Source organism: Rhipicephalus microplus, chromosome X, assembly GCF_043290135.1.
Source record: "Rhipicephalus microplus isolate Deutch F79 chromosome X, USDA_Rmic, whole genome shotgun sequence".
Classification (NCBI taxonomy): Eukaryota; Metazoa; Arthropoda; class Arachnida; order Ixodida; family Ixodidae; genus Rhipicephalus; species Rhipicephalus microplus.
Genome location: NC_134710.1, coordinates 102,021,342 through 102,165,520, shown reverse-complemented (window position 1 = coordinate 102,165,520; position 144,179 = coordinate 102,021,342). Strand labels below are relative to the sequence as shown.

The window sequence follows — 144,179 nt, the reverse complement described above, 5'->3', positions numbered from 1 at the left end:
CGCGCATGCGCCCTGGCGACGGCAGCTGCACTCGGAGCCGCGGCTAATTTTCCGGCCCACGGGACGCGTCCGCTGCGTGGCGCTCGGAGCCGACGAACCGCGAGCCGCAGGCGGAGCCTGTACGGCGCGCGCCAGCCACGTGCGCGCCGCCAGCGGTCGCGCGTTTTTCTAACGAGCGCTGGCTTGGGGGCCGTGATCCGCGGCCCGCTGGCGAACACTCTTTACCCTGTTACATTCCACACTTCTCACCTTTGTAACGAAGCATCGGTATCCTCTCCGTTTCACGCACGCATCATTCGCGACACGCCCATTTGCATACTCGTAGGCGGAATGCACTACAGGCATGAAAATGCGCAGCGAATAATAAAAAAAAGAGTCCACTTTTTTGCGATTTTTCTGCAGCCCAGTAAAATTCACAAAAGTTGTTATATATCTTTCTTGTTTTTCTTTAATGTTATTTGAAGTACATGCTATGATTACCATTTAAAACTAAGTGCAAGTGTACAACCCTTGTCGGTGTCGGGAGTCGTGTAGGCAGTATGAAAGGCCACACGCGAATTTATTTACTTTCTTCTTGGACGTTCAGAGCAAATAAACTTATATTTATGGCGCCATTTGTCAGAAAAAAATGAAGGTCGGAGAACTTCATTTTCTTTAACTGTGTCGTTGAATCAGCAAATAGTGACAATCTGGACATAGCAGTTGGTTATAACAGGGGTTTTGAAACTACGGCCCATGAACCTGGTACGTTCCCTGGAAGCTTTCCCACCACATCGCATTTGGTGGTGGCATTTCCGGTTACGGTCGCTGCGATGGCGGGCCACATTTTAACCCGAAAATATCTTTGGGTCGGGCTATTTTATTCTTTGGAATAATTTGCCAACTGTTAAATACTTTTTCGCTTTACTTAAATGTTAGCGCTGTGTACAAAAGTCAACACTGATTTGCAGAACTACTAGAGTGGCGATGGCTACACACCAGGAAAAAAGAAAAGAAAGTCTTTTGAAAGGAAAGACAACGCTTCTCAAAGAAACTGATCGCCATGCAGATATCTGTATGTTGTCCAGGGAGTGATAGATTGATTGATTTGTGGGGTTTAACGTCCCAAAACCACCATATGATTATGAGAGACGCCGTAGTGGAGGGCTCCGAAAATTTCGACCACCTGGGGTTCTTTAACGTGCGCCCAAATCTGAGCACACGGGCCTACAACATTTCTGCCTCCATTGGAAATGCAGCCGCCGCAGCCGGGAATCGAACCCGCGACCTGCGGGTCAGCAGCCGAGTACCTTAGCCACTAGACCACCACGGTGGGGCCCAGGGAGTGAATATGAGCAAGCTCAAAAAAGGGGGAAAAAAAACTTCGTGCCTTGCGGAATATTTTAACTTTACGAAAACCACTAAGATCTCACGTTGCTTTACTATAATTTATCCAGGCATACTTGATGATAAAAACAATATTGTGCTCCTGAGAAAGTTCTTTCGCACACTTTATGAACGTTGTGACAGTAAGTAGGTCAACCAAAATAATTAAAATATGTCTATTGACCAAGTGCCACTGCTTTTGCTTAGTAACTAATTTTAATGAGTTTTCGTTTATTTTTTCTGACTTGATTAGCACACATTGCCTGGTTGGGTTCCCTGTATTTGATCTCTCTTTTTTTTCTTTCTGCCTTTTGTTCAAGCGCTATTTTCTATACTTCATGGTGATCATATTTTTATTACAACAGCAGAAACTATAACGCTTACCCGTACTATATCCAAGTCAACTTCTCTCCTCGTTTAGTTCCTCTAATCCTACCTCATCTTTCGTTTCCCGCGTTTCTATGACAATCAGAACACTATTTTAAGTTTTGTTACTATACACATAAAAAAATTTGTTTTCACTTCTGAATTTCAACAAAGTGGTTCAAACGATATAGATGTGGGGACGTTTTTAATGCTGTAATGTCATTAGATGTACTTATTGTGTCAAAAAACTCGGATATCTGATCGCGTGAGTGATTATTCTTGAGTGCGCCAATGATTCTCGTGCCTATCACTAATGTGAGTCATGTATTCATATGTACAATGATGTGCGAAAGTTTGGAGACCACGGCACAAGAAAAATACGTTTCCTAACTTTTTAACGTTAAATTTCTTTAATTAGCCGCATATTTTAATTGATTAATTGATATGTGGGGTTTAACGTCCCAAAACCACCATATGATCCTTAACATTCTTAACAAAAGAAGCGAACATGGGAAGAAATTTTATCAAACTCTCAGTGTGACGAGATATGTTTTATGTTACGGTTTGCATGCTCTAAACAATAGGATGGCCTGGATTCCCTGGCTTGTATATCTTTTGAGAGCAGGTAAAATTCTCCGGACAAGGGCTAAGCGGAACGAGGCTGCGTGCTGTCTCATAGTCGATCATTTTCTCTTTTTTTGCCAATCTTTATTCTTATCTTTTATGATCCCAAAAAATCAGTGGTAGTGTCAGCGGGAAGTTGTTTGTAAAATACAGTGTCAGATAACTGTCGTATGCGGCTTCTTTTATGTAACTTTATTAGCCCATTATCACAATCGAGCCGCCCTTGTCTGCTGGTTCTATGATACTATCATATTGCGCATTCAAACTTCTAAGAGCATCAAATGCACTGGCAGAAATATTTTTTCGGAACAGGCTACACGTTTTGTAAGCCTCGAGCATGTCACGCGAGACAGCTTTCATATAAAGGTATGGACACTTATCCCTTTGCGAGGCCGACGTCCAGTATGCGTCCAGTTTGCGAGGCCAGCGTCCAGTATGCGTCCAATTTGCGAGGCCGGCGTCAAGAAAAAGCTTCTTTAGCGAAAATATCCGAAAAAAGTTAGTGATTACGGGATTCACCGAGCAAGAGGACGCAATCGGATGGACTCTTTAAAAAGTAGAAAAAAATGCAACAAGTCGCAGTCAGCCAATTTGCTGCTACACATTCAGTGTTCATCACCAAGGTTAAATGTATACAGCGTAAACATTACAACATCCTTACCCAAAGCGACAGACTGAAAGCGGTCTTTCCTGAGCCCCCTCGAATCGTGTATAGACGGTCAAAAAAACATAGGTGGCATCCTTACGTCATCTAGAATTGCTACCACTAGCCGCACTGGTTGCAGCCGCTGTAAAGTCTGTCTTCATTAGAGCCTTCATAAACTGCCACCAGCACATCTAACCAAGTCAATTTCACAATTAAAGGAAGCTTTAATTGTGATTGATCCAGCGTAGTGTACTTGCTTGAGTGAGGTACTTGCCGCATGCAATACATCGGCCAGACTGAAACACCGTGGTCTAGTCACTAAGGTACTCGGCTGCTGACCCGCAGGTCGCGGGATTGGATCTCGGCTGCGACGGCTGCATTTCCGATGGAGGCGGAAATGTCGTAGGCCCGTGTGCGCAGATTTGGGGGCACGTTAAAGAACCCCAGGTGGTCGAAATTTCTGGAGCCCTCCACTACGGCGTCTGTCATAATCATATGGTGGTTTTAGGACATAAAACCCCACATCTATCTATCTATCTATCTATCTATCTATCTATCTATCTATCTATCTATCTATCTATCTATCTATCTATCTATCTATCTATCTATCTATCTATCTATCTATCTATCTATCTATCTATCTATCTATCTATCTATCTATCTATCTATCTATCTATCTATCTATCTATCTATCTATCTATCTATCTATCTATCTATCTATCTATCTATCTATCTATCTATCTATCTATCTATCTATCTATCTATCTATCTATCTATCTATCTATCTATCTATCTATCTATCTATCTATCTATCTATCTATCAGACTGAAACACCTCTCAGAATTCGTTTCAACAATCAGAGATCACATGCTAAAACCCAACCGAACCTTCTATCATCAACACAGGTGAACATGTCCGGTCACTCATTTAGTAACCTCAAAGTCACCGTACTACAATCAGGATTCCGCACCAGCCATGATAGTGAAATTCGCAAATCATATCTCATTCATAAATTTAACTCTGCCTCTTCTGGAATCAACGAAATCAAAGGAAAATTGGTCTGTTTTACGCTATAGATCAAGAGCGACGGCGCACTGGTTGCGCTTTACGTCCCTTCCACTATCATATCGCAGTCGCTTCATTAGCATGTTTAGTTTTCTCCGTGATTTTTTGTTTCATCGCAATCTGGAAGTTTCCGGGCAATCCGCATTTTGTAGTGCAGCAAATCGCAAAATTGCGGGAATCGGCGCTATTATAAGTGGGGTCCCGTGGTACAGGCGGGCCAGGTCCGTTGCTGCGTCGCACTTGTCACAGCAACCCCGTAGCTCAGCAGTACGCCTACACTGCGCCGCCGCGTCGCACAGGATGCGTTCGTGCGGCCAGCCGGTGCGCATCCCGCGCGGAGCGTTTGGCCGCAGGTGCACCGCACGACGTTTCGCCCTCCTCACGCCGCTTTTTAGCCGAAACGCGAGCTCTGCGAGGTCCGTCTGTCTCGCGCGCTCTTTTTTGTTTGTTTTTTTCCTTTGCTGTGTAGCCTCACGTGACCCGCTTTTGCCCAGATATCTGATGGAAGCCATCTCCGTGGCATGCATACGCGCGCTAGGTCCTCTCTGTACCTGCCGAGCGGCGAGAACCCAGCGCGCCCGCGAACACTTGTCCGCCGTTGCGAGACTCAGGCCGCCGTTGAAAACAAAAGCTGGCCGAGTGCGCGGTACCCACCTAATGTGCTTACGGGCCGCGAACGAACAATAAAAAAAAAGAAGGTTGAAAATTGGACGGCCCTGCGAGTGAGTGGCGCGCCAGATCAGCGGTTTCTTTCCACAGCAGACACAGTCGCTTATGTAATCTTCTTTTTGGCGCTGGGTTACGTATAGGCGTATAATTCAAACGGGAACCACGACGCTTGTTGCCGAAGGCACTCGTGAATAGATATTGGTTGTGTGGAGTCTTGAAGACAAAATCATCAGAACGACAGAGAGCAGGTGTGAAAAAGCCGTTACAGTAGTAGTAACAGTGAATGAGAAATAAGTGGTTCTTATTGATGCCGTTTGCAGTGATCTTCATGAAACAAAATGAACGCGCCTCTAAATTTCTACTTGTATATGTGTTATTATAGCATTGATAAGTAAATTCAAAACACAAGCTTTAAACGTGTTTGAAATCACTGTAACTTACATTCAAGAAATAGACTATACTGTCTAGTCGGAATGACAAAAAGTAATTATTGCACTCTTTCTGTTTTTACGTACGCTCTAGCCTCCTTTTGTTAGGAATATGTATCACTTGAATGGTATTTTGGCCAATCCCCCTGGGTGGGTAAGAGCCACAGTGGAGGCATCATCATCATCATCTTCTGCAGCCCACGTGGGAGCCCCTCGCAGCGTGGACCTGACTGTGGTCTGTGGTGTCAAGGAGCATTGTTTCGATTTTTCTGCGAGTTGAGCCGCCTTAACTGTTTCTCGGCTAGACACGCGTTCAAAACATTATTGTTTGGCATGCCTACTGATTTTGTAAAGGACATCAGGGGAGCCTTGCTTTTACACATCAAATAAGTCCTGCGTGAACATTTGGTTAACTATACGCATTTCACTCACAGTTCTTGCGCACTATAATAGTCTACAGCTTAGGCGTGTGCCCTACAAGTTGAGATTTGTCCTGCAGCTTCCAGAACAACCAGCTTCGTTGAACGATTGCTACACTGCAGTGTTTTATTCGAAGCATTTGCTTGTTTTTAACTATCCACCCCCCTCTCTCTCTCACTAAGTTTTTGTTGTTGCTTACCTTTCTGTCTCCCCTTCCTCAGTGCAGGGTAGAAAACTGTATATTTATCTTTTCGCTAAACTGCCTGCCTTCCGCATCTTATTTTCACTTATTTAAACGCAATGAATCAAAAATGGAATAAATTGGCTTTCAACCAGAACGGCCGCTGGGGAATTCCACCGAACTCGAGCTATTCCGCCTCCTTTAATGCTTCTGGCTGTGAGCAGCATGGCTGCCCCTTGCCCACGTCCCCTCTTTTCTCATGAGTGCAAGCTTCTTCGTCTGACCTTTCTCTCCTCTCCAAAAAGGGCTTCAAGAAGGAGCATGCATTTGAACAAATAAAACATAAATGGATCGACGTAGTACATAAAAGAGATCGGCTTCATTGGGCAGGCACATACATTGGTTGACACCTTGAGCGACGGTTTCGCCACGCGAATTTTATACGTGGGCTAAAGTGCGCAATGTGTCACCACTCTGTTTCCCCTGTTATTGGCAATATTGGGCCGGCTGAGCTCGGCGCGTGCCAAATCCACGTCACGCGTCGTGCTATACATATATGTACGCGAAGCGACACGTGCAGGCGCGCCACTTCTCTCGCAGTCCTGCTGGCGACTGCGGCGACACACATTAGACGCGCTCCGGTGCCCCAATAAGAAGGCGCGCAGATGCGACTGGTGCGCAACCGCCTCGTTTAATTGAGACGTATCGTACCGAGCTCTCGAGCGGCGATGGTGGGAAACGGCATACAGTTCGGCTAGCGGTGAAGTGCTGCCATTCAGCCGGCCTAATTGGGGACACCACCTCCGACGTTGGTTATGCTTCGCGGGGCATCGTTCGTGTCCGTTTCCGCTGCGGTGGTGTTTTATTGGAAGATTAGCGTTCCATCAAAAGGCGGCTTCGATGAACAACACAAACAGGAACCGGAAAGGACGCTTCGGGACCCACGAGGCGCCAGGTGGCGATTACTTATAGGCGAGTCACTGTGGTGGCTCAAACGAATGCCGCAGCTGGTGGCGCCCTGTGTGGCTATAGGATATTGAACCGCGTGCTACGAGCCGCAGCTTATGCAAAAGATGAGCGTTAAACCGTGCCCGGTTTGACACCGTTATATATGACATACGGGGTTGAGCATAGTTTTGCTGCTTTCAGAATAGACGTTACACCAGAAAAAGCACGGCTAGTGGGCTTATTAGCCACGGTTTAACTGGCGATGGAAAGGCGAACCAAACAACTTGTATACACGCGGATCACCGGCATTCAAAGAAAGAACCCTGTATTTATGTTGTTGTTTTTTGTTTATTTCATTTTTCTTGTTAATCCAGTCATACAGAAGTAGAGAAACACACGCACGCAAGCACGTACACACACTTATCACAGGGTGTTTTTTTTTAAAGCAATGCACATTTTTCCTTCAACGTATAATAGTTACGCATTGCCGTTTTTACAGACAATTCCTAGGCTGAGGCGGAAAGATTTTGTCACTGATCAGACCGATCAAAAATGATTAACTAAAATATTTAAATTAACTTTTTTATTATCAACTTGAGGGTGGTTGTTCATATAGCGAATTTTTTCTACGTCACAAATTATGGCCAGCCCTGTTTTTAAAAATCGAAAATATCATGTGTAGTTTCCAAGACACGTCGCCGAATTTCCAGACCGTGATGAGGGAGAAACCGAAACTGAACGCACCGGGGGCGCCAGAAATGTGGTCCCTGGGCTGAGTCATGCACGAACTTCCTTTACGTAATCACAGCGAGACACGAGACCAATCTGCCTTCCTTTCGCATGCGTTAGTATTTTCCGAGGTGGTTCGAAAAAAAATGCTGTAGTGAAAATTCTTGCCCACGAGTAAAGCCATGCCAACTGTAAAATGGCGGCTGCGGCAGCCATCTTACTAGGGGCATGATGAGCTGTTGGCATTCGGCGATCGAGAAGGAGCGTTCTCCTCTCACGCCCCACGAGTTTAACATGGCAACCTTTTCGTGCCAGATGGTGCTCAAAGTTCGTCTTTGTGTTACTAATTTTCGTTAGTAAGCCTCAAATCCAAGGCAAATTTTATTGGAGATAAAGTCACTTGTACTATAGTCTCTGAGGATTAATTCTTCGGAAAGAGCTACCTTTTAATTTATAATTAACATAACCTTTAGACTAACAGATCAAAGCCACTTGATGTGTACGCGGGCACCACCAGAAAATAGCTTGTTTCTGAGATGTTTGGAAGGCAAAACCTGGCTTCACGACTGCTGGCAAAGCATAGCAGGAGCTTCCACTCCTGCAATTTTTAGATCTCCTTGGTATTCTCACACTTTGCGCATCGTGCAAACGCCATCCGCATTCCAGCATTCATAAGGCTAGTTTATCCTCCCGCGTGAGGGGGAGGCGCCACAGATGGCACCGTGCCAGGAGACCGGACTCCGGCCATTGCGAGTATGAGTCAATAAAGGCGTTCGCCTTAATATTAGAGCCTTGCACCTTTCAGAAGTTAAAATTACAAAGAATCAGATAACCACCGCACATCACGCGCGAAGGACCACTGGCTGGCGTGCTCTGCTATAGGATGACACACCGTGTCTCGCGTGGCAAGGTTCTCGCGCGACGCGCCACCATTCGAATTACGTAGAGGGAAGTTTGCGCGCGACGCATCACAGGGACCACCTTTCCGGCACACTCGGTGGTTTCAGTTTCGGTTTTTGCCACCTCGCGGTCTGGAAATTCAACGATGTATCTCTGAAACTACGCACTTGGATTTTTAAAACTAGGCTTGCCTATACTGTGACGTAGAACAACTTGGCCATATAAACAGCCACCCTGAAATTGGTAATAAAAAGTTGATTGAAATGTTCTTGTTTAATAATTTTTGAGTGTTATAATTAGTGAAGAAACCTTTCCCCCTCGGCCTCGAAATTGTCTGCGATGATGGCAAGTGCCTAACTATTATATTTTTTTAAAGGAAGAACCTGTATTGCTCAAAAAATAACACCCTGTATATGGGTGGAAAGAACTTGGTGCGATAGTACACACACGCTCAGGCCTACCCTTGCATTAACGAATAAATATCTTGTCGTGATCTTTCCGTGTTTAACTTTTTATATGTTTAGCCATAGTTTCGCACAACAGAAACCTTCTAGGCAGTCCTTAATTTGACCCCAGTGTTGGCGACGGTGACCGGTACACGAAACATAGTTTAAAAAAAAAAAGCATTGGTAGTGGGGTCGTAAATTATGCAAGATTCAAGATAGGATGACCGCCGCTGCCGTGCTGCTGACTGGGTTCATGGTAGATAATCAGAGAAGCCACAAAGGTTGCGATCAAGATATGCTTTCCGCCCTGCCACCAGCTTACGAGTTAGTGATAAACTGTAGGATGTCACAAATGATGAAAATTGAAGGAACGATTTAGAGTAAATGGTGAATGCACTTACGCTTTCTGTCAGTCATTCTCGGGACCTCGACTTGCGTCACGGCCTGTGACTGGAGTGAACGGGAAAACTGACTGAGACTGCCTCAGTTACGGCTGATATGAGCCGTGCCGGACGTGAGGAGACCGCCGCGCTTCCGTTCGTATCGTCTTCCCGCTGTCGTTTCCCATGTTCAGCCAATGGGCTCGGTGCTGCACATTTCATCCCTTCCGTTGGATTTCTTTCTTTTCTGCCGCAGTCCCCCAATACAGCGCGAGACTCGGAGGTTTCGGAATCGAGCATTTCCGTAACATCGTCCCACCGGCTCGCTTCTCTCGCGTCATGCCGTGCCTCGTGATCACCCACAGCACAAATAAATGCATCTAAGGCAGGATGTCGCACGCTCACTCTGCGTATAGCCGTTTCAGCTTACGGCGCCGGTTCGGAGCTGAGCGTTCTCCTTGTCACACGAATCTTCAGCCCACGTTGTCTTTGTGATTTTTTCTCTTTGTCTTCCTGTCATTATCCTTTTATGTCGAGAAAGGTGTCATTCTATCTTTCTCGTGCACGCCACTGATCCTACGATAACCGTCGCGATGGCTTAGCAGCCCTGGTGGTGTTCGGCGCAATGAGAGGACGCGGGCTTGATTCTCGGCGACCACACTGAAATGAGGCCTCCGGTGTGTACGAGGCCTTTTGGGCACACTAGGGGAACTATAACCTGTTAAGGCTAACCCAGTCAGTCGTTAGCAACCACGCATATTGAGCCTTTCAAATGGCTCCAATATTAATGCCATTATTACGTAGTTCTTACACTAGAATTGTTCGTAAGACAAAATTCAGACGGATCTCATTTCTACTCTTACATAGCATTAGCGAATGCGGTTTACTAGAGGCTGATTATATCGGCACAGAATATTAGCTGCAACTTTCCTGTATTCCACCCCAGAAGTTCATTTGATGTTGATAGAACGATGCCGCCTTACGCACCACCCTTGTACTTGTGGCTTATTTGAGTTCTGCTAGTGTACGTTCAACGCGCAAGGTCTGCTGGTCGATAATGACCCGTGTTGTGGCGCACTTGATGAAATATACTTAAGAAACTCATTTACACTCAAGAGGATACACAGCTTAGGTGTCACAGAACCGTACGATTCATGGAAAGAACATGACAAAATTTCTACGTTTGCAAAAGTAATTGCGTACTTACATATTTTACTAATTCAGTTGCAAAAAGATATAATAATCGTTTGTCCGTAGATGCGCTACACTTGAGACAACTTTTCTCCACAACATAAAACAGCCCACTCATACGCAATGTGGTGCACGTAGCTTCTCGTCATAACCGTGAGAAAAAACAAACTTGCACACTCTCTTGCAGGTGGTGCGAAGGCGTACACCTGCTATGAAGGCTGCTTACGGAAGCCGTTCTTGAGATATCGTATCGCACTTGTGAGAAAGTCCGACGTATACCTCGGTGCGATAGTGCGAGAGAAGAAAGGCACGCTTTTCAAACAGTTAGTATGTGTACGGCTTTTCGCACAGATGACGCGATGGGCAGGAGCTTAGTAAGTTTGCTGGATTTTAAAACGTGCTTCTCCATAGAAATAATTTTTAACAAGATATATCACGGCCCTAATTGTTTTCCTTATATGATCGACATCTATAGCAAACGTTCTGTCCTGTATTATATTGTTCTTTAAAAAAAGGAGTGACGACATGCCGGCCTCTTTGGATAACACCCTATTCAATAAGAACCCGCCATGGTGGTCCAGTGGTTGGGATGCTTGACAGCCCACCATCGAAAGCTGCGTGATCGGATGCAGCCTTTCGATGCAGGTTAAATACTAGAAGCGCGCATACTGTGCAACGTTATCATCATCATCGTCATTATTAGCCTGGCTACGCCCTTGGTGACGCCAAGGACTGTGTCATGTTCTTCCAACCAGTCCTGTGCTTGCTGCCGCCACGTAGTGCCCGCAAACATCATAGCGTCATCGAGTCACCTACCTGCCAGGAACCATGCAATGTCAGTGCACGTCAAAGAACACCGGGTGGTCGCTATTTCTGCAGCCCTCTACTACAGCGTGCCTCCTAATCATACCGTGGTTTTGGCACACTAAGCCCTAGATATAAGTATTATTGTTCTTAACCAGTACAGTGGTAAAATGGGGAGAAAGCAGGCTGACAACTACCCTTAATCAGCCACTGTAAGTGCGTGTTCCGCAGGGAAATATGCCACAAGAAAATATGCCACATTTGCACAGTGGAACTTGGCGTAATTCACCAACGCTCGTCTACACAGCTTAGATCCCAATCTCTAGCTCCGTCTTCCTTCAGGAATATCTCGAGCTGAGGAGACGCTTCCGTGCCACCTGTGGCTTGGCGTGGCCTTCACGAATACACGCTCCTTTCGGAATGGAATGGACAACAACTCTACATGCAATAACGGCCGCGGCGAAGAAACTATCGTCCATCGTCTGTGTGACTCTGCCCGTTTTTGTCTACCAATATGAGAACCTTCCACGGCGTTAAATAGGCTCGATAACCGCCTTTTGCCAGAACAAAGCATTTTGAGACCCTGGCCGAGTCCATGCTCAGCACATAAGGGATTGGAAGCATTACTGCGTTTGTTTGTATTCTGCGGACAAGATATCATAGATAAAGCAAAATAACAGTGCGAGGACAGAAAGGCAAGAAAGAGGACGACACACTGCGCATAGTGAAGTCACCTTTCTGGACGGATCGTGATGAGAATTTTCATGAATTTTTGTGGTCGATAGTACTCACCTTTAACATATATGCTGTATAAACGCCTCCTTTTATACATTTTGTAATTTTTCCCTTCCCCCTCTTTCTTCCGTGTATGTACCCTCATGTATATAAGCACATGAGATGGCTTAAGCAATGAAACTACGTTGTAAGACAGCGCAGTCTGTCGTCCACGTTTTTGTCTTTGTGTTCTCGTTCTGGAAGATTACTGTAGTTATTTCCATCAAGCCCTTGTTTGAGAAGCAGACTTTGAGCAGTGTCGTATTCTCCTTTCCTATTTTTAGCTTTTCTTACTCTTTTTTTTCTAACATACTCATACGCCAAAAAATCAAGAGAGTCCTTGGCATTTCTATTCGCACAAGCACTGAGAAGCTTATGAAACTTGGGGTCCATAACACGCCTGAAGAAGCCATCGAGGCTCAACAAACGGCACAGATTGCAAGGTTTTCAGTCACATCAGCGGGTTGAAAGGCTATGATTGACACTGAACTCAATGCCCTGGACTCAATACGTCACTTAATGATTGACACTGGACTCAATACGCCACGTAATTATTGTATGCGCTTTTGCATCAAAGGGTGTCTCCTTCCACGAAGCATGCACCCACAGTACAACGTAAGCGGGCGTGTTCCTCGAACCTCGTCTCTTTTAGCTCACACTCACGACCACTCGTCTGTTTCATGCCTCATCGTTGCCGCCCAGTACGGCGTTTCCACTCACTCTGCTGTAGTATCCGTAGATTCTACAGCATTTTAACCTCAGTGTTGGTTCGAACCACTTCTTCTTACAAGCGCTGCAGAGCAGATGGCCATTGCACTAGCTCTTCTTGATCCACAGATAACTAATATTTATACGGACTCTAAATCAACTGTTAAAGCCTTCGCTTCAGGTTCCGTGGGCAAGGAAGTCTTTAGAACTCTCGCTCACAAGGAACTCAACCACCACACTATTACTCGGTTCCCTGCTCACCTTGGCTCGAAGGTCGGGGGCGTTCCCATTGTCAATGAGCTAGCCCACTCCAAGGCGCGAGGTTTCATTTACCACGCCGCGGCTCACATGGCCCAGACACAGGAATTAGCATCCAGCCTCCATTTTAGGAGCGTTTTTAATACATTCAATGAGGTCACAAAACACTATCAAAATTTCTCTCTTGCATAAAAAAAACATATATTAAAGGGCCCTGAAACACGTTTCTGAGTAACCATGAAGTTAATTCACACAAAAAGCGTATTTCCTTACAAATTCAACACCGCAAAAATTTTAAGAATCTGTCGACTACGAGCTCAGTTACAAATGTTTGTCACTCAATGCAATCGCATTCTCTCTTCTCTCGTCCCGACGAAAGTGCTGGAAGGTAAGCAGGGAGGGATGGGAGGGGCAAATAAAAAACCTCACGCGCGCCTCGTGACCTTGAGCCCTTTTTCTTTTTTTCTTCGTATACGCGGCTTTTTCTGTGCGAACACGCACGCACGCGTGGACAAGGGACGGCTTCTCGCAGTGATCTCTGAATCAACCAAGCGCGTCATGTTCAAATCAGCCAATGGCTGATAGATGGGCAATCTACGTGTGATTTTTGAGCGTCTTCCGTCATTTGTCGAGGAAATAGAAAGCAATTTTTAGCTGATTGGATAAGTTATTGTGAGTTCCAAGCCACGCGCTGCGCTATATTTGGCTTGCGTGTTCTCGGTAACCTCTACTAGCGATCGGCAGCGTTTTCTGGCCATGCTCAAAAAGTGTTGCAGGGCCCCTTTAAGTAACATATAGACACCCGACGTTTCAATGCTAAAAATAGCCATACTAAATTTATTTTCAATTAAAGTTATGTTTCATGCTATTACATAAACTTATGAACACGCTCATTTACATTTATTGTATATGTATGTATGTATTACAATTTATCTTCTATTTGTCCTTATACGTTATTGTTACGCTCTCGAGATACATGTGCCATGATTAGTTTTTATAGTATTGCAATGCCATTAATATTTTTTATATGTTAATGTATTGCTTTGCAGTCATGCTCTTCTCGAACGATGTCTTACACATCTTTGTTTTTTTTTATTTTCTTTTTCTGCCCGTATCATTGATCATTCGCCAAGCTCTCCAAGATACATCGCCTGCTGATCAGTTTTCCTAGTGTTATAAGTTTAGTAAATTATTTGTATTTGCACTCTATTTCTTGTGCGTACATAACTTGTCTTTTTCAAGATTAATTTTTGAATGAATTCCAACTATCCTTTGGCTAGGAATTCAGAAGCATTTTCGACACTGTTGTATTCTGTAAACTACTTTTGTGTCAATAAAAATTCAATTCAATTCAGAATGAGCCGTCGGTCCTTTTCGCTGCCTCCCAAAAAGTTGTATAGGCCACAAGCAATTTCACTTCGCATGCTTCAGACGGGAACACACTCTAGCCTCTTAACCTATGGTCATTACACCGACATTTTAGAACTTTGTCCGGACTGCCATGATCACAGTGCTTTCAGTCACATGCCCTGAAGGTGCTCCTCTTTACAAGAAAAAGATAAAAAAATTTCTGGAAATTGTTTGATTTGTGGGGTTTAACGTCCCAAAACCACCATATGATTATGAGAGACGCCGTAGTGGAGGGCTCCGGAAATTTCGACCACCTGGGGTTCTTTACAGTGCACCCAAATCTGAGTACACGGGCCTACAACATTTCCGCCTCCATCGGAAATGCAGCCGCCACAGCCGGGATTCGATCCCGCGACCTGCGGGTCAGCAGCCGAGTACCTTAACCACTTGACCACCGTGGCGGGGCAAATTTTCTGGAAATTACTTTCATGTTCAAAAGCCCGATTATCATACATCAACTCAATGTTTTCCAGAAGACCCACGACGCAGCGGTGAGGCTAGGCCTCCCCGTCCCTGCGTGGAGGCTGCTCGTAATCCTCCCCCTATAAAACGGGGGTAGAATTCTCCAGGACCTCAATAAAGTTTTCAATCCATCCATCTATATTTTTTCTATCACCTTTTAACCCCCTCCCCTTACCCATTCCAACACTACAAGGTAGCCCACTGTTTGAGAACCAACTAACCTATTTGTTTCTCGCTTCCTTCGCACTGAAGTACTAGGCATGCAAGCCGCCAACGTATGTTAGTCATGTACGAAGAAGCTATTTTGTCCTAAGGTCCACGTTCGTTTGATAGTCCTATATTTGCCCGATAACAATTTCCGTCCTTGCATACAACTCCATTGAGCCATACCGACATAACCCGTCCAGCATAATACTAGAGTCCGAATGTATCGGTTGCTTTGCTCTCTTACGTCATCGAGGTATGTCAAAGGGACGGGATTTGCTATGAAACTGGTACAATCCATCCGCGCATGTGGAATTCCAGGGTTCACACTCTTTCTCGCTTGAAATACACAGCTGGTGTAATGGTTTAGTATAGTTCTAAATCGTCTTAGCGATCCCTTTTATTTATATGCTGCTTTGAAGCTATAAAAAGCATCCGGTTATAACTGTCACGAACAAAATTTACAACTATTCGACAGTGTCTGTGGCCTTAAAAAATAAAAAAGCTACATTAAATAGCTACGCGTACACAATCAGCGCCCACATTCACAATTCTCTCCGCAAAGAATAACCTATCCCTAGAACTGCCATCAGTCAATCAAAACAGGGTATGACGTGTCAGAAATGACGTCAGTCCATGACAAAACTGTTATCACAAGCGAAAATCTTTTCAGATTGAGCCCAATTAGCGCGTTTGTATTAATCAACATCTAGTATTTGAGGCTATTGGCCAGTGTCATATTGAAGATAAAAAAAACAAGTATGGATTCGTGTCATGCGGCACGCACGACCATGCTTCTCGCGGACGCTGGAAAATAAGAGCTGTGGATCATAGCATGCATATTGATGTAATGTCTAGCCAGAAAAATATTTTTGTCCCAATACAGAGCACTTCCAAAGTCTATAAGGCATTAACAAAGATTTCTGATTAGATGACAGCAGCTGAAAATCTAGTGAGAATGAAGTGATACTTGAGCACGAAAAAAAAAGCCTTGGTGTTGTTATTCCTGTTATTTTTTTTGCAGTTGGCGGAAATAAATATTTTGTCCAGCGGTTTTTACCAATGCTAATGAGGGTTTCGGGAAGCCAAGTAAGACATGATATTATGATAATCACACTGCAGGCTCCATTAAGGAAGATGTAAAGGTAAAGAAACTATAGAGGTGTTTTTGATTAGCTTTGAAATTCGTGTCATAGTGTTTTTTGCATGTCATAGTGTTTGTGCATGAGCAACCAAATGGTTTCTTATGCATAATGATTTGACGAACTTACACAATGACTCTCAGTTTGTTTTTCACAAGCTTTACTTTTTCATTTGTCCATTTAATCTGGAAGCACCACCTCCCCAAGAGCTGCAGATCTGGCTGGCGCTGTTGTGCGGATAGCAGTGGCCCTTCCCTGAGCCGCGAACGTACGTATACGTGAAATTTTTACCGTGCGAGAACGCGGCCGTGGTGGGTAGGCAAAATGTATACCGAGTGAGTCGGGAAAGCGAAAGAGATTGGATGAGAGACCGGCGACCGTATCGGGCCACCTGTTACAGCTGCCATAACACTTGCATCACCGGCACAGGGTGCCAAGAACACAGCGCTTCATGTGGCGACTGATGACGTATCCACCCTTGCCGGTGACCGCGCACCACGCGCCAGGTCCTGTCCCCAAGCACAAACATCCCCGTCGTCCTTCTCTTGTTATTCCGCGATTTAGTAAAGCGGAATATTAACTCAATTGTTTATCTGCCTCACATATTTTTTTCCCACAGCAACTGAAAGTCGGAAATTGCTACCCTGTTTTAATAATCGTATATACTACTTTGCCGTCATAACTCACTTGAGGAATAGACCTGCCGCTGAACGCGAAGTCCCAGGTTCAAGGCCATGGTGACAACGCCAATGAGACTTCTCTCTACCACTCTCCTGTTAACGTAGGCCAACGCTTGCGAGTAATGTTATGGAAATAAATAGTAATTCATAATTTAAAATGACAAATGGCAGATTTCGTACCACGCTATATACGCGCACATTGACGAAAAACTGTGCCTGAATGATGCGCAATCGTAATTGCTCCTGCCTAATGTATGCATCATGACTCTCGGGTGTTGATGATGTGCACATAATTTTTCTCTAGAGCCTTTGGTAGATGAGGTCTAGACGGGATAAGAATTCTGATTATCAATAAAGATTTTTATTCTGCAAGATTTCTCGTACACCAGTTTTTTCCATGGTGCTGCAAGCCCGCAAAGCACATGGGTGTCAGTGCACGTCCTCGAACGCAAAGAGTGGCGCATATTTGCCGCAAAGTGGCGATTACAGCTATGCCTACTAATTAGGGCAAATCAAACGCGTTGCAAAGGACTTTATTGTTGGTCGATCGATTTCTTTCCACTTTTATTGACACTCGTGGACGCCATTGCATTTGTGAGCTATGAGTTTTTGCACGCGTGGGGTATATGAGTGAGGATTTATTTTTTAGCGCTGTATTTCGCTACTGCTGTCTGTATGGGGACAATCGTAGTCGGGACTACGTGTGCAGGTGTTTTTAAAATAAGGGTTGAACGCTCGCCTTCGCGCAGTGTGACAGGTATCGGCGCCAGAGCGAACATGACTGAGTTGGAGTTCAAATATAATCCACGTCACTGAGGAGGGTGCTAGCGGTACGGCTAACACTATTCGACCACTTTTCTAATTTATTTTAAAACGACGTGCGTGACTCAGAAAACAACATCGCGACGAGAATTGTTAAATGTAGAGACCGAGTAAAAGGTAAAGTGAACTTCTACACAACTTGTTAACAGCGACAGAGAACATCCTGCACACTCTGTTATGGGCTAGTCAGCAGTCCTTGTTTCTTTTTTTTTTTTAGCTTATAGCACATCTTGGATGCCGCTAGACGGGAGTGATAACGCTCCCGTTTTACATCTTCCAGGTATTGTCCATTGACTGTATAAAAATGGCCGACCAGGATAGTTGTTTATGTGGCCTCTGTTCAAGCAGGAGTTTGTAAACTTGCCAAATGTAGGACTGCACTATATAAGTACAAATATTATTTTTGTTTCTTAATTTTTATACCCTGACCACCAAGTGGAAAGGGGTAGCTGTCATCAAGCAAAGGTGACTACTACTTAATTTAAAAAAAAAGTGGAGCTTGCCTCCCAAGCATACTGTTTTCTGTAGATACATATTCCTTGTGGAATTAGGAACAAGGTTACTAGGAACTTAAGGACATTTCAAGGCCCAATTCAGATATCTGGTTGCCTCTAATGTTGCATTTTGAGCCAGTGAACAGTGCTTTATATAGCATCCACACTCGTGCTTCGATCCAAATTTCATGACCTCTCACCTCACCCTTAAAGAAAGGGGTGGAGGATCAGTTAAGCATGCTACTGTAGGCTTTTATTTTCATATCTTTCAGTTAGTTATGCTGTTTGTAGAGTATCAAAGACTACCTGCAGTTTTCGAATGTTGCTAATAGAACGCTTTGTCCTCTGAGAATAAAGAAATGGGTTTTTATTCTGGCTGCACTGCATTCGAGAAGTAGAGTGTTTTTTTAGCCAAGTACCAACGTGTAAACAAAAGCCCATGTTAAAGTGACTCCACAGCGCAAAACGATTTTCGGCGTATTGATAAAAAATTTCACAGCCCCAAAAACACCTTTCTTACGGCGACACGACGTTTAGTAAGCTACAAAAACGCGCGAAAAGAGAATGTGAGTGGGGACGCCACATTGAGATTCCCACACCAAACACCGGGACATAAAAAATTTTGGCGGCATCCGCAGGGCCGCGTAGCTTCTAATTGATAAAAAGGAAGTACATTGTAATCTCTGGGCGCTATAGACTTAGCACACAAATTTTCAAAAAAAAATACAATCGAGCCAATGCCACGAAAATACCGAAAATACATACTGAAAGTTCTTACATCACGGGCGGAGAAATTGGCGCAAAATTTAAAAATAAAACTTCAACCTTGATTTTCTCCGCTAATAATGAACTTGTGATAGCCAAAACACGTGGCATTAGAATTTTCAAAGAACAGTTTCTAAATATAAACCAGCTCGTTCTTCCTCTTTAGTGTCTCTTTAAAGGACGAAATTGTGGTGGTTACTCCGCACTATACCAGTGCGCGCTCGTGGATGCGCCAGACCCGCCTCGGTGATCTACTGGCTAAGACACTCCGCTGGTGACCCGCAGGTCGCGGTATCGAAACCCGGCCGCGGCGCCTGCATTTTGGACGGAGGCAAAAATGCTTGAGGCCCATGGGCTTAGATTTAGGTGCCCGTTAAAGAACCCCAGGAGGTCGAAATTTCTGGAGACTTCCACAACGGCGTATCTCACATTCATAACGTCGTTTTGGTACATTAAACCTTGTAAATCATTGTCATAAGGGATGGTTAAAGCGTTAGCATCTAGCAGGGCTGCGGCAAACGGCCTTAACCTTATTCCCGACTCTGTCTTCTTTCAAAGGTTCGTAAAAAGTATAACTCTATACTTTTGTAAATTTGTCGTACACACAAGCCCATCTCAAATAGCATGAAAACAAAGCGAAAATTCTGACTTTAATCGTCACAGCGAATATCAATGAGAACATTGTATCTAATATTTTTTTTATAGCCGAGCCTCAGAACAGTCGCAGACTCCACGTGGCAGCTATACGCACCGCCATGACGACGACGGCCCCATATTATTTTTTCCCTCTTTACGAAGCTCCCTTCCGGCGGCACAGCGTAGCTGCATGCCTATCATGCGGCTATATGACACATGCGCGGGAAACATGCAATTGCTGCGACTGAACGGAGCCAACGCTGTTGGCTGTATGACACTAGCAATAATAAAAAAAACTAAAAAATAGAAGCACAAAACGAAATGGAAAGTCACTGCGTTTCCTGCAATCAAGTCTGGCTTGGCGCGACATGTGTTCGGTGCACACTCCTATTGCGAATCACGAAATCGCTTTTGCCGGGGGCCGGGAGGGGGGGTATTTGACGGCGCGCCATTGTCAGGCAAACGGGCAAATTTGTTTTTGTTCCCTCTCTCTTCTTAGCCGTAAGTTATACGACCAGATTATCAAACATGGACGCCACGTCTGGTGGTTTCCTATAATTGCTAGCCGTTAGGGTCGGCTCGTTTTGCGATGTGACGTGGTCTGCTTTGCGAATGCTCCCAATGCAGGCTATATCAGAAAGTGAACAGACGGCTACGTACTGCTATTTTGAAGAGCGCCACAAGCACGAAATATCAATTAGCAGACAGCGGACTTTGTGTAACAACGCGATATCGGCAGGCACAACTTGCAAATCACTCTCGTTGTCCTTCCAAAGTATAAATGAGTAAATAATTCAAAGAGCAGCTGAAGTGCGGCCGCTTCGAGAAATTGAAATTGTATAGTGTGGTTCTATTCCTTGCGTAATAGGAAAGGGGCAAACAGCATATTTGTCCATAAGAATGAATACAATGTATTACATTGTTCATGTATTGATCAGTTCTGTTCTAGCCTTGAGGAAGACAAGTCCGCTAGTCGAAACGTACGCTCAACACAACCTCTGTTTACGAATTTTTCAACACAGCTGACGAGTCACAAAGACACAAATATACTTAAAAAGAAAATTCCGTCGAGAATTTATGATATCAGCAACGCAAGGAACCAGCTATACAAACTCAGAAACAATGCCCAAGGTGAACCTATCATCGTGCATGCAGTCAACATCTCAAACATTTTTAATGGTTTCAATATAGGTTGTGATGCTGTTGTAAAGACGTTGACTCTATTAGTGTGAGCTTGCTGGTTGCTAACGAAATTCGTTTATTGACCACAGAAGAAAGGCGTTGAAATATTTTATATTTGGGCATAGATAGGTAACTATTACCAATCTATATTAATAATTATGGTAATTATGGTTAGCGGGCTTGGAATTACAAGATTATTGTGAATGTGGGAGCCGTGAGATGGGGATTTTTCATGACCCAAATTAAAGCCCAGCGTGAAAACTTGACAAAATATTGAGTTAAAAAATAATATAGCTTAAAGCTATTCTGTGAGTGCGGGCGCTGGCAGTTGCGGCCGTTGCTTAAAAAATTGAAAGAAGCGTGTTTTTTTTTTTGTGATGGCACGGGGAAAGTACCCTGCTCTAAAAAGTGGAACGCTTGTATTGTGGAAGTGCGCCTGATGGCAGCAAATATATATATATATATATATATATATATATATATATATATATATATATATATATATATATATATATATATATATATATATATATATATATATATATATATATATATATATATATATATTGTTACGGGGAGAAGGCGTCTGAAAAATGCCTTTACTTTCGGTAAACAGGCAGGCATACAATATGGAGCCCGGTCTGCACGAGCTCGCCCTAAACATCGTCCTCTTTTCTACAATGTTCATTTGTGGCGCCCCGTAGCATCACCCCCGGCGGCGAAGGCACCGTCTCGGTGCCTGGTTGGTCTGAGTAATATCGTTTCAGGCGAGTGACGTGAACAACGTCAGAACACGATCGCGCGCTGGTGGCGTTAAGAGGTTCAATTTCATATGTCACGTCGGTGACTTGGCGCACCACACGGTACGGACCCGAGTACGGTGAAGTCAGTTTTTCGCACAGGCCAACTCGCCGCAACGGCGTCCAGAGAAGGACTGTGTCACCTTGACTGAAGTGGACATCACGATGGCACGCGTTGTAGACCTGTCGTTGTCGTTCCTGGGAATCGCTCAGACGCTGGCGAGCAATCTCACGTGCCTCTAGAGCTCTAGAAATCACATCGCGGGCATATTCTGACGTGTGGCCAACGGCAGGAAGGAGCGTGTCGAAAGGCTACGTAGGTTCTCGTCTGTACAGGAGGAAAAATGGCGAGAAACCTGCAGTGTCATGCCGAGACGTATTATAGGCAAATGTTACAAATGGAAGGGCGGTGTCCCAGTCACGATGGTCGGAAGAAACATACATGGCGAGCATGTCCGTGATGGTTCTATTCAGCCGCTCCGTGAGCCCGTTGGTTTGAGGATGATACGCCGTTGTGAACTTGTGCTTTGTAGCGCAAGAGTGCAATATGTCTTGGATAACTTGTGATAAAAAGTAGCGACCCCGATCGGTAAGCAGTTACCGAGGAGCGCCGTGGTGTAATATGACGTCTTCTAGAAGAAAGTCAGTGACGTCGGTCGCACAACTGGTAGGAAGGGCCCGTGTGATGGCATACCGAGTGGTGTAATCCGTGGCGACTGCTATCCACTTGTTTCCGCTGGCCGATAAAGGAAATGGTCCTAGTAAGTCAACACCTATCCTATAAAATGGTTCGGATGGGATCTGAATGGGTTGAAGGTGTCCCGCTTTAAGTGTTGCTGGTTTTTTGCGGTGTTGACAGGATTTGCATGAGGCGACGTAACGGCAGACGGATCGGTAAATACCGGGCCAAAAGAAGCGACGTCGAACGCGGTCATAAGTTCTTGAAACTCCCAGGTGACCAGCTGTCGGAATATCATGCAGCTGTGCAAGGACAGTCTGACGCATATGTTGTGGTATGACCAACAGCAGCTCAGGTCCGTCAGGATGCATGCTGTAGCGATATAAGACGCCATCTTGGAGCAGGAACATACGGAGAGACGGAGGAGTTGTGGGACCACTAAGCCGAAGGATTATATCTCTGAGGTGAGGATCACGGCGTTGCTGATCTCCGATGTTGCTAAACGCGGAAAGTGCCAAAACGCAAGTAGCGTCATCGCTCTCAGAAAGGTCTGCTGGGTCTACTGGATGACGCGACAAGCAATCAGCATCCTCAAGGTGGCGACCTGATTTGTAGACAACAGTGTAGGAATATTCCTGTAGCCGTAGAGCCCAACGGCCGAGACGTCCACAAGGATCTTTTAAGGACGACAACCAGCATAAGGCGTGGTGATCAGTGACAACCGTGAACGGGCGTCCATACAAATACGGCCGAAATTTAGCCACTGCCCAGACGAGTGCGAGGCATTCGCGTTCTGTGATGGAGTAATTTCGCTCTGCTGGCGATAAAAGACGGCTAGCGTATGAAATAACGCGCTCGCAGCTATGCTGTCGTTGTGCCAAAACGGCTCCGATTCCATGACCGCTGGCGTCGGTACGCACTTCCGTTGGAGCGCATATATCAAAGTGGCCGAGAATCGGTGGCGTCGTAAGTCTACTCGTCAGCTCAACGAATGCTCTGGTTTGTTCAGGTCCCCACACAAAAGTCACATTTTTTTTAGTAGTTCCGTGAGTGGTCGTGCGACGTCAGCAAAATTCCGCACAAATCTACGAAAATAAGAACAAAGGCCCACAAAGCTTCGAACATCGTTCGCAGAGGTCGGCACAGGGAAATCTTTGATGGCACGGATTTTCTCAGGATCGGGACGAACACCAGAAGAATCGACAAGGTGTCCAAGGACAGTGAGCTGCCGGCGGCCGAAGTGACATTTGGACGAGTTTAGTTGGAGCCCTGCTTTGCGGAAAACCGAAAGAATTGTTGAGAGACGCTCGAGGTGAGTTTCGAAAGTTGGCGAAAAAACAATGACGTCATCAAGGTAACATAAGCAGATTGACCACTTGAAACCGTGAAGAAGAGCGTCCATCATTCGTTCGAATGTAGCTGGGGCATTGCATAACCCGAACGGCATTACTTTGAACTGATAGAGCCCGTCGGGAGTTATAAATGCCGTCTTTTCACGGTCCAGATCATCAACTGATATCTGCCAGTACCCGGAACGGAGGTCGATGGAAGAGAAATAATTTGCTCCACTAAGGCAGTCAAGAGCGTCGTCTATCCGTGGCAGAGGATAAACGTCTTTTTTTGTAACCTTGTTAAGATTTCTGTAGTCGACACAGAAGCGCCAGCTGTTATCCTTCTTTCTCACAAGCACAACGGGCGAAGCCCAAGGACTTGAAGAAGGTTCAATGATGTCTCGGGCAAGCATCTTGTCGACTTCTTGCTGGATCACGTGGCGCTCGGTGGAGGAAACTCGATAGGGTCGCCGGTGTACTGGATTTGCGTCACCGGTGTTGATCCGATGCTTTACGACGGTCGTTTGACCTAGGGGTCGGTCGCAGAAATCAAAGACGTCTTGATACGACGCAAGAAGGCCACGACGCGCAGACACATGCTCTGCCGGGAGATCAGAGGCAATCATTCCAGTTATGCAGTCTAGTGTACTACGCGACTGAATACTTGCAGATGACAGTGTATCCTCTGTTAGGGCCGATATGTGGTAGTCGCCGGCCGGGGCAAGGGTTGCAAGGGATATTCCTCGTGGCAGCACTTCAGGACAAAGTCCAAAGTTTACAATAGGGACACATGCCACGTTGTTCTTCATTGTGATGATGGTGTGGGGGAACGTAACATTGAGCGAACAGAGTACTGTAGGATTAGGCGAAATGACATAATCGCCGTTAGCCACAGGTGGATCCAAAGAGACGTCGATATACGTCACAGCTCGACAAGATAGGCGAACAAAGTCGGCGGAGCATAGCTTTGGCAGCGCAGGATCAGGAGGGTCAACGGCGTGTGGTAGGACAAGCTGAACAACACCAGCAGAACAGTCAATTAGGGCGGAATGCTCCGACAGAAAATCGAGTCCCAGTATGATGTCATGTGGGCAGTGGTCCAGTACGTAAAACAGAACAGTGGTATGACGTCCAGCAACATTGACACGGGCGGCACACATCTCGGTGACCGCTGGTGTTGCACCATCAGCTACTCGGACAAGAGTGATCGGAGCAGGAGTGAGCACTTTCTTGAGTCGAGCACAAAGGTTGGAGTTCATGACTGATATGTGAGCGCCGGTGTCAATGAGTGCTGCCACAGAAGTACCGTCAACATTTACTTTAATCAAGTTGTTGTGTCCGGGTATCGTTTGTAGAGGAATTTTGGGTCGGGTCGTCGAAGCAGGCTCACCTCTAGGAGCTGCGCCCGTCAGTTTTCCGAGGACTGGTGGTAGGAGGGTGAGGGGGAGCGACGTCGGTTAGTTGAGCGGGACATGCGTCCAGAGGGCGACGGGGAGCGGCTTGGTCGGGCGGGCCTGGATGGCGAAGCATCATCTTGTGCCGTGTAGATCGGCATCCGAGAGCCAGAAGAGGGGCGTCGGGTGTTGGCATAATGCGACCATGGCTGCCAACCGCAGGAAGTGCGGCAATGACGTGAAATATGGCCCACTCGTCCACAGTTGAAGCAGATCGGCCTGTCATCGGAAGTTCGCCATTCTGCCGGGTTTCGGTAACGTGGGCGGTTGTTCAGTCCGCGGGACATATTAGGTGTACTGGGCAATCGGTAGTCAGGTCGGTTAACGGGGCATAGCGTCTGAAGTCCGGCGTTGGCCAGTTCCTGGCGTACGACACTCTTGATTAAAAAAATCGTGGCGTGAGAATCGTCAGGGGCCTCGACTTGGTCAGACAGGGGAGATGCTGCCTCGATTTCGTGGCGCACAATGCGCACGATATTGTCGGAAGCAGCAGGGGCTGGTGCCAAACGGGCGTCCTCGCAGGTTGATGTTGCAGCCGTGTTGGGAAGACGTGAAAAGTGTGGAGTGATACGGCGACTTTTCGCGTCTTCGAAGCGTCGGCATTCATTAATAACGTCGTCTACGGTCGATGAGTTGCGAAATACGAGGAGATTAAAGGCGTCATCGGCGATTCCTTTGAGGATGTGCGCGACCTTTTCAGATTTCGGCATCTTGTCATCAACCTTCCGGCAGAGGGCGAGCACATGCTGTATGTATGTGACGTATGACTCGGTGCCGGACTGGAGTCGGGACGCTAGTTCTTTTTGCGCAGCACGACGACGCCCGATGGGCTTGCCGAAGAGATCGATGAGTTTCTGCTTACAGATGTCCCAACTCGTGATATTTTCCTCGTGGTTGGAAAACCAAACTTTAGCTGTACCGTCAAGGTAGAAAATAATATTGGCCAACATGAGCGTCGGATCCCAGTTGTAAAGAGCGCTCACCCTTTCGTACAGCTGAAGCCATTCCTCCACGTCGGTACTGTCACTGCCCGAAAATGTGCCTGGGTCACGCGGTTGAGTCAGGACGACGGTGCGGTTAGTTGCAGCTGGATGCGGTGCTGTTGGTTGCTGCGTAGTTGGACGAAGCACGGTTGGGGTAGTCTCTGAAGAATCCTCGTGTTCGTCTTGATCAGGCATCGCACAGGCAGCCAAGGACGGTCCGCTGCGTAGAATCGTTGTGGTGTTGACTGTGGAAAGACCCGCACTCTCCACCAAAATGTTACGGGGAGAAGGCGTCTGAAAAATGCCTTTACTTTCGGTAAACAGGCAGGCATACAATATGGAGCCCGGTCTGCACGAGCTCGCCCTAAACATCGTCCTCTTTTCTACAATGTTCATTTGTGGCGCCCCGTAGCAATATATATATATATATATATATATATACACGCGGATGAGCTTTCAGATTGTTTGTGAAAGGTGGCAAAATTTTTTTTATCACGATTAGCCAATGCGGTTAGAAAACGCCTCATAAGTTGACCTATGGTATCAATTACCCGGTCAAGTCACGCCTAACGTACGCCAGGAGGGTTATTGCGAGATCACTTGAAGCTGGAACAAGAGCTCATAGGTTAATTACTTAGGGTCCAATTAGTCGTTTCTGCAACAGCACTTCACAGTACTACAAAAACAAAGCGCAAAAATTACGACTCACAGATTATATTGACCCATATTTAAATCTAGAGAAATCACTTACAGTTTACTTGAACCACACTTATAGGATGTTTTGGCTAGTGCGATCGACTAGAACAAAAATTTGTTGCAACCCACGTACCATGAGAGCCGATGTTATGCGACGCATGTGGAGGGAAGGTGACCATATAAGGTCATCATTGTTGAGCTATGCGTTAGGAAATAACACTAAAGATGTGCGCAAATGTGCACGCAGACACATGTTGAACTGTGAAATATGCTTCTTTATATCCACTTGTTTCCAGTTGCGTGAAAGTGCCAACAACAGTATGGGGATCAGCAACCCCAAAAGCGGTAGGCTGATATGGAGTGCTTGTGCTCGCGAGGACGGTATAGCCATAGCTAGTGTTACAGATACCAACTTCAGTTGATGGCACTTGAGTATACAAGTGATGTTAGCCCGACGTGATGTCTGTATTATAGGTGTGCATATGTAATGTTTATAAAATTAAATAGCCAGCACTGCAATTCCTATTGGTGTTTCAGCAACGCAACGCTTTCATAGGTTTTTTTTTTCCAAAGCAGGTTAGAAACCGGGCGGCACTCTGAGGTAGAATATTTTATCACCAGGCAGAATGTTTGGGTTAAATTTCTGTTCCAACCGCGATGTTTGTTCTATTAATTTGTCGGGTGAGTGAGCAAGTGAGTGAGTCGTTCTTGATAAGAGAAAAAAGGCACCTAATTTCGGTCTATCGCTTGGGCCACACAGAGTAGTGCCTGGTAGGGGAGCGGGAGGGACAAAAAGAATAGTGGAAAGATATAGATGAAAAAAAGAGGACAGGCAAGTGACAGAAAAAGAAGGAGATAGAGAAGTTGGGAGCCGGCCGGAGAAGTCCAAGGACGGGACACCACACGCGAGAGCTTCACGGCACCAGGAACCAGTCAGCAAGAGCTACGCTGGCGTCGGAGATCGCGGGCGGCACAACCGTTCAGCTTGAAGTTTTCCGAGCAAGCCCCGCCGCGGTGGTCTAGTGGCTAAGGTACTCGGCTGCTGACCCGCAGGGCGCGGGTTCGAATCCCGGCTGCGGCGGCTGCATTTCCGGTGGAGGCGGAAATGTTGTAGGCCCGTGTGCTCAGATTTGGGTCCACGTTAAAGACAGGTGGTCTAAATTTCCGGAGCCCTCCACTACGGCATCTCTCATAAGCATATAGTGGTTTTGGGACGTTAAACCCCACATATCAATCAATTAAGTTTTCCGAGCAACTCCTTCGTCGGGTCAAGGCTGCTGATGGGAGTTTTTCTGAACGTCCTGGCATTTAAATTACTAACGTCAGTTCTCACCGATCCAGTGTAGATATAAAATGTCTGAGTGGCGCATACCCGCATACCACGAGCCATGATATACGGGTATGCCACACGTGTCTGTAGGAAAGTGTTTGACAAGCTACGTGATGAGATTTTAACAGATTCATGTCATGGCCAGGCAGGCATACTTTTCAAACCTTCTTACCCTCTCGCGCTAATTTTTATCTACCCCATGTTAAGGAGGCGATCACGAGGGCACCCAGAAGTAGGCGGCTAGATACAAACAGAATCAGAATTTTATTATATATGTTGTGTAAAGGCAGTTGACAGACAGACAGACAGACAGACAGACAGACAGACAGACAGACAGACAGACAGGCAGGCAGGCAGGCAGGCAGGCAGGCAGGCAGGCAGGCAGACAGACAGACAGACAGACAGACAGACAGACAGACAGACAGACAGACAGACAGACAGACAGACAGATAGATAGATAGATAGATAGATAGATAGATAGATAGATAGATAGATAGATAGATAGATAGATAGATAGATAGATAGATAGATAGATAGATAGATAGATAGATAGATAGATAGACGTGCATGCATTTAGTACTAAATGCATGCACGTCTTTTTATTATGCTGGAAACAAAATATTGTTTATTTTAAGCTGTTGTACACCCCTTCATTATAATACAAGTTTCATGGTCTTTTACCGCATGTTGTATAAGCACGAATTTCATTATAACACAACACACCTTTTTTTTATTTTCTCTTACCTGGTGCCTGAACACTTTCGAACTACTTATTGCTCTTGGTAGACACATCCGGTCAGAATGCATACTCATTGAAAGTTCAAGTTTGTCACGTGTTTAAAATGTCACATTTAACAGAGAAAAGCTGTTGTTTATCATCTATTGAATCATTACGTTGCATTTTACCGTAGAACTTGCATAGTAGCTGAGACCACTGTATTCTGTGCGTTTAAGAACTGGTCTCAGAACTACTTAGTCGAGCTGTGTTATACACGCATTGAAAAAAAAAAGAAGTAAACAAGAAGCATTTTTGTTCTCTTTTATTTGACGTGAATAAACTCATTGCCTGGCAAATCAAAGTTTTTCTTTCTTGTAGGCGTTTACGGTTTTCTAGTTGTTATTGTGTGGCACTTGGTTGCGTGACTGAAAAACACAGTAGAAAGCTTCATTGATAAAACATAAACGAATATTGTAAAACAATTGGTAATCAGAGCTGCGTCTCCTGATAGCAAAAAACAGTAACTGTATTCACAAGCTTATTTTTTTTTTCGCAAGGGTCTCACGCTTTCACTTTCAGCCACCTTTGCTAATGATATGTCCAGCATTACCATTAGCTAAAATATTTTCTTTACGAACCATTCTAGCGTAAGGCGCCTTTCATGAATGCGATCGCCTTGCTGTGCAGGGCTATACTCACGCATATCACCAGGCATAAAGTAACATAACCCAGCCTCTTTCCACAAGTTTTTTTTTGTAATAAAGCAGGTAATTACTTTTTTGCAGTCTTCACGTCTATGATAATAAAAATAATGTGCTACAAAATAAAAGTAAGTTTAAAAATAGCTAACAGATTATCAGTCTCTCTCGAAGCTGCAGCTGGAATTGCAGGTGCGATGACGTCACGGTGCCTGAAGGATGATCCTAATTGAATTCGTGTTTCATTATTTTCATCTGTAAGTTACATTTTAATAAATTAAATGGTCTTCAAGAACAGTGAGTGCTTCGCATGAATCATAATATGCGATGTGTCACCCACATGAAGGTTTCCACAACCTTTTTCATTGTAATCTGCTTCCAGCAATACGCACGAGATCCGCGTCTTTATTTCTTTATTTCTTTACTTCTTTATTTATTTATTTTTATACATTATGCGTGGCGACATCGAAGTATTAGAGGCCGCCATGTGTCTTACCAATTCTGAAGTTTTAATTATTATTTAAATAATATTTACTTATTATTTATTAGTTTATTTATTTATCAAACAATTGAGATTGTCGATTTACTCAGACACATGAGCTTCATGCAAACAACCTGCTGGAAATTGGTAAAGCTCGATTTACTACACAGAAGAGTCCTATTTGCGTTGCAGCGCAGCCAACCAAAGCGGCGTTTTTTCTCCTGTGATGATCGAGTGATATCTTGATACATTGGGCAGTACAAAGGAAGAAGCCATTTCGCACATTCATTCGACATTTCAACAACAAAGCTGCGCAACTACGTTGCAGACTGCTTTGCTGCGAGGGATAGCCACCTTTTGTGCTCTAGATGTTTGCCGTTTCATTTACTTACCTGTTTGACCACTCCTCTTCACTTCGCCTATCTAATGTTCCTTACACGTAGTACTTGACCGTTCGTGTCAACAATCTTCTACCTTACCATGTGTGGCAAAAAGTGGCAAGTATTTCCGCAGGACTTCATCCACAGAAATGTTCTTCTTAGCACGTGGTCTCATTCAGTTTGTTTCCCTACCACGGCAGACACAATCCGATAGATCGACATTGACAGGCCTACTGACTGAGATTTATGTTGATATTCAACAAAAGTCGATTATTCTTATTGCTCTGGAAGCTTAAATTGCCGTCATAGCCCACATGTAGCTTTTGTAACCTAAAGTCAAACTGATAATTTAGGTGAAAAACCTTAGTTATAATTTGTTGGTTTGGTAAACCACGTTTTTTTTTTGCACAGCAAGTGACTACAAAGGCAAACAAAAGTAGAAGTTGAGGCAGCTGCCAAAATAAAAACGAGTAAATACTCCTTTATGTAAATTTTTTCGATTAACTATTATACCTTGACTAAGACGTATGCGCATACGTATGTAGGCCGTATATTAACGTAAATTTAGGAGTAGTAATTGTCGCGGCAACGATTACATGACGCAAGTGTTATATTCAAATGTGACCCACTCGAAAACGTCTCACATGGGCTCTGAAATATTACCACGTCTGTGAAAGATACAGTCAACCACATACTTAATCAGAATTACCAAGAGCAATCACACCTCAATGCTTATCCTTATGCAAAAAAAAAGGGCTAACTTTAGGCGCGTGTACTTCACTGTTCAAGAGCCACGTGTAATCTTCAGTAGAAATAAGAAAAACAACAGAAGTTAGACTTGCTTCAGATGCTTTCCTCACTTCACAGTTGACGGATGACACTATACAGAGCTTACACACTATGGTAAAAGGAGGCATAGGCACCACGGTGCGCTACAGCTATAGGTGCTTCGAGGTGTCTATGTATTGTCATGATCTGCTAGTGCTAAAGTGCCATCTCACTATCGCACAACCCCCCCCCCCCCCCCCCCCACCCTCCCGCACACACACAACGTAAACTGCTCGGTTTAGCATGGACACCACAGTAGGTAAAAAAGGAGGAGTGGGGGACTCCCAAATGGGCTCTGCAACAATTTTTGATTATGGTCAGAAAACGCTCCCGGTCGGTAATAGAGGCTCCTGACAACACGCGAGCCAAATATTGTGGCGTGGCACGTGGCCTGCAATTCACAATAAATTATCAAAGCCAGCTAAAAATCACGCAATCTGCCCGAAAATCCCACGTAGCAAGCCCATCTATCAGGCATTGGCTGATTTTGAACATGACGTGCTCGCTCGTTTCAGAGATCGCCGCAAGAGGCCGCTACTTGTCTACGTGCGCACGCACGATCACATTGAAAAAGCTGCGTATTCAAAGAAAAGCAGCAAAAAGTGCTCAAGCTCACTAGCCATGCGTGACGTCTTTCTGTGGCCCTGCCATCCCTCCCTGCTTAGCTTCCAGCGCTTTCGCCGGGAGGAGAGAAGAGAGAATGCAATTGCATCATGCGACAACTCTTTGTAACTCCACTCGCACTGGACGGATTCTTAAAACTTTTGTGGCATTGAATTCGTGAGGCAATAAGCTCTTTCAGTGAATTCATTCCATGGTTACTTGAAAAAGTGTTTCAGGGCCCCTTTAGGCTTCGCCTTTAAGAGTTGAACGCGATAGCGATATCCTGTTCCAAGTGCGTACTTTAAAAACACTTAGTGCATGAAATCTTTTCGAACTAGCTATGCACCCACTACGTGTGTACCTTGTGTATCCGGCTTTAAACCAGGAAGTCATTATGACGATCCCATGTTCTCACGCCCGATGGCAATGTACGCTTGCACCACGCATTATACTACAATAGTACATATTGTATTGCGAAGCATGTATAAGGTACGAGTGTGCTTGTAAAGCATGCAAGGTACTTACACTACATTTCCAAGCAGAGGGAGTGATTTTCGCCATATTTACAAGCAGGCGTGTGGCTTTGTGGTAGAACAACCCGCTTGCCCCGTAAATGACCCGTGTTCGATCCCCACTTTGACTCTGAATATTTCATTTTCTATTTTATTTTCATATTTCTCTATTTTCAGTCATGCAGAAGATGATGATTTTTCGCTCACAGGCAACAATGCCGACATCGACACCGACGCAGAATTTCCGTGAAACGAGCTCTTAAACGCTATCGTATTAAAAGGGGCTCGCGTGGTTGAAGTGTGTGCACCGCAAAAGACACGCACCTCTCTGGAGCTACTACGAAATGCGTGTGGTTCTTCGACTATGTCTTCACTACAGACGCTCATCGCCCACATTGTCATTGGGTAAAAAGCTAACACACACACACACACACACACACACACACGCCCGCACGCACACACGCACGCACGCACGCACATCGCAAATCCGGCTAGTCGACCTAATGACCGCGTTAATGAGCGCAAAATTTTTGAAGCACGGAACGTATATTATCAGATCGCTGAATAAGTAGTATATAGCACTTAAGGACAAAAGAACGTGAATCTTTGCTAAGACACGTTGCCGGGCTAGTTGGTTAGGGTTCAAGCATGTGTGATCGCAAATAAAACTATATTTGCAAGTTAGCGCTGTGTGTGTGTGCGTCTCTCTTTCTGTGTCCTTGTCGCGGTGCGCTATACCCTCATAAGTGAATCTTTGATTAAGCGGAAAGCATTAGCGTCTGCACTGTGCCCTAATATAGTTCATGCACGCAATACCGTTCGCGGAAGCAGTTTCGCTTGCTACGTTGCTTCTCCTTTTATTTTTTACTTCTGATATTGTGTGGCGACTCAAAGGTGAATCCGGGACCGTCCACCGAGGTGACACTGCAGCAGCTCTCAGCAGGTCAAAACATAATTAAGGATAAACTAAGTGCTATTGAAACCATTCAAGCAGCAAAAAAGCTCGCTATAAACAATCTGGGTGATCGAATGAAATCCCCGGAAACTAAATTCACAAACCTCGATGAAATGAAATTATTTGTCGCAGAGTACGTTGCACAATGTGAAATTTGTGTATGAGTGATCAAGTCCCTAATATCAAAGGTTGACGACCTTGAAAACAGCAGCAGAGGATGCAACCTCATCTTTTACGGTATACCCGACAAAGGTGCTAACGATACAAGTGTGGAGTGTGAAAAACAAATCTTGCATATCTGTTCTTCGACCTTAGGAATTTCCACTGTTGGAATAGAAAGGCCTCACGAGTTACGATGTTTTTGCGCTGGGAGGAGTAGACCCATCATTTCAAATTTTCATTTCTTAAAGAAAAACAACATGTCCTAAGCAACGCAAAAAAGTTAAAGGGCACTTCAGCTAGCATTTTCGAAGATTTCTCCGACGCACTACGAAAAAAAGAGAAAAATTTTGTGACAATACACAAAAGCACAAAAACAGGATGATGCGAAAGTTATGCTTAGGTACGAGTATACCTTCTTTTGAACGGGTAGAAGTTTGTATGCGATGATACAACAATGGAAGTGACCCCACAGAAGTGACCGTGCCAGTCTAGTTCTGTGAACATTAGCATTTTTGTGCTGAATTGCAGGAGCATAAAAATAAGAGAGATGAATTCACAGCCTTGGTAGAAACTGTTCAACCTTCCGTGATTCTCGGTACGGAATCTCGCTTAGATCTTGACATTGGTGACCACGAGGTATTTCCAACAGGATACACTTGGTACAGAAAAGACAGAAATGGTCATGGAGAAGGGGTGTTCATTCTTATTGATAGCAGCATTAGGTCCTGCCAGATTAGCATTGATGCTGGCGTGAGTGAAGTGGTGTTGTGCAAAGTATAGAACTTTCCTACCGCATCGCCTTAACAGTATGTAGCTTCTATTGTCCCCCTAATGCATCACCGGATGTTCTCACTCGATTTCAAAGTGTCATTAATAAATTAGACTCAGATACCGTGGTCATTTGGGGAGACTTCAATTTACTGGACTTTAAATAGGATACATTGAACGCTGTCACAGTTACTGAAATGAGCAATACGGAAACGATGAATATGGTTAACCTGCATGCTCTGCATCAGCTAGTTCTCACCCCAGCGCGGGACAATAACCGTTCAGACCTTCTGCTCAGAAATTGACCAGAACTTGTTCATTCAACACTTGTGATTCGTGGTATAAGCGACCATCACGCTGTCGTGTCGACGATGTCACTGTCTTATGCTAAAACCAAAAACTATGTTAACAGGAAACTGTACGTACAATTACGAGAAAGCCAATCTCGATTGTATCAATCAAGCATTAGAGGCTTACTTAGTAGTGCTCGAAACGGAAACCGAGAGCAGGAGTGTGGATGGGCTGTGGCGGTTACTTAAGCAGAAAATACTTAAATTGGGTGAGCTGTTCGTCTCAACTTGGGTGTTAACGGCGAGACAAGGTAGAAGCAAACCCTGGTTCACAAAAACCTTGCGCCAGCTCTCGCAAAAAAGACAACGAACCTATCGTGCTCATTGCAGGAAACCTTCGAAAGAATCGGAGGAAAAACTGAAAGAAATAACTCGTGAAGTTAAAGAAGCAATACGCATTGCCAAAGACCGTTATTCGTGAACTATTCAAACAAGGCTAAAAGATAAACCAAAAGTGTTCCGGAATCACGTGAAAGGCAATGGTAAAGATGTTGCAACTATTCCTCCACTAGTGTTTGCATACGCAATTGTTCGCGAAGACAAAGCAGAATGCTTTAATGCCTAATTCTGCTCAGTCTTCTCTCCTACACTGTAACGCCTTCTGTTTACGTCCAAACGGTACTTGAATCGATAAGTGACAAGGGTGATGTTGTTATATGTACACACGACATTGAATCATTGCTTCAAAGGCTCGATTATTTTAAAGCATGTGGCCCTGACCATAGAGTTTCCTAAAATTAACTAGAGGGGACTCTGGCGCTGCGATTGTTCAGCGACCAAGGGAATGATGGGTAGTACACACATTTGCCTAGTCTTCGGACTTGCGGGTGGCGAATTGCACTTGTGGCTTCGTTTATTGCTGGTTACGGTTTCGTTTTAAAGAAAAGAACGAAACCTTTTGAACTTCGTGACCTGATTGGAAAAGGTAAGCTTTAAAAAATAAGGTGGTGAAGCACAACCACTGAACACTTGCTCATTTTTTGTTTCGTGAGAAAACAGCTCAAAGCCACACGAACAGAAACGAAGCCAGACGCAGGCCAGAAGTACGAAGATTAGACAAATGTATGTACTACCCATCATTGCCATGCTCGCTGAAGCGCCGTGAGTTGCAGCTCCCGTAGACACTGAAACGAGGAAGAAGAAATGCGTTCGGGCATAATTCTGCCTTGAACAACTATCGTTTTTTCTTAAACTGTCAGAATTCTTGACTTTCTCTGAACAAGCGGAACGGAAGACGTCACCCCCCGGGATGGGGGACCATCCATCCAACGAGACAGCGGGCCCTAGCCGTTTGCATAAGGATGGACCGAATGTGGTTGACCGCGTTGGCGCATCTGCTCCTTGTGATGATTCTACCGAGAGCTCATCAGTGGAAGAGATGGAATCAGAAGCCGACTTCAGGACATTCCATACCCGCCGGTTGAAAAGGAAGCTTCGCAGGACGTCATCAACGGCGGAGCCACAACCGGCGCTAGACAGACAAGCGATGTTTCACCATCTCGTATGTACCCATGTCTACATCAGACAACCTGAACTCACTAAACTGGCAGTCATTGACTAATTATTTCGAGCGAGTAGCACCTGCTCAAGTGAATGAAATTCGCATAAATAGCAGGAAAAACATATTGTCAGTTGATGTGACAAACAAAACCATTCTTGACAGACTGAAGGCCGTCACGCAGCTCGGAAGTATTTCAGTTCGCGCGTTTCTCGCTCACGGGAAAGGAACAACGACTGGGCGTGATAAATGATGTCGACGCTGACACCACAGACGCTGACCTGCAGAATCTTGTGACGTCGACAGTCAGAATCGTGACCATACGCCGCTTCGGGCAGTCTTGCTGCATCAAACTAGTATTTGATTCTGAGACTCTGCCCCCTAGCGTGAAGGTTGGATACGTGAGACATCCCGTGCGCCCTTACGTGCCACGGCCTTTGCAGTGTCACAAGTGCTGAGAGTTGGGACACGTCAGCGCAGTGTGCAAAAGTGAGAAAACTTGCCAGTGGTGCGGCGGATCTCATAAGGTGGAAAACTGCGATACTGCTGTTCCATTGAAATGCCCAAACTGCTCTGGTGCACATGAAGCAACGTCGAAAGAGTGCCCGAAGATCAAAGAAGGAATTCGCGTCCTGCGGAAGATGGTCAGAGACAACTCGACACACAGAGAGGCAGCAACGTCCATCCGCCGACGCAGACGTCGTCCAAAACGTAGACACCAGCGAAAGCATAGTGGACATAGGAGTGATGCATCACCATCAGCAACAGATGAACATACACGTGCGCATTATCAGGCCACTACACCCATGTTGTACGCACCACGTCCCAGGGATGCAGAAAGTGGACCAACGCCCGCGTTGCACGCCGATGCTTCAGATACCGAGTGGCCTTCGCAACCGACCGGAGCAATAAAAAAGACCACATCATGGGCAGCAACTTCAAAGAGGGCGGAAAATGATAGGCAAGACACTGAGAAGAGCCAAACTATGCTGAAGCATCTACTAAAATCTATTCGTGTGATTCTCAACAAGCTACACACACCAGGAGCGAAAACAGCAGTGCAGATCCTCAACGTGCTGGAACCGCTACTGCTGACCCTTCCATAAACAATATGGCGAATTTCTTCGATGAACGTGTGCGCACCTATGCTATAATGCAGTGGAACGCACGAGGTTTGTGAAGCCGATTGTCTGACTTTCGACAACGGATGTTTAAATACAAATTTCCGTTGGTTGTAATATGTGAGCCGAGTATGATGTCGCCGTTTCGTATTTCCGGATACGTCACTTTGTGGTCACGTGATGATCGAAATGCGAGCAAAGTAATTATATGCGTACGTCAAGATTTAACATACGTGAGACATGCCGTGGCTCCTCATGCTTCTAACGACTATATTTGCCTATCTATAAAGCACAAGCGACGTTCAATATCAATCATTGGTGAATACATTCCTCTTAGAAGCCGCGTGGACTGTTCCCATCTCTTCTCTGAGCTCCAAGCTTGCCCTGGACCACATGTATTAGTTGCGGATTTTAATGCACATCATCTCATGTGGGGTTCTGCCTCAATGAACACCCGCGGTAGTGACATTGCCGATTTTGTGCCTGATGCCCATTAACGATGGCTCACCTACTTACCTCCGTGGCGCATCGTACAGCAGCTGTCTGGACGTATGTTTTGTGAGCAGAAGTCTCTTGCCTACCACCTGTTGGTTCGTAGACGTTGAAACACATGGAAGTGACCATCTCCCTACATATATACAGCTAAAGGGATTCCGTCGTTCGACTCCCCGGCCTGTGAAAAGCGTAGACTGGCCAGGATTCCAAGCTTCTGTAAATTCTCAGTGCGGGAACATTCGATCTATATCTGAAATAGAAAGCCTAATTGCATCAGCCTTAACAACGCATACGAAACTTGTGAATGTGTCGCTACCAAGATCACAGCTTGACGCACAATATGAATACCTTCGTGCAATCCGTCGCTGGGCAGAGAGAAAATACAGGAGGATGAAATCACCATCTGACCTATCTACAGCACGCCAAGCACAACGACATGTATTGCGACACCTTGATAAGCTCGATAGGCAACGGTGGAGGATATTTTGTAGCTCTCTTGATCCCAGAAAACCCCTGTCTCGAATATGGCAAACTGTCCGAAGCCTTCAGACGCCCACTCAACAGTTGTTCCCTTTCCGATCTTTGGCTCTAAAGCAAGGTCGACCTGAAGTAGAGGTTGCAGAAGATTACTGCCACTTACTCGTAGGTATGTCCTCCTCATCGATATCACCTTCGTATTTAGCCTCACCGCCATCCAGCGACGATCGCCTTGACTTACCATTCACAATGCACGAACTCGACGCTGCGATTTCCACGTCCCGACGGTCGTCCGCACCAGGGCCTGACGGAATTACTTATTCGGCTCTATATAACCTCAGCCAGGAAGCAAGGCAGGCTTTCTTGTCGTTCTACAACTGTACGTGGTAAACAGCGATAGTCCCAGAGAGTTGGAAGTGCAGCCGCATAGTGGCCTTACTGAAACCAGGCAAGTGTTCACACGAGTTGTCTTCTTATAGACCCATTGCCCTAGCCAGTTGCATCGGTAAGGTGATGGAACGCATAATGCTCGCAAGATTGGAATGGCTGCTGGAGAATAATGTCGGCTTACCAGATTTTATAAATGGCTTCCGTTGAGGTCGATCATCTATAGACGGTGTTGTAGATCTAGTTTCTTCTGTTAAAAAGGAAAGACAACGTCGGAGATTGGTAGGGGCCATTTTCTTAGATGTAAAGGGCGCGTACGATAGCGTCTACTATGAGGCCATTCTTGACGCACTTGAAGACATCGGCGTAGGTGGCCGACTACACGCATGGATAGGGAGCTATCTCAGAGGACGTACCATTTTTATGTCGACATCCGACGGTGACACGGCGAGGCACCTCGTAAGCCGTGGAGTTCCGCAAGGCGCCGTCCTGAGCCCCATGCTTTTTAACATAGCACTCATTGGCCTTGAAGCTGAGCTGCCCGACGTTGTCAGAATCAGTGCGTATGCGGACGACATATACATATGGGCATCTGGAGCAACGCGACCACAACTGCGAGCAAGGCTACAACAAGGCACATCAATAACATCTAAGTACTTACGTCGTCAGGCCCTGGAACTTTCAATAGCAAAATGTGCTGCATTGGCATTTACGAAGAAATCAATGTCGCGGTACCCAATCTTCGCTCACGGAGCAGTGATTCCCGTGGTTAAGCACCACCGCTATTTAGGGGTCGTCATTGATCGCAACCTGTCCTGGTCAAAGCATGTGACTGTGCTGAGAAACAAACTAATCAGTTTTGTGTATGTTCTTCGTGTTATAGCAGGACTGAGATGGGGCCCTTCGGAGAAAAGTCTTCTGCAGTTATACAAGGCATTGTTTGTGGGCTATATAAGGTACAGCTCACCTGTGCTTTCCAGCATGCGGGCAACGTGCCTTCGTACTTTAGAGAGCCTTCAGGCACGAGTACTGAGAATATGCCTTGGCCTGCCACGGTGCACGTCCACCTCTGGCACTATAGAGGAGTCACGCACCTACCCTATACAGGTTTACACGTCCTGCGAGCCTCTTCGAGTGCACCTTCGGCTGCTGACCCGACATGCACAGCACCCGTTGTCTTCGCTACAAGTGGACCGACCAAGCTGCACCTATTCGCGATGCCTCGATACGCATAGGCACATGATCCCTTCAGGCTTTGCACCTGCCGTAATCCCTGCAGTGCCTCCATGGACATTGACTAAACCGCTGGTGTGCCTTCACATACGTGGAATTTCGTATAAGTCGCGTGTTTCTTATATTGCCTTCAAGCAACTCACCTTGGCACATTTAGATGACCGATACAGCGACTCTGTGCACATTTACACCGATGGATCCGTAACTTCATCCGCCTCAGCTGCAGCCTTTGTGATCCCTCAACTCAGTATTTCCCGACAGTACAAATTAGATCATAGGTCATCTTCGACAGCTGCAGAACTTGTTGCTATACAAGAAGCCATAAAATTTGTGAACGACCAAGCACCGCGTAAATGGACGATTCTGTCTGATTCAAAATCAGCGCTTCAAGCTATCCATTCTTGCTCAAGAAGAGGCCAATTTTACGAGTTAACGTTACGAATCGTCCAAGCATTTGACCTAACACACAGGAGCGGTCACTTGATTACACTTTAATGGATTCCTGGACACTGCGGCCTAGTTGGCAACGAAACAGCCGATAGCGAAGAAAGAGCGGCAATATACAACGCTCCTATGTACGTCAAAGTACCGTACTCGCGAGGTGACGTCAACACATTGTTGAGATCACTCATGCGTGAATGCGCTGCCACTTACTGGTCGTTACCAGATCACCGGAACAAGCGCCTGCGGGAAACAGACCCCGGTATGACTTTTCGTCTTCCAGATAAAATCAGCCGAAGACATGCTAATATACTGCACCGAATTCGCCTGGGCGTCGCCTTCACTCGCCACTACACCCACCTAATCGGCCGTGCGGACAGCCCGAATTGTGAACGCTGCCAAGTGCGCGAAACGATAGCTCACATATTTTGTGACTGTGCATTATACGTGGCGCAAAGAAAAATGCTAACTGCAACGTTGGCAAGCATTGGACGAACACCATTAAGTGAAAGCCACATATTGTCAGCAATGAACGACCAAACAGTGTCAAAACCTGCTACAAAGGCTGTTCTAGACTTTATAAAAAGCACTGGACTAGAAACTAGACTGTAGGGTACTATGCTAAGTGGCTACTGTACATACGCACCACCTCTTCTTGTCCCCATCATCACCCTTCATCCCTCTTTCCTTCCCCTTTCCCTTATCCCCTGTGTAGAGTAGCAGGCTAGAGCGAACTAGCTCAGGCCGACCTCTCTGCCTTCTAATAAATTCTCACTCACTCACTCCCTCACTCCCATAGACACTAGCGCCAGAGTTCCCTCTAGTGTATATTAGGAAACTCTGTGGTCCTGACTGCTTACCCAATTTTCTGCTGAAATTATGCGCTGAATTGGTACCAAAGTACTTAAAATTTATATTTGATAAATCAATACTTGAAGCTTCTCTTTCTGATGATTAGAAAGCAGATATTGTGGTACCTATTAATAAGTCCGGCCCAAGAAGCGACGTTTCAAACTACCGCCTGATATCGCTGACATCCATTGCATGCAAAATAATGGAGCACATTCTATTCACAAGCATTGTAGCTCACTTGAATACTCATTCTGTGATTACGTCATCCCAACATGGATTTAGTAAAGGTTTCTCCTGTGTTACCCAATTATTAGAATTTACAAATTGCATTGCCTCAGCATTACATAAACGGCCTGCGCTTGAATGTATTTTCTTCGATTTCAGGAAAGCCTTCGACACAGTACCCCACTTATTGCTCATAGAAAAGATGCTCGCACATAAAATTAATCCAGCAGTTGTCTCAAGAATTAAAAATATATCATGTTAAGACGGCAATTCGTGGTTGTAAATGGGGTTCGGTCACGCCCACAAAAAGTTTTATCTGGTGTACCCCAGGGCTCTTTCCTGGGGCCTTTACTGTTCTTATTGTACATCAATGATATTGGTGACGGTTTGACATCACAGTTGAGGCTGTTTGCAGATGGCTGTGTGGTTTATAGAATCACTGATGGTACGCAAGACCACAATCTGATTCAGCAAGACCTTGATCACATCAACACATGGTGCGCATGCAGCTAAACCTCACAAAAACTGTCAATATGACGTTCACTAGGAAGAACAAACTTATAAATTACCGCTACACCCTGAATAACACTGTGATTGATAAAGTTAACGAATTTAAGTACTTAAGCGTTTGGTATACTCCTGAATTATCATGGAAGGAGCAGGTTGACTACGTAACCACAAAGGCGGGAAAAATGCTGATCTTCATTCGCAAGAACTCTAATGCATTCAGTCAGTCCACACGTGAGCTACTCTGCAAGACGTACGTGAGGTCCGTCCTCGAGTACGCTTGTGTAGTGTGGGACCCTGCAACGGCACTAATATAAACTTGAAAGGGTTCAGTATCTCGGTGCGAGGTACGTGTCCCGTCCGTACACCAATAATTTCTGTCCAACAAGAACCAAGGAAGAACTTAAGTGTGATACCCTGATAGAACGACGCAGAAAGCTGCGCATTAAGATTTTTCATTCCATATGCTATGGTATGATTGATATAGAGACAAACATGTACATAATGGTGTCTCGCTATAGGTCACATTGCATGGACCATAAGCGAAAATTACGTTAGGTTCTATGCCAGAGATAACTTTTTAAGAAATCATTCTTTCCCAAAACTATCCAAGACTGGAATAAGCTACCCGCTATTAACGTCAACGTGGTCTCAAATGAAATGTGTTTTTTTTTTGCCCTTGCTGAAGTGATTGTTTCCTTTGTCTTTTTTGGACGTAATGTATATAATATAGTTGTATACATTGTTATTGTATTTTTTTCTTTTTCCTCTCACGGTATGTAGAAGAGAGCCGTGGCAATATTTCAATATCTAATCTCTTATTTTTACTTTTTTTGAAGTGACTTAACCTGGAAGTGCGTGTGTGTGTCTTTTTTTACATTTATATTGTATACTGCTTTGGATTACGTATGTTGTCAATCTGCTGTAGCTATTGTTGTTATTGTTACGATCGCCCACACTTTATGTATGGCAAATATTGAACTGCCCAGACTTGCTGTAAACCCCTTCCGCACTGTAATGCATCTGGCACGGTGGGTACCGAATAAATATTATTAATACCATTTCTCTCTCTTTCTAGTCATATGACATTGGGTTTTTGCATGGTTTGTTTTAATCTAAGTAATTAAAATAAATGTCCTTGGGCACACTTTTATGTGTACAATATCAACCGTGGGGATAATAAATGATGTGCACATATATTTGGAAGAAGGGTATACAAACCAGCCAGAGACTGATCAAATAGAAACAAAACCACTCCCCCTTCGAGGACATGGCCACATCGCCATCGGGGCTTATTGCGCTGTCACAGACATACAATGAGTTCCGAATAAGCAAAAACTAAAGCCGTGGTCCACGCACATTGAGCCATTCTATCGGTGGCTTCTACCGGAGGTTCCTGCAAGCATGCATCTGATTCTCTCTACAGGTCGTACAATGCTCGCCTGGTTTCCTGCCCTGCGCTCCAGCTAAGCTTGAGCCCATGAGCATTACCCAAACCATATATAACTTCCGGCTGTGAAGCCGATTTGTGCGCTTTTTTTTCTTCGTTATTATCCCTTGCCGTTAGCACATGTCTTATATAGTGCCGTCTTGAATTAAGGGCCGTGTATACAGCGGAATAGGCGCAGGTGCAGCAAAAATGAAGCACTCCAGCGACTCGAGTAACCTGTGTAATTTATTTTTCGAACGTCCTAGTAGGATAAAATTAGTTTTTACATATTTACAAGGAAGATCTTTCTCTCGCTTGACCGGTGACTTCGAGATAGGTGGCTCTGTCACCCTGGCCGGCAGGGTGCTACATCTCCACGGGGCTGGGGCTATCTGAAACAGTATAAAAAAAGCAAAAAAATAAGAACATTTCCCGTTTTATTAGTCACACAGAGCAAGATACGAGACACATCCACAACGCAGCACATCTGCATTTAAGCGACATCCAGTGTAAGTGGCGTATATGTAGGTATGCACTTCTAGCGAAACCATTTGTAACCCATTCGCGGCGCATGGTCATACCGAATACACGTTTGCGAAATGTGTGGTAAAATGATCCGTGTTTTCGCACTCACAAAAACAAACTGAATGTGACTGACGTTTCACATTACGTCATGATTATTAGGTGGTGCTATTTTGACGAACTGTTTTTGCACCTGCATGCTTCGTAAGCACTGTGCGTTTGTGAACTTCGACGGCTATAAAACTTGCCACGGAACCACAGCTGTATGCCATTTTTCATTGTTCGTGTTCATAAATATATCGTCAGCCTAAGTGCTCAACATTTCGTTCAACCTTTCCCCGCTCTCTTTCTTTTCACTCGAGGAACGTTATTTGCTCATGCACCTTTATAAATATTCATTAGGTCTGCTGCCTGGCCGTGTATCTACGCATCATGAGGCATCGATAGGCGATCTGTATCAGAAATAATTTGCAAGCTTACTGCAAAAATAATCAAACTATATGTCACAAAAATAATAATTTTGCCACATAAAACTCACAAAACTAAAGCTCCGCCACAGAGGAACTTCGAGGTGGAATCGCTTATCTCGCTAGTATCAGTGGTAAGGGCTGACAAGAGTCATGGCTGGTTAAGTCAACCCTCACAATAGTCACATCATGAGGGCAGTTTTATGATGCAACGGAAGGCAAAATCTTGAGCCGCTTATTATCCATTTCCCACTCCATATGCACCAAATTTTGAGTTGCTATATAAAAGTCTATTGAAAGATATATAAGTGAGAGGCATTAACACATGAAGTGGTCATTGTCCCATCCACGTTCTTCTTGCCTCCTTCCAGTGAATAAAAACAAATCATGAACACTCGCCAAGAAACGATTCCCATCAGCGGCTTTGGAAAATTGCAACTGCGGAACAGTGAAGTTCCGGAGCATAAAAATAAACTGTACTGGAATACACGCGGGTGGACCTTCAGATCTTAAACTAGTACGAAAACCATCTGGATAGAGTTAAGAACTTTATTACTGTTCTTGCTAGCTAATTATGCTGTAGAAAATTTTTATGGCATCCATCGGCGCAATGATGTTGATAAGACCTCTCTTTCATTTCGCATGCCTTGCTTACAGGTATATTGTATAAAAATCCCCTCCGACGAATCCCCACAAATATAGCAAACACCACACACATGAAGCGGAGCTAAAAAAAAGCGCAGCATATCCATGGAGTGAATCATGATGAGTGGGCGAAGCTCCGGAGGTACATCTGTAAACCGTGAGTCCTCCATAAATTTTTCCCGGTGGATCATCATGTAAACACGGCGAGCACGCGCTGCAGCCATTTTCCGAGCCCTCCGTTCTGCCACATCATCTTCATCGCTCCTTCTCGAAGCATACGGACTGCCGGCGAAAGAGAAAGCGCGCCAAGAGCGAACGCATTTTAACGCAAGCGCGAACACGGTCTCCTCTCACATGAGAGCACGTACAGGAGTGGAGCGTAAAGCCAAGCTCAAGGAGCTTTAGTAGAGCGAGCACCGCAGCACCGTCTAGTGAGAAATTTGAGTACTAGCGGGTGCGAGCGAAACAGCGCCATCTAATCAGCTCTCTGAGTACTAGCGCTGGCTACTACAACGCGGGACTTGCCTATGCCTTAAGGAGCTTCGCCCCTAAAATCAAGGCAGCCTCGCACTAGGGGTGCCATGTCTGAAGGAAGTGATGAGTTCGGCAGCCTTCTCTGTCGCTCTTTGGTTTTCTTTTTATTCGCTTCTCTTTTTCTTTCTCTCTTTTTTCTATTTTCTTTTTTTCAGCCTATTTCTATTTATTCTTCCTCTCCATTTATCTATTGCGTTCTCTTTTTTGCACTTTCTGTTTTTCTTGCTAGTTTATCTCGCTCTTTCTATTTCACATTTGGTTTTTGTTTTTTTTCTTTTACTACATGCGATTGTGTTTGCGTTACACCAAGGGCAGTAGATTTTTTTTGCTGATAATAACAAGCGATCATCATCAAGGCGCTCTAATAGCAAGAACATCGCGAGTGTGTGTTCAATGTGCTATATATGAAGCATTACGCCAAGCGACGACGGCAGCACGCTGCAGTATTCCACAGCCCACAACAGCACACGATGACCCACGACAGCCCGGGCCCCTAAAGTGCTTCGAACTCAAAAAAAAAAACAACAACAGACATCTTGACAGCTACTGAAAACATTAAGAACAGTACGCACAATCTACACAGCTATATAAACCTTTTTGTTTTCAAGTCTCTCTTGACATATAGGCTGGCACGCCTTCGATAATTATAAGTCCAGAGTCCGCAATGGCTGATTTATTTTACGTAATTAACAATTATAAAGCAAAGGTTTTCTTTAATGACAGAGATCGCTATGTAGGGAGACCCTAAACGAAGGTTTTCTGCGTGCCGACCCTCTTAGTGCGACTAAAAATGTGTCGCCTTCTTTTGTATTGATACAACTAACAGGGATAATTATCTGCTAACATGTCAGTAAAGCTTCACCATTATATTTTGATGGCATGCGTATCCTTTCATAAAAGTCAATACAATAGCCGCACTGGCCACGCGTAAAACAACAATTCGCTTAGTGTGTCATGCATATATTTATTAATCTGCGTGGTCTCCATCTCACATTTCTCAAAATATTACGAGAGTCCGCCATTTTGAATTTTGTTGAACTCCTCAACTCTTCAATATTTTCACAATCGAGCTGTCTATAGTGCTAAAAATTGTTCTGCCATACCAGGAGTGCTAAGTAAGAATGTGAGAATCAGCTTGTTGGTAGTGATACATAGTGAAACTTGTGGTGCACAAAAAAGACACGGACAAAGTGAGGAGTGGGCTTTGCGCTTACTTACAAATGGAATGTTTAGTAAACAGGGGTGGAACATATACGTTGACCAGCACGCGCTGGCGCTGAGAGTCTTGTGTGGGCCGACAAAGAAAAATGAAGTGCAACGATAATTATGGGGCGAGACGTATTGGCTATAACATTTGAACTGCTTGCTACACGTTGACACGTGTGGAGTCGCGCCTCTGCGTTCCATTTAAGAATACAAACTGTCGTTTTATTAAGTTTCGTTAAGTTAATAGACACTGTGTTGATACAAGAAAGCTCCCGCTCTTGCGATTTCGAGTGTCTAAAAAATGTCGTGAGTGGTCGCATTGTCGATAGTGCCAATGGCGATGCAATTACCAAGTGAAGGAGCACCTCCACAGGCCCTGCAATGCTGCTCAACGTGACCAGCTGCTATATTCCGAGAACTGTTAGAAGGCTCACAACGTCTGTTATTAGGGCACCTAGCTGCTGGTTTGTTCAGTATATTTCTTTTCGCGTGACGGTGAGAAAGACTACACGACACCGTTGTGACATGATACAGAAGGGTTTCTATGTTTGAAAGCTCAGTGGGTCCGGTGTTGTAAGTATCCTGAGGTGGGTCTATGACTTTTTGGTTGTACTGGGGGGCTCCAAAGAAGACTTCTACATTGTCTTGTTTGAGACTGGCATGGCTTGGGCTCTTGAAATGTTCAGTGAGGGCTCGAATTCATTTCTCATGAAGCACCAAAAAAAGACCCCTTGCGTTTCCTAACCTAAAGCTTACGTTCACATTCGAGCACACCTGCTGGTAGTACGACTCACGTAATACCAACACTTTACTGCGTTCCTCATCAGGTGATTCCAAGCTCATCAAAAGAGATCACCCAACTCACCCTAAAAAAGGCTCTGAGCAAGTCCTGTTCACACGCATGCAAGGCCAGCTTTATCGCCCAAACAAATAGTTTGATCACAGCGCCAGCTTTTATCTCAGAATGTCATCACTTCAGTCCCTGAATGACTTTTAAGGACAGTCAAACAGAACATGCATAAATCTTTGGGTAATACCAGTGATCACATAAGCCAGCAAGTCATCTCAGCTATTCGTTACATATATGGCATAACACACCGTCTCAAAACGACAGCAAGCAGGCCAAACATACGTTTATTTTTCCGCGACCAACAAACTTTCGAAGCTTTGTAAGGCAATCTTCAGTCGTTACGCTTTTCGTGAGTCAGAAAACATAGAAATTTCTTTGTTTCGTTTCAGGGGTGTCATGTATTCTTTTCCTACTGTCACTAGGAAAGAAATATACGACAAAACGGCAGGTACCTAAATAACTGACTTCGGGAGCATTCTAACAGTTTTTGAATTATACCAGCTGGCCATCTCAGCATTACCAGACCCGGTGCTGTGCATCTTCACTTGGTAATTACATCATCATTGGCTCTGGCAACAATAAGATAACCCGCGAGATTATTGAGGCAGTGGAAATCGCCAGAGCGGAAGTTTATCGTATATATTGGCCTAACAGAAGTAGAGTTCGCACTCTTCCACAATACACAGTGGCGTGGCCCTACGTGTGCCATGTAGCATTTGAAGCGTTATAACAGATCTGCTCCACCCCTTAGTGATCGTTTCACTTGACTTTTTTGTCAACTAAGTCAGGACACTAAGCACCTGTGCGCACTGGTAGTCAACATTTACGTTTCACCTCTGTTTAATAAACACTGTGTTGGAAGCACATAGTCCTGTCATTAATTTCTCTGTCCATGTTGTGTGTGTGTGTGCAACAAGTTTTCCCTAAGTGTTTCTAAGCAAGCCATTATGCGGCGACTTCCATACATCATGAACACACACACACACACACACACACACACACACACACACACACACACACACACACATATATATATATATATATATATATATGTATATATATATATATATATATATATATATATATATATATATATATATATATATATATATATATATATATATATATATATATATGTGTGTGTGTGTGTGTGTGTGTGTGTGTGTGTGTGTGGTTGATGGATGCTAAAGGGGCTCTGAAACACTCACTTTTTCAAGTAACCATAGAATGAATTCACTGGGAGATCTTATTGCCTCACGAATTCAACGCCCCAAAAATTTTATTCCGCCCAGTGCGAATGGAGTTACAAAGCTCTCTCGCATGCTGCAATTGCATTCTCTCTTTTCCCGACGATAGCGCTGGAAGCTCTTGTGACCTTGAGAAATTTTGCTTTTCTTTTTCTTCGAATGCGCGGATTTTTCAGCGTGATCGCGCGCGCGCGCGTGGACAAGTAGCGGCCTCCCACGGCGATCTCTGTAACGAGCAAGCGCCAAGTTCGAATCAGCCAATGGCTGATATATGGGCTTGCTACGTGCGATTTTTGGGCATATTCTGTGATTTGTCGAGAGAAAAGAAAGCAATTTTTATCTGACTGATAATTTATTGTGAATTCCAGGCCGCGTGCTGCACTATATTATTTGGCTCGCATGTTGTCGGGAGCCTCTACTACCAATCAGCAGCGTTTCCTCACCACGCTCAAAAAGTGTTGCAGCGCCCCTTTAAACCCGTACAATTATTACTATTAAGTACTGAAACGTATATCTAAGTATGTAGCGTTTGCAGCGGCATGTCAGTACAAGAAAACTAAAACAAATATGCAATAATTATAAATCAGCAGTTAGAACCTGTTTGATTACAGCAATCACTATATATGGTGGCCATCCTGAATCTAAGTTTTCAGATTCCCAAGTTTATTTTCATATATAAAAATTACTTTCAAATCGATATCATTCCATATCGAGTTCGAGATAGGTGCATCGCGATATTCTAACTGCATCAGCTAATATTTTTTTTTACTAGCAACTGGTAAGTTGAGCCGATTGTTAGTTGCAGTAAGTCTGTCACGTGTGTGTAGCCCAATTGAACGATAGTTTGCTTACACGACCTTATCATTTGAATCATCTCGACCACTGTAAGAAGACGTGAACTAAAAGACACCTAATGCTTCAATGTTTTACAACGGTTTTTACTTTTACAACGACTGAAAAACAGAGTCACTGCTTTGTCATCTGTTCAATAACTCAGTTAGTTCAGCCAGTTCGTCCATTTTATATTTTTTCTAAACTAGAATAACCACGGACACGCTGGGTTCTTTATACACACACACACACACACACACACACTTTTCTTTCTTCTTATTTACATTCCATTGGTTCTAATAACTTCCCCTGTACATTCCTTGGCATGACTGTCTGTTAGATCTCAATAATATATATATATATATATATATATATATATATATATATATATATATATATATATATATATATATATATATATATATATATATATATATATATATATATATATATATATATATATATATATATCGTTCCAGCGCTCTTTATCAAGTAGAGCTTTGTTGCAAGTTCTTTCTGGGGGTGACGCATAGCAGAAGCTCTTCCCGCGCCCACTGTCCCGCCTCCATCATTGGTGGCTGACTTCTTAACCTGCACTGTCCTACCTCTGTATCGGCAGAATCTGTTCTCCAGTTGTCAAAAAACAAAAACCAAAAGCGCGACCACGCTGCGGGTACTCACAAGGCGGGACGCTGCTGCTGCAGAGCCGACACGGCCTCGGCGCCGCTGAACGGTGGGTGGTGCGCGGGTGGTGCAGCCTGCACGAGCCGTGGCGGGTGCACGTATCCGCCGGGGGCAACGGCGCCCGATGCGGAGCCGCCGAACGGGCCTGCGGCAGCCAGGCCCAGGCTGAAGGCGCCAGGCAGCAGCGGTCGCATGGCCATGCGGAGCTTCTCCAGTTCCGCCTCCTTGAGCCGCTTCTCCTTGGCGCGCCGGTTCTGGAACCAGATCTTCACCTGCGTGGGACGAGAGGGAGTCGAGAGGCGTGCTGTTAGAAACTGACGCAGAATAACAATTCCTTTCACAAACACACCATCACGCGAACAGGAGTTGAGAAAAGATCGCTATGAAGGAATATCATTAAAAGGAGTAGTGACTGATAACAAGTCAGAATTCCTTCAGAGGTAGCCAACGCATATTAGCAATGACTGTACATAACCGAACAAAATGAGACTATGCAAATGAGTTATGTGGAAACCCGCAAGGTGGCGGAACCCCGGACCAGGGCGAATTTTTCGGCAAAGAACCTCTTTCTCTTTGGAAAATCCGTACGAATTTACTCGAGGCTTCGTGCTACAAACGGCTGGTTATTTATTTTTCCTTTTTTAAATTGAGACGATGCACACAAACGCACGCACACATGCACACACGCACGCACCATTCGTAAGGACTGATTTTGCATGGGTTATTTTCTTCATAGTCTGCTACCACAGGAAACAGCTGGGAAATTGTGAGAAGTAGACATAGGGTGTAGCATTACTCTACACAAAAGCCGAAACCTGATCAGGACTACACATGTACTTCAAGGTCAACGTATTTCATGGTTGCTTAACGCATCCAAGTAGCGCAAGCCTGATTCGCAAAAAAACTTGAACAATTCAACTCCTTATTTAGAGTCTTTTCGTGATTATGAATCTTGCTCAAAGAAGGGTGCCTCATATTCGCACTGACTTCAACAGCTACCAGAAAGGCGAAGAGTTTTACATCTTCATGTTTATCGCAGAAATAATGAAATGCACAAGTGTGAAACAGCTGAAAGTTTACCAGAAAGCTAAATGGCCCATAACGTTTCACTCTGAAACGTTTTTATTTCTGAAGTCCTCGTGAACTGAACTTTGGCTATTCAGATGACTCTGCATGAGACTGTAGTTCACATGCATGCAATCTCGATAACCAATGTTACTCTACCACGTTTATACGAGTATATTGTAGTGACACACATATCTGTCCAAGCTCGTTCTTAAAAAAACGCGCATCCCTTCAGACTGCCTTTTTTACGATACGTCTCCCCACTACGCTTTGCGGTAAAACAGAAAAGTCGTGTTTCACGAGAAGAGGCTCCTTGACTGAGTTCTATGATCTATGTCACAAGCGTGTTTGTGCATATAAAATCGCTGGTTTCAACGCCACAAGTTCCTTGCTACTATCTAAGCCAGTTGAAGAATCAACAAACGTGATGTCTTAAGAAAGACCGGGTGGTCGTATTCTGAGGAGAGTTGTAGGTGTCGCTCACAACTTTCTATATAGTGTTGTATTAAGCTACAGGAGATGATCCTGGAAAGTGGAAATTTAAGGGATTGTTTTTATTTGTTGGACACAACTCCAATGAGAACTAACAGACAAATATGCCAAGGAAAGTATAGGGGATGTTATTAGCAATAACTTTATTGCAAATGTGAAGAAAGAGGTTGGTTGGCTAGTTCGGTCCCGTGCCAACGCCAAGTTATCTTTTCATCTACTTTTCTTTCTTCACATTCACATTACAATTACTTCTAATAATATCCTCTGTACTTTTCCTGGCATCATTGTCTGTTCTCATCAATAGTAGACGATGATGCATTCCATAATAAAGCAAAAAAAATATAGTGTATGAGTAAACACGTAGTGCCTTTAATTTTATTTCACAAGATTCCACGTGAGCACAGTGAACACTTCACATCTCCCAGACATTTCTTCACAACTGCATTCGACATAACTATCTAGAGAAGAAAATGTATCATGTATGTTGACTCGCAGCAAGTGGATTGCTATCACGCCGCCTTCGATGACGTCATTGGCGAATATAAACGGACCATCGAGCGGTGGGCCAATGGGAGAGGTGTTTGCGACAAGGCAAGTTGCAGAGTAGTGAGCATGCGGCTGCAGAGGAGTTGGTCACTTAACGATGCGGTGTAGGAACGTGAAGGACTGACTTTCTCAGTGTTTTCAACGCATAGCATTTATGCTCCTGTAAGTGTGCTTCTCTGCCTTCACAGGAGTAGTATACGTATCCGGCACGGGAGGGCGCCTCTGGTTTTGGAGGATGCGGCTCCGAAAGGAAACCAGTTGCTCGAAGGTGCGCTTCTTTCGATATGATATTGTATACCGTAGAGCGAACACACAACCGCGAAGTTTTGAACACAAAACGTCATGACATGAATGACTTTGCATGGATGACATAACACGCGTGGCATGATGCATTTGCTAGCGCATCATGCCATTACATGCTATAAATGACGTGCATGACATGATAGCCGTGGTACGTACTCGCATGTACGACACGTATCAGCTGTATGTGAGGTTTTCCGCGCACACAATGACAGTATGAAGCGAAATAATACAAAACGCGTAAGGTGGCTTCTTTGCAGTTTATTAATGCAAAGAAGCCACCTTGCGGTGCTGCGTTTGGTCATTGGCGCGGAGCCACACGCGGGAAAAGATGCGAAGTCCGAGTTCTCATTGAATGCGGTGACGTTGTCAGTAGCATTCCACTTTTTTATGAAAAATGTATATTTCAATAAACAGCACTACGGGCAGACATGATCCCACAATGTCAGCCTATAGTTCTAAGATTAGAAGAACAGACGTTTAATATTTATTCAGGCTAAACAATATGGCTATTCGAGACCTGACCATGAGAGTGGTAAAGTTCACTCAATGGCCAACGAGGGACGCCCTACGTGATATGTGTTGAACATGTAGTTATTTATATTTTTTTTACGTAGCCTTAGTCGGCGAAGCGTTTCAGAGGGTAGTGGGTTAGAGAAAGAGTTAAAGAAAGAAAAAAAGAACACATCGAACCATAAGGCATTATGCAATATTGGTGTCATATTCTATATTTAAAGTGGAATGTAAACAAAATAAAAACACAAATAAAACGGGCTAAGCAAGTACAGGGTAATTGAAAGTGCATGTAGACAACTAAAGGTAATGAAAAAAAAATTAAGTCACAGGAGCAGAGGTGGTAAATTGGATATGACTGGTGCAAAACACGACAAGAAAGAGAAATGATTGTAGCTATAATCTGAACAATAAGCTTCATATTCGAGGCTTGAGCCGACCTGTCTGAGGACAAAGAAAAACATGTGGGAGCAAATTTCAACGTGAGGAAGCATGCCTTTTCCACTGTGGAACTCCGGATATCGGATATTGTAACAGAAAGTCAAGATCACGACCTTCTCTACAAATTAAATGAGGAGGCCGTGACCAAGACATACCCGGAAAAGAACCGTATAGCATACGTCTGCCATCTGAAGCGATAAGATCCAAAGCGGATAGGAACTAGAACTGAACAGTGGTCGCGATAACCAAGAGGCATTTACATCAATGGTGTACACACGCTGGCACGAAAAATACAAACACAGCCAAAGTCTTTACAAACTTAGGTAACATTAGAGTATTCAATTACTTTTAATGGCGACAAGAAAGGTGAACGATGGACAAAATTCTGGGAGACAATAGGCGTAGTAAAATCTGATTTGCTCTTGTAGGCTAGGTGACCACTTGTCGCCGTAAAAAATCACCATCCCAAAAATGCTGCTTGAAAAAAGCAACTCAGCCAACAGAAACATCGCTCAGATTTAGGAGATGTTCATATTAAGCGATGTCTGGGCTTCCTAGTTATTTTGGTGTCACTCTACTACACGATACTGCATGCTTTGCGAAGCAAGCGAGCATGAACAACTACTGTAAAATAATAACGTTAAATCGAACGTGCACACTTTAAGTTAAATATATCGGCGAAACGTGCTCTCTTTATCTGCCCTGAAGATCTGCATCGACACTTAGTATATCATTTAAGATAATTTAATCAGTAAGGACCAAAATATACCTTGAATCTGCGTCACTGTGAATTGTTCTGGCAAAAGAAACATTGATCGCAGTAGCGTAACGGCCTCACTCCCTGCAGCTTGACGCACTATGGGAGGAAAGAAAAACGACGAAGTGTCTTTGATGTTTCGATGATGCGTCACGCATGGTCCAACTTGAGAGAAATAGATATAAGGAATGGAGGGAGGGAGGTGGAAAGAGAAGCCGAGGCAGAGATGCTGCACGCATCCGTACCAAACCAATTGACGTGCTGTGCGAGCTCCAAATGCTGCAACGCATGACAAGGTTGTGTTAGGAAGAAGCCGAACTCACGTCGAAAATGACACAGTTCATACAACAAAAATTGAGCTCTTCCACATTCACTGTGTAAATTATTCAATTATTATAGCAACAAGACAACACAAATACGATTAAATGGTCAAGGTGATTCGGGTCAGGAATGCAGTGCCCCTACGGGCCAGATAAATCGGTCCCCAATCGGATGAAAAGTGCCGCACTATGTTGCAAAGATGCTTGCAAGTGAAGGATAACTTATGCTAACGCAAATGGCAGAAAAAAAGTCCTTATAAATTTTAAATAAGACATGAATAGAGAAAAAAAAATGCACCCGGGCCTGAATTCATCCGTTTGTCCAGCCCAATAACTCAACTACACACTGATATTTAGTTCACTGAATATGACATGTCAGTTCCCTCGGATCTCACTAGGTGGAGGACTGGTTCAGAAAGAGAACATCGCCATCTACATGTTCGTAGCACAAAGCTACAAGCAAATTAATGTGAATATCTCGTAAAGTAAAGCTTCGTAGTTGATGATGAATGCGTGCTCGTCCGAGAGAGCTTTACTTCTTGAGACATCCCCGTGTACAATTTTTCCTTTCATAACTTTCATTCTACCTCGCCACGGTGGTCTTGTGGTTGTTGTGCTCGACAGGTGACTCGAAGGTCCAATCCTGGTCGCGCCAGCCGCATTTCAACGGAGGTGAAATTCTAGAGGCCCCTGCGTTTAGATTTAGGGGCACGAACACCAGATGGTCAAAATTTCCGGAGATCTCCACTGTGGCGTCTCTCATAATTATATCGTGGTTTTGGAACGTAAAACTTTAATTATTATTATTATTATTATTATTATTATTATTATTATTATTATTATTATTATTATTATTATTATTATTATTATTATTATTATTATTATTATTATTATTTGTAATAACTGGTTAGCCCCATTCTGTGTCCAGGCGTTTCAGGCTATCGGCTGATTAAGCCCACCGCTGCCAGTTGGTCTGGTCAGGTCAATTGGTAGAGTGACCACCGTGAACAAGTTTGTCCACGGTTTGGTTTCCAGACTAGGGAAATTTATCAATAATCAGGTAGCTTTACTTTGTGACAAATTGGCATGGATTACCCTGCAGCTTCGGGCTTAAAGCAGGTAAATGCTAGTTTCCGCTTTGATATTGCTTAGTTCCTTTAGTTTCACTTCTCCTTTTAAACTTCTTCTTTTTTTAGTGCCATAACTGTAATCCTAATCACCATTAATGAGCCATGAATAGCACTGAAACCAAGAGTTAATTACAAATGCAGTACGTTTCATCACTACACCAAAACCATGTAGAGCAATTTTGAAATGCTGCACCGTGTAACAAGAATATATTGGGGTGAAGCAGAACTTACTATAATGGAAATGACAGGGGAGTTCGCACGGAAAATCTAAGCATCCTCTTGGCACAGGGGATATTATACCTAATTGTTCTAGAAAAATGGGGTTTCTCCATTGAAGAAGCATTTAGAGTATCAAATAACATTGTCGATCGCACAAAACCCACCGTGATCGTTACTTGCAGAAAGAGCCAGTACACCTAATACATCAAACGGTGTTTGATGTATTATTTGAAAAAGGTGCTCAAAGTTTGCCTTTTGTCTCAAGATTTTCAACAAAAAAGCAACGCATATAAGCGAATGCATAATAGTTTTTGTTCTGCGATTACAAACTAAATTAGTCAGGTCCAACTTTGCTAAAACTCTCGATAGCGACTTTAAGGCATGATGCATATGAAATGTGGCAGATAATGCTCGGAGACGCCTCTAGTTGGGTGCGTGTTGTTCACGCTTACGTTTTCTTTTTAATTTTTTTTACTAAAAGTGTAGCGGAAATGAAAGAAATGTGAAAAAAACCACATAGGCTGCGCGGAACGCTCAGCTCGGTCACAGCGAAAGCTGTAAGAGCGGCATTTCAGAACCTTTTCTAAACACGTTTTGGGGTAACTGCTGCACGTGCACTTGTAGGGTACCCAGTACGCCATTAATCACCATATTTTTGTGTAGTATGAAGGCACTCACTATGTCATTCTTTCTCATTGTTCACCCCCCCCCCCCTTCCCTCTTACTTGTCAACGTATGGGAATGACTTGGCGCCCCCTTCCTTTTTTCCATGTGACTAAAGAAATGAAATGGCTGCGCCCTCTCCCCTTCCCCCGCCCCCTTTCCGAGTACGCGCCTATAAAAATGTGTGTGGTACAAGGACGTTGCGAACGTATTACGCCGTATAAATAAAGAACAGCCTCTAAACAGTTGGATACATAAGTGCGAAAACTGCAACGAGGGATGCGCACTGTGAAATCTCCATTGACAAACTAACTCATGTCATTTGTTTGCCGATTCTGACACGATACACAGGCCTGATGTACGTACAAGGATGTTCAGGCCAAAGCTTCTTCACAAAGCATTTATTCATGAAGGTTTTTTTTTATTGGTAAGTGTATTCTTTGCTATAAGCCACGAAGCTTTGTTATGAATCCGACACTCTAGGTTGCCAGCACATGCTGTTTCTTACATCTTTATTCTAAGAACTTATAGTGAATGCGAGCCGTAAACGCCAGATTGTAGCATATCAGCTATTCATTTTCTATCACCGTAAGCCTGTGCCATCTTTTTCTTTGAAATATTTTGTCAAATCACCAGATGCTGCTTATGAACGAATAAGATTCTTAAGGATGTTGTTCTATGCACACTATTGCAAGATTTTTCATTCTTAGAACTTGAAATTGTATCACATCAAAGCACTAAATGCATAGACTGATAGAAACTGCATAGATGTACAGGTTGTTGGGGCGGCTATGTGAAACACGAAAGCGTGTATTCCCATCACGGACGCCATCACAACTGTCATGTTTGTCCTATAAACAACATTAGAATTGCGCGACATAATGGTGCCAGTTTAATGGAGCTCACTTGGTACAGGAAGGTGCGACCCAGGTGACTGAGTAAGTTTCGTTTAACGTCACAAACAATAAGTACTCGGCATCGTTTGCCACAGTTAGTCAAAAATAGCAACGCTTCGTTACCGCGCCTAACATTACAATTTTAATAACACTCGTACTTAATAGGTGGCGAAACACCCATTGTTCACCCACGCGTTAAATTATGCGGTCGTCAGGGCTGGATACTAGCGGACGTAAAGATCAACAAGAGCTTGAAGACGCAATGCAAACAACACACTGGGTTATTACGTTGCTTCACGTCCAAGTAGCGTGGTAATTTGGACGCGTGTTGACATACGTTTACACACAGAGCCGCGAGGTTAAACGTGGCAAGTGGTCCCGCGCGAGTCTGGTTGCAGAACTGATGGCCTACCATCGCATGACGCGATAAAGACGCTTATTTTCTAGCCGGCACACTGAGTTCAGAACGCATTCAGTAACGGCTTTCTAATATAGCGAAGGGCTGACGTAATACACAAGGCGAACAAAAGAATGAGCGAAGACGGCAGCAAAAAATATAGACGGGAAATTAAAAATGAAGCGTATGTCAAACAAATTTGCAGTCGGGCCAAGAGCACTGAATGCCTAAACGAGTGAAGCAGGCGAGGCTAATCGCGGGTAATGCCCGATTCGCAAGAGCTAACCAAAGAAAAAGAAGAAAAGGCACACTGTAATTGCATCTACTGAGAGAGAGAGACTCCGGTAAATGGCGTTCCATCAAGCTTCCGCCGCATACGCACATACACGCTGCGCAACGAAATCGAGAAATGTAGCAGCCTGCGATGGTCAGAAAATTTTCAATATACGGAAGTCAATTAAACGTATACGAGCGCTGCGCATCCGCTTTGAAATAGTTAACGCTTGGGCACCTTTCCGTACCCGTCTCACTTCTTTCAGTAATGAGAGTAAAAAACATAAATCGTAGCTCTAATAATTGTTGGTTGTTTCGGCGAATCGTCAGTTGGTTTCTAGTTAACATTTAGAAGACACATGCTATTCCCCGCTTCTCTGCCTTTTTTAGTCTTTTTTTCTCACGGCAGCCGACAGCGAAAACCACTTTCCAAACAGTGCGGAGTACCAAGGTGTTCTTTTATCACAATATATATATATATATATATATATATATATATATATATATATATATTTATATTTATATATAGCCTTCCGTAAGCATAATCTTCCCTTGGTGGAAATGGATTTTTCTGCCGAGGTCTTAATGACTCGTGACTCTTGTCAATGTGAGCACAGATGCACACACAAGAAAGCTGAACGGACCCGACGCCAGACAGTGGATTCTTAGAACAGCAACTAAACTCGTAACAGCCATTGGGAGTACCAGTTTACTTACATGTAGAGATGGTCCCACGGTCTAAAGTCAAAAGACAAGTTGTATAATGTGAAAGGCGTGAAACATTGAACTTGAAAGTAAACATCTCGTTCATATTCGGAAGAATGTACAGTAAACAGGATATAACATCATATAATCATGCTGGTTTTTGGTCGCTTCTTGACCTTTGCTTGAATAATCTTTAGAATTTCATATTTGATTTATAGTTCTCGAGACTTGCTAGATCACTGCATCACTGTACTTTTCACCAGCAGCTGTCTGCGACCCCTGTTTGTTAGGGCCCAAGCTCAAAAACCCCCAGGCCATTTATAACGGATGAGGGTGTCCGTAAAAAAAGAGCGAACAACGACTACGTTGATTTACATCTTGCAGCAAGTTGCAGATTCTAAAGACCGCTCCCATCGAATTGGTTGGTTTATGGGGCTTCACGACGAGAAGTGACTCACCCCCGTATTCTATACCATCCCTTCACTCAACGCTTCACCTTCACTTGAGAAAGCCGATGGGAGCGCCATCTCTAAGAACGGCGAGCCACTGCGTATATTCTGCTGCGATTCTTGAGTAGCGCAGCGTCATTTTCAGCCGCGCAGTGGCGCACTGCTCAACTCTGTCAAGTGAAGGGTGAAAGTCGAGTCAAGGAGCGTTTGTGAATACGGGGGTTAGGCTATGAGTGACGTCATAGCGGAGGGCTCCGGATAATTTCGACTACCTGTGGTGCTTTAACATGCGCTGACATCCCACAGCAGGACATGGCCTCTAGCGTTCCGTCTCCATCCAAATGCGTCTGGCGTGGATGGGATCGTATACCATCATCTTTCGGGTCAGCAGCCGAACACCGTAACCCCTGTGAAACCACACTCTCCGATTCGCGCTGGTATCTGCTAGCTGCGACAAGATGCATAAATTGGCTTCTTCTATTCAGCTATTTTCCTGCCTCTTCATCCTATTCCAAGGGGTGTTCTGAGCGTTTACTGCAGTGTCGACATCATTTACTACGAACCGAGAGTAATTTCAAACCGCAGTGTGTCTGCTATAAGCGACATGACGTTGATTTTTAACGTCACTAGTGCTTCAGAACCATTTTTTTTTTCAATCTTGACGGTGGTTTCTTTCTGGTACGCAGCAATGCGATATATGTGGGTAGTTGTGTGGGTGTGGCAGGGTCGAGTGAATTTTTCAACCGGCGCCGTATTACTATATTATTCATTGCTATAGCTTGCATCTCCTCCAACTTTCATGCCATTTTCACTAAAGAGGGAGAAAGCGAAACAAGACAGGGCAGTCCCTCGAACTGGAAAGATGACTTCGATCGGCATGCCTTCAGCAGCGAGCACTAAAGCCTCCCGTGTATAATTTCCCGCATTGAATTCCCCACCCTTGAACGAAGTAGTGAACAAAACTTGTGTCGCTTCATGAAAGACCCTTGTGCACCAGCCTTTATAGCCCTATAGCTGCACGTAAGTAAGGCGAGACAGTGCGACCTGTCGTGGTAGCTTATCGGAGGTCGTTGCTTATCGTGCTGCTAAGCACGAGGGCGCGCGCTTGATTTGGCGAGGCCGAAATGCAACATCACACGTGTCAGCTTGCGACAGCTGGCACGAAAAAAAAAAGCGTCCTACACTTGCCATCATGACCACGAGCAGCGCTGGCCAACACATTCAGGTTTACATGCACTGACACCCAATAAAGCGGACCGGACGACGACAGTCACTGTAGGTCAATGGGTAGAGCCACGGAGACGTTATCCGAAGGATGTATACGCTCTAACAATTTTTCGGGAGTAACTGCACAGTTAACAAAAAAAGGGAGTTTTGCCCCTCCAACGCACGAACTGTGTTGCACACGGTGCTTCAACAATGGTGCCCTCCTCTTTTGTGCAAACGACCGACCAGTGCCTACATAACCCCGTTTCCTTCCAGACGATACCGTAGCGTGGCTTGGTGTAGTGCTCAGTGTACACGCATGCTGATTCAGTGGTCGTGAGTTCGAATTCCAAGTGTATGCTCAAATTTTTCTGAAAGTTAATTTGCATGTGATTTCTGTATATCGATTGTACATCTAATCACGTGCCTGTACAACTCTCAAAATGCTGGTCAAGTCAGCCAAGAACTGCAACTATTGCTCCTTTAGTAACTCTTAAAAAGTAACCGCGAGGTTGGGAAGCAACAAAATACCCCCAAAAAGGAAAAATGGCTGTGGCAGGTTAGGTATACTCCTCTAAAGGAGCAATCTCGATACCCTTCTTCCTCGCTTACTTCTCAGAGTATAAATTCGATTACGAACAGCAGCAAGTTGCCTTTTCGTCCATTTTAATTTCTCTACAATTCCGATATAAATACCACACTAAAGTTACAGAACTACAATGTCCCTACACTTTGCTTGGCGTGTTTGCGTCTTGAGTTGAGAATAACGTATAAAAATCAAGCCCTTGATCTATTCCTTTTATGGGTTCATAAAACTATTTGATCATTTGAAACGAAACGTTACGGTTGCTCAGTAACTATTGCATCAATTTCCTCATTTATTGCCCGTGTGCTCAGATTTGGGTGCACGTTAAAGAACCCCAGGTGGTCTAAATTTCCGGAGCCCTCCACTACGGCGTCTCTCATAATCGTATGGTGGTTTTGGGACGTTAAACCCCACATATCAATCAATCAATCAATCCTCATTTATTTTTCCATCACTTTTGTTGGTATATAAAGAAATAATTGTCGAACAGCCAGCGGCATCGAACTAAAACATGGGTGAAGAGTATTTCTTTTTACTTGGGTTTCGGTGAGGTTGAGTGATGAGGAGAACTCGGCGCGTTCGGCTATGCTCAGGTACTGCTTGACTCGGAACTTGCGCTCGAGCGCAAGCAGCTGCTGCGTCGTAAATGGAGTCCGTGGCTTGCGGTTGCTCTTGTGACGTCGTAGTTGACACTTGACCGGCAGTGAAGGTACCTCACCAGGCTCTGCAACGAAAAGACGTATACACGAGGACGCAAGTGAGAATTGTAATCTGTTAATAGAGCCACGTAACAAAGGTACGACGAGCATACACTAATTTCGTCTTCAGCTTGATGCATTCGCGTCTTACTAGGAAGAAGCGTGCAAAGTGCGCGATAACAACGCGTCATAAACGAACCTAAAACTACGCGCATTTCCATTACTTAACCGACTGTCACAATTGTTTAATTAATGCACAGAATACCTCGTGATCAGCACTTAGGTCACTGCGCACCCCAGCCTCATCATTTGTAACATCTCACATTCATGACTGTAGTATCCCTTTGCAGTCACGCTCAGAGTAATGTCGACGCTTCACAAAGATAATTGTACGTGCCATTCGCCACTCCATGTGCTATACAATGCTGATGTGTGTATATACCCACAGGCATAATCTGTTAGCATACACAATACGGGCAAGCTGGTCTCTTTCTGTCTTCAAAAGCTTTTTTTTTTACTTAGTGCCACATCACCTCGATTAATTACTCACCCCGTACAAAATGTACCCCTGAATCTAAACTGAGGTCTAGCACAAACTAAATGAGATATAGCACAAGAGAAGGTTTTTTTAAACAACGAAGGGCTTGCTAGATGCAGAATAACACATGTGTGAGCAGGTTGATATAGGTTCATAATGATGCAAAAGGTCGGTCTTGGATGGAAACAGAACGACAAGACAAAATACAGAACACGTATACTCAGAACTGAGGCTATTCTACGATGGGCTAATCATGGAGCCTATTGTCTAATCTCCAGACTACGCATAAAATATTTAATGACGCCGTTTCGTTAAATTCAGGCTCTAAACGTGACACTATGCATTACTGAACGCTAAGTAACACGATCACATCGAATGTGAAAGCTAATGACGCCAATTACGAGCTGTTTGAAATATACAATAATGTGCAATGCGCACATTTTATACTTTTTCCCAAGACGCATTATGCGCAGTTCAGGTACCTGCGTATTAGTCGCTTTGAGTCCTTCTATACACAAATATTAAGGGCCAGTATACTATATTACACATGCATATACAGAAACTAGTTTCAAGTTGTGCGAATGCCCCATTTTTAGATGAAATATTCTGCCTATAGCCGAATGACTTGATGCAAATCAACTGTTGCCTACCCATTAGGAGTGCGCAATAATATACTTTTTTCACAATCTCTTTTCAATTTTTTAGACTTACAATTTTAATTTCTATACAAGGCAGAGTTCAAGAGCACAGATTTGACACATAGTTAGCTACTTGCTGTAAAAATTGTTGAAGTTATTATAACTTATAACCATCAGATCAGGCGTGTCTCTTAGCTCACTGCATGGGCATCGACATGGTAAAGAACAGTATACTTCAGATCCCACATCATCCCCTTTGTAAATGGTTATCGAGTGCTTGTACCACACAGAAGGGGCCCGTCATTGTCGGAAATTCGGCAGATCCCACGTACCTTGGAAATCAATGTTATGAAAAGCATGCGGAGGGAAGGTGACTGTGTTGTTTTTTTTTATTGATTAAAGCGTTACGAAATAATGCTAACATATGTACAAATATTGCACGCAAAGACATATGTTGAACAGTCACACATGTTTTATATAAAAAGTTGTTTAATGTTGCGTTATGACGCCAACAGGAACATGGGCATTAGCAACGCCAAAAACACTAAGCTGATGATATGTAGCTCTTGTGCTCGCGAGTATGGTAGTCCTACACTGCTGCATAAATCAACTTCAACGGACGGCGTTTAACTACAATTTACCTCAACCCGACGAGAAGCCAGTGTCATGGGAGTACATATGTAACGTTTATAAAATTAGATAGCCTCTACCGCTGCAAACACAATTGATGTTTCAGCAACATTACACATGCATCAGGTATTTTTACAAAGCACTGCGAGGCCTGGCGTGACTCTGTGGTAGAATACTTGACTGCCCCGCAGAATACTAGAGTTTGGTTCTTGTTGGGAACCTGATTGCTATTATTTGAATTCGTTGAGTCAGCGCTGCTGATATCAACCTTTTTCTAATGCCTTCGCGTTAAAATTAGCCATGTCTGTTGTCGCCGTTCATGGGTATAGATATAAACTGTCTGTCCCCCCTTGGGCAGTGGCAAAACACCCGCATACCCGCCCTTATTATATTGATATGTGCCACACCTGTTCAGAGGAAAGGGTTTGACGGCGTACTTCAAAGAATTGCCACATTATTCATGCCGTGAACAGCGAAGTGATTTTCGTCAAATTATCTTACCCTGCAATTTTGGCTTTCCCCAAGTTAAGGGGGTGATAACAAGAGCACCCCGACGTAGGGGGCTGATAGATAGATAGATAGATAGATAGATAGATAGATAGATAGATAGATAGATAGATAGATAGATAGATAGATAGACAGATAGATAGATAGATAGATAGATAGATAGATAGATTTAAAATCTCTGCAGTACACAAAGATGATGATGTATTCTGACAAACGCTGAGACTTGCTTCACTGGATCAACACCGCGCGACACAGTAATGCTCAAATTTATTTCAATAAAAAGCGAGATGTAATGCCATACATGATCAGCTGCCGCCAATGCTTCTTCAACACATCAATAGCTTTCTCCGCTACTTAGAGTCACACTCGGCTTCCTGCGAAGAAAAATATTCACTTCAACCTATAGCGATGCCTACAAACTTTGTGACTCGTCTGCCATACCAGCTTGCCTCATCGTTTCCTTGCTGTTTAAACACACTCGCCCAAACTGCAGTTCTAGCGAGCGGTTGCTAAAGGAACCGCTACTCAAGGGTGCAGCTGTTCAATTCATTGGCGGTCACAATGAAAATAGAACTTAAATTCCCATCACCACCTGTGTAGCGAGCACCCGCCGGACTCAGTGTCTGTCAGGAGTAATTACAGCAGGTGAATTTAGATTAAGTGTCGTATATAAAGCAACGGGAGTTCTTTCGTTCAGTCCAGACTATGTTCCCCATCTCGTCTCATTAAGTATTTTTCTCGCAGCTCATGACAGAGAAACTCGGGAGCATTTCGCTGCCGTTGGCTGCTGATTATCATGCATTTCGTTGCAAGTGAGTGGAACCCGTTGCCGCGCGGCATACGCAGTAGTTGGAGAAACTCGTTTCTTGGACCGCGACACGACGCGCGTTCTGCTTACGATGTGGCGCGGCGTGAACCCGATGCACGCTGCCGGCGCCCGACCTCGACGGCGCCGAATTCATTCCGCGCGCTCTCGTCCCACCACGCGGCGCGCGTAACTGTGCAGTCACGAGCTGCTCGCCGACTTATTTGTCGTCGTTACTAATGGAGCTCCACGAGCGGTCGGCGAAGCGGCGTGCTTCCAACTCTCTTACGGCCTTCTTCGCGCACTCTTCAAACGCGCTCCCCGCCGAGTTCGTGGGCAGGATTAAAGGAAACCCCTGCCCACATGCGTGCTGCGCGGCCAGTTCAGCGACCACTGCTCTGACAATCACAAATGGGGTGCCCGCCGGCCGGCCTGCCCTTCTTCGTGCCGCCATGCTCGTGTCTTGAAGCGAGTATCGTTTATCTGTGCCAGAAGTGTAACCGCCGAATCTAAAGCTACCTTCTTGCGGCTTATTCCTAAAGTCCGACACGAATAAAAGGAAACTTGTAACAAAACCACCATGTTGGTAGTGAGTAGCACAAGTTGCTTGGGAGTGCTACGCCGATTCTCCTTCGTATTCCGATGAATTATTTAAAAACACGTTCCCTAGAACTGCCGTAACATTTAAAAAAAAGAAGAGAAGTGTTTCTATCTGTCCTTCAGACGAACGCTATGGTTTCCACCCTGCAGTGTTTACAGGTATATTGACTGGGCAGTTCCATGGTATGCGAACGAGAAACATTCGTCAGTTGGCATTCGATATACGATTGAAGTGAAAGAAAAATTAATATACCCGCACCGTAACCCTATTTACGTTTGGTATGAAAGGAATCGGATAAATATGCTGCGACATGCACCGTGATAGGTAGTCTTCGTAGTACGGCATATGCGTCCATTTTCTTCACGAAAGGCGCATAAGTACGGTAGCGTATAGAAAAGACTGGTATGTCATTAGGTCTAAGCGATTTTCTCATACCTGGACGGGTGGTGGTGGAAGCGCTTGTTTGAAAAAAAGGAGGCATGATCTTTGCCTCACCCGACGAGTTCCCTTTTGGCGAAGAAGACCTACCCAGCAGGGAGGGGGCGACCTTACGTTAAAGAAAATTAAAGATAGCGCGGAAGTTGACGGTCAAACATTGTTATGTTACCGTAATGTGATAACAATAATTTTAAAACGATGGTTCCAACAGCCTAGCTATCCATGCCTGACGTGGTATTCGTTGACGTTTCTTGGGTGATGCCTCAATGTAATCATAGTTGGCATAGAAAAAAAAACTGGTCGTTTCAATTAGGCTGCTCATGCATGATGAACTAGCTGCATTGCAGTGCCGTGAGACTGTAGAATCTGTGCTGATAGTTCAAGTTCAGTGCCGGCCCTCAGGAACAGATTAGCAGTGCGGAGGGGCCGGTTAAAAAAAAGAGAGGGGGGGGGGGGGGGCTCACCCCACAGCCTTTCTTTCCGACTTTGTCATCTAGTCGTGCTTTAGATTTGATGCTTTTTACATTTAGCTGCAAAGAACACCAGTCATATTGTCACAAATGACTCCAACTTTCGGGTCATCCGCGGGCCCCATCTTCCAAGGAAGGGCGCTTTTGTGTTGGGAGGACGACATCCGGCGATAACGACCCAGCGTGGCGCCGGCTCGTCTTCCCTGCACCTGTACCGAAAGGGGCACCAGCGGTCTAAAAAAGGAAAATTATCCCCAGATGGGACGGGAGCACGTGTACGCCCCTGAAGAGGTTTGGACTGCATTGGAATAGGCAGTTGACGTACAGCCAGCAACAAGTGCGGTCGTCGGTGTCGCGAGTCTCGCGTAGGCAGCGAGCATGGAGTGACCCGCGCAACGTATTGAGACGGCTGCAATTCCGGGCACCCTCGTCGTCTACCAAGCCGGCGAGATCTTCAGCGACACCCCGTCAACTCCCCTACGTGCACCAAGAGCTGGCCTGGTCCGTATGGAACTTTTTATTGTGACTTTTTTTAAACTGCTAATTTATTATAACCAGCCCTTTTTTAATATTTGTAGTGTGCGCTGCGTTGCACGTCGAAGCCCAGAAACGCGAGCCTGAGCTTTTTTTCTTTTTTTCGTAAATTTTCCTTGTCTCTCCTGAAGTTTCATCCTGTTGCTGTTTTATTAATATTCCGCGTATTTGTCTTTAGTCTGTATCTTTTGCAGTGTTCTTTAGCGTATTTTGTTTTGTAGCTGTTCTTTTCCATCGCATACCAGTTTTAGTCCTCTGTTATTTGTTAACTCCTGCCTTTGCCCTCTTTTTAATTAAATGCTTGTTTGTATGAAATCAAATTTCCGCGTCTGCTCTATGAGTGCGTCGGTCAGGCCAACACATCATCACACGTGCAACTCCGCACGGGTCGACCAACCTGCAAATAAATTTGAAATGTACCACTTCGAGGCCTTTCAGGCGTCGCAGGCTGAAGCGTAAAGTGGAAGTCTGCGAGTCTGCCGCACGTCGATGTTGGATCGGCGGGACCTCACCCGAAGTGTGCGACACATATTTATTCTTAGCCTCTCCGGAGTGTTTAATGTCACCTGGGCGTTTCCTTTCTTGCGGAGCACGTGGAGAAATTGCCATCGTAACAATTAACTATATCAGGAGACGAAGGCACATGGACAACATTAGGATTTGTCTGGTTGGTTGTATCGTACTGAAAGGTCTAGTGGCTAAAGCACTCGGCTGCTGACCCGCAGGTCGCAGGTTCGATTCACGGCTGCAGCGGCTGCATTTCCGATGGAGGCGGAAATGTTGTAGGCCCGTGTGCTCAGATTTGGGCACACGTTAAAGAACCCCAGGTGATCGAAATTTCCGGAGCCCTCCACTACGGCGTCTCTGATAATCATATGGTGGTTTTGGGACGTTAGACCCCACAAATCAATCAATCAAATCATGTATCGTACTGAAATAAGACTAAACTGTGCGAGAAGTAAAGACGAAAAGAAGGAATGCATACGACACCTAGAAGTGCAGTCCAAGAAACATGTGTGTGTGTGTGTGTGTGTGTGTGTGTGTATGTGTGTGTGTGTGTGTGTGTGTGTGTGTGTGTGTGTGAGTGTGTGTGTGTGTGTGTGTGTGTGTGTGTGTGAGTGTGTGTGTGTGTGTGTGTGAGTGTGTGTGTGTGTGTGTGTGTGTTTGTGTGTGTGTGTGTGTGTGTGTGTGTGTGTGTGTGTGTGTGTGTGTGTGTGTGTGTGTGTGTGTGTGTGTTTTCTTCTCATTCGTCTTAACCCATAGCAAAGTTTACCCTTACTTCCGAGAGACGAAATCTTCTTTCGAAAATCAGGAAGCGCCTTCGTGAAAAAATGGCTTCCTTTATATGCTTCAGCTTCACTGATTCGGTAGCGCACGCTTAGGTAGCCTGCATGCGAGCACTGCCGAAGTTCACAGATGGACATTTTTCAGAAACTGTTCGCGCGTACTTACAGGGAATACGCTAACAATCGACCAGCTACTTTTGATTTCGTACAACAGTGCACATTTAAGCTCGTATAAGGCAGAATTTCGACATAGAGCTATTATGCAGATCGTATATACCTACTGATCACAACAAGTAATAAAGGTCGGTTGAAATTAAAATACCTTCAACAAGAGATAATCCGCCCCTGCCGGCAATATAGTGCTGTAGGTTTACTTCGAGATTAATGCTTAAGTGTAAGCATTGTTGCGCTTCGCACGTTTGGCGCAAATGATGTTAGCTGCTGGGAGTTTACGCGCTGGAACCGCAACATGATTTTGAAACACGTCGTAAGCGAGAGCTTCAAAAAAAAAAAACCGCCCGCATCTACCCGCGGGGAAACTCAAGTAAATGCGTAAAAGGGGGGGGGGGGAGGGGTTTCACGTGATTGTTTCGTAATCGGGTATGATTTTGGAATGCTTAATTGTTATTTCGTCCTTATGATTCTTATTTATTGAATGAAGGAGAAGCGTTGCCTTCAACGGGTGGTCGGACGCTGATGTTGGGTTGTGCCCCACTACTGGTTGAAGGTACTGTTGCTTCTATCACATCCACTCGAGCCAAGCAAAGCGTCAAGTCAGGCGAAAGCCAAATCAAGATGCACTTGACTCAATTCCGAATGCACGATCTGGTGACTACATCTACGGGGTGGCCAGCAAACTTTTGTGCAGCGCGAGCAGTCGGTTTTCTTTTTACTGTAGCATGTACTAGTAAAAAGGGATGTAAGGGAGGGAGCAACAGTTGGCACGAGACGCGAGCATGCGCAGTGGTGTGTGGACGGCGCCACCGACACCAGATCGGCGACATGGTGCTACTAAGAAATTCTGCGCTTTTAAAAATTTTAACGGCCTTGGGTTTTTCAACGTGCACCTACATCTTTGTGCCGAAATATGTCTGCGACGGTCTGTATTGAAGCCACAGCTTTTCTGTCAGGAATTGAGCACTCTCACCACTGGATACCAGCACGTGTGTTTGTTGTGCATGTATGGTCGGAGCTTCTGTCGTCCCCACAACGCTCCCCGGGAGTTTTTTATAGATCGATGCTGTCTGCATGGGTCAATAATTGTTTTCTATTATTGGGAAAGGCAATTCACGGACAATTCAGACTGATCGTCATGTTCAGGTGGCTACGATGTCACAGTTTGGCTGTACCCATTAAAGGAAGGTGTAGGCCAGCCGTGAATATATACAAGAACTCGATGTGTACGTACAGCACTTACGAATTCATTGAACTGCGACAGTGGAAGCATGTGGCCGCTGGCACAAGGAGAGCCGCCCGTGGACACTGGTTAAGTCAAGTTGTTGCATTGTGGTATTACCGGCGGAAAGTTACGGAGTCGCTCTCCATCGAACCCGCCTCGATTGCGTGTCAGGCACGACACCTCCTTGCGCTCGCCATAGGCTTTGCTGAAAACACCTCGCGGATGCGCTCCAGGACATTTGTGTGCATACTTTCGAAGCAAAGTATGTTTTTTACTGTTAACATAACGATCTCCAACGAAGAGGAAGCACAACATAAATTATGGTCTATGTCTGTGTAAAAAACGGTCCGCCCGCTTCATGCGTTCACTGCGATATAGAGATCGAACCCACTGGCGTGAAATGTATAGTCAGTCGCTGAATGCATACTATGAGAAATATGGTGTTAGAGTAGAGTGCCCGTATACCCGAACGGAGAATAACAGAAAGAAACATCAAGTCCGTGACCGTAATGGTTCCCGGCGACCGGCGGAGTTTTGCATGTATGAGCATCTGCATATATGTTCGTACTGATGGTTTCACCTTCGTCACAAGCATGTTTTGGCGGCCATGCTGTGAACTTTAAGGCCGACAGAATATGAAGACTTGTAAGTGCAGAAACGATTGTTACGCGGACGCTATCAGAGCTGTTCAAGAAGAATTTTGTAACAACTACAGCTTCGGTGCGCCTGTGACTTCTTGTGATGTGCCGTCCCAACGTTTTCTTTCTGTAAAAGTTTCTATATGCCTTAAGTCATTTCACGAGTTGCCTCGCAGTGCCTATTGATCGCTCTTCTAAGTGAGGAATCGGCCACTGCTTCTGCTATTTCAGTTTGTTGGTTTCGTTTGGTGCTCCCACAATGAGCGAATGCAACGCTTTTTTTCTAATACTTACCCTAATTATTGTTTTCTTTGCATTTCACTAAACTTGCCACTCCCTACCATCTACACAATCATAGATCAAAGCTTCACGACTTCGAGAATGCTGGTGGAAAAAGAAGCGGTCTACGAGGCAATGTAGTAGCATGCAACGCCAAGGAAACGAAAGAAAATGCAGTAACGTTCGCTGGACTTGTTCCGAAAACGTCAGTGTGAAAAAGAACCCACATGAACTTGAAAGATTTAAGTGGATCAAGTGGGTCCAATTCAAGTAGTTATTGAAGTAACCTGAAGCTGCAAATTGGAGTAACAACGTGTTAAGAGTGAAATGGAAAATTTTATTATGTCTAGCATTGAAATTTTATGGCAGATATGGCAGTTATGGCAGTGTGCCGTGTCTACCGCAAACAGTGCGGCACATTTTCCACATAAATGAATAACGCTCCAAGAAAACGCATGAAGTTGAAGGCCCAACTTGAGTTTGAGAGTGGCGCGAATAAATTTGGGCTTGTTAGCACGTAGTGTTTCCTACAGGAGAATACACGATTGACTGAAAGTATGTTATTGCCAACATAAATTCAACTCACATCCCACGCAGCATTTGATTCGCTCGCTATGTACATCCACCAGTGAACGTCGAGTACAGCTTACTCAGGCGAAAGCCTTCGATTCCTCATCAAACGGGAAAATTGATCGTCGGCGTCCACGTCGGTGGCGTCAGCACGAGTAAAAATTAAAAAAAAGAATCACTATCTCGTGAAGACGTCACTATATTATGGCCCGGATTGCCTAAATTTGAGACACCGCTATGAGGTCGCCATGACACCACGTAACGTGACTTGAGATGAAGACGTGTTCACACGACAAGGTAGCTCCGATCACGGAGGCAGTTCGAAACCGCGTTAGGTGCAGAAATTTTTTGGAGCGGAGCTGACAAAAAAGAGGACAAGGTGGCTTTATCCTTGCGGTCATCTTAGGGGAATGCATAGGGGGCCCTGTTAGTTTTTTTTCTTAATCTAACGTATCTAAACAATGACTTAAGTATCTGCAGCCCATATTGTAGATGCTGAGCAGAGTTCGACGATCCAGATGTCGCAACGAAACGTTCTGATATGGTATGGCACGAGGTAAGAGGCAGCGCCTTTTCCATCCTGCGGGAGACAGTTACCATCAGCCGGCGGGAAGCCCATGCACTTGAACGATCATCTCAGTGTGCGCTTTCTGCTACTAAAGAACGCAGTCCCGACGCCGTAGCGAAAGCCATCGTCATGGAAGTGCTTGTTGCGCATACGACTCGTTGCCGATGACTGCTTCCCGCTTCTTAGATCCACAACCCTTGCTTATATACCGCAGTTTTTCGTCCCGCGGGTACTACTACAGCTTTACACTGGACTCCGTTGCGTACGTCCAGAACTGTGGCATCGAGCATCAAAAGAGTGGCTTGTTGGGCTGTGTTCGTGTGGTTCGTTCTTCGACCCTGTTTCTCGCGCGAAATTCTACTACGATGGCACCGAGCAGTAACAGTAGCTCGATCATGGCTTTCGAAGGCAGGCACTGCTAGTACAATGGGTTCAGATGAGTTTAAAATGCGAGAAGACCTCTACATTCGAACAGACCGCAGCACAGGTGGAGCTTGAAACTCGTTTGCAAAGCACGCAGCAATGTTCCACATGCAGCCGACGTGGCCGCTGAGGCCACGTGATCCTGCCAAGCACGTCACGCCAACGATGGGACCGACGTTTCCAGCGGTGGGCTTCGAGGCTAATACTCTTGCTTACACACAACAATCTGTCGACCATTTACAGCTCATAGCAGCACTAAAGTAAAGACACTGACATGAAAAGATATTCATGCATGTAACGCAAGAGGCTCATTTAACAGAAAATACCGTGTGATTGATTGATTGATTGATTGATTGATTGATTGATTGATATGCGGGGCTTAACGTCTGAAAAACACAATACGATTATGAGAGACGCCTTAGTGGAGCGCTCCGGAAATTTTGACAACCTGGGGTTCTTTAACGTGCACCATGATCTGAGCATACGGGCCTAAAGCATTTCCGCCCCCATAAGAAATGCAGCCGCTGCAGCCGGGATTCGACCCCGCGACCTGCGGGTCAGCAGCCCAGTACCTTATAGCCACTAGACCACCACGGCGGGGCAACATGCCATGTAAGAATTGGCGCTTCGGCATGCAAGTTTGGCCAGATTCTTGCTACAGCATGAAAGTCTGAAAATAATTAAAGGTCAGTGCAGAAGTTAACGAAACAACTCTACTTGAAAAGGTATTTTTGAAAGTATGTAAGAGGTTCAAATTACTATTCACAGAAACTGCCTTGTAAAAATTAAGGATTCGGTATATGACTATGGCCGCAATCTCACTTCTACACAAAAGCCTGCCAACCATTACAGTTCAGTGCAGCAGCAATAGACACAACCTCACAAGAAATGACGATAGTTACAGCGCGAAAACAAAACGACGACGCAGAGACAAGGACACGAAAGACACGAGCGCTAACTTCCAACTGAGTTTATTGCGCAGAGCGCGAAAATATGTAGAGACAGTAACCATGTGACAAAAACCATATGGCACAAAGAGCAGAACATGAGTAAGAGAAAAAAAAAAAACAATAGCACAGTAAAATTGCTAAGAAAAATCTAAAAGGAAACGAAACAGAAAAGTAAAGATAATGTAACTACATGCTCGCAAGAAAACCTTCGAGGAACCGTAGTTCCTTCTCGGGCAGAGCCACGGAAAGCTTGCTAATGCAAGCCACTTGTTCGCGTGCCATCTGCGCGGCCTCGACAATGACTCGGGTGCTCTCCTCTTTGTGCAGCGTCACCGTGTCCTTGAAAAGCGGCACACATTTGCACTCAGTGCAGTGCTGAGCAAGAAAACCATCTTTCCCGTTTCTAACATTGTTAGCGTATTCTCTCAGCTGATCGTTCAGACACCTTCCGGTCGTTCGGACATAACAGGCACCACATGAAAGGGGGGTCCTATAGACAACTTCCCGGGAGCATGCCACATACCTGTTTCTATGTTGAACTCTGCATTCCGTTGATGACTGCGTTTTCAGGGGGTTTGTAGATTTGGTGAGGCTGATTAATTTGAACGGTGCCGAGAACAGGACACGAACTCCAGCACGTTTTCCGAATTTCTTGAGCCTGTCAGATATCTGGTGCTTGTATGGAATCACGGCTGTCCTTTCACGTTCTGTATCCGTGTTGCTCGGGTTCTGCTGCTGCCTCTGCTCTGCCTTATTAGTCCGCAGGATAGTCTCAGCAACGGAAGCGATAAACGCCTCAGGGAAGCCCGAAGCCTTAAGCCGGGAAACTTGAGCTTTGAAGATCGCAGAGATATTGTGGGCACACGACCTATTTGCAGCCTATTGGTAACCGGAAGCAGTAATCATGTGTTAAGAACACCATGGCTCTCACGCTATACCGCAATGCATCAGTTTGCTGCCCCGCTGCTGCAACAAACCCCAATGTGGCACCTCAGTCCCGGAGTACTGAACACTTACGTATGAGGAATGGGAGTGCGCACATAGAGCATGCACTGTACCATAAAAACGGACATAAATATTTCACGCTCAGCTATTGTGCAGAGAGCGCGTCCAAATCGAACATGCTTGGCTAACACCGACGACATGTACGATTAAAGTAATTGCACGCGGCCATATCGATCTCTTACTGAGTGTGCGAGTCACTTCTCACTGGAAAAAACAGCGTGAAAAGGAACTGCCCACAAGTCAACCCCCAAATCCATATAGCATGTTATCCCTCCATAGCTCGTGGTCGTGCGGTTACGGGCAATCAGATCATGCAGCTCATCGCGTGGCCGAACGGTGACTTGTCATCGCGGCGACGATAATAGGGCACTCGCTGAGCCCGGAAGATCCGCCGACTAAGAAGTAAGTCCGCTGATATTTTAGCTCTACAAAGAAAGGCCGCTCTCTCCCCATCTGCTGCGGGGTCAGAGCGTGGCTCGCGTGTACGTGCCCGTAGCTCATTAACGACTGCGTCCTTTGGCCACGAGAGAGAGGGGGGCACCGACACGCGCTGTGACAGCTGCGCGGCGGGCCGCACTGTTGCTCCTCGTCTACGAAGGTTGGCGCGGTGAGGCACGATTAGCACTTCGGCCGCTGCCCGGGCGTCCATCACGCCTCGCACGGCCCCGCCTTGAAATCAATTAACGCCTGCAAATACTCGCGGCCTCCCCGGTCGTCGTCGGTGGTGGCAAGCAATTGCGGAATTTGCTTAGTAATTACTGGCGCTAATCGTGTTTAATTAAACCTGGACGCCGAGGTGCGCATCCCTCCCGCGTGGTGCAGGGAGGCGCGTCGCGGCGTTCCGAAAAAGAACGCGGCGCCCACGGACAGGAGCCCATTTATCACGGCCGATCGGCAGGTCCTTTCGGGCCGGCCGCGGCTAATAGCGGCGCGCTCCCCTTATCGCAGTCCCGTCTCAGCCTCCCCTTCTCATGCGTAGCGCTCCGTCACGGTGCGCGCATATGCGCGAGCATCAGTATCCTCGAAGAGGCCGCGGTTCTCGACGGACACGTCGTCGCAGATTTCGTTCAACCGCATTGCAATAGTTCTGCTATGGTCATCACGGTGCCTTGTAAGCAGAGAGGGAGAAAGGAAGAAACATAAAATTAGATATGGTACTACATTACTACGGCTATGAAACATGGATCCAAGGCGCAAGCAGGGAGATACACGTTGCACCGACGAAGGCGCGTGGTTGTTACACCTGTGAACTGAAGTTATAGCTTGAAAGTGCCCAAGATATTTATTGTTATAGTATTCGTATATTTTAGGCACCATCATGATGACAAATTCTCACGCTTGACCTGCCTTATCTGATGCACGCAGCCACGGTGGTCTAGTGGCTAAGGAACTCGGCTGCTGACTCGCAGGTCGCGGAATCGAATCCCGGCTGCGGCAGCTGCATTTCCGATGGAGGCGGAAATGTTGTAGGCCCATGTGCTCAGATTTGGTTGCACGTTAAAGAACCCCAGGTGGCCGAAATTTCCGGAGCTCTCCACAACAGCGTCTCTCATAATCGTATGGTGGTTTTGGGACGTTAAACCCCGTATATCAGTCAATCAAAGCTATACGCTGCTTCACGATAGCAATCAGTTATGCCTTCGCGCTTTCTAATGAATGGTTTATATCACCACTCACTTCTTGCGCCGTTTCTATGGTGTGACGCCTGGTGCGATGCTACGCATTAGGCGCCTAAAAAATATATTTTTTTTTTCCTTTTGAAGCGCTTTGAAGCAATGGCGTGACGTGGTGTACGTGTGGTAGAGCACCTAACAGCCATCGTAGAATGCTTAGGTTCGAGTCCGGATTGAACCCATGATTCTTATTAATTACCGCAATCGCAATAATTCGGTCACAATCAAACGCCGGTGACACCAGATTTTTCGCGACGCTGCAGCTAACCGTTCGCAACCATTGAAGACATGATGACATGTCATGAGGAAGCACAGAAAATGACATCGTACGCAGCTTCTGGAAAATAAGGTCGCTCGGTGTGTAGCTGTATGCCCACATTTCCCTTTTAAGCGGGGAAACCAAATGACGAAAGTGTTTGTGCGTGAGAAGCCCACCTTGATGAAAGTCGGGGCCAATGACTCTGGCGCGAACGCTCTCATACTGCAGTGCACCCACAGAGGCTACGGCAGCGGGGAGTCAAGATTAATAGCCGGTTTTGGCCGGTAATAAGCTTAAACAGTGTGCACGTCGAGCCGTGATTTATGCGTCTTTGAAGTGAGCTCCTCTTTCTGCCTTTCAATCTTCGCCTGAGTACGATATGCTCAGCTTTGCCTGCGTGTGTATGCGCAGCAGTCACCCAACTCCACCTTCTTATTCGTTATATTCTCCAACTTTTCCGTTGCGATACAGACATCTCTTTCCGTCTTCCCCTTCGAAAAAAAAAAGTATACATCCAAGATGATTGCGACTTCTATGTTGTTGATTGCATGCATAGTTCGGCTGAGGTCTTTTATGAAAGCTCGTTTGCTTGTTTAGTCCGTTTAGTCAAAGTATATAAGACATTCCACGATGCGTCATATAGAAGACGAAGTAAGCGCCTCAGGCCTTATTTCTTTATCACAAGTGCTTAATTTTACAGACTGGCCATCGCCCATGAAAATTAATAAAGAGCTGAAGAAACGTTGCGCTTTTGCTGTGGTTTCTCAATCCTGAAATTTGTGCAATGAGAAAAATAAGTAAAAACTTATGTATACGAATGTGATGGAGTAGTTATCAAATACCTTTGGCCATAGGTGAGCGTGCATCAATGTGTGTTGCATTATTTTACTCGTCACTGTGGCTATGTAGTGTCATGGCTGTGCAATTGCGCTGTTCGTGTATTTAGATACCTGTGCACGTTAATGGACATGGTGACATCAACCGTAATCCAAATATTTCTCCTATATACACAATGTGCCTCACACCCGGTTAGTGGTTCTTGCGCACGCAAAAGAAAAAAAGAAGAGACGTTCCAAATTATATTTTCATTTCGTATATTTATAAGTGTCTCAATGCACAGCGGCATCCTTTGTTATTAGGCTGCACTACTGCGATTCTGAAACAGCGCTGTCACATAATTTTGCAGAATCTCTCCTCCTCCTTACTGCTATCGAAACACCGTTTCACGCCAGCATTTTAACGAAGTCCAGATGCAAACGTGCCCCTTACATCTGTAAGAACACTGCAGTGGGCATAGCAAATTCATACAATACAAGCAAAATTTGCGCGCTAAAGCATTTTGCAAAGATAAGCGTGTGCTCACACCATATGAGCCAAGATTGAAAATTCGATAACTGCAATCTAGGAATAAGAGCAAATATTTGAAATCTAAACCTGTTACATTAAACATCCTTTGGGGAGTTGATTACCGTGCACAATTGCTCACAAACTGGTAAAAAAAAAAGAAATAGATCTATAGCCTTTCTTTAGCTCTCCCTCCAGCCAGACACCTCCTGGGTAGCCCGACACACCGGTGGGGCTGGCGATATTCCGCGGCCACCATTCAGTTAAATCTAGGAAGTGTTATTAAGCACCTGTAGGACGGGATGTGCTGCACTACCATAGCAATGTCTGAACCTGAATGAGTGATGCAGGACGTTCCGTTTGAGTAGTGCCTTGGGTCCGCTCGCCAGCGTCTTGCTTGAAATGGTCACATTGATTCGCGCTTTATTGACGTCATTCATTGAGCTCATTCAAAACGAGACGCATCTCAGGAATACTATCTTTGAGTCAGACTTAATGCCTATACGGCAAGAAGAAGACCCACCTTTTGACCGTGATTTCGAAAGCTTGAGAACATTTATATATGTCTTTTGCATTAGTATCCACCGTCCCACCCAAGCCGTCATTGTGCAACGAATAGCACGTCTTTAATGTACCATGTACCGTAACACATCTTTAAATACACCTTGCACTGTAAATTTGTGTGGGACATCATTGCAGTTGTGGAGTTCATTCAGTGTGTGTGCTCTTGTGGTTCTGAAATGCTTGACGTTGTGGTGTAACGGATAAGGTACTCGGCTGCTGACCCACACGTCGCGGAATTGAATCCTGGCTGCAGCGGCTACATTTTCGATGCAGGTGAAAATGATGTAGACCCGTGTTTTCACATTTGGGTGCACGTTAAAGAACCCTAGGTGGTGGAAATTTTCGGAGCCCTCCACTACGGCATCTCACATAATCGTGCGATGGTTTTGGGACGTTAAACCCCACATATCAATCAATTTGAAATGCTGGACGCATATATTGTGACAATCATCATTAGGCGGTCTCTGCCGCAATTTTCTATATAAGGTTATGAAAGGCTTATATGGCTTATGAGAAAAAAGGGCCAGCGTATACGGTGGTGTGAAAGAGATAGGCGCATGAAGTCGGGTGGGCCTATTACGGAGCTAGCGCAAAAACATGCCAGAGACAGAAATCCTCAGCGCATAATGCAGTACGTTAAGTGTATGCCAAGTTATTATACGTCATGATTGGTGAAATAGAGGAATCAAACGTGAAATAAGGCGAATTCGAGAAACTTAACGGTAAATTAACGCGTGAATTTAAGGTGAATCAAAGCGAGTTAGAATAGTAAATGCATGCAAGTGAATCGAATGTGAATCAACACCTCGGCGACCAAGCCTCAGCATGCAAAACCAGTGGCGAAGTCTATAGTGACGAACAACAGGAAGTAAGAATGCCATGAACTGAGAACGTGAAAGTAATCTACTAATTTAGTCTTTCGTGAGCTCCTTAGCGTTAGCTAACAGCACTTGAAATCCTTTATTACTAATTTGATGGCTTTAAAAAAAGTGATGATTGTCAAATAACCTTCAGAGCGCCTCGTACAAACATTGCGCGCGGTAATGCCGAAAAAAAAAAAGCTAGAAAGAAGGGACAGAGAGAAACAGCTTTGTACGCTTCATATTTCTGTCGTGCACAAGGACGTCCAAGCTCAGAAATTCGGACAAGTTCCTTTATGTCGATAGAGACATAACCTATTCGTTTAGAAGAATCAACTTATGGCTGTGTAAAATATTGGGTTCTGTCACCTCAGTCACGACATCAAACTTGCTGATTGCACGTTCAATTATTTCTACGCTGAAGTAGCCCATACCGAGACATCCGAAGCGCATGCAGCTACTTCTTTCTTTCTTTCTTTTTTTCATTCTTCTTTCCTTCTTTCTTTCTTTCTTTCTTTCTTTCTTTCTTTCTTTCTTTCTTTCTTTCTTTCTTTGTTTCTTTCTCTTGTTTCATCCTCTTACTAAGAGTTGACTGCACCCGTGCGCGCTGCGCGGTTTGGTAGACAGGGAAATGAAGCGTGCGTTGCCGCCCCGGCTGAACCTAATCTTGATTAAATATTTTCCTCATACGCAGATTATGAGTAAGCGCAAGTCACGCGTGTTGTCAGGAGAAGGCGACCCAAGGCGCGCTCTCTGTCGGCGGCCGCGCGACGCACGCACACGCGGCCACAGGATATACCTACGCTCCCAAAGAGCAGCGACGGAAGCTCCACGCGGCCGGCCGCCGTTTTCAAAACCAGTCGCGGGGCCCCCTCAGCCCGGCGACGGCCAGTTCCACGTTTGTTTTCTTTCGCCCCGCACTTTTCCATGGCAATCTATCTCCGGCGATTGATTATAAATTGGACTTGTCAAATTGAAGCGATTCTTGAAATGAAGATTAATTACGGCTGTTAGCTCGTGGTCGCGTCGGCATTTTCGTTTTGATCAGTAACATCAGAAAACAGAAGCTGTCGGAGGAGGAGGAAGGACGCGGAGTGGACTCTGCCAGGAAAAAAAATAAACGACGCTTCGGTGTCCTCGAAAGGATGTGGCATGCAGTAATTGCGGAGCGGTCGCATATATATCCGCCGGTGCCGCTCGCCTGGCGGCAGCCGGATAATCCACGTCGGCTGAGCAAAAGAAGATCTCTCCTGGCGGCCTCTTCCTTACCCTCCCCCCTCTCGAGCTGCCCGCACGTACACTTTTGTTTTTGTTTTGGCTTTTGCCGTGTGTACATTGGACTATGGCTTGAAAAATTGTTTCGGCATGCGATATCACTCCGCCGACCCTTTGGAGGCCTTCGGGGCAGAATGCGAAGTAAAAACAAAGAAGGGAGGACTGCCACTGCGCGCATACACATTGCGTGGCCGATCTCTCAGCAAGACGGCAGCGACTCAGATGCCACTTTTTTGGATATTTAAACTGACGGACTTTCCCTTTGACCGAGCGCACCCTTCTCCGTCCAGCCCGCTGGCTCGTGGGTTTTCTTTTTTTTTTCGCATTCGTCTTGCGTATAGCGTCGGCTGTGGTGACTCTTATCGCCGGCACGGCGTGTGCATGGTAAGTCATATTAAGCAACCTTATCGACTTCGGCATTTATGCTCGGCGTGGCTGTGAAGCGGCCGATACTTCAGTGCCTGGTTCGACTAGCTCCGCCCGTCCCCGTTATTTGTGAATTATAAAATGTATGGCGCTTCTGTTTGATGTAGGAGCAAGCAAGGATAAATTTGTTCGTCTGTGAAGAGTGTCATGCTGGTACAATTAAGGCGCACGTTTGAATGCTGATAAGGTGGGACACTTGTGCAGAAGAGACTAATTAACGCAGTCTGCTCAACTAAATAGTTGCTGTTGCTCCCCCTCTGCCCCTTTTTGTTTTCTTATATTTGTTGCATCTCGACGCATGAGGCGTTGTGTATAGACGATTGCTCGTACAGATATTTTTAGGACAGCCCCGCCGCGGTGGTCTAGTGTCTAAGGTACTCGGCTGCTGACCCGCAGGTCGTGAGTTCGAATCCCGGCTGCGGCGGCTGCATTTCCGATGAAGGTGGACATGGTGTAGGCCCGTGTGCTGAGATTTGGGTGCACGTTAAAGAACCCTAGGTGGTCGAAATCTCCGGAGTTCTCCACTACAGCATCTTTCATAATAATACATTGGTTTTGCGACGTTAAATCCCAACAATCATTAATATCAGGGTTGTTCTATCGCTTCTTTGTGTTTTTATTCATTTATAAGCGTTACGCTATAACGTATGGCACGAAAACTTTTTAATGAATGTCTGTTGTTTCACACAGAACACTTTAAGTTAGGGTAAACATTTAATTGGCACTGAAGATCACAAGCGTGATTTCGCGCTGACTTTGAGCGGGCAAGAGGCGATTTCGAACGCAACGTAAACTAGCTAGCTTAAATAATGATATAAACCATACAGTTGATCATCTTGTGTATTGGTTGTTCCGGTTGGGAGCGCTGTAGTGCAAAGCTTTCAGTATATAAACTAAGACGGTGTAGGGAGAGGTACAAACTTTCATGACAAAAAAGCGAAATAAAAATTGCGGTTTCACTTATACGGGGTGTTTCAAGAAATATGTCCAACATTATTTTAAAATAAAGAAAACAAGCATCTGCGCGCTACCTGTGGTGTTCCCTTTACTCTGGAAGGAGGCATTTTCAGATATGCACTGAATATACTTACGGAAGTAATTATGGAAGTTTGAACAATTACCATTTAAACTAATGGAAATAGCCGATTGTGTCTATATATGAGTGAATTCAAGTCCTTCTTGCGAATAGATGGCTTTCCCTGACGTCACTCAAACCACTATGTTAGTGAACCGCATGGCACCCGTAAGGTTTGTGACGTCATGCGTTCATGTTATCATTATATCACTTGCAAGTCCTTTCGTTATTGGCGGATAGAGGCCAATAAAATTCTGGCTGAATTCCTGTCATACTGAAGGAGTTCAAGCGTGAGGCGATTATGCTGCCACTACGTCATCAAGGCCACCTTGTTGGGGAACCAGTACGTTATGGAGCTGCGACCATGACGTCACGTGTGAGCTACCTATAGTTCATAGCCACTATGAAGTTTTTGGAGAGCGGCCACTGGTAATCACCGCGGAGCGATGAAATCTGGCTAATTTAGCGGGTGAAACTGATTGATATGTGGGGTTTAACGTCCCAAAACCACTATATGATTATGAGAGACGCCGTAGTGGAGGGCTCCGGAAATTTAGACCACCTGGGGTTCTTTAACGTGCACCCAAATCTGAGCACACGGGCCTACAACATTTCCGCCTCCATCGGAAATGCAGCCGCCGCAGCCGGGATTCGAACCCGCGCCCTGCGGGTCAGCAAGCGGGTGAAACTGAGACAGACGCACCAAACAGCACATCTACCATCCACTTCGAAAACGTCCCCAGTGAAGATACTGCTTCCCTCGCATTGGGGGAGGAGGATGGGCGAGCGTCGATAAGTGGTAGATAGACTATTGATAACGGCGAAGGAAACAGTGTCGTCACTCAGGGTGTTTTCGAAACATAAAGTAGAGTCGTTGTTTCGGTGCAACGCTTTCAATTTTGCCTGCTAATTTAGCCAGATTCCATCACTCCGGGGTTATTGCCAGTGACCAGCTTGCACAAATTTCAAAGTCTCTATGGACTATTCCCAGGAAGGACTTGAATTCGCTCATAGAACTCAATCGGCTATTTACACTGGTTTGAAAGTTAATTGCTTTGATTTCCATATTTACTGCCGTAATTAAGGTTTGTGCGCATGTGAAGATGCCTTCTTCCATACTAAAGCGAACGTCGCAGGTAGCATGCAGACGCCTCCTTTCTGTAATACTTAATTAATAGTGGACACATTTCTTGAAACATCCTGTATACGGTCCAATATATTCACACAGATTGAAGACGTCAGCCACAAAAAAAAAGTAAAGCACAAATAGAGGTTTAGAACGAACAAACATGTAATCATAAAATCTGGGGGTTTAGATTGCGAAAACCACGATATGATATCGAGGCACGGCGTAGTCGACAGCTTAGGGAATTTCCATCATCTCTTGCTCGTTAACGTGCACCAGCATCGCTCAGTACATACTTCTATAGCATTTCGCCTTGATAGAAACGCCGCCGACGCTGCTGGTATCGAACCCGCGTCTTTTGGAACAAACTTCTATTTCGTTTCGTGCATTCCATGTGGTTTTTGTCGTGTCAGACACAATGCTTATTTTTTATAAAAGCAATATCAACAATCCTGAGCTCTGCTGTTCAACTACGCGGAGATAACAGAGAGTGGTTCAACAAGTTTAGAATAATTAGTCACGAAAAAATACTCCGAATGATAATAAAAATTCATAAACGCCTAAACTTCGCCTTTAGTAGTTGAATGCGATAGAGATATTCTGTCCGTACCTCTAACACTTTGTGCATACTTTTTATTGTATGATTTTACTCCAGAAGTTCAAATTGTGGATTACTAGAATGTAATCCATAAAGTTGAAAGTAGCTTTTGTCAGCGAAGCTTCGCATATGGCTGCAATCTGTGTAATGGGTATAGCATGCTTTAAAACGCGAGGAATTCGTGTGAAATGTTTTAGAACTTGCTATGAGCCCGCTAAGTGGTCTTACTGGGGGAATAGGCGCAGTAACGTGTGTGCCTTTTGTATTGAGTGACGCACTTTAAAAATCCACAAAACAGCAACGTAGAGAATTTTTTTTTGGGGGGGGGGGGGGGGGGCGGCACTCTTTTGAAACGGTCATTTTTTTTTCCTGTGTGTGCCATAGCGAAAAAAGCTCGGGAGGCAGGGGATGGGTGTGTAGGACGAGATTGGTGAGTAACCCCATAACTATGCGACTGCTACGAAGTCGTTATGATAATGACATGTTCTCACGCCCTATGGCAATGTATCCTTGTACCACGCAATATTACTACAATATTACATGTTGTACTGTGAATCATGTATACAGGAAGCGTGTGTTTGTAAAGCATAAAAATTATTTTCACTGCATTTCCATGCAAAGAAATTTTTAGGGGCGAAGCTCCTTATGCCGTGGGTCGGGCGTCCATGATATTAGTAGTAGTAGTAGTACTAGTAAGTAGTAGTAGTAGTAGTAGTAGTAGTAGTAGTAGTAGTAGTAGTAGTGGTGGTAGTAGTAGGTAGCCACATCTCCTTTCGTCCTTAGAATGTCCGCCGGATGGCGGTACTTCTATATGATGAATATACGATGAAAAGATGCGAGATGGCGGTACTTGAAGTGTCCACTAGACGTACGGACGGAGGGATGCATGGACGGAGAGACAGACTGAGGCTCGGACGGATGGATGAACGGACGCACAGAAGGTTGCGCGGACGGATGGACGCATGGTACGAACGCAGGGACCCACGCACGAACGGACAGACGGACGCACGCATGGACGGGCGAAGAGATGCATGGACGGATGGTTGAACGGACGCACGAACGGACAGACAAAGCAAGAACGAATGGACGGACAGAAGCGCGGACGAACTGACGGACGCTTCGGCCCACTCATCACCATTCAGTTCATGGACATGCTGTGATTTTTTTCACTGTATTTACCAGCTAAGTGGCTAAATGGTGACACGCGAACGACATTGGTTCGACCATCACTCTCACCCAAAATTTTTATTATTTATTTCATTTGCATCTTTCTCGATTTTTCTGCAACGAACAAGGGGATGATTTTTCGCTTACAACCCACGACGCCGACATCAGTGCTGACACCGGAATTTTCGAGAAATGAGCTCTTTAACGTTAAATTAATGTATATGTTCGTACTTCATTGCACAAATGAGATTATCGCATGCGAAACCGACAAGCCCAGACACAACAACTGACGAAACAGTTGACATGACTCTGACCGAACTTTTCTCTGCCAACAGCAGACTCTTGCGACCCTTTGTACACTGCGCAACAATTGCGACTAATCTCATTTGTGGCGGCAAGCACAACCCTCACCACATGTCACCCTCCTGCATTTTTCAGGCCATGCGAGTTCTTATACATATGTGAAATAACTGCAATATTTCTAACTTGTTCATTATTCACAGGTGAAGTACGTCCGTATTTATCGTTCTTTGTCATGCAAACCGATTTTCGCAAACCAATGCAACGATACGCCGGATACGCCACTTTTTTAGCGTCATCATTCGCAGCTGGAAACTATATTGCCTATCCCATGCGTGTAGGTACCCCTATCGAGGACCGATGCTGCTATCCAACTTCGAGTGGTCGCACAAGAAGTCGATTTCTCCAACAGGAATACAGCAAGTAGACATGCCCAACCAACACCACCACTGCCCGAGCAGTATACGTCTTCAGACACTTACTGAACTACACCGAAATGACGCCGCTCTGCTTTGCCGTTTATGGCTGAGAGTGACTTTCACGAAGTCTTTCTCCTTTCGAATCGGAGCGGTTGGCAACCGTTTTTGCGACCACTGTGGCAGCGAGGAAACATCAGAGCACAACTTCTGCGACTGTCCTCGCCCACAATACACAGAGAGCATCTCTAGCAGCCACTCTATAGCTAGAGAGACCGATGACGGCAGAAACAATTCTGGAATGTCCACCTGCGAGGACATTGCGGGAGAAGGCGAAGAGCGCGCTGCTCAACTTCCCGAAGGCAACAGACTCGCACTATAGCTATTAAAAACTTACTGTGATGTGGTGAACGTGAGGTGCGACTTTATGTGCGTGCTCTCTCCTCCCTCTCTATCTCCATTTTTAAAACTACCCCTCCACTTTCTCCTGTGCAGGGTAGCATGCATACCAGTCTCCTTATATCCTTACCATTTCATTCCTTCCTGTCCTTTCATTATGTGTACAATTTTTCTTTCGATGCCGTGCGTAGCATGATGTCACATTTCTTCGTTTAACAATATTCGGATGCGCCGACGAAAAACTAAACACCGCGGTTTCGCTGAATCAGTCGTGAAACTTGAAAAGATGTATACCAAAAAATGCAAAAAAACCTCATTTATGCAACAGCAAGGAAACCTCATAAATGAATTCTAGTCGCATTCCTTTTTTTAAACATGTTTAGAAGGTGCTTGTATAGCGCGTGACTTGAGAATTAAAATTACATAATAATCTATATACGTGAATACTGTAAAAACACTCTGTAGTTTGGTTACACCGATCACGGACAATTAACTGTTCCACGTGTGAGTAAGTAATCGTCGAAAAATTATGCATTCAGTGTTCTAGCTCACACTGCTCACCATAGCACGTTTCGACAGCACGTATTGGCAAGTGATCATTTGCATGCCGCTCAACTGCTACATCCCGTATTCATCCACTCAGTAATACCTACACTGACTGTATTATTCCTTTTGTATTTCACGAGTAGAGATATATGTAGGCGCGTTCAGACATGTATAGTATTTAGGATGTAATAAGAGTCAACAAGCGGTGATATGGGTGGACGTTAGAGAACTCCAGGTAGTCAAATTTTCTGGAGCCCTCCACTACGACTTGTCTCATAATCGTGGTGGTTTCGGGACGTTAAACCAGACGTATCAATCATTAGTCAACAAGCAGTGACGTGTTTTATTTCGCCTTTTGATATGGTGCTGCCAAGGCGCCAACGAGCAGCGGGCGACCGAAAACAGCTGGCGCGCTCAACCGGTTCGATGTAGTGCAAACTTCCCCCGTAGTGTTTAGCACGCCCGCGGAGGGTTCTGGGATCGCTTGAAAATGGTCCATTGTGTATATAAATAGCTCGCACGGTTAACCGAGTTATTCCGCGACATGCTTTGTGGTGCTAGTGGTCGTAGGTTCGACTCCCGTAGACGAAACTTGATGTTCTTTTTTCCCTGTTTCTTGGAGTATAATTTACATCATATCCGTGACAGAATTACGTCAGTGGGGCCGCGGTGGAACCCGAAATAAAACAATCTTGCGTTAAAATACCACGTAACGCGTTCGCATGCACGCCATGATTGTAGTGATCCCTAAGGTTCCGCTTAGAAATAACCACAGCATATGGACAGCTGTACTGCCTTGACAGGTCCGAGACGATGGTGGTGGCTGTCCGATGACGCAAGTTTTTCAAGCGGCAGCGCAAGTGATAACCGCTGCGGCCGATTATTGTTCTCATGAACCGCCGTGTGTAGAAGCATGTATATCGTTTGTATGCGGATCGATGGGAAGCACTGTAATTACGGCACGCATAGGCTTGCAATCGGGCATGTCGCGTGGATTCTTTTTTTTTTAATTTTTTTAACGCGCATCTGTAATAAGCAGAAAATTACTTAATCGGCAGAACGTCTGAAACTGCCTCATCGGACGTTTTGGAGACTGATTTACAACTTGCTCATTAGAATTTTCGACTAGCTTCACTGCTACATAAGCTTGGTTGATTATACACGCATTGGATATGCAGTTAAGAACAACTCAAAATAAAGCAACGCACTCCCGGCCATACTCTGGCTAGAGATAGCTGGGGCGCCCAGTTTAGCTCCTAATAAGCAGAAAAGCCTTTTCAATTCAGTGGTTTTTGAATGAATTAGCGAGAAGAGGAAGGAAAAAGTTATATATGTTCGAGAAAGGTGGTTATTGTTGTGCCCTCACGTAAGACGAAAACACGAAATCTCGTATCGAAAAAAAAAAGTGGGAGGGGTGGGGGGGGGGCAGTTGAGGCGATATGCGCCGTAGAAAACACGTGTTCCTAAAGCATCCGTCATCAATTTCGCCGCTTACTTCACTTTATCTGGACAACAACAAGCACGCGAGCTTCCGCGCCCGCGAGTCGACGCGGGAGGGAGACATGCTAATGACGTGCGAGCGATTTCGTACGGCAACGCGTCGGAGCTCATTGCGGTTTGCCGGCCTAAACGAGAAGCCATTTCGAAAGCCCGGTTTTCGCCTTTATTACTTGGTTCGATTCGCCATTTCTCGGGAGATAAAAAGGCGCTCCTGCCTTCTTCCTTCCACGCGCTTGTCGGGAACATTCGTCACTGATATCGAGCTCTCCGGTCGAGCTGCGGGGACGACTTGTCGCTCTCACCGACCAGCGGCGAAAGCGAGGCTACTGCAATCACTTGCGACTCGTTGCCGCGTGTCATTAGCACGTCGCCCTCGTATACATCACGTCCAAGGTGGCTAGTTATCCGGAGAGCAGATCACGTGACATGTAGAGTGAGAAAATAGGCGCCGTGTTATAGCATCGCGGCTGTTCCTTTCTTTTTATTTTCTTAGCAGTCCTTATGCGTCCGTTGGTTATAGTTTCGCGTTTTGTGTTGTGACCGAGGAAACGATCGGCGTAGCGAGGGATGAACGAGCGAACGCACAGCATACCCGCCGTGGTGGTCTGTGGTGCTCCACTGCTGACACGAAGGTGGCCCGATCGAAGCCCGGGCTGTGGCGTCCGCATTTCGATAGAGGCAAAATACTGTAAATGTGTTCGCTTAGGTTAAAGCGCAAGTTAAAGAACCACAAATAGTTGAAATTTTTGGACGACTCCGCTACGTCGCCTCTGACAGTCATATTGCGAAAATGCTCTAGATCCGTGCGCTTTGGGTGCCCGTTAAAGAACCCCAGGTGGTCGAAATTTCCGGAGCCCTCCACTACGGCGTCTCTCATATTCATATGGTGATTTCGGGGCGTTGAACCACGCATATCGATCAATCGATAATCAGTTTGTGGTTTTGGGACGTAAAACCCAACAATGGTTGTTGGTAACAAAAAGCACGAGTGCAGATCAGTGGGTCAGTACCACTGACGCCAGTATCCTGTGGTACTTTTGGTTCTCTTTGGTGTATGATACCTAAATTGTCGGTACAATTTATTTTTCTTCTTTTATTTTTGTGCTTCTCAATGAAAGAGAATTCTGAAGACTTCAAAGCTGTACTTGAAGCTTAGTTGTACTTGAAGCTTCGAACGACGTAAAGTTAAGCTATAGTTGGTACGGATGCACCATGCAAGATTGTACGGCTGATGACCAAAAGGTCGCGGGATCGATGCCGGCTGTGGCGGTCGCAACACAATAGAGGTTAAATGGTAGAGGCCCATATACATTGTGATGTCAGTCTCTCATTGCGATGACAGAGTTCCTTATTATCGTGGTTTTGAGATGTAAAACCCCAGTTATTAAAAAATCAAAAGTAAGCCTTGCAAAAAAAAAAGGATGTGGAGTTCGTCTCGACTGGCTCTCTTCTCTCGCGGCTATCTTTGCACGCCTATAATGAGTGCTCGGGATACGAAAGCCGTAGTGGAGGGCTCCGGAAATTTCGTCCACTTGGGGTTCTCTAACGTGTGGCTAAATCGAAGTACATGAACTTTCAGCATTTGGCCTCTATTCGAATGCGGCCGGCCACCACTGTAGAGATTCCTTCCCGCGACTTTCGACTCAGCAATCGAGAACTATAACCACTAGGCCACCGCGGCGGGTTTATTAGCAGGTCTTACTTGCTTAGCATGTGTCTTTGCAGCATCCACAGCACTGAGACGTTCTGCGACGTTGACGTCTGAGAAATTCTGTAATGCCATCCGAAAAAAAAAAAAGGAAAATCTAGAAGTTCTGTGAAGAATAAGTACTTTGAGTAGAGTTGAGAACTGGGCAAGCTGGTAGGATTCATAGCGAATATAATCAAAACAGCGCAGTCGAAGGAGAACCAAAGTATAGTGGGCCCGGAGCGAGTGCAGCTGGGTTGGCGAACTGAGGGTTAGTGTTCTGCCCGCTCTTTCTTAGTCCTTGCACAATTTTCGTTTTTTATTTATACTCGCTAGGAAATACTCTTGTGGCCATGGGCGTCTGCAAGGTTTTGTCTAGTGCGGGTGCAAAGCCGTACTGCATGCGGCAAAGTGGGGGGGGGGGGGATTCAAGTGCTGTTGCAGTTTGGGTATAGGTGGGGTCAGGGATAAGTGCTGGTGTGACTTGGGGTAATAAAGTTCATTAAGGTAGCACCAAGGTCTGGGCTTGTCGGTTTCGCATGACACAGAGTGCAAGCTCATTACACAAGGACATAGATGATGCTTGACTCATACGAGCTCTGCAGTACTCGTGCGTGCACTTTCACCCTGTGTCTCGAGAGAAGCAACTGCACCCTGCTGACACTTATGCTTTTGGTCCCCACGGCATGTCCAGACCAAGAATAAAGTGCCGTCGTATACCGGTTAGATGCATAGATGCATAGATGCAGGTTAGATGCATAGTTATATTGATATATAATCTGGACCAATCTGCAATCCGGAACAATTGCAGATTGTTCGTTTACCATACTGCGAATATATTTAGCCATAATACGCGCTATAGAGCGCACGAAACAACACGAATAGTGCCGTGTGTATTTTTTTCTGCTGTCTGTCACTTGCGCTGCGCTAGAGATTAGGAATTGACACCATATTTTTCAAATGAGGCGGAATTCATTAATGATTGCAGTCGAAATTGCAATGTTACTCCAAAATCTGCTCAACCTGTGATCAAGCGAAGCAGATGGCTTTGAGAAACACCTCACGTATCACTTCTATTAATTCCAGCAAAAGCACAAAGACGTTTTCATAGCTCCGCTAGAAAAAAAAGCCACTTTCTACACACGTGTACAAATGTTGATATTTGAACATATTAATGTAATAATTTTCGATGGAGGTGAAAATGCTGTGGACCAGTGTCCTCAAATTTGGGTGCACGTTAAACAACACCAGGTGGTCAAAATTTCCGGAGCCCTCCACTATACGGCGCCTCTCGTAATCATAGGGTGGTTTTGGGACGTTAAACCCGATATATCAACATAATAATGTAAGTAACCGAATAAGCGAAACATTTAATTTATTTTGGGTAACTCGGTACAAAGCGTGATGTCCGGCGATTTCGTAGAGCGATTATTTTCATGATCCACAAAGATTGAAAGGAACAGCTATTTGGACTTCATAGTTGACCACAGGAGTTTAACATGAGTATCTGTGCACGCCTTTGTGTTATGCCACAAAACAACTGGTGTTTCCGCGAAAGTAAATGTCAAGTTCTAACGCGTAGCTGTTTGCGAGAGGCACACACTTTGATGCAACATCACCAACTTGGAGCCTGCATCGCAGGTTATGCGTCGCTGCGGATGCATCGCTTGGACTGCCAGGACACCAACAGCGTAATGTCCTTGCATTTTTCTCTCTACATTTCCAAGAAACTAGAAGCAAACAGAGAGAGAATAAAAAAAATAGAGACATTAAGATTCTGACAGATGTTCGGCAGCTTAAAATTTATGAAATCATCGCGAAGCTTCTTGCGCAGATACGCACGCTTTCAATTTCGCACCCTCTGCGCATTTGCATGCTACTATACACTCGCGGCACAATATAGACCAAAAGCGACGATGCGTATATGTAATGCCTACAAAGCGGCCAGTGTTCGAAATTTGTACTGTTGCCAATACCTCACGCAATTTTTCTGTCTACGAGCACGTCTTTTTTTCTTTTGTCTGTGTGTGTGTGTGTGTGCTTTGCACGCCTATAAGCATTCTGGGCTTTCGAAAGAAATATAACGCAGCGGTGTGCTTCGGCGCGGCTCCCCGAGTGCGCTCAGTGTGCTGTCCCGCATGATTCGTTTCTTTCCTCTCTAGTTACACAGGCAGAATATTTTATGAAACTTTAAACTATTGTGCAACGATTGATGGATAAATCAATGAGAACTAGACATGAAGATAATGAATGTCTCAACAGAATGCCCGCCGGCAAATGTAGAAGTAGTCACACTTTCCGTTATATTTTCCATTCCATTGGTGCGCAAAGATGAACAAAATTCTGAAATCTTGGAGTTTCCTATTGATTTGAAGTAAAGAAAGTGTACAGAACGCCACGGACGCTGCATGTGAATGAGGAGGGCAGTCATAAAATATGCACCGCAAGCGTTTATGCGGACAGAAAGGCTTTATTTGATATTACCTGTGCATTAGATAATATATGTGATTCAGCATTATCCTTTATTTTTTTCCTTCGATAACGGTTGCTGAATTTGTATATGCATTGCGATTCGCTACGCTGCGCCACAAAACACGTGTTCACAACGAATGATGATCGCTATCTATCAATATATATATATATATATATATATATATATATATATATATATATATATATATATATATATATATATATATATTATCAAACACTTCTCCATTTCTCGCGTAATTCCCTATGTGTATTTCAAGAGAGGTAGTGGACCGCTGCTAAAGGGGATGTGTATTTAATACAAAATGAAAAGTGGGAGCCATCCCCATTTTTCGAGTGTGTCTAGAGAATTAAGGTTTCTGATTATGCATGAAGGATTCATATCTAGGATCCATATCTAGGCATCACGAGAGATTACTTTCTTCGAAAGGAAGCCGGGATTACTTCGTAAAAAAAACGACAAATGACGTCACTTCCACGCATTACCCCCCCCACACACACACACACACACAAACAAGTACACACACAAAGAAAACATAGGAAGCGCAGGCAACCAAATACCACTAAGAATGGCACAACACCCTTGCTAAAACATTTACTTGGCAATGAAGTAACTGAACTATCTCTCTGAGACCTCATCATTTGTACTATACAACGACAGTAATCAATACCTTCATAAGGCGATGCGTACTTCCGTACTTTCTGTGTGTGTGCGCTTGTGACCTTTACAAATGTTATACAGTAATTTAGGTGTTAGTGATTGTAAGCACAAGTTGGGGATATCGAAATGCTTCATCCATCAATAATAATAAAAAAAACGACAAAGCGAAGAAACGAGGTATCTCCAATAGTCAGGCCGATTATACCGCGTGTGTGTCACGTCGAAGGTAGTGTACCTAAAGAGGTTCTCGCTAATTAGACGAATAGGTATTCTTTGTGAGATAATTATTTTTTTTCCTTAGCGAAGCCAGTGGGTGTATGCGGCATTCTCTCGTATAGCTGGGCTCTTTCGCCGTTGGCTGTTGCAGGATATTCGCCGTGCACAGTGCTTGCGCTGGTGAATGCGCAACTTTGCAAAGCGCTCTGACCAGCCAGAACGCCGTGCACCCTTCGATACCCAGGCTCGCCTCACAGTTCGTCTCAACTGGTGTGGCCACCAAAAAATATATATATATATCTAGAAAGGGAAAAAAAAAACTCGGGCCGCCGCTGCGGCGAGTACATTTAGCAACAAGGGCGCAGCCTGTTGACCTCGGCGTGCACCTCCTTCCATTCACACGTGAGTCGGCAGAGCATGCGCCCGTCGTGCCGTCCGTTGGTGCGGTGATTATTTCTTCCTCCGCTGATGCCTGCGTTTCATTTGCGGCGGTTGTAAATAGGCGGCCGGCAGTCCCGCGCGCCGGTGGCACCTCTTGGCACGCCAGGGCCCGCAGCACGTGAAGGAGCCGCGAGGAACCTGGGCGACCGGTCAGAGGAGCTGCTCGTTCGTTCGGTTCGATTATTTGGCCATTTCCGAATCCGCGAAACGCATCTGAAAACGACTCGTGAAAAATGACGCCGCGTAATTGCCTATTTCAAAAGAGCTTTGACGCGCTCACGCGTGAGAATTGGCGTGACCACGGACACCGCGTGTAATCGTTTTACGAGCGGCTGCCTTCTCCCCAAGATATATATTTATTTTTTTTTCTCGGGCAGGACCCGAGGCCTCTGTTGGCGCAGTCCGCGGGTGGCCCCACTTTTTTCTGATGAGCACCAGCGCTGCTACGCCCCCCCCCCCTTCCCCTCTACTCTTGCCTACCGCACAGGGTCCTCTCTCCTTTCTTTCAGTGCGCTTCTCTGTCGACGGGCCCGGAGCCGTCGAGAAAACATATGTCCTCGAGAAGATTCTTGAACTGAGCCTCCCCAAGCCTCTGTCATTAAATGCGTGAGAATAACCTCTTATATATATTTTTTTTATATTCCTTTCTCTTATTTTCAGTGAAGGTGTTATTGAAGAGACAAATCTGCTGCTGGCGTGCACACAAATTACGGCGCACTTAGCAACGCGTTTAATAGCACCCGGTTTCTTAGACCCGAGGCTTTCAAGAGTTCACTCGGTACACATGACAGGCCACCTCGCGTGGCGGTTTAGCTTTTCGGCCGTGTGGCGAAGGCTTATACTCCATCGCGTGAGCGACCATCACGGTGAACATAAGCTGCGACGAGTTCAGAGAGGCTTACAGTGAATGCGGTACTGACTTCTTCTCTTCTCGCTTGTGTCATCAAAAAGAAAAAAAAGCGCAAATTAAGCAAGAGAGACAGCAAAAATGAAAGCAGAATGAAAGGCTTACGGGCTTTTAGGCATGGCACCGAGCAAATATGCCGACGAAAAACCTCCTAATCGCTCTCAAAGCCGCAACGCTTACAGCTGGTGAGACACACGAAACACCTCAGCTCTGGGTAGGAAAAAAACAAAGAAAAAAGCATAGCTCGCAGGTGTCTTTAAACCTACACCACACCACGCGAGCTACCTGGCGCTGCGTTTTTGTTAGCCGGAAACATTGGATTACGCGTGTAATTCCACCTTGAAGGATGGGCCACTTTCGCGAAGGAAGCAGCTCGCTCAGGGCGCCGCCAAGTGGGCGGGATATGATGCCTAATGACGCTGAAAGGATGTTTCGTCTCGCGTCGCGGCGTGTTCTCGATTCGTCTTGTACGTCTATACTTTCATCGGCGGCCGAGAACAAAGCGATTCGTTGATCCACGCACTGCCGGTGATCCTCGAACCGCTGCTCAGTGCCCGGCTTCTGCGCGAGTGCACCTCCCTTCGAGTCTGTTTCTATCTGTTTGATTCACGTGTGGTACGGGATGAATGAAGAGTCGCACTGATGGGACGATTGCGTGTAGTGAAAGAGCGGGTTTACGTGAAAATTTTGCTCTTTACAAGTTACCCATTCTCTATCACTTCTCGGTCGTGACTCTGCGTTAGCTACATCTGATGCCAAATCCGAAAGCTCTTTGACTCTCGCACGCATTACCCCTGTATCAACGGCTCGTCCGTATGAATAAACAAACGCCCTGTGCGAGACTAAATTCAGTCTAATCGCTGTGAGTAGAGGTCAAATCTATTTCCGCTTTCCACTACTACACGAAAAACTTCATTGTTTATGTAGAAACGTCTAGCTTCCCGCCCCTCAAGTTTTTGAATGACGGAAGGAAGGAAAATAGGAGGAAACGAACGACAGGAAGGTTAACCAGTCTATAGGCAGCCGGTTTGCTACCCTGAGCGTGGGAGGGGAATGGGGGAGATGAAAGATAGCAAGAATAAAGGGAAGAGAGGTAAATATAGCCCATAAAGCAGCACACACGCGCAAATAATGCGAAGAATGAATAGCCTGATATGGCCAGCTAGCAAATGTGCAGTGCAGAATCCCTTTCGACTACGGTATATGTACTCACAAAAAGTCGGATAGATAAGCAGCCTGGACAAAGTACTGCACTCCACTGCTGACAATGCCTTGAACTTCGTGCAAATAAACACCAACGTTCCTGCTGCCCAGAGGTATATACACCGACAACACGTATCAAGTGGTTTGATCGAAACTGACAACATCTCAAGTGACGCCCCGCCGCGGTGGTCTAGTGGCTATGGTACTCGGCTGCTGACCCGCAGAGCGCGGGTTCGAATCCCGGCTGCGGCGGCTGCATTTCCGTAGGAGGCGGAAATGTTGTAGGCCCGTGTGCTCAGATTTGGGTGCACGTTAAAGACCCCCAGGTGGTCTAAATTTCCGGAGCCCTCCACTACGGCGTCTCTCATAATTATATAGTGGTTTTGGGACGTTAAACCCCACATATCAATCAATCAATCAATCAACATCTCAAGTGACAAACTCTGATGGATTTTATTCGGTCTTATCCCATATACGCCGATAAAGTCGAGCGCCTTTAACGCTGGTGGCAGCGCTCCTCATCACGCCAGCGTTGTGAAGCACCTGATAGCTGACATGGTACTGTTTGTGCTGCGCGGCCAAAGCACGCAGTCGCTTCACGCCACATATGTCGGACACACTTAACATCCTCGTTGTAGAACACCGTCTGACGATCTTTGAAACAACGCAATACCTTCCTATCTACTTCACTGATTGGTCTGTTTCCTGCCCCTCCCCCCCCTCTTTTTTTGTATTCATCACTGAACTCGCAGTAAGTACATTGGTGTCCGATTTACTAACCCTAAGCAACGCTTGGCCGTACTAGATCATGGCCGGTCTGAAGGCGCGCGCCTCCAGACCGCTCGCGTGACTGGATTTACGGTGTATCTTCTTTTTTATTTTCTACATTTTGGACATCTCAGCTGGCGATGCGACGCGCTTGCTGCTTATATATCAAGGTTTATACAGCTTGAGCCCAAAACAGCAGTGACGTTCAGAACTCGTGCTCGTCATACTTACTTTATAAATTAACTACAAAGACATTGAATTTGTAATTCTTCGGGTGGGTTCTAGCAAAATGATTCCTGTAACAACACTAAAAAAAGTCACAGCTTTACCGCAAAGGTGAAGTAATGAATGCGATAGAAACAAATTAGAATGTCACGCGAAGAATGTCGATCAGATAGAGACGTACCCCACATCGCTCACTCATGAATGACGCACGAAACGTACTCACAGGTACTCAAATGAACGCAAACAAGTGTCTCAATTATTACTTCTCTGTGTCTGAAAAGCGTTCTCTTTTGCAAACGGAGACTGTGCAGCGAGTGTAGTGACCTCTGTGCGCTGGTAACTACAACAGAATCATTACGGTGAAAGCCCAAGGCGTAAAATTCTCCCCACCGCGAGATGAGCGCGCGAAAGCGTAAGCATCAACCCCCCCCTCCCTTCGTGGGGCAAAGTACGCGTGGAAGACGAACGCATGAGCGTGCGTCGTCGCATCGTAACGATCTGGCGACGCGCGCTCATTGGGCCATGTCGCTGATAAAGCTGAAAACATGATAGTTCCCCCGATATAGGCATCGCCAGCGGTAAGTGGTAGATATAAATGGCTTGCCGTTTCCACGTTGAAGGAGGTGTTCCTTTGTGGCTCAGTGGCTAATGCCACGCACCGGAGTATTTTCTAGATTATTTTTTCTTGCGTTTTCATATATATATATATATATATATATATATATATATATATATATATATATATATATATATATATATATATATATATATATATATATATATATATATATATATATATATATATATATATGGTGAATTACGGCGGTCACCAAAGCCGGCGGCAAAATCCCACTGAGAGTGTCCATATATTTGCTATTGCAATAAAAACCACGTTCCCGCCGCGTTATAGTTCCATCAGCAGGCAAGCTAAGAATTATTGACAAGCTGTCACACTGCTAAGCTCGAGGACTTCCACCGACGGTGCTCACACTTCGATAGTGGCAATATACAAAAACACGCACGCACTTATTTCCGGGCCCGCGTTAAGAGCCCGAGATGGTCAAACTAAATATGGAGTACCAATCTACCACGTGCAAGTCATCAAGGCGTGGTTAAGGCACGTCAACAATAGCTAAATAAAATCATTCTTTTCAGCAAATCTCATAGTCATGCCAATGCCCTATTTAAGCAAGTTATAATGAATAAAATCCGAAATACTATGTTGATCACGTTTGGTAATGGACCTTTTCTTAGTACTTATGTAACCCAGACTTTATTTTATAATGTCTTCGTTTTCAACAATCGCTCCACTTTCTACGGCATTTCGCACGTAATGCCGCTCTGCTAATTCAGCAACACTACATCATATACGCAATCAGAGTACATCCATGCAACCTTCTAATACATTGTGACTTGCTTCTCCAGTGGCAATGATTATTCGAACAAACATATTCCGTCGTAGTATCGCATGATTAAACTGACATGACAGACTCAAGCTACGAGTGTTTTCAAACTTTTTCACAACCTTCGAGAATGGTGTACACCATGCTTTCGAAACACTATGTTCGCTTTCCCCGACTTTATATCAGGTCAAATATCCATAACTTGAATAACGACACTTTTGTTTTGTGAATTTATTTCTTTTTATGCATATCAAATTGTATACTTTTGCCAAAGTATGTATGTGTATTCTCAGTGTATGCGTGTATAGAATACCTTTTGTCTCATTTTTCTGAAGGTCAAACACGTCATTCAGTTTGTATATTTGCAGAATGTTCTCTCATTGCAGGAATAATAGTTTATTACATGTAGATGTGTTTGTCGACCCAATAACATGTACTTTCTGTATCACTGTCTTCTTTGGAGCATCACTTACACCCGAGTACTTCGCAATATTCTGCTGTGCTCGAAGCAGCACTAAGCAAGTTAGTATTAAAATACACCAAAGATGTCAACAGCGAAACTATACGCCACCACCACATGAGGCCTGTCTCTTTCCTGGTATATGTCTCTTCCTTGTCTCTTCCCTGGTATAGCTGCATACTTTCAGGACATGTTGCAAGGAATTTTTTATAAAGGTTCTCTTGGCAATCATCATCAGTTGCACGTGCTTAATTAATGGCAGGCATTTAGATTTGTGATAGTGCGACGCAAAAATCGTGAGCAGGTCATGACGCAAGCGTAGCGAGACCACGTACCCTCGGTCCGTATGAGGCTTCTGGCTTCTTGACACACCTATACGCGCATAGGAAAAGTATAGTTGGCCATGCGTGACAACAGAAACAGCAATCCTGCAGTGGTGGGGCCGTTTAAGAAGGAACGAATTGTTCGCCGACACTTCCCGCCAAGCGTGACGCGACCGGCTATCACCGTTACGTGTGCACAAGAATAAAACAAATTGCCCAGATCTAACATTGTATACGTGCCTCGCTATACGGCACTGCCTCATGTATACCTTCAACCTGCGTGCCTGGTTAAGTAAAAGTGTCTCGCCCGCTTCATTTAGTCAACATACGTGTACAAGTTCGTCCAAGCCTAAAGTAGGAATGAAGGAAAACTAAAGCGAAAACGCGCGTTCAAATGGATTAAGCAGCGGGAAGTCCGCGAAACGAGTCTGCGTGGAAACCGTCCCAGTGTGTACAGCTCGGTGCATATATGGTGTTGCACTGTTGAACGCGAGGTAGTGAGTTTGATCCCGGTCACGAAAGAAATACTGTTATCATAGAGTTTTTAATAAATACCTAGAGGGAAGTGTGGCGCCACTGTCTATGCAAATTTCTTAACGGGCGATGTTGGAGCGCTGGGAATGACGGTACATGTGTCTGCGAGGCTTGCGTTGGCTGGTGTTGAGAGAGCCTTCGGCTAAAAAGTGAATACAACTGCTTAGATAAAATCTTCTCTAAAACAAAACGTTTATAAGCGGATATCATCCAAGCATACTATATTCTAAAATAGAAGTATACTCACTTTAACGGCACAACTGAACGGCGAAGGAAAGAAACAGACTACATAAACGTGGCGGAAAGAACGCTCGCTTTGTCGTCTGCCTCCAAGTATAGCGGCCGTTGGTTACTTCTTACTCTTCGTAAAATTGTAGATCAACGTAGAAGCTTCTAGTGTTAAATACAACACGTTTCTGTGCAATTACAAAAATAAATAGCTTATTACACGTGCTCTTTTAGTAAGAAATCAATCATTTCAACATGAAGCTAGACGTGTATTCGAAGTATACAAATCCGAGTCAAGTTCGAAGCTCACGTATCCCGTCATTCATTGCATCCAGCAGTTCACTAGCGCCAGATTTTCCTCTAGATATGATTGTGAGAAACTTTAAAGCTGTTATGAATGCAAAACTTAAAAAAAAGTAGAGTGCATACCATAGAGTGAGTGCATCGTCGAGAACCCCACGGAGTCACATGCTAATCCGGCATTCTCTACTTCGGCGCGTATAACCAAGCGTGTGCTATTTTCGCGACCGTTAATCTCAAGAATTTAATCATGAGAGCTCATATATATTGACGTGCCCTCATAACATAGACCAAATCAGATATGAAAGTTAAGTCAGATTTATTGATGTATAAAAATTAAACACAACGTTATGAATTGAAACAGTGGACTAACCAGAAAATTTGCGAGCCTTTCTACGTTGTATAAGTCTGCCTTGTGATTGGTTGTCGGAACCTTGCGCATAACTCAATGTATAGGACAGGCATTTAGGCTTTATGTTTTTATGCCCGTATTCCACCAATTGTTTTTCCTTGATTGCAACTCAATATTTTATTATAGCTTCGCTTATCTCGTGCAACTAATATTGTATCTGAATATGCCAGGTATATCGGGTCATAAATCCGCGAAAAAGTAGCACAGAAAAAAAAACGTTGTTGATCCCTGTTTTTAGGAATTGGTATAACACGGAAGTGAAACGTGTCCTCGCAAAGGTAGTTGAGCGTTCATTGTGCATTGTTTCACCACAAGAGCATTGGAATGAATGTTGCAGTAAAAAATTGCAATTTCGTGCAAATAACAGCAAGCAGCTCGAAACTTGCAATGCACACCTCATACAGAGCATACACAGGACAAGCACGCACAAACTGTCACAGCTTGACACTTGAAGCACGGTGGTCAAACACAAAGAAAGATACACGAAATTAACGAACGCGTATACACAGGACGAGCGCGAACAATGGTCAACATTCTTCGTGTGTGAGCAGCGCGCTCGTTTCGTAAACGCGGCCGCGGCAGCGAGCGAAGGGACGTTCGTGCTCTGTTTACCTACTGAAACTTCAAAACAAACTTGGGGTAGAAGCACAAGAGGTCCAACGCGCCCGAATACTGAGATAAGCGCGCGCGCGAGTGAGCCACCACACTTTGACCATGGCATGCGGAGGCGCGCGCGCACAGCAACGCGTGGTGTGGCACGGCATGACGACATTTAGAGCGCGGCGCGCCCAACGCGCGCAAGTCGTGCCATCTCGCTACTAATGATGGAAATGCGCTGAAGTTGCCGAGCTCTGAGGACCACCAGCGGTAGAGCAGGATGGGGTAGGATGAGACATGCGTGGCAAAACGCGATATTTTGACTTTGCCAGCCTCTATAGCAAATACAAAAACTACTTTGCTTTGATTCTCTTTTCAGGCAATAAGTGCTGGTTCTTGTCTATGTTTTCATGTGTAAAAGTTGATTGCTCACGGCATTCGCGTGGGAAAAATTACGCAGCTGGTGTCAGTGTGTTCGGGGCCCGTCAAAGAGGGGTGAAATTCTGCCCGGCAAATTTTTGAATCCGTGCATGAAGCTACTCCTGCGTCATTACAGCAACGTAAATATTTATTTTGTTACTTTACACTACAAGTTACATAATACCCAAAGTTTAGTTTGTTTGGTGCCCGGAGACAACGCGGAAATTCGGTTGAATTCTGGCTTGCAAGAGGGGTAAAACGCGACAAAAAGGCAACCAATTATCTCCGGAGAGTGTCTTATTAATTTAACCGTTGACTCACACTCACTATATGTTATATTTCTTTGTTTAGGAGGGCTTGGACGTACAATAAAATATTATATAGAGCTTCCTGAGTGGAAAACAACATGAAAAATCAGTGACAGCTGTTCAGGACATGACTCCCTCCATTCGCGCTGCAACGAGGCTTTTCCTTGTTTTCAAGGATGCTCTCAAGAGGCGCAGAAAAAAATGGCGGAGTCTCCAAGTCAAGTCGTTCCCAAACCCGACTTGTGATTGAGTTTTACCGACGTCTCTTCAATAGCCTAATTGAAAAAAAAACGCTAGAATCTTTTGAATATAGCACAGTTTTGAATTCATTGCCTCACAAATACTGGCAGACTAAGTTATAAGCCATTAAACACTTGAGCAGTCTTGCATCAAAACGGCAAAAAAGGTGAAAAAAGATACGCCACAACATATCTCGCCTCCCATTGCTGAATAATCCAGTGAAGTACAAGGGTTCAACAAAAGACATCATTAGAGCAAAAAAAAAAAAAAAAAAACTGGCGATGTTTGATCTGCAAGGAGTTTCGGAGCAACAGAATACCACATTCTGTATGGATTCAATGCGTCGAGTTCAAGGACTGGGCTCCTTAAGATTGCTTATAAGGGCCCACACAGTGAAGTTCAAGTATTTCTACTGAGGAAAGTGACAAAATGATTTTTTTCACACTGTTTCGTTTTGCCACACGCCGCGCCTCGCGTTTTGCCCCGCCGGTTAGGGCAAATGGAGACATCTGGAGCATTTTTATTCATTTTTAAAATAATGTTTTGAATGATGGCAACTTGGCAATATTAATAAAGTACATACCTACTACCAAAAGAAAAGTTTCTGCATTGATGTTTAATTGTAAGGAGTGAAATAAAATATTTATTCACTTTTTTAAAATTTGTGTAGCATTTTACCCCAAACTATACCTTCCATACAGTATATAAATGACTCGCCGTTACCACGGTGGAGAAGGGCCGCTAGGTGGCTTAGTGGTTAGCGTCGCGCGTTGAGGAGTGCGAGGTCACTGGTTTGACGCACCGTTGGACCACTTTTCCTTCTCGTTTGTTCTGTGCAGTCTGTTAGTAAATACTTTAAAACGTCATATCCATGACGAAAATACGTCACTGAGCCGTAGTAAACCCTGCATAAAACACTTCCGTGCTAATATTGATTGGATGACTGGCACAACCAAAGCATGTCTGTATATACAAGTAGTTGCGCATAGAAGGCGCGCGTGACAGGCACATATTAATGAACGCCTGTGTAGGAGCAACGTGGTCGCATGACTGCTGTTGCCGTTTTATGGCTGTTGTAGCATCTTAGTGAAAAAACGTACGTGAGAAAATGTGAGTGTGATTTCGTTATATTTAATGTGCGCCGTTAAGCGCTGCATCGACGGTAACCGCATGTTCGCCACGCAGACTGCTAACGAGGATAACTTCAGCACAGGGAATAAATTCCAGCTGCCCCAAGCCAATACTACAAAGCACGTCTAATCTGATGCCAAGATAGAGAAAGAGAAATATAAAAGAAAGAAAGAAAAAATTACGCAAAAGCAAAGGAAGAGGAGCCGTCAGCCTTCTTTGGTCTGTTGGCGGAGATCCGCAACCTGATAGCCAGGCAACGCCAACGTATTTGTTCTTTGTACTTGCTGCAGATACTGTCAACCGCCTTTAGCCGGCACGTCGTCCAACGGAAAAACTAGAGCCAACGCTGGCCTAGTCGCGATAGCCCCGTCAGGAGGAGTTGAACTACGACTTCCGTTCCCATAAATCGACATCTTGATCACGAGACCGTATATCATACCGCAGAGGAAACCATGTAGCAAATCACTTTGTTTTTCGCTTAGTCGCTCTCTTTCTTCCTTCATAGTCGCCGTTGATTTGCGGCACGTATCGAGAATCATGACATCGGGTTCGAGCTTGCCGACCGTTGAAAATGAAGTGTACTAAAGTAAAAAGGAAAGGCATTCCAATAACGCCACGGGGCATACGGAGCTGCGGAAAAGGATGCTTCAACTCTTACAACTTCTTCCTGCTGCTTCAGAGACAAGAGTGTATACCGGGCATCATTTTTAAAACGCTCTGAAGAAACCCTGGCGAACAACACTAACACACATGCCCACGCACGCACACACGTATACGCAGAACACTAAAATAAGCACGCACACACGCTATAACGCCAACATAAGTACACCCACGCACAAACGTAAAAAAAAGGGCAGGTCGGCCATTGAGACCGTTCCGACTCAACGATACTCGCACGCACCTTGCCTTCCTGTGCGCCCACGGGCATATATAGTTGCGGGGCGAACAAGTCTATCGGCGGCGTCTGCCGCATTAATGCACGCGCACTGGCCGCTGCGGGTCGCGCAATCTGCCGCGATGCCTTGTGTCGGCGCTTTCAATTTATCGGCATTACAGGGAGCGCGCCCCGCATAAGCTGCTTCGGCGCGCTTGTCAAGCGGCCGATAGCGGAGCGGCGGTAAAGGCCGCCACAGCGCGATGCCGCGGTGGGTGTGCTTTATCTTGCTCTATTGCTTCTACTCCGTAGCAGGGGTGGAACGAAGATTCAACGCTCCTCGCTCGAGCCGTCCGCGCTCTGAGAGGGGCCTGTGTGGAGGCCGCGCTTGGCGAGCCACGCCGATTCATCCTGCCTCCAATCTCGGCATCGCAATTGGCTGTCGTATACACGAAACGTTTAATTTCAGCTTGAACGTGCGCGAATCCATAGCAGCCACCGAACTACGCCAAGTTGAAACAGTGCTGCCATTTCCTGCGTCTGTTATTTCTTTTCCGCCCTTCCAATGAATCATGCAGCAAGCATCACGCTTAGATAATTTCTCACTGTATAACACCGAGCATCCACAACAAGAACCACCGCACGTTTAGCTTAATGGTAATTCCTTTGATTCATTTAGCCCCACCGCGGTGGTCTAGTGGCTAAGGTACTCGGCTGCTGACCCGCAGGTCGCGGGTTCGAATCCCGGCGGCGGCGGCTGCATTTCCGATGGAGGCGGAAATGTCGTAGGCCCGTGTGCTCAGATTTGGGTGCACGTTAAAGAACCCCAGGTGGTCAAAATTTCCGGAGCCCTCCACTACGGCGTCTCTCATAATCATATGGTGGTTTTGGGACGTTAAACCCCACAAATCATTTGATTCATTTATTCTATTAACATTCTCTTGAAAAAGAGGCTCACTGTCTGCAAGGCTATAAAGCTAATTCTCAGTACTTGTAGAGGTCTTGGCGGAGACGAAATGGGAATTAACTATACCTCAGCAATAGCGCTCTCCACACTCACCTGCTGCTGCATAAGTAACGCTTTCGACTGGCATTCCCGATTTTACTGCCATGACCCTTTAGCGAAAAACAAGAAGTGAGTTGAAAATGCAGGAATGCCAACTACACTTCCTTGATTTCTCTGCGCCCCGCCGCGGTGGTCTAGTGGCTGAGGTACTCGGCTGCTGACCCGCAAGTCGCGGGTTCGAATCCCGGCTGCGGCGGCTGCATTTCCGATGGAAGCGGAAACGTTGTAGGCCCGTGTGCTCAGATTTGGGTGCACGTTAAAGAACCCCAGGTGGTCAAAATTTCCGGAGCCCTCCACTACGGCGTCTCTCATAATCATATGGTGGTTTTGGGACGTTAAACCCCACAAATCATTTGATTCATTTATTCTATTAACATTCTCTTGAAAAAGAGGCTCACTGTCTGCAAGGCTATAAAGCTAATTCTCAGTACTTGTAGAGGTCTTGGCGGAGACGAAATGGGAATTAACTATACCTCAGCAATAGCGCTCTCCACACTCACCTGCTGCTGCATAAGTAACGCTTTCGACTGGCATTCCCGATTTTACTGCCATGACCCTTTAGAGAAAAACAAGAAGTGAGTTGAAAATGCAGGAATGCCAACTACACTTCCTTGATTTCTCTGCGCCCCGCCGCGGTGGTCTAGTGGCTGAGGTACTCGGCTGCTGACCCGCAAGTCGCGGGTTCGAATCCCGGCTGCGGCGGCTGCATTTCCGATGGAAGCGGAAACGTTGTAGGCCCGTGTGCTCAGATTTGGGTGCACGTTTACGGTGGTTGAAATTTCCGGAGCCCTCCACTAGGGCATCTCTCAATATCATATGGTGGTTTTGGGACGTTAAACCCCACGTATCAATCAATTGATTTCTCTGCCTCTGTGCACTTGGGGAGAGAGATGGTGGAACAAGAGAGAGAAAAGCGTAAAAGTTCAATCGCAAAAGCCCTCTTGGGAATTTCGTGGGCCGATGTGGATTCGGGCCTGGCAGCTATGGATTCGCGCACTTATATATATATATATATATATATATATATATATATATATATATATATATATATATATATATATATATATATATATATATATATATATATATATATATATGACGTATCAAGTGATGGTTAGTAGAGGCAGAGAAGGAAGAAGTGCAGAACGGAATAAACATGGCGCATGAGCCAGGCCACGTCGCCCATTAATCAGCGTCACACGAGCCGACAGGATGAAGACCTCCCAGCCACATCATCAGTGTCTCATCGTCGACACAGTTCTCCACAAGACGCCCTGACCATACATCGACTACGGAATCATCTCGTGGCCTTACACAGCGACCAGCACCATGGCAGCACCATCGGACGACCTTCCCATCCCCAAGTACACCGGAGAAGCGGACGATGGACCTGTACAGGACTGGTTCGACCTGTTCGAGCACCACGCAACCGCTGCATCATGGTCGGAACGGGAAATGATCACCAACTTCACTGACTACATCTCCGGTGAGGCATTCAAGTTTTACCTGACACACATATTCGAAAACGACGAATCATGGCAAAAGATCAGGGAAAAGATGATTGCCCGTTTTAATGACTACGACAAGGACTTCCTCATTACCGACCATCTGCATACAACCACACTCGACCGTCACAGACCACGCTTATTTCTCAAGAAACGTGGCGTTCCACCAAGTTTCTCTTCACGAAAGTTAGCATTTCCAAAGTCGTGGCACCAACATACGACACGAGACGTCGTTCACCCTACTTATGCCTTTCATCCTTCGTCTCGCTTACATGGTCCACCACCTGGTTTTCTACGACGCAGCTCTTCAAAGGCTCCTAACGGTCACTATTCGTGTCATAAGGACGCCTTGTTCATGGTAGACCAGCTGACACATGGGCAAAATACCAAACAACGCCAAGATGACTCAAAGAGTGAAAATCAGTCTTCACGCATTGCAGCAGCTTACTCCCCATCTCGCAGACTTAGCCCGCCTCCTGGTTTTCCATCGCTTGGCTCTTTCATCGCTCACAATGTCCATCTCACATCTAGCACGCTCACAATGGTCGAGATAGAGCTGCGGAGCTCGGACGATGCTACGCCAAGCCCTGAACTTACCACCCAGATTCATGCGCCAGAACAGCTCGCATCGTTAGTTGCACAGAAAGAGGGCCATTCACAACTCAAACCTTACCGAACTACCCCTGTTGCAATGTTGCCGTCCAGTGCGCAGCCAGGAAAAACTCCAAACACAGAAGGCTCAGACGCATCGAACGTCGCATGCTACCAGGCGCAAGAACCACTCATAGTGAGCCGCGAAGAAGAAGCCCCTGATGAACTATCTGTCAACTCTGAATTTTTTTTGTCACAAGAGTTCATTTCCACGGCACCGCAGACTTGCCAAAAATTGCAATTTCAACCTGGTGATGCGACGTCACATGTGGTACCCTCATGCAGTGGTCACCAATCCAAAAATCGAACAAATTCAGAAGTGCATGATACATCAAGCCTTGTACACAGTTGTCTTTCGGAAGCGCCCTTAATGAACCCCGTCACCGAAGCCTCTGAAGAGCATGCTAGCAATGATGACGCATCGCCAACTATGCCCGACAAGCAAGACACTAGTTCACCATTCATCAGCTGTCTACAGGACGCGTCAAACACCGAACGAAATGAATGCCCCATTCCGGAACGGGTGCCACTACAGCCATCTCCTGAGCAGCACCAGCAAAGCAAGCAAAACGAAGTTCACAAACTCAGAAAACAACGAGAGAGACAGCAACGAGGGCATCGACGAACGCCAAATTCAATGGAAGCGCGTTCACCAGTTGAAGAACATCGAAAAATAAGATCTCCAAACCAACAAGGCGTCAGACACTTTCGGACAAAGAAAAGTCGCCAGAAACGCTCCCAGCGCCTGCTATTCCGCCGACTGCAACACCACAGGAAGTGCCGAGAAAGACGCGGAAGCACTGCTTGCAAACCGCAAGCACTCAGGCACTCCATCACAGTCTGTCGAGAAGCACGCAAGCAAGAAGCATCGGGATTGCACCATTCACGGCGAAAAATACAACCCCGACGACATCCGAGCTGCCGATGCAACAAGGCGTTTCAACCTTGGTCAGCCCGAACAAGAGTTCTAGCAGTACTGTCAGTATCCACGTGTATCCCACTCTGTCCGCAACGCAACAGTCAGCCTCGCCCACCAGAGTTGTTATAGAGTTCACCGGACTGCTCCCTCGGGCTTGAAGATTTAAAGCGACTGTGGAACTCTGTCGGGACGTGAAACTGCGAATTTGGACATTGTCTGTTTATTGGCTTCTTCAATTTTTTGTAGGTTATAAACGGTGCCATCTTTCGGGGGGAGGGGGAATCGTGTGACGTATCAAGTGATGGTTAGTATAGGCAGAGAAGGAAGAAGTGCAGAACGGAATAAACATGGCGTATGAGCCAGGCCACGTCGCCCATTAATCATAGCGTCACACATATATATATATATATATATATATATATATATATATATATATATATATATATATATATATATATATATATATATATTTATATATATATATATATATATATATATATATATATATATATATATATATATATATATATATATATATATATATATATATATAATCTTCTGCAAAAGCGACGAAGTCAACTGTTTGAGCTGTGATAAAATGACGGTGGTTATATTATATATTCCACGCCAGAAGCAAGCCTGCACTTTCAGAACACCCGTTAAGCGCCGTGACGAGAATCAGAACATGAACCATTTTGAAGTTGCTCTGAGATCCTGGAGTATATATATATATATATATATATATATATATATATGTGTGTGTGTAGGTAGAGCCGACACGAGCAGAGCGTCGTCGAAGAGGAAAAGAAGCGCTGGAGAAAACGCTTACATAAAATAGGGGGCGCATGGCTAGTGAGGTAGAGTACATGACACGTAGCAAGTGACTATTGAAGAAAAGGAATGCTTTCGACGCACGCGTGTGTGGTAAGTGGGAAACTTACACGTACTGAAGCTGCCGGTTAGCATCAGGACATAAACAAGCAGACGCTATCTCGCACCGCAGAATATGGGTTGACAACATGTGAAAAAAAACAAGGTGACATTGCGACATTTATAGACGTATGTTGACTACCATGAAATATCATGACCTTCTGAAAATGCTTTCACGATCTTACAATATATATTTCATGTTGTATTCCTTCATTCTCAGCCTATAGCAGGATCTTTGACGAATCTTCAGAAATGACAATTGTGTAAAGTTCACACTGGTGTAACTGGCTCCTCAATTCAATTTCTTTTAAATTCATGAGTGAATCAGAAGTTATGAATGTCCTGCAGACAGAATAAAATTATCTGGAGAGAGGAGGAGGAGAGGGGGAAACGAAGGACCGGGTGGTTAGCCAGTTCTCAGATGAGCAATAAAAGTGCAGAACGCACAGTGTGGCCTGGAAGTCGAAATGGAGGCGAGGTGGTGCGATGGAATCCGGGTGACATGTCTCATGTGCGTTATTAAAGCATCGACACGAATGTAGGTTGAGATAGAGTGTTCCCACGCGATGGCGACAGTCACTGTGCAGGATGCACATCTCAAAAGCTCGAGGCATATTTTCAATGTTAAAGCCTGCGTTGACTGGAAGCCGCGTACGTTTGTTATTCGGGCCTTGTCCAGCACACGTAGGCTGTAGCGCAAGAATCCGAGCAAAAGTGCAGCATACAGTTGAAGCATCGCTCGTACAGATGCACCCCACAATTTTTCCGCAAGAAACCATAGGACGAGGGTGATCCTGGTGAGTTTCTTTTTGTAAGTGAGCGATGTGAGGGCTTCACGATAAGTCACGATTAATTATTACTCCCGATAAACGGTAGTTCTTTCCATAGCTGATCGTGCGACCATTGATTCTGATGACGTATTGGGTCGTTTCCTCGCGCGTAAGTGCAACCAGTGAGCATTTCTCATACGACAGCTCCAGTCCCCTTCCTTGAAGGTAGGTTGACGTCAGTGTAACCACTCTCTGGAGAGAAGTTGTGGCTTCACTGAAATTGGAGACTTCACCAGAATTGAAGTATAAGGAAGCGGATACTTTTTACACAAACGATAATAACAATAAAAAACAAAACGGAAACATCGAAGTCCTTTAAAAAAATAATGTCAGTCACTTATAGCTTTGTTTGTCACAAATGCGACGACTGTTGTATGTAGGCATCGTAATGTTATTATGACTTTTGGCGTCAAAAAGAGCGTATTCTGCATTCCGTTCTCATTTGTATCAAGGAAGCGGAAGTAGACAGGGCAGAAAGGCGGAAATGTGGCAGCAGGAATGAATGTGACAGAGCACTAGGTAACTGGCATAATAGTGTCAACTGCAACGCGCCGCGTTGCTTATATTACTGCACTTATTGCACGCCTGCTCGCGCAGATGAAAAGCGTAAGGCCTCTTTTATGCGCTCATTTATTTTGTGCTTCGGTGTGGAATGCGCACGGCCACGGTCCATTGCGTTCGCCTGGACACTTGAAAGTTTGTTGTGTTTAGCGGTGGAAAGTTATTAACCGCGAGGATTCTGGTGGTAAGTTCGCAGCGTGTTGTCATATATTCTCACATAATCGTGGAGATTATTTTTTCTAGCTCAATTGTTATGCGTGTAAATGTGTGGTAAGTAGACGGTGTACTCAGTTATATATAGACGAAGCTTTCTTAGGAGAGAGAAAGCCGTGTGTTCAAAGACGTGATGCGTCGTCATGAAGACGTCGTGCTATCGGCACTCCGAGAGTTATCTACTCTATGGCGCTACCGCATATATGAGAAGTTTAAAACATTCAAAACAAAAGTGACAACCCATTCTGCTCCCTGAAGATGAATGACCACCGAAGCTGCTCGGCTTACAACGCACAGGTGACACAAATATTTCGAGCCATATACATAGCCGACCAGACAACCCACAACTGAACCCGACATGCCTGCCCAAACAGTTTTCTTTTGAATTAAGCGTATGCTCCTTCAATGTCTTCTGTTCGAGCAGCCTGCGTCTCTTTGCGGCGTCGTCCTGTCTGGCTTGCCGCATCCGGTTGGCATTTGGAGGCGTTCGCCGCCCGTGCGTTCCCTTCTTCATTTTTTGGTGCATCAGTGATAGCGGGGATGGTCCGATTTTCTTCGATACACAAGTTCTTAATCACTAAGAAACAGAATGCCTAATACAGCCACTATAAAAAAAAAAAAGTCCCGGGTTCCCCTGTCTCAAACTGGTTGCGAAGAGAAGCGCAGCGTATAGGGTAGGAAAGGGTTACGATTCCTAATTGTTCTATAATAATAATAATAATATATATATATATATATATATATATATATATATATATATATATATATATATATATATATATATATATATATATATATATATATATATATATATATATATATATATATATACCACTATTCCCGTACGTTGGTGCATCATTTATTTGTCACATGATAAATTTATTGTGCTCCACTTTAGCTCGTAAATACGCCTTACAGGTGATCTTGCCGTGCTTCGCGACATCTTGCCTCTCCCCGTCCCGCTACTGTGTAAAAACTGAATTGATGGTTTCATGAATCGTTTCTATTCTATTCCACTAAGAATGGAGCAAATATCCCTTAACGCATACGTGCAGTTTCAGGCAAGCCTTCAAACGCCACGCAAGTTCGAGCGACGAGCGGAGACATTTATAGGTGAGCTCCTGTTGATCGAACGGAATCTTTGACAGTGTTCCAAAAACTTGAAAAGACGAATTACGCGTTTTACTTGGATCTTCAGCATGAACAACCTTCTTCTGTATTGACATGTTTTAGAGGAGAAATCAGTGCCTTTATTGGCGCCAGGTATACTGGTTTTGACAAATAAAATTAAGAATGCAAAAAAAATTTGAAGACTTCTAAAAGCTCAAGAAAACGTTAAATATTCAAGGCCTTAATGGAAATTATAGGAGAACCCGGATCGTCATTTCGCAGTCTTATATTAACTCCCCCTCCCATTCCCAATCCTAATTTACATAAAGTATCTATAAAATATAGGCTTTACACATTTAGCTTTTGCCTATTTTGATCATATATAGGAGCAAGATTTCCCTGAATCTATTTTAGGGACGATCGTCTTTCTTGTGATACTTCAACGCAGAAAGTTTGATTTGTTTGTCTTTCCGTTGGTGTGTGTGCCACGCGATTCAACTGCCCGGTCAATGTTTAAGCACTTCCCCAACGCCCAGCAATCTTGATCTGGTTGCTGCAATCATACTTGTGAGGATTGTCAACCAAAAAGTGATAATTACGCATATTTGAGGTAAACATCAACACATGAGTATTAGGTGTTACATTATATATTTTCTAAATGCATGGATACTTAATTCTAAAGACCGTAGTGCTTGTTACACTATGCTGAGAATGCGACCCTATGAACGAAAAATCAAATGTTTCCTACGCTTCACTAAAACGAAAAGGTGCTGTTACCTACCAGTGGCTCTGCGTTCTAAGAAACTTTATTTTCTTTAAAGTATTGCCACATGGCGCCCGATTCTCGCGTAGCCCCTATAGTGTGGCTGCATATTCACCGATCTTCTTGCGCAGAACGTCCAATAAACGTTTTATTGTCTCTTCAGACAGAAGATCATCATCTTTCGACGACTTTTGCCAGCGAAGCAAGCAGACATGCGGCCATTTCTTGAGTGTTTGCTCACAGATCTTAAATGTAGCATTATGGCTACATTGTTACATTGCACATTTTTGTACACTATACTGAGATTCTGCGAAGTACATGTTTCCAAATGGGCCTATATGTTTTTTTTTTTTCGAACGTCAAGCAATTGCCAGCGTGTGACGTGATCGTGTGCGTCCCAATAGCTATCCGCTCTCTTCGTATCCTGCAGTGGAATTGCCCCGCCGCGGTGGTTTAGAGGCTAAGGTACTCGGCTACTGACCCGCAGGTCGCGGGTTCGCATCCCGGCTGCAGCGGCTGCATTTCCGATGGAGGCGGAAATGTTGTAGGCCCGTGTGCTCAGATTTGGGTGCACGTTAAAGAACCCCATGTGGTCGAAATTTCCGGAGCCCTCCACTACGGCGTCTCTCATAATCATATGGTAGTTTTGGGACGTTAAACCCCACATATCAATCAATCAATCTGCAGTGGAATTTTTGTCCTGGAAGCTACGCATTTAATTTTAGTTGAGGACAGGATACATAGAAATTTAATCCAAAACGAAAATACATTTGAAGGGCAAAAGTGTTTTAATTACTCATAAATCTTGCATTCTCCTGTATTCATTGTACGCAAGGCATTATGACGGTGTACCACATGCTTGATTTCGCACATGGGGTATATTCAGCAGTAGTTTAAACCAATACCGTAAAGACGTGCATGAGCATGCCTGTCGTTTCTACACAGAATGCAGAAATATCACATTTGAGTTGTACGGCCTAATATGTGTGTATTGGTGCTCTTAACCTATCCAGGTAAACACTTCACGTTTGAGCCACACAAAATGACCTGACTGTGTCCTGCACATCGTGCGACATTTAGTGTTCTAACGCGACTTCATGCTTAACGCCTGACTTTTTCATGGCTTGAACTTTAGGACTTTTTGTGGAGTGAACGTTGGTGTTTTTAAGTGACTGGACTTCGTGCTTATGTATTTTTTTTTCTTGGCTTGACTGAAATACTGAGGACGAACGGATACATGACTTTACGTGCGGTATTCTGAAATTCACGTGAATCATAGTTAAGAACAGCGCAAAACTCGCTCAACTGTCAGTGCTATACTCACGTGAATCATGCCATAGACCTTCTCTATTCTGAATTATCTGTGAAAACAAGAGCTGGTGATATGTAAAGACATCAATATGTATCTGCTCAACACCGTGTAGTAGTAAAACAGAGAGGCTATGCATGAGCCATCTGTACAAGAAAAATGCATCAGGATTTCCTTGGACGAGTTCGTACATCGCACACTCAAGGTGAGTAGTTGACAAGTGCTGGTCGTGTGCATGGAATATTATTTTCACGCAACGTCAGCGTTACACTGACACCCAGTGGCCGCTGAAGCCTTTACGCAGTACACAGTCCCTCCGCATGATTGCGGCTGCGTGGCCTTCCGGATGGGGTTGCTCTGCATCGGCACGCAACAACTGTTGCCAATGGCATGCAGCACGCGGCACGTGCAATGCATACAGCGTGCCTTCTATAAGCGTGCCGTTTTTTTTTTCATATACTTTTCTCTGTAAATGGTCTCTATTGCGCTGTCATGTTATGCTGTATTCTTCTTCGATATACATATTGCGTACTTGGGGAGTGAGTTTTTCATACTTTCAGAGGCCGTAGTCACCATTGCGTCAGTAACAGCTACCGCCAAACCAACAAATAAAAGCTTCGTTCGCAAAACAGCGGCGTTTTCCACTTTGCTTAGGTGTTAGCGATGCGTTAGCGCAACACTGCAATCGTTATAGTCTTTTTTTTTTATTCTGTAAGCGCGTGGAGAACGCGCAGCGTCTTTCGAAAACGCAATAGATCGCTTTCAGATTTGGTTGCAGAACTTGCAAAACCGCTGCCTCTATAGCTTCAAGCATGTCGGTATTTAATGTCGGGCAATGGCAGACCAACTGACCTCAGACTAATTAACAAACCGAGGTTGATTGACTGAAACTTTTCACCCTCTCAAAAGCACTGGGATGTATGAGCGTATGTGGCGTCCCGTACAACCCGGTTACAAGTTGCTGGAGACTGGCAGGAGTACGATTTTGAGGCAACCCAAAATGAATTTTTTCGTTTCAATTGCGTGCTCTATTAACGCTCTCCACACATCAGAGCCAGACAACACGTATAAACTATTTTACTTTTATAAGTTGTCATCACCCAGCATCTCCAAGCCTGCAGCCCCACCACAATGAACATGAACCCGACAAGTCAGCACATTTCACTGAGTTTGTGAAATTGACATTCTGCATGCAACCTGAATCGCTGGATTGGCTGTCAGAGCCTCTAGAAAACAATTCACTCATCGTTATGTACATGACCCACGTGTGACTCGCAGCAAACTGACAGCGTATGTCACGATTAACAGTTTTCCCGTGACGTCAGAGTTGTGTTGACACGCCCCTAGAAACCATCCTTTCGATACCGAAACCAAAAATTTTGTTCTGAGGTACAGGTATTAAAATATATTAAGTGCATTCCCAAGCACTTCGACTTTGTATTTAGGGTTCTTGGCACCTGTGTTTTGATTCAGAGCAACTACTCGAAAGTAATTAAAGTTCATGCCAGTACTCCATCAAAAAAAAAATCTCCTTAGGCGACCACTTCAAATCGCGTATAAGACTTTTTCGTGCAGTAGCTACTTTTAGACAAAAGTGGAGAGGGGGGTTTGAGGGGGAACAATTGGAATCGTTAGGATAGCTAAAAAGTTGCGCTAGTGATGTGTAACGGAAGTAAGAGATTTAAATGACTCAAAGATCAGACCTCAGTGGTTAAAGTAGCCATCACTGCGCCACTGTGACAATAAGCTCATGCTGAAAATTCACTAGTATTACGACTACGATCAAAAAACAATATCGGTGTTATTTCAAGGACATCACATAAAAAAAACTATCCATATGCACTGAATTCTTGACAATATTTACATGTTGCGACTTCTGGAGATACGCGTAAGACTGTAAATGTAATTCACACGGGCTTCATGAGAGAAACAAAATGTTTTCGAGAGATTTTTCAGAACACAGCCTTCTCTCGTATAAGGTAAAAAAAATGCAAAAGGCTTAGTTTAGATATATCCAGAGTTTCTTTCGCAGTTTTATTGCTCGCGGAACTGTTGTTTTATGGCAAAATAAAAAACAAATTTAGCTTTATTTTTTTTCTTCACCCGAATCATACAGCTACACTAAGCTTTTTTATTTGTTTGTTTTTTCAGTGCGTTCATGTTTCAAAATGTTTTGTATGTATCCGTTGGTCAGTTGATTGGTTCCCAGAAGTGTGACTCAATCCACCGCGGGGAACACGTATCGTGCGGCAGTAAAATTTTTCTTCTTTCTTTTTTGTAAATGGGTTGGAAACTCCTGGTGAAGAATCTTTTAGAATACAGTCATTTATTCATGAATTATTAACCTATACCAAGCAGACAATGCGTAAAATTTAGATTGATACAGGAAACTAGTGTGCTCCAAACCCGCCAATTCTTCTCATACCTTTACCAAAAAAAAAATGCCCATATAGTGCGAGTGACATTGCGAGAGTTACAGAAGTGTAGAAGTATACCAAAAAAAGCTTGACTTCAAAATTCGTCTTCGCGATCTCGCTTCTGTAATTACTTTAAAGCAACAAATCAATGCCCAGTTTACGGTGAAATGACCCGGATATATATGGTAAGAAGCAACTTTATGCGCACTGGCATCCCATGCTGTTTTCTCGTTCTTACATTTCTTTCCCTTTTCCTCTTAGCTTTATTTTATTTTTTTACGAAGGCCAAAGCTCGCAAAAGCAAACGCTTAGGTGAAGTAAATGGACACAAAAAGTTCCATTAGGCACACAGCAGCTAAGTTTTCCCATAAAGCTGTATAATTAGCCATTGACTCGCATCTGAAAAGTCCGTGAAAATTGTTGCGAAGAAAATTGTTAAAAAAAGAAATACTTCAAAAACACGTTTGCACGTTGGGGCTTTGTCGTCACAGCAACTAAACAGGTGAGTTAAAATTAGATCACTTTGTCTCTGCACTTGTGGCTTGCCTCGTTGTGCTGTAATACTTTGAGGTAACTTAGATGAACTTGTTGCTGCAGGTGGTGCATAACTTTGAGAAAAAAAAAAAACTAGACGCCTAAGCACCACCAGTAGAAGGAAGAAGCACGAGAGGCTACATCTTTTTCTGGCGCTTCTTTATGCTGGTGCACACAGGCATCCAAGTTTTTTGTCAACACAACAAAATTTTTGAAGGTCACAATAGAACAACATGGAACAATTATGTACCTGTGTCTCTCACGTGGGTGTGTTGTAAAATATTCTAATATATAGTGCCAACAAATATTCCGCATTTTTTGTAACAAAATGAATTATTATGCCCCTTTCAGGACGGATTCAGCAGAGCCCAATCCACTGTAGCACATTTGGCCGAAACAATGCATGACTCGTGTTTTACTGTATACATGCTTGTATGCAAACTAATGCTAAATGCATCAATTTTTCAAAACATTTCGACCGAGTTTCACCTCACGAACTGCACTATTTGTGAGAGTGTTCTCAATTGGATCGCAGCTTATCTGAGCAATCACGAACAAGCAGTTAGAGTAGAATACGCTATGACGAAAAACCGGGACGTGTATTCAAGAGTGCCTCAAGGATCCGTCTTCGGGCCAGTTGTCTTCCTTTTGTACATGAATAATATTTTAACATACAGTGGTCCAACCTCCTGTAAAAAATTAGCTATTTGAAGTTGACTGCATACTGTCTGGTATCATAAAGCGAAGATCAACTTAAAATCAATCAGTGCCTAAAAACTTCAAGTTCATTTTATTGCAAATGCAGTATAGAAATTAACTTAAAAGTCCACTTATTCGCACAGAAGCAATAAAAAGTACGTGCTTTCGCTTACATATATTGGTGATAAGATGCAGGAGAAAGTATGTATACTTGGGCGTAACATAACAGGTATATTGAGCGGACGTCCCCTTGTCGAAAACATTTGCCAGTCAGCATATCAAAAGTTGTGCTTCCTGCGAAGGAAAACAAGGAAAACAAGGTTGCTTGTCTGTACAAGGAGTATGTGTTCCTGAGATTGAAATGTGCTATCGTTGTGTGAAGCACACATCAAAAGGTCTCAAAAATGTCAGCTCGCTTTATCTGCTCCAAATAGAGGAGAAGGAATTTCGTAACTGGAATGTTAAAAGTATGTAAATTAGACTCACTGTAATTAGATAGGCAGAAACAGCGATTGAAGCTGCTTTTTCAGGTAACATGAAAAGGTGAAAATAAACAAGGAGGATTATCTGACACGCCGTCACAAAAGGTTTCCAAGAACAGCATGCACTACATTCACACAACCAGTACTGGCTCGAACAGACTTATCCCACTCCTCCTTCTCTGATGCTATTAAAATGTGGAATGCATTACCGAATGTTGATGTTCCAAAGATACTTCGAGTGATCTTGAGGTTGGTCTGGATGCGCATTTTGCTCAAACTGTATAGCTTATCAGTGCTTCTGTGCCTAACGGTGTTTTTTTTACAAGCGTGATATAAGTCAAATATTATGCAGCAAATGCCATGAGAACGTTGAAAAGTGTATGCAGCCGTGTTTCTTATACAAGTGTGCTATATGGTTCAAATGTGGTTTCACAAACGCTCATCACATGTTTATTATTGTACAACTGAATTCCACATCCTTGCTGGAATGACCCTCAAGTGAGGGTTAGCAGTATGATTAAATAAATAAATAAATAAATAAATAAATAAATAAATAAATAAATAAATAAATAAATAAATAAATAAATAAATAAATAAATAAATAAATAAATGTTGGTTCCTTTTTGGTGTGCCAACGTACCGACAAGAACGCGTGGACCAAGGGCCTATAACTATAGGATGTTATTTCAGGAGCGATTAGACCACCTATATTTTGGGTAATCACCCAAGATATCGTACAGATATGGACAGGGATGGACTGCATACGCCAAAAATACAGACAGCAGTGTTTCATCGAACAGGGATGGACTGTATACACCAAAAACACAGAGAACAATATTCTTGCACGCTGTGTTGGTGTTGCATTCCGTCCCTACGCGTATACAATAAAAAGCGCGATTAGCCAAGATGCAACACCAACTAGCCTCTAGAGCTGCTTTTATGACCCCCTAAATGTATGTGCGTGTGCGTGTGTTTGTGTGCGCGTATATATGTGCGCAAACTGCGGAGTTGTTGGTGGTATATATGCAGAATGAACCCCCCCCCCCTTCTTCCCCAGCCTTCCTTTGGTTACGATAATGGCGCGGACCGTCCGTCGAGTGTGTTTGGTGATACCTGCAGGACAATTGAGCCGCTAAGGCGAACGAAAATATTTTTGAATTTGGGTCTCCTGGTTATCAACAGCTGTTTGATCGGTCCCCTTCTGAATAATATGCTCCCCGCAGCACTCGCGCACAGCTCCTAAAGCCTGTTTGATTCTCGCGCGTTGCACGCACCGAAGTTTAGAAGCGACATCGTGGAAGTGTGACAAAAATATAATGTAAGTTAGTTTTTCCTAATATTGTGTCTAACAAAAAAAACTCGCCCTTAAATTTACTTTCCTTCAACTAAAATATAAGACACTTGACTTGGCGGCTCAGTTGTACCGAATGCAAAGAAGATGCGGACGAATAGGAGAACGTGATTGAAAAATCGGGAGAGCTGTGAGTACGTAGACACAAACTGAATGTGATGGCCCTCAATGATATGACCCGCTACAAAATTGAACACTCCGTGATCACTCGGGTCTTTACATGCGCCGAGGCATTGCTTGCTCTACTTTAACAGTGTAGCGGCTCTCTATTCAGAATAAATGGCTCCGCAGTTTCTAATCAAGCGGTGCTATACTATAAAACAGAGCAACAAGCATCGCGTCTTCGCCGAAGCTGAGCAAGGTATACACTCTTGACAATCACCCATGAACTGTGTTATTATTAAAGCTGCATTCACATGCATGTATGACAGTTATTATCAGAATGTATACTGCCGAATACGCATATATCCGCGGCTTTCACCTAGGCGAGCATTGGCCGTGCTATTGCGAACCCTCATAAGAAAATGTAGCGTATCTGGCGGCAATATTTAGAATACCATCGTTTGCGAACAGTGTGCGCAACATTTTGTGAGCAAATCCGCGCAGTCAAAAGACACTCAGAGTGTATAATTAACTTTGAGCAGAATTTTAGCTGTTAATATTGGTATGAATTTGAATGGGAAAAATCGAAACGTAAGAAAACATACAAATTCAAAAGATATATAGCGATCATATTTGATGTTTTCAAAACTGCAGTACTTATCTATCTAACATATAATGTACTCAGTGCACACGACAAGTTATGCCGACTGCCGGTAAAAGTCCGCCTATATATATATCACTCTTTTTCTCTTTCATGGACATTTCCTTCACCGCCGTGCTGCGCGTATACCTTCATGCGTAAATTAGCTTTGCCAGTCAATTTCGTCACACTCCTCGACTGTATAGTACCAGGCAAAATCACATTCGTCGTTATGGCAAGCACACATGAAGCTAACCTTAGGCAAAGCGTCTTCTTTCCACAAATAATTTACGATGATAATGCCAGTATATATGTTTTTAATGTTTTGTTGGACAGGCTAAAGTCTCAATAAGTTCAAACAGTATGAACAGTCGCTACTGACAAACAGAAGCTGCTTTATTGAATAGTTATGGAAAAGGGTCCGTTGACTATTACAATTCGAGCAGTGGTTTATGGTACTGGTTGGCATGTGCATACGGAGTGAAAGCTCAAGAAAGGAATAGGTTTATTTTTGTCAATTACGAGATAGGTTCCGCACGTTAATGAAACAGGGCAATTGAACGACGTAACACCCGCATTTAATGCGTCTGTTATTTCAGGTGACATCATCAGGCTACATGGCATCAGCTTATGTTTATGCCACATCATACAGTTGTCAACTTTAGTATATAGTTCAAGATGAAAACAAAAAAGAGAAAGATTGATAAGCATATTTTGAAAGAATATGGTTGCTGGAAAAAACGTTTCGAGAAAGGCACTTGTTTTTGTTATGTCCTATTGTCAAAACTTTGGTTCTATACCAGAATTTATTACTTAGAAACTGTTGATCCCTGCAGACCACCACTTTCATGCCAGAAAGAAAAGAAAAAAAGAGGCGTGTGAAAAGCGCTTTGTTTATTGAAGACATTGTTGCCGCGATGCGAATAATGCCCGTTGCCATACACAGCTCTCACTAACGTAGTGTATTGTCTTTCACATCATGTTATCATTTGCAGATGAATAATTTCGTGGCTAAAAAGCAGCAAACGTGTTCAGTAAATTGTGGCACAGTATTTTCAAGCACATCTTCAGATTTGGCTTAAAGTCGTTGCACACGATATATGACTTTGCGTGTTTTTTTCAGATAGCTGTCACCATCATGGCGTCATCGGCTGACACAAAGAGTTATATAGTATTTATTTCCTCGCATTTTACGCCCGGATATTCAAGCTACCCTTCCGACATGCATGAGTCATCGCAGTGTGGAGTTCTAAGCTGCGTTTTATAACTGTGGGGTTCTTCCAAGCTTGTTAAAGATTTAAAAAAAATGTCGAACATTTCATCCTTTCTTTCAATCTGGTTTGTGTGGCTCATAATCGAACCCACGGAAAATAAGAAGAACATAGCCGTATCAATTTGAAATATTGAGACTTTCTTTAAAAACAGGCATCATGGATACTATACTAAAAGTGTATTTGTAAAGAACGTTATAGCTTTTTGCTCTTCCTGTGGAGCAATGAAACTGAAATATTTTTCGCCCTCTTACTAACTACGATTTTTTTGTAAGTTTGTACTGCATTTACTTTTTGCTTTTTTATTCATGAGAGGTGTTCAGCTATGGAATCACTTTGTTATGAATTCAACTATATTTATTATTTTTTTGTGCTGGAAATTCACATACTGAATAACGACAGATGATTTTTCCTCGTGGATGGGCGTATAACTAAACGCATCTAATTTCCGTTTCACACGACAAGCAAATATTCCATGCACATAGAAAGTTCACAGGTACAACCACAAGTATACTTGCCTATTGTGCTAATTTTTATTGTCATTGCACACATGAGCATACTTATATGCCCATTTTAAAGTGTAGAAGCACACTCATCATTAGGTTGTGCACGCACATGCAGTGTTACATTATTGGGCGTCACCAACGCTCTCATATGAGTTCCAAAGTACTCAGCATCTACGGATCACAGGACACTCGCTTATATCAAAGTATAACCGTCACATGCCTTCGTTTATACGTATGTTTGTGTCCTTCGCAGAGGGTGAATAGCGCAAGCCTGATATTGTGATATTTAGTGGTGCGTTTCTCACATAAACATGTGCAGGAGGTGTAATCATTTTCAGGCTCTTTCGTGCATTTATACTCATGTGGATAACTGTGGATAACTTCCTATAATGTTGCTTTACTCACTTCGTTGCCCTTTATTACTCGCATGCAGAAATGAGTGAAGGTTCGTGATATTTCACATCCTCTTGTGCTTTTCAGTATTATGAATCTTTAATATACGTTTTCTTAGTTCTGTTATCCAATGAAGACACGTAGCCACCGCCAACGAAGATGCTAGCCTATTCCATGAAACATGTAAAAAAATATACCTTGGCCATTCCAGGCCTATTATCAGGCACGGAAAACTGCTTTTACGCTAACGTGCAGATATTGCCAGTTGGAGCAACTGCTACCAATAGTACTTCAATGATATGCTTAGCAGAGGCAATCAGGCCTTGGCAAGCAACTCTTACAAGCTAAGCGGGATTTCCGAATTCGGTTCCTGATGTGAGTACTATAGTTGAACATGTATAGTGCCAATATGAAATAAAATGCATTGACGTGTGTGTTTGCCAAAGATAACAGCTTCGCGTTCTAGTTTTGTCACAGCACGAAGCATGTCGTGATGTATGCATGTCTATGCGTTGAGATAAGGGTAATTGATAATTAAGTGACGAAATACGCATTTCAAACAAATGTGCATCAACTATGAGATGCAATTGACCGGGTCCGCTTCCGTGAGTTACTCTATGATAAGGAAAATTAACCTTAATAATACCAATAATATTTGTTGGAGTTTAACGTCCCAAAACCACCATGTCATTTTGAGAGAAGCCGTAGTTGGAGGCTCCGGAAATTTCGACCACCTGGGGTTATTTAACGTGTACCTAATCTAAGCACACGTACCTCAAGCGCTTTCACCTCTATCGAAAATGCGGCCGCCGCGGCCAGGATTCGATCCCGCGACCTGGTGGTCAGCAGTCCTGCCTCATGACCGCTAGATCACCGTGGCGGGTAAGGAGAAGGAACCTTCGCTACCCAACCCCTGTCATCAATTCAGGTTGGCCTCGTAGGAAGACCAATCTCGCTCTTTCATCGGAAGCACTTTCTATGTAGGATGTCCACGAAGGCCCACGCGCATTTGGACGGTTGCGCTCATGAAAATAAAGTGTAAAATGACAGACAGGTTTTGTTGTCTTATCCTGTACCCCTTTCATATATAATGCGAGTTCTCAATTGAGCTGCTACACGCAGTCATTCAGCCCACCATGAATTTCATCAAAGTGAAAAGCTGGGCTAGTCGTCCACAGCGCAGTTTGTTTTCACGAAAAATTAATTGTACACTCGTTTTCCGTTATGCGCTTAGCAGGCTCATTCGCCCTATCTTGAAACTTGACCATGCATTGAATTCTCTGCGTACGAAAAGATAAGATAACTGGTTCATCAAATCAAATGTGTTAATGCTCATGGAATTCTTTGGCTCAATAAATTCTCTCGATAAATCTTTCTGAAACTTCGTATGATCATGCAGCCTATGGCACCCACAGACGACAATAGATTTCGATTTTATTGATTAGAACCTACGTGGGACCCGGGGTAGACGTCTTCAATATTTATAACGTGACGGTGTCTGGTGCAGGAATCTGAAGATGTCGTCGCCATCCGCCTTTGCTGCTTTTCGCGTGTTTTTCACTTACCAAGCGTTCATGCCGCGGTAACAGTATATACATATAGTATTTTCGGGACTGGGCAATTGTACTTTGCTAATACGCGGAAAATTTCTTTCCTGTTTAGTGTCCTTTTAACATTGTAGTGGAAAGTGTCCTGATGGCTAACGCAGGACAGTTGCATCAGAGTATAGTACATCGGTCAGCTTTATTACAGCTACCGAAACTGTTTCACCACACTGGCAAACGCGACACCTAATTTTTTTGGTGTATATACGCGAACCCATATATATATATATATATATATATATATATATATATATATATATATATATATATATATATATATATATATATATATATATATATATATATATATATATATATATATATATATATACAGGATGCCCCAGCTATTTTTAGCCAGTGCTTCAAAATATGCCGACTCGCAAATACGACCGCGACCAAATGCATGTTGCTGACCGTTAACTGAAGTTAGACTATTTTTTGTGTTCCAATATATTGTTTAATAAATTCTGTGTAACTTACTTTTGAAGGAACGAAGATGGATAAAAAAATTTCGCTGAGAAGGTTGTAGATAAGTTTGCAATACGTCCGAATAGACAGGGTCGAACTTTATATCTGTTAATTATAATTGTTTTATCTACTGACGCCCACGAAATGCAAAAACTACCACGTGACAAACCCGCTCGCCCGCCAGTGCACACGATGACTCTAGTGCTCCCTAATGTTTCATGTACGAACGACCATGGCATTTGCCCGTTTGCGCTGTATCGACAGGGCCGCAACGATGGTGGTGGCTTTACGATGAACGCATCTCGCTATCGGCCACAAAAGCGATTTACCACTGTGACTGCAAGCTTATTGCTGTCATGAACCAGTGCGAGCGAAGCGTATTGATTGATTGATTGATTTGTGGGGTTTAACGTCCCAAAACCACCACATGATTATGAGAGACGCCGTAGTGGAGGGCTCCGGAAATTTCGACCACCTGGGGTTCTTTAACGTGTGCCCAAATCTGAGCACACGGGCCTACAACATTTCCGCCTCCATCGGAAATGCGAGCGAAGCGTCTCGTTGTACACGGAACGTTAGGGAGCACCAGAATCACGGCACGGCTAGGCGCGTCAGTGGGTTTGTTGCGCGGTATTTTTTTTTTTGTTGCTAATCGCGGGCATTTGTAATTAGCAGAAAAAACATAATAATTAACAGATATAAACTTCAAAACTGTCTAATCTATCGGAACTGTCTAATCTATCTATCCACAACCTATCTGCAACTTTCTCAGTGAATGTTTTATCTATCTCCGTTCCTTGAAAAGTTAGTTAATTAAACAGATCTAATTAAAGAATATTTTAGAACACAAAAATAGTCTGAATTAATTCAGGCAACGGTCAGAAGCATGAATTTGGTCGCGTCGTAATTGCGTGTGTTGGCATATTTTTAAACTCTGGCTGAAGATAGCTGGGGTACCATGTGTGTGTGTCTATATATATATATATATATATATATATATATATATATATATATATATATATATATATATATATATATATATATATATATTTATATATATATATATATATATATATATATATGATGGTTGATATCTTACAGATATACAGATGTCAGCTATTGCGACAACTTATAATTTCTTTTGTTCTAAAATTTACACTCTCTTTGCATAGTTTTTATTACCGCAGATGTCCAGAGATTCGCGCCTATAGTTTATGCCAGTATTGGTATTGATAACTGCGAATAATAGTTAAATTGATGATTGCGTCACTGTTTTTGTTGTACGGAGTGGTATTCGGTTTATCCAACCAGCAGTGAAAATAGCGACCACATTTTGCATTCCGAGGCGACGAAAGTCGATGCAGCGTCACAACCCCGTAGAACTATATACGTTTTCCTGCCTTGCATGCACCGCGTAAAGAGATCAAAGTCATCGTAGGCGGTGGTGGAAGCCGATAAGCTGTCGCGTTTAGAAAAGCTTTTTGTTTCTTTTTTGACAGACTAAAGCGACATGTAACGGGAAACGAAGTAGTCACCTTTTGTACAGAACGTCGACATTGTTGAAAAAACTCTTTGGAATCTGTACGTACAATAATCAGTTTAGTAGTTCCTTGGCGCTATATATACGTATTTGTAGCACATGCTCGGCACCAATGAAACGCAATCAGCCACATGAACCAATCTCATTCGGTTACAGCACTCGTCTGCTGACTCGAAAGTTGCGGGTTCGATCCCAGCCACAGCGGACCCATTGCGATGGTGGCGAAACGCTATAGAGGCCTGGAAAATGTCAGCTCACATTTGACACCATCAGATGGTCGGAAGTTCGGGAGCCTTGCCCCATAACGGGAGTGTGGGAGGTAAAACGCAAGATGATATTAAAACTCGTTGTTGAAAGAATAGCTGTTTACCGTATACAGTTTATGTAACTTAAATTAACGTTTTCTAATTACCAAGCATAGTGGACCGATGATTGAGGCTCTGTTTTCTGGTCAAACCTCAATCAGCAGTCATTTATTTTGACCGATACATGAAAAGCAGCAGTGCTGTATGGCGCCCCATGCGTCCGAAAGGAGTCCGTCTATACAGTGTTAATTGTATTCGTTTGAGCTCAGCCGGCCTCGAAACATGTGTGCTCTGCACGCGTTGTGAGGGCATTTTACGCATGTTAACATGAAATGGCACTAGGAAAATATCATATGAAATAACATAACACCAAGAAATAACGATACTGTGAAGCTGCTTTGTATTGTGTGCTTTCACGTGTCACTATGTAGTTGACCATGAATTGCGTTATTATTGTGATCTAGAAGTGTATCTGTATTCAGTGTTGAAATTTTGTATTCCCCCCCCCCCTAATGCCCTTTGGCGCTGTGGGTACTATGATAAATAAATAAATGGTCATCCCAAGTAACAAACGCCAGTGGTGCATTTGTCTGTAATACATGCTATCAGTATACGTGTAAATCTATAAGGACGCGTATTTCCTATATCACACTGACGAAATTCAAGGGAGGCCACAGCGCCTGCCATAGCCAAGTTACAGTTTTTGCGATGACGTTCCAGACAGCCAGCCGTTTAAGAGCCTGTTTCGTAGGTGCCAATGCTACTGAACTAGCATCGGTAAATCGGTAGGATAAGCGTCGAGAGCAGCGGGTTGTTTCGGTTTCATCGTGCGCATGGAGCAGAGCGGCAGCCGACTGGCCATTCGAAAAGCAGCACTCGTCACATCGTTAACCGCGGATTCCAATGAACTAAAAGGTTGACTCACTGGGCAGTGTGTGGTGTGGCGCCAGACCGAACCAGGAGGGCCCGCAGGGCTGCGTGCCGCCGGCCCAGCCAAAGTGACCGCCGGTCGCCGGCGTGTGCAGGAACGAGAAGCCCGGGTCGCGCGGCGGCGCGTGCAGGATGGTGGCGGCGAAGGCCGGTGCCGTGAACCTGAGCTGTCCGCTGGGCCGGGTGTCGGCCAGCAGAGAGGCGACCGAGAAGGGCGAAGGCTTGGTTGGTGTGGCCGCCCGGGTCTCGGGCGACGCGGGTTCGGGGGGCCCTCCTGGCGTGGGACCCGGCGAAGACATGTCACCGGTGTCTTCGGCGTTGCTCCTCCATGTCGGCTACTGCTTGGTCTGCTACACAACTTGGCGCGAGCCGGCCGCTGCCCGACTGGTGACTCCCCCCGCCTCGGGGCTGTCTCCCCAGCGGGGCGCCCCGCCGCGCTCATTGGCTCGGCGCGTCCCTGCTCGCGAGGGGGACCGCCGAAAGCGTGCCGGCCCGCTTCCACGCCTTCGTCGCGTTCTCCCGCACCGCCCGCCGCCACATCTTACCACGGCTGTCACGCGCCTTCTTGGCTGTGGACACAGTCTGCTGACGCCTGCCTTCACTGCGAGCGGCGCGTCTGCGCTGACTGCACAAGCACGTCACATGGCCTCCTCGAAGAGCACGTTTATTCAAATATTTGCGCGCAACGTCGCAGTACAGTGTAAGTTCTCGAATAGGAAACATTCCAGTTGTTGGTCGCAACAAGACATATAACTCAAGTACCACCATGCTATGTGGCATTCAAGCGTAGCACCCTTATCTTCCTGTATAATAGCTCGCTATGGCATTGTTCTCCTGTCCAAACCTGCGTGACTGAAGATGCAAATGCGTGTTTGACCCCCATAACATTTCTTAGTGTTCAGATTCACAAAATTCAACAAATTGTCAAATAAAGCAGATATTTTCATATTCCAATTGCTCTCACTCACCTCACGCCGCCGACATGTCAAGTAGATGTTTACATTCAGCAAACTAGGCAGGTGTTCCCAGAGTTTGCTATTATTCAGCCATATGTAACGTCATTCGTTCATACGACACTTCTAAAAATGGTGTGATACTTTTTTAGGGGCGAAGGTCCTTATGGTCTAGGCTTGTCCGTTGGCGGTGGCGTTTTGTGGCGTAGCCACCGCTGACGATGATGCTGATGGCGATGTAGAACACACGCGATCCAGACCACACATTCTCTTTCTGCCATCACGGTAGAGCATTCGCAAGGTACCCACTATATGCCGTGACGATGATGCTGATGACGACGATGATGGTGGACATTGACTGGCTTTCAGCAAACGATGCATTTCGTATGACTGGAAGCAACCAAAAACCACCAGGGGCACGTGTCCGGAACTCGTCTTTGTCAACTTCAGGCTGGATCCGATACCACAAAGCAGTACCCTAATAATGAATGTAAAAGGACATTCACAACTCGACACAATATATTATAGTTTTCTTATTCATTTATCAAGTACGTAAAAAGAAAGGCATGTCCACGAAGTGAATGATGATGAGTGGGCGAAGCAGTGAGAAAGTTCGGTGTTACCGTAAATCACCCATGAATAACCGCACATAAAAGTACATGAGTGCCAAGCGGTGTACAGTCAGATGTGCCTTTCTGTTTACGTACTTCATAACTGGATAAGAAAACTATATTGCGTGAACAGATTTTCGTTTCGTTTATCATCACCATCCATCTCCCGTGTTTTCTCTTTTTTTCCCACTCTTTATCTTTCTCTCTATTTAATTCACAACTGATGGTGGCTGACATACATCAATCGTGTTCGCAATACATGAAACAACAGTCTTCAGATCAGCGGGTCTCGTGGTTATGTCGTATGTGGCTCGCCGACGCCTTCGTGACTATAATTAATCTGCCTGGAATCAAATAAATCACTAGAACCTTTTCATTTGGAAAATGAAAGTTATCAGAGACGACCACGCAGCAGTACACGGTGTAGTGTTTTATATTATCACCGACGATCCCTATATATGCGTAAGTTTCGATTAACTCTAGTATATGAAACGCGTATGACCATTGCAAGTCAATTTCTCCCCGCAAAGATAGTGCCGATTCGGGTGGCTTCTTAATTCAAGAGAGTTTATAGTTACTGTCGTGCAATGATTCTGTGAGGTCAAAGAAACGTGTGGGCCACTTGTTACGGTAAGTGATTTTGCTGTTGCAACATCACCTGCTATACTATGCATCGAGACAATTAACTGTTTTCTGCCACTTCCATGGCTTGGAGTATCATTCACGAACACTTTTGCTAACCAAGTCAATTTGGCAGCTATTACTACTTGTGATCACTATGGCAGCGAGAAACCATTGCCTACGTCCTTTTTCATTGTCTTCGCAGCTCCCAGAGAAAACAATTCTCTACAAATTAACTCGCTTCGTTAGATCAATTGTTTTTTTCTTTCACCCTGCTTCTTTTTTTTACGCCTTTAATTTCATAAACATAGATTTACGCTCTAGACATTCCACATAGTTCACAATCTAACGTTAATAATTTGTTGGTTGGGTGACCTGACAAATGTACATTTATACATATTGTAGTGAACAATATGTACGAGACGATGCAAAGCAGCCAAGAAAGAAAGCCACAGCGTTAGTGGTAGCTACGCGGTCCGAGCTTCTTTTTACCTGGATTTTGGTCCCTTGACGTGCCTCATGCATCATTCGTTTACGTTTGTACGTGAATAAATCGAGTGGCATAATATACAACTGCATCACCCTGCATAACTGCCATCGCAAGTCACAAGCGTTGTGATCATGCAGTCTCGCATTAAAGAATAGGTGAAGCAGCCACAGCATGCTAGACGCGTCCCGCAGGACCTCAATGAACTTATTTCAATCAATCAATCAATTCCTCAATCAAACAACCCCTCAACCAACCATTCAGTTATACAATCCTGAAAACAGTTCATGACTGCGCTCACGTTCTGATAAAGTGCAAATATGTTAGCCTAATCAAGAAACGCAAAGACATTCATGCTCCTGTATGAAAATCCATGCCTATAAAGTGCACCCCCCCCCCAACTCAGACAGATATATACATGCATGTGTGATAGCTACATTGTATACCAACATCCTAAGCTTTAGAATTTATAACACCACACCCGAATGTACACGATCCATTTATTTCGCGAGACAACATTTACAACATTGTTCACTATTCGCTCTCCTATATGTGATAACTTATAAGATTTATTATCTATGTAGTGCCCGAAAATGAGTAGTTTTTAATGTTTCACTAGCGGTATCAAATCACTTTTTGGCAGAAGCAGAAGCAGCAGCAGCAAAAACAACAACAAAAAGAAAGAGCAATCAGACACGTACTGAGTGTATAACTTACGAGTCATTGGAAGAACCCTCAAAGGCAAACCATGTGAAGCACGAAATTTTATTTCAGGGCATACCGCTGAATCTGCCGTGAAAGTGGCGTATAGAACCTTGAGATCAGTGTAGAAGTGCACATACTCACTTTAACTGGTTTACGTATACGCTGGCCAAGAATGTCAATTTCCCTAACCAAATAAAACGCAAGGTAAAAGAGGCGTCGTTAAGCTTAACTGTGTATAGCGCCGCCTGAAGCCTTGCATTCATGATCTCACGAACATGATTTTGTAAAGGATGAGCGTTCAACTTCCTGGCCCCGTGACGCTGCGTAAGTCAGGCGAACAGATGAACTGGGAGGAGCGAACTCGGAAAAAAAAGATACTTATATGCATATCTTCCATACACGAAAGGCGGAAGTAATATTGTTCACGTGCATTGCTGCTAAGGTGTATACGTATCAAAGGACAAGACCACCTCCAGGCCTCATTAAAAATGTTTGCTTATACACTAGAGTTGCGCTGCGCTGTCTTGAGGGCGTTGTACCAAGTATTTTCAATCAGTTTCTAATCGGAACAGTGAGCATAAATTGAATTCTACTGTTACCATTCCGCCAAGCGGAGAGGACACAGAGACACCCTTCCGGGCCACCCGCTTACGTTTGCGTTCGCAAGCAGCGTTCCTTAACCGCGTATACTGAACAAGTGCCGAGTTCCCCGGCCGGGAACCACTTGAGGTATACTCGAGATGATCTCCGTCGATACTGATATCAGAATTTTCCTCTTCCTATTTGTCTTTTCGGCGCCTTCCCAGTATAACACCGGGTGCCCCGCATTGTAGTATCAAAGGAAGGCACTTGCCATCATCGGTGACGCTGGAAGAGCGCGTTTCGCGCACTTGCGTGTGACCTTGACTCGCTCAAAACTCGGCTTCCTTGCGAGGAAGGGCACGCAGCCTTCGGCCGCCGTGATCGATTGTAGCTGTAATGGACTGGCGCTGAGCCGTGCTGCCGCAAGGGCTGCGGAAGATATGGTGCATATTTTGCTCCTATTTATAGAAACCACATCGCGCAATGAACCAACACACATGTTTGCTCTCATATTATCCTTCTCCAACTCGCCTCTCCCTCTTTTTCTCCATTCCTTAATTTCCTTTCTCCGGAGTATATAGGGTACCAAACTTGACCTGCGTCTGGCTTACGTTTTTTCTCGCGTGCTCTCTCTTCGTCTTCTGCGTGTGCGTTATCGTATCCGTCTGTCCAAAGCTTCTGCGTTAAACATTGTAACAAAAAAATATTTCGCATCACCACTGGAGGCGAAAGAGACAGACAAGAAAGGTTACCATTAGACAGGAAAAACTAAAATCAGAAAACAGAGAGAATAAATTATAGATAAACGCAAGCCGGTCAACCCGGGCCATCTGCGCATAGCAATTGAGTATTCTATACGAAGGAGGCACACGTTGGTGCATGAAACTCATTTGTAAAAAGACCCTGTAAAGACGTCATGTTGGGCAAGAAATCGCGTTATTCTACGTAATAAACATGGCAGAAGAGTAAAATACCAATCAGTCATAACACAATGCTAACTGCGCAAGGAGTATATGGTTTAATGCTTCCCACCCATTGCAAGGAGCTCAGCCATAATTCCTCATTGGCATCAGCCACATGCAGTACAAATAATGTGCACGTAATACGTTACAGATTTGAAGAGGGTAAATAATGGCGCAGTGAGTGCTGCATGTCGTACGTCACAAAAATCTTGACTTATGGCATAGTCGACACCATGCGGAAAACAAAAATTCCAGACACGTTTAGCCTTGCCCTAACATGAAGCTGTGTTCAGATTTCGCTTTAGACAGTAGCTATCGTGATCACCGGGGATTTTTTTTTTTAAATTCTTTTCCCATACTGATGATGCACACCCACTTTGGAAAGTAAGCGAAGATTTGGTCATATCAACAATTCTTGAATGATTTCAAGAATACCTGTGATTTAAAGAGAGAAAGATAAAGGCAAGGTTGGTTGGTTTGTTGAAAGGCGAAAAGAAAATATCTTGTGTGTCTATTTTTCTTTATTTTCCTCTTGTTCCTCCTCTTTGACTGCTTTCGCACCAAGCAGACATTTTCATAGTTTGCGTGCACAATCGCCATCGCGGGTTCTAAATGCCACGCTTGTTCGTTTGCAATGCTCAAACAATTAACGGCGAGATTCTTCGGTGCGCGTCCAGGTTGAGTACAACTATCACGATATCACACAAGTGCATATGCATCTGCCAACCTACTAATTGTGAAATCGCCACTTTTGCTGTATTCTGTACTAAACATATTGCGAAAATTCGATGAACAACGACCAAGTAAATGTTAATATGCTCTGTTGTTTTGCAGCGAAAGCTGTTATGAGATTACTAGGGTGACGTGCAGCGCCGTAGTTGTCTGCCACCGCCGTCGTCCGTAACCGCTATCGCACGAAATAACAAAACAACTCAGTAATTTAGAAACACCATAACGGTTTTCGAACCCGGGTCGCCCGCGCGCCAGCTCAGTAATCTATCACTGCGTCACTAAGGTGCTTGAGACTCCTTCGCAAACTGGCCCTATAGGCAGGCTTGATGTCGGAAAATGAATCGCTTTAATATGAGTAATAAGGCATTTTAGAACAGCAAAGGAATAACCAGTTGTCACACAATGTGAATTGCACGACGACTGGGTTGTCGAATGCACCCACCCATTACAAATATACTTCATCTTGTTCCCCTATTAACTGTGGCATATACCCCATGTGGGGGTTTGTGCGGATCTCAACAACTCCTAGCATAATTCCTAATTGCCGTCCGCCGCAGCATAAAAAAAATGCGCAAAATTTCTTGTAAGCGCGCAGCGGGCACCACACTTCTCGGAACAATGACGAAGAATTATTTAGTGAATGCCGGCTTAGTACACAACTATTGACAGCGTAGTGGGCATCCTGCAAGTGAGCTTGCAAGAGATATATATATATATACCCAAAGAGTGTTAAAAAAGGCACTCAAAGGCCGCTCCTTCACGTTTCGCTAAAACAATGCTGCGCGTTCCGCGCAAGCCTGGCGTTTTTTTTTTTTTATAGACACATGAAGCTTTGTAGATACAACGATGTCCTTGAGGGTTTAAATCGGCTCGGGCTATGAGACCGTAATAGAAGGAACCGCACGAGCATACACACGTCTCTTGCATTTCACCTGCAAGGATTGCGACCACCGCAGTTGGAATCGAACGGGCGCATTTTCAGAGCTATGGAAGTCACGTTGACAATATTGTTACGATGATGCTGTAGAGGTAGCCAAAATCTATAGGTAGTAAGTATCTTGGACGACTTTTCGCGTAATCCTGCAAGACAGCAGCATTAAACTTTTTAAGAATTGACATCAGCTATCTGAAAACAAATGAACAGGTCGGACCCGTCTTCGAAATCATCTAGCCGAGGAAAGAAGTTCTCATTGAATAAGTTCTGAGAGCTCAGTGAGCACTCAATTATTAAATTAACCGAAGGGAACTAATATTCTTCCTAACTCTTCCGCACTGCCACCTTGCCCGCGGCCTATGTCTCACTCTAAAGTTTAAGTAAGATGCTTCAAAAATTGTGTAGTAAACATATTGTTCTTGCGCATGCCTTCAAATGAATTGAATAGGAAAGTCTGAACAAACTCTTGCAAACCTAATAGTAGTGTAACAAGCTGCTTTTTACACGTTCCAAAACTAACCATATAACGATTATGAATCACTCCGCAGTCGGAGACTGTGGATTGATTTCGACCTCCAGGGGCTCTTTAACGTGCACCTTCATATAAGCACTGTTTTTTTTTGTGTGTTTTTTGCATTTTGTCCCCGTCGAAATGCGCCGTCGCCGAGAATCAAACCCGCCCCTTTGAGCTTAGCAGGGCTACACTTGACCTGCTGATACCGCTGAGCATGAGGAAGAACCCATACACATTGACTTTCTCAGTTATGCGAAAGCAGTTCTGATGGGCATTGAAAACAAATCACTCTATTCATTTGCGTTTATAGCCGACTTAACGAGCACTGATGAGTCTTTCGAATGACTTCGTCGTTTTGGCAGCCTAACGCACGCACGCAGGCACACACACAAACACACAAACACACACACAAACAGAAACACACATGTGCGCAGACACAAAACACACACTGCATCATTAGAATACACAACACTTCATGTACGCAAAACAGATGAGACAATAACAAAGACGTGCGCTTCTGCGCACTTCGCACGTTATTGTTCACCTCCTGTGAATTCTAATGGATCAGTATAGACCCTTTCGCTGTTTACAAACACAGTTGCTGGACGACTTCCGGTTGTGTGCACCAGCGTACTCTACAGAAGCGTTGGTGGGGAATGAATGCTTTTCAGCACTTTTCGTGCCTTGGTCTGGCCATATGATTCCAATACATCTTTTTTCTAAGCTTCACACAACATTACAGGAGTTAGTTGTTAACTTTAAGCGGCTTCCTTCTACCAGATAGTGGAAAAAGAGTTTTTCTTGCCCTGGCACAAATTAAAAAAAAACAAAAACAAGTTTTCTACTTCAGCGTTGGAGATAGATAATTAAAGTAACCGGAAGTTCCTTGGGAAGCAACACGTGCTGCTGCTATTGCTGTGTTGAGACCGACCGAAAAAGCGTATACCAATGAGCTCGCGTCAACACTCTCTCAAGACTCAGTGCGCCTTTACGAACAGCATCGGAAACCTCCACACACGATTCAGGCAGGAGCATCGATATGGTGACCACACTTATATGAAGCAATGTTCTTCCGTTCTCACGCATAATCTGGTCGATCGTCTCGTGGCACCTATGATAAGTGCTAAATAGCTTACCGCACTTCAGGCCGAGGCTCGCTGGAATTCAGACAGCCCGTCAAACCAAAACGAACTGGTGTACACAAATAAATGTTTTAAATTTATTGCAAATTCAGCCTCGCTTTTGAAAGACTAAAATAGACGGATGACTGTCCTACATTTTAAGATTGTATCACTTAGATGGTAACATTTCATTGATGAAAACAACAACAGCTCTATTATACCCGCTGTGATGAGTTCAGCAGCTGCCGTAGCATCGCCAAGCTCCAGGACGTGGGTTCGATTCCCGACTAAGGTGTCTGAATTTTGAGGAGGGCGAATTCCATGCAAGGACACCCATGCAGCTGCTCAAAAGTGGATCAAATCCTAACTATACGGCTTCTCTGGTAGTCACACATTGGTTGTGGCACGTAAAAAAAAGAGGAAATGAATATTAAAACATTAAGTAGCCACCAGAGTTATCCACTAATTCATGGGGTCTGTTTCGCTATATTATCTGACGATTAATCCTCGAAATTCTCGAGAAACATTGGCGAAAATAGTTGTCTTCACTGCTCCGGACTTGCACGTACACCGATATTTTGGAGGTGGCTTGTTTATCATTTATATGTGAAAAGGAAACAGTCGACACAGTATCTGAATTGCTTTACTTCGCGAACCTTTAAAAACGAACTTTACACAGGAAAAGAGCCCCGCGCATTGTCGTTGCCCTGAGACTTCTTTAGCTGAACGCATCGATGACGTTTTATAGAACATAAAATGCGCTATGTAATTTTCCTTTATATTTTTATACATCTAAGCTAAAGGTGTCAAACACACGACCCACGGGCCGCATGCGGCCGGCGGACATTTAATTTGTGGCCGACGACTTCAATATGAGTAAAATTTTCGCAATTTACCTGAACGTTTCTCCCCTTATTTGCTCACTTATTTAGATCAATAATGCTTTGTTCGGATAAGCTACCGATACGGAGCTAGTCTCAAGCATATTTTTTTTTCGTAGGGACCTCACATGACCACCATGTTTTGAAACATAACTATGGTGCAATTTTTTTATTCCAAGATTGGCGTCCACATTTGAGTCATTCTGGAGATCAACACGGATATATTTCTCGCATACTAACGCCTAAATGCCTTCAGAAGTGATCCATAAATGACATATGGGAAATCCACTCTTTCAAATGGCAGTGTGAGGTAATCTATACTGTTCACCGTGCCCTCCCTCCCGCACTCACTCCTGCTTCAATGTCCTGCCATTTGTGGCACGTCCTCCACATATATACATATAGCGTAGTAATATAGCATGTGCGATGATGAAGCTGTGGGTGCAGCAAGTCGTCATTTTGTCCTCTTTAAGTGCTCGTACAAGTGTCGTTCCCACATTTCAATTAGAAGAACTTTTAATTTTTTCCAGATTTCTCTGCCTATACCCTGTATGTTAGTTTCAAACGAGTGCGACTCTTTCATATGCTACGATATAGGTTTTGACAAACGTGCTGACAGTCAATGAAACCGAAAGATCTAAAAGTTGAAGTACTTGCACTTCAAGTGCGGAAGATTTTACGGGCACATGCTGTCGTAAGCTTTCGTATGCCGTTTTCGTCACTAGGCGTATGTATACACAGGCAAATTCATACGTATAGCATGCATGCTGAGCGCGCGCTCGTGCCAAAGAGAAGGCTCGTTCCTCTTGTTCTTCGAGCCCCTCGATGACAATACTGCCACGCTCCTTTGTCAAGTTTTGTTATCGCCCCATTACACGATGTGTGCTGCCTGGCGCAAACCACGCCGTTGGACCAAGAGCCACCAAGAACCCCAAATGGTAGAAGTTTCTGGAGCCCCCCATCACACTACGGCGTTTCTCATAATCATATAGTGGTTTTGAGACGTTAAACCCCACATATCAATCAATCAATCAATCAATCAATCAATCAATCAATCAATCAATGAATGTTTTACAGCGCATGGAATGAGGACGAACAAAGAATTGAGACACACAGAGTGCAGAACTTACACTTGCTTTTTTCTTCCTGGCACAGCACTATATATGCGTTTCTCACTGGAAAATGGAAAAAAGAAACAGAGCAGACGAGCTACACAAAATTGCAGTCAAAGGAACACCAACCCATCATAGATATAACATGTTTTTCTCATATTTAAAATAAAATCACGTATACGTGTGCTTTCAAAAAAGAAAAACAGGACTGTGCTGGAAATCAATGCCCAGAAAATATTGAAACGTGATAAAAGGTGCATCAGCGTAGCTTCACTTGCTCTCTCGAGAAAGGAAAGTGATTTTTTATCACAAAGCATGTGATATCGATGATGGGTTGCTGTTTTCTTTACGGCAATTTTGTATAGCTCTCCTACTTTGTCTTCCTTCTTCCTTTTTTTTCTTTGAAAAGAGCAGGGTGTTTCAGCTGAAAAGCACCAATTAATAAAAAAAATAATAAAAATGAGTGCTACGCGTCTCCGGCTAGCGCAGTATTGTTCTTAGCTGTATAAACACTCAGCCTATTTTTTGATCCGCCAAGCATATTAATTAAAATTATTGCTTAATGAACTTTTTAAATACTGACTCTAGAGAAAAAATATTACAAGACTTATAGCTCTTATACAGAAATAACGAAGTTTTCAAGTTACGGTAAGATAACGCTGGTTAGTTTTTTTCCAGGCTTTGTTTAAAGTGCTCGAAATTCAAAAAATACCACGTGATTGCCGCCTAACGCGCCGTGCTTTGGCCCTCAAATGTAAGTTGAACGAATTAGCGAAGGCTTCTCACGCACGAAGTTCGCTTGAACAGGCTATTGGTGATTACGATGGACATTAGGCGATGGTAGGATGGCACCATTAAAAAAAGGGGGCAGGGCAAAAGAAAGAAACGAAGACAATAAACTTCAACGAAAAAGCGGCTGTCACGTGCATTGCGATACGAGACCGGAGGCAGCATTCGGCGCAGTTAAGACGTTTTTTTTTTTTCTTCCTTTCGGGCCAACGACAAACATGATGGTGGGAGAGAGGGTGACATTTTGATAAAGAAAGGATATAAAAATTTCAACGGTAATTATTCCAGAGGGTTTTTTTTTTGTCATATCTGCATCGCTTACGTGTGATTGCTCCACTGGATACTTGCAAGGATTACGGCGAAATTGGCTGTGGGTTTCAAAGTTTGTTGCTGGCACTTCGTCTCTATTTAAAAATTCATGTTTAGTACGGCTGTCTCTTGGAGCGCAGTGCATATAAATAAACCAAACAAATAAAAAGTGTTCTGTGCTCTTGTAGCTAACTCTTAAATAGTAGGAAAACTAGGAGTTGGAAAGAGATCAGTGTAATCATGTTAAACCAACACGCCCAATTCGACTGTCTCTTAAGTAATTGCAAAGTCCAAAGCGCTTTTATTGACACGTCATGGGCAGTTACATAGCGTGCTCAAACAGCCCTCCATCAGCCCCTATACACAATCTACATCGTATCAGCACATTTTCTGTCGCGTTTCGTAGCTTTCGTGGACTAATAGAGCTGCACACATCTGCTATTTTAGACTTTAGTCTTGCGGGCGTTGTCGTCGCTTTGGTGTAGACGTGGTCTTTAATGTATCCCCATATCTAGCGGAGTCAAATCTGGGGACCTTGTGGGCCACTCTACAGGTCCATGATGGCCGATCCATTTCTCGAGAAATTTTCGATAAAGCCACGTTCGAGTCCACGCACAGCTGTGCCGAGGAGCTCCATCTTGCTGGAACCAGATATTCCCAAGCTGAGCTAAAGGGAGGTTGCAGGTGAAGTCACTCAGTGGGCTAATAAGTATTTCGCTGATGTAGCGTTCTGCGGTGAGTGTTCCATCGAAAAAGACCAGGCCAATAATTTCGTCGTCGTAAATGCCGCACCAAACACAGAAAGATCACGGCACCTGGTGTCGTGACTGCAACAGCCAGTGGGGATTCGCAGCGCTCCAGTAATGACCATTGTGAACATTGACTTGGACATTGCGCGAGAAGCAAGCTTCATCTGACCAGACTATGTTCTTCAGGAAGCCCGGATTACCTTCTTTCTGTATGGGCATCTATAGTTACAGAAGTCAAGGCGGCTTTGCGAATCTCTGTCTTCTATAGCTGTTGATGCAGGTGAGCATGGCATGGGTGAAGTGCTCCGCTCTTGAGTACGCGCCAAACACTACTGCTGAAAACGCTGGTCTCAGCACTCACGTCGCGCACGCTCGCGTGGGGATGGGCTGCCATGTAAGCAAGAATGTCTGTTTTAAGAGACTCAGTCACACTTTTTGGAACGTGTTTGTCTCCTTGAGCGTTTCGTAATTTCGCACCGATGTGAACTATTTACCCGAATTCCTGGGTGCTATCTGAGAAATAATTTTACCGCCTCTCTCCTGTTTCCGTTCATTCGGCCGAGGGCGAGAACCATATTCGCAAGTTCTTCATTTGTAAAACGCATCATTTCAGACTAGCCCCGCCGCGGTGGTCTAGTGGCTAAGGAACTCGGCTGCTGAACCGCAGGTTGCGGGATCGAATCCCGGCTGCATTTTTGACGGAGGCGAAAGTGCTGTAGGCCCGTGTGTTCAGATTTGTGTGCACGTTAAAGAAGCCCAGGTGCTCGAAATTTCCGGAGCCCTCCACTACGGCATCTCTCATAATCATATGGTGATTTTGGGACGTTAAAGCCCACCTATCAATTAATCAATCGTTCCATACAACAACTTTCTCTTGTCGAAGCGTGTCCAAAAAAAAAAACTGCACACCACATATTACCATCGTGCTTTTGATATCCTTCCTTTATCAAAATGTCCCCGTCTCCCCAACCACCATGTTTATCGTTGGCCCGAAAATAAACAAAAAAGAAACGTCTGCGCTGCGCCGAATGCTGCCTCCGGTCTCTCATCGCAATGCACGTGGCAGCCGCTTTTTCGTCGAAATTTATTGTCTTCGTTTCTTTCTTTCGCCCCCCCCCCCCCTTTTTTTTTAATGGTACCATCCAATCATCGCTTAATGTCCATCGTAGTCACCAATAGCCTGTTCAAGCGACCTTCGTGCATGAGAAGCCTTCGCTAATTCATTCAACTTACATTTGAGTGCAAAGCCCCACGCGTTAGGCAGCAGTCACGTGGTATTTTTTTTAATTTCACGCAGTTTAAACAAACCCTAGAAAAAAATTAACCAGCGTTGTTATCTTACGGTAACTTGAAAATTTTGTTATTTCAGGATAAGAGCTACAAGTCTTGTATTGAAATTTTTTTCTCTAGAGTCAGTATTTAAAAAGTTCGTTAAGCAATCTTTGTTATACACCATGCTTGGCGGATGAAAAAAAAAATATTCTGACGTGCTACATACAGCTATAAGAACAATACTGCACTAGCTGGGGACGCGTAGCACTCATATTTAATCTTTTTATTGTTTGGTGCTTTTTAGCTGAAACACCCTGCATATCGCTGTGGCAGGAAAAGAAAAGCCAGTTGTAAGTTCAGTGCTCTGTGTGTCTCTTTTTTGTTCGTCCTTGTTTTGTGCGCTGTAAAATGATACATTATGCTGCACCAACTAGCCTGATGCTCAACCAGTCCCCGGAAACTCATCTCTAGTTTCGGTTTCAAGGAACATGCACGCTCGATGCGGTTGCCGGGCGTCCTAAGATCCGGTTGAACGGAGTAAGGTGGATGTGAATGTTCGCGTTTATTGGCTTTCAGAAGTTTTTTATAAAAAAAAATTCGATACCCCTGTAACGAACTTCTCCTTTGTTTCTATTTCTTTTCTTATTCCTTGTTTTCTAAATTTTTAATCAGGCGAAACACGGGAAGTGATTGACTTGAGTTCGTAACGCTTGCCTCCGCTCCTTCTCGCCCCTCTCTCAGCATTATTAGAAGCTGGATCGCGCTCAGTTATCTCGCTCGGTTTGCGTGTCAACTACGGGAAAGATAAAGAAAGCAAGCTGTGGCGGGTAGAGAACGGAAGCCGTGGTGAGCTACATCGAGCTACGCCGCACAAGTCAACCATGCATTCGTCTAAGATGGCTTCATCGGGCAAAACGTGTTTTCCACGGCGTGCTAAACCAGGGATTTCCAGTTATACGAAGGTTTTTCAGCGTTTCCTATAGGCGACGGGTGAGCACCAAAATTTGAATCTATTATTTGAGCACGTATTGGTTTTACATGAGTACATATGAGTAAACCAAGTTCACATCAAGCCAGACTGGAGAGACAGAAGCGGAGTGTCGCTTGACCAATTCATAAAGACAGAAGGCAAGCTCCTGTCGGAAAAATGCGCCTATTGAAAGGTTTGTATTCAAGTTGCCTAGGCTCTTTTTCTTTTGGCGTGAAGTTCAAATGACGTCAAGTAATCATAGGCTGCTTCCTGCTCATGAAAATTTGTGAGTCTTCTAATAGTGTCACCCAAGTACACATGATGGACTAAATGCTTCTAAAAGATATAACAGAGAATGTAAATGAAGCCAACGTTTAACAAGTAGACGTTTCTTCGTCAAAGCAACGCTGTTGCTCTGACGAAGAGAAGTCAACTTGCCGAAACACTGTTTCTAGTGAGGTTTTTTTGCGAAAAACTACTGATCACTTCAAGCCTCTCCGTGCCTCTGAACTTCAGGCTCGTTTGTTACTCAAGCTCTGTAAGAAAGCTAGGCACGCCGTCATAACAAACGTTATTTAGTCAAATACGACGTGTCCTTTACTCGCAATTGTTGATAAATTATGCAGTGGTTCGTATAATATGGGTTCAACGTTTGCTCATTATGTCCGTATGTCAATTGTAAGCTGAAGTTGCTTTTATAGACTGACACTTTCAAACTACGTGTATGTCTTATCATTGCCAGTTTTGCATAAAATAAACAAAGTTCATTTTCTTTGTGCAGATCGAGTTTCGTCTTACGGGGAAATCAGTCAGCTTAACTTTCGCCTCTTCAAAAAACAAGAACAAAAAATTTTTAAAATTTTAAAAATTTACGAATGGCCACATCACCCAAGCGGCCAGCGGACCTGAAACACGAGCGCATTTCACTTGCATGCGAAGTGGGGAAAAAGGGCTTCCGCGGCAACCCTTTTCCTCTCGATTTTTCGTCCTTTCCATCTTTTTCTGGGCGTTACCACTGACGTTATGGAAGAGATCTTCTGTTCCTGGTGTCTATAGTAGGATGCCCAGTAACCGCCAGTGGTAAAAACAGCGGTGCCGCGGCCGAGGGTGAATACATGGGAGGTATAGCGAGTTTTCGCCCCATGGCTCAACCATAAAATTATATGGCTTTAGCGCAGCTCAGTTTGAGCGTGAAGGAAAGATACTATACAGTAAAGAAGGGGAAAAGCAGACGACAGTGTGAGCGCTAACTTCCAACTTTTGTTTATTGCGTACCCTTACAACAAATTGCATAGCTCATTCCACGTGACGCCACACACATGACAAAACTACACACGTGTGGCACAGCACACTATCAAGGAAACATAGTTGTGATCTGATTACAAATTATTCATTTATACTAATGCTTCACAGCACGCGCTCCAGAAAATTGAGCTCTTTTTGAGATAAGGCCACAGGCGACGTACTCACACACAGCTTCGCACATTTTGAGATAGCGTTCGCCTCAATAATGTCCCTCGTAAACTGCTTACGATTTGGCACGCACAATCCTAGACTACGCGAGAAAATGCTGCGGGACAACCAGTTGACGTTGCAAAAAGCAGAGGAAATATGCAGAGCAGCGGAAACGGTAGCACAGCAAAACGAAGTGTGGCGTAAAAGCAAAGACAGTGTGGACGCGGTCTCTAGGCACCCGTCAACTCCAAAGGAAGAAAAACAGGTGAAAGAACAACATCGCTGTCACCGGCGCAACCGCTGGCACAAACCCAAACAGTGCCCAGCCTTTGGAAGGAAATTTCGATTGTGTCATAAGCATAACCACTTCCTAAGTTGCTGTTCGTCAGCTGTAGTAAGTGGAGTTATAGCAAACGACAAGATGAGGACTTTGACATCCTCGAGATCACAACAGCAAGACGTGAGAGGGGTTGGATAGTTAAGGCTGAAGTTAGCAACTACGAGATAAAAATTAAAGTTGACACCGAATCACAAGCAAGCTTGTTTTCCATGTCAATTCACCGAAATCTGCACGGAGCAGACAAGTTGAAACCGACGAACTCTGTCCTGGGGGCATATAACGATGACCATATCTTGTTTTGGAACGTGTACGCACGAATTAAGGCTTGGGAATGCTAAAGCTATGGTTACGTTTTTCGTAGTGAAAAAAAAAATGGTTGGCAGGCTATACTCGGGCGCAAAGCAAGTGAAGCCCTGGGACTAGTCAAGCGTAAAGTTTGTCTCATTGATAAGACTGCAAGGGACGAACATCTCAAAAGATTCAGACATGTTTTGAAGGGCTTGGTTGTTTGCAACAGGCTTACAGCATGGTCCTGAAACTTGGAGCAGTGCCAGTCGTGCAACCAGCTATATAGTCGGATTCCGGTTGTACTGCAAGAGCCTTTAGAGAAGGAACTCGAAAGAATGGTAGACGTGCTGGCATCATTGTTTAAGTGAATGAACCAACCGACTGGGTCAGCCTTTTAGTTCTGGCAAAGAAGAAAGACTGTTCGCTAAGGGTGTGCATGGACCACATATATGGCAATAAGTACATAAGGCGGCAAAACTTCCTGCTTTCTAGACGGGAAGATTCGAAAGTACGTCTAACAAATGCCACATACTTCAGCTGTATACAGATACCACTTGACAAGCGAACTTCCAAGATCTGCACTGCACTTTCTCGTCACCATTCGGGCGATACCGCTTCCTCCGTTTGCCTTTCGGCATTTCTTCCGCACAGGCGGGCTTTCAGCAAAGCATGGGTCATGTGTTTGACGGCCTACCGGGTGTACTGGTGTACATTGACATCTTCGTATGAGGTTCTAGCAAGCAAGAACGCGATGAGCGGTTAATAGCAGTGCTGAAAGCTGCCAAGAAAGCAGGCTTGACTTTCAACGCGAAAAAAAATGCAGGATAGGGGTTAAAGAAGTGAAGTTCCTCGGTGGTGTCATAGGCCGAACAGGCATATCGCTTGAGCCAAAACTAATTAAAAGCTTGGCGGAAATGCCGACACCAACGTCTAAAAACGACGTCCAGTGCATACTAGGGGTGCTTAACTACTTCGGAAAATTTGTTCCGTGGTTGTCCGAGCGAACGACGCTTTTACGCGAGCTTATCAGGTCTTGGCGAGAGTTCTCTTGGACAGCAAACCACGCGTGAGAGTGGAAACTAATGGCGCAAGTTTTGACCAGCGCTCCTTTGCTTGCCATCTTTGATCCCCAGAGAGATACCAAGAGAAGCTGCGATGCATCGAAAGACGGTGTCCAGCGTTATTGCAAAGCTATGATGAATGGCGGCATGTAGCGTATGCATCTCGGATCTTAAGTTTCGGAAAAAAAACTACGTGCAAATCGAAAAGAAAGCCCTGGCGATATGTTTTGGCGTGTGACGTTTCACGAATTCGTGTACGGACG

At 44.5% G+C, this 144,179-nt stretch overlaps 1 protein-coding gene across 1 annotated transcript; it reads right to left on the bottom strand.

Annotated features, from left to right (window-relative positions):
• Positions 1 to 43,325: 43,325 nt before the first annotated feature.
• Positions 43,326 to 126,833, bottom strand: LOC119176291 (homeobox protein GHOX-7). The gene is made up of 4 exons (XM_037427499.2): positions 126,464 to 126,833; positions 61,573 to 61,760; positions 50,076 to 50,350; positions 43,326 to 43,484 (listed from the first exon to the last, which is right to left on the bottom strand). The coding sequence occupies exons 1-4, from the start codon at positions 126,765 to 126,767 to the stop codon at positions 43,481 to 43,483; spliced, it is 771 nt and encodes a 256-aa protein (XP_037283396.2). The 5' UTR covers positions 126,768 to 126,833; the 3' UTR covers positions 43,326 to 43,480.
• Positions 126,834 to 144,179: the final 17,346 nt, after the last annotated feature.

What these genes read in the sequence shown, in the direction of transcription:
- LOC119176291 (XM_037427499.2), bottom strand. Translation starts at nt 126,767, where the DNA reads ATGTCTTCGCCGGGTCCCACGCCAGGAGGGCCCCCCGAACCCGCGTCG. An exon ending in GCCACACCACACACTGCCCA is followed by an intron (nt 61,761 to 126,463) that starts GTGAGTCAACCT and finishes TTTTCGTTGCAG; the next exon opens with AGCCTGGTGAGGTACCTTCA. An exon ending in TCAACCTCACCGAAACCCAA is followed by an intron (nt 50,351 to 61,572) that starts GTAAAAAGAAAT and finishes CGTCCCACGCAG; the next exon opens with GTGAAGATCTGGTTCCAGAA.